Raw genomic sequence first — 144179 nt, forward strand, 5'->3', positions numbered from 1 at the left:
GAATGAAGCCGCCTGTGCACTGCCCTATACGCCATGTGGTTCACCCAGCTCCAGAGGAGAGATGCCGTAGGGGATGCAGATGGGCTCAGACCAGCAGCTCAGCCAGCCCAGCAGCCTGCCCTGGACACTGGCACAAAGGGCTATTTTGTGAGAGAACGCGGTGGTGCTCTACCATGTCAGTCTCAAGTTTTCAGGATAGTACCACACAGTATTCCTAGCTCTCCTTAACAATGAACTATTTCTCCAGGCTTGCCGGAAGCTTCTTCATTTAGAGACGCTACCATCTGTTGCAAGGAGGCCTGGTGGTACAGTGGGTAAGTGCTCGGCTGCTGACCAAAATCTTGGTGGTTTGAACCCATCAGCTGCTTCCCAGGAGAAAGATGGGGCTGTCTGCTCCCAAAAAGATGTTCAGCCTTGGAAATCCTATGGGGCAGTTCTACTCTGTGCTATAGGGTTGCTATGAGTCAAGATCAACTTGAAGGCAACAGGTTTGGTACCATCGGTTGCAAGGAGCCCTGGTGGCATAACGGTTAAGGGGTCGCTATGAGTTGGAATTGACTCAACAGCACCCAGCAACAACAGTGTGCCATGGCATGCTTTGCTTAAATATGGTGGCATTCCTTATATTTTAGACCAATGGAGCTCTGGTGGCACAACGGTTAAGTACTCAGTTAAGCACTCATCCGAAAGGGTGGTGGTTGGAACCCACCCAGTGGCTCTACAGGAGAAAGACTTGGCGATCTGCTCCTGTAAAGATTACAGCCTAGAACACCTATGGGGCAGTTCTACTCTGTCCCATGGGGTCTCCAGGGGTCAGAATGGCACCTAACAAGAACGACCATCTGTTGCAATGTTTCCCTAATGGCAGGAATCATGGGTTCAAGTTTTAGCTCTGCCACAAGCTGATGTATGACCCTGGGCAAGGTGTTTATGTTCTCTGAGCCCTTCATTAAAACATGAGAGTAGTGGTTTTGATTGTAACTGCGTTCTAAAAATTCAACAATTTCTGATACCTGCGTTGTGAAATAGTATATTCCGTAAAATTGTCCCTAAATTACTTTGGTCAAGCTTTAAGAAATACAGATATTTCTAGTCTCCTAGGTTCATCCTTGGTTTGCAGTGGTCACAACAATGGACTCAAGCCTGTCAAAGATTTCAACAACTGCAGAGCACCGGGCAATGTTTCTTTCTGTTGTGCAAGGGGTCGCCCTGGCCCTACCTGTGTTCTTTGTGACTAAATTAACCTCAGTCATAATCCCCCCTTCCCTTCAGTTTGACTGATCAGAGTTCCTTTTTTTTTTAATTCCTAATGAATGCACCTTTATTTGAAACTTCCAAAATGCATTTGATTATTTTTGTTACTCTCTGTTTTAGTTTCTTACTGCTGCTATAACAGATGTACCACAAGTGGGATTTAAGGAACAACAATTTATTTTCTGACAGTTTAGGAGGCTAGAAGTCCAAATTCAGGGTGCCTGCTCTAGGGGAAGGTTTTTCCCTCTGTGTTGGCTCTGGGGGAAGGTCCTTGTCTCTTCTCAGCTTCTACTCCTCAGTTCCGTGGTGATCTTCATGTGGCGTGGCATCTATCTTCCTTGTTTCTGTGCTTCATCTGCTCTTTTTGTGTTGAGGGTGATTGGTTTAAAACACACCCCACACTGCTCGGGCCTGATTAACATAACAAAGAAAACCTTATTTGCTTATGGGCTTCCATCCACATGCACAGGGGTTAGGATTTACAACACAAATTTTTTGGGGGGGTACACAATTCAATCCGTAACACCCTTCTCTGGAGAGACCCCCATGACACAAGGTGTCATGTCATGGCATTTTCTGTTGGTGCTTTGGTGATACCCAGCTGTCTGTAGGCTTCGTGGGGGCAGCAGCACACCGAGGCGTTGATGTCTTTTGGAAGCAGCCCATAATGTCTCCCAAGATGCCTTTCTTGTTATAAGTTCAGAGTCCATCACCTTATAAATCCATTTGAAATGTTTCCTCCCTAAATTACTCTTTGTCACATAAATGCCTGTCTTCTTCTTTTCTGCACATTTGCACAGCCTTGAGAGATCTTTTATGGAGCCTTGGTGGTACAGTGGTTAAGAGCTTGGCTGCTAACCAAAAGGTCGACAGTTCAAATCCATCAGCTGCTCCTTGGAAACCCTATGGGGCAGGTCTACTCTGTCCTATAGGGTCGCTATGAGTTAGAATTGACTCAGTAGCAACAGGTTTGGTTTTCGTTTTTTGGAGAGATCTTTTGGCTGTTTAGCCCCTTGGCTCTTTATCTCCTAGAAGACCAGTCACCCTCAGAGCTGAAGACTGCACTGTCTTTCCACTTCCACATCGTGTTTGAAATGCTGTAAAACAACTACAACAGCAAGCTCTAAGTCCATCCTGATCCCTGTGTGTGGGGAGCAGTTGTTGGGACATGGAAGTGAAGAGCCTACCTGAGGGAAAGGAAACACGGCGTCTTGTTTCACAGCTAGGTTTAGTACCAGGGCATACAGTGCTGTTGTGGTGGTGTGCCGTTGGGTGGATGTTCAACTCATAGCGATCCCACGTGACTGAGTAGAACTGTCCCATAGGGTTTCCTAGGCTGTAATCGTCACAGAAGCAGATTGTCCGGTCTCTCTCCCGGGGAGCCACTTAATGGGTTTGAACTGTCAACCTTTCAGTTGGCAGCCAAGCATTTAACTATTGTGCCACCAGGACTCCTTAGGTTATACAATAGTTGGTGGCAAAGCCAGGATTAGACTCACATCTCTTCTTTACTTTGCCCACTCCATCCTTTTTAAACATTCACTCATGAATGGGGTGGTTCCTATATGCCAGGCACTAGGCTGTAATTGTTAGCTGCTGGACTCACGGCTACCCCAGGCACAGTGGAAAGGAACGCTGCCCAGTACTACACAATCCCCTGATCAGTTGCAGATAGGAACATGTGACCCAAAGAGTTCTCATTAGCTGATTTTTGGAAGTAGGTCACCAGGCCTTTCTTCCTGGTCCATCTTAGTCTGAAAGCTGCACTGAAACCTGTTCAGCATCATAGCAACACACAAGCCTCCACTGGAAGATAGGTGGTAGCTGCATATGAGGTGCCTTGGCCAGGAATCGAACTCCAGTATTTTGCATGGAAGGTGGGAATTCTACCACTGAACCACCAATGTCCCTGGGTAATCTTAGGCAATCTTAATTGCCTCATCTGTAATATAAGGAAAATAACACCCTCCCCAAAGACTTGTTGCAAGGATTATAATGAGGTAAAGCATTTATGGTTGTGCAACAGTTAAGGCTCACTGCTAACCAAAAGATTGGCAGTTTGAATTCACTCAGCAGGTCCTCAGGAGAAAGACCTGATGATCTGCTCCAGTAGAGATTACAGCCTAGGAAACCCTATGGGGCAGTTCTGCTCTGTCACATGGGATGGCTAGGAGTCGGAATCAACTTGAGGGCACCCAACAACGACAGCAGAACTTTACATAGACCAAGAGGCAGTTGTTTGAACAGAACAAGAGAATACTGCATGGTTTAAAACCAGGAAAGGTGTTTGTCAGGGTTGTATGCTTTTACCATACTTATTCAGTCTGTAAGTTGAGCAAAAAAATCCAAGAAGCTGGACTGTATGAAGAAGAACATGGCATCAGGATTAGAGGAAGACTCATTAACAGCCTGCTATATGCAGATGACACAACCTTGCTTACTGAAAGTGAAGAGGACCTGAAGCACTTACTGATGAAGATTGAAGACTACAGCCTTCAGTATGGATTACACCTCGACATAAAGAAAACAAAAATCCTCACAACAGGACCAGTAAGCAACATCATGATAAACGGAGAAAAGATAGAAGTTGGCAAGGATTTCGTTTTACTTGGATCCACAATCAATAGCCATGGAAGCAGCAGTCAAGAAATCAGAGACGTATTGCATTGGGTAAATCTACTACAAAAGACATCTTTAAAGTGTTAGAAAGTAAAGGTGTCACCTTGAAGACTAAGGTGCACCTGACCCAAGCCATGGTATTTTCAATCACCTCATATGCATGTGAAAGCTGGACGAAAAATAAGAAAGATCAAAGAATATATGCCTCAGAATTACGGTGTTGGCGAAGAATGTTGAATATACAATACCATGGACTTCTATGAGAATGAACAAATATGTCTTGGAAAAAGTACAGCCACGATGTTCCTTAGAAGCCAGATGGCCGGAGTTCATTTCACATGCTTTAGACATGTTGTCAGGAGGGATCAGTCCCTGGAGGAAGGCATCATGTTTGGTAAGCGAAAAGGAGAAAGACCCTCAAGAAGATGGATTGACACAGTGGCTGCAACAATGAGCTCAAGCATAGCAATGATTGTGAGGATGGCGCAGGCTCAAGCAGTGTTCGTTGTGCATAGGGTCGCTATGAGTTGGAACCGACTCGACCGTAAACAACAATAACAACAGCATAAGTTGGAGTCGACTTGACAACACCAAACAACAACAGCAGATAATAAAAGCCCAAAAAGTGTTAGTGGTTGCTCCCCTTCTCCTGCAATCTATGAACACTCGAAGCCTGAACAACACTGTCTTCTCATTCTGATAAATACTATATCACCCTTACCTTTACCATCTTGCTCCTTCCTTTTGGTTTTTTATTATTTCTCAGACACTGGAGAGAAGTAAAGAGAAAAGCAGAGAAGAGAAGAAGGGGAAGGGATCAGAATTAAGTAGAGGACCCTTCTGTAAGTGAAACTTTTGCCTGGAAGAACACCTTCAACTGTCTAACATTGGTTCCTTCTCAACTAAAAACGTTAACCTGTGGGTCCTGATAAGAATACTTGTCTAGACTGGACCAAAAGCAAAGAAGTTTCCGGGATAAAATGAATGCTTCAAAGGTCAGCGGAGCAAGGGCAGGGGTTTGGGGACCACGGTTTATGGGGACTTCTAAGTCAATTGGCAACATAATTCTATTATGAAAACATTCTGCATCCCACTTTGAAATGTGGAGTCTGGGGTCTTAAATGCTAACAAGTGGCCATCTAAGATGCATCAATTGGTCTCAACCCACCTGGAGCAAAGGAGAATGAAGAACACCAAGGTCACACGACAACTAAGAGCCCAAGAGACAGAAAGGGCCACATGAACCAGAGACCTACATCATCCTGAGACCAGAAGAACTAGCTGGTGCCCGGCCACAATCGATGACTGCCCTGACAGGGAGCACAGCAGAGAACTCCTGAGGGAACGGGAGATCAGTGGGATGCAGACCCCAAATTCTCATAAAAAGACCATACTTAATGGTCTGACTGAGACTAGAGGAATCCTGGCGGTCATGGTCCCCAAACCTTCTGTTGGCACAGGACAGGAACCATCCCCGAAGACAACTCATCAGACATGAAAGGGACTGGACAGTGGGTAGGTGAGAGATGCTGATGAAGAGTGAGCTAATTATATCAAGTGGTCACTTGAGACTATGTTGGCATCCCCTGTCTGGAGAGGGGATGGGAGGATAGAGAGAGTTGGAAGCTGGCAAAATTATCACGAAAGGAGAGACTGGAAGGGCTGACTCATTAGGGGGAGAGCAAGTGGGAGTACGGAGTAAGGTGTATATAAACTTATATGTGACAGTGTGACTTGATTTGTAAACGTTCACTTGAAGCTCAATAAAAGTTAATTAAAAAAAATCTAGAAACAAATAAAAGAGTTACCCTTGACTCTAAAAAAAAAAAAAAAACCTGTCTATGGGGGCACATTTAAGACTAAGTAAAAAAAAAAAGAAAATTTTTTTTTTTTTTATACTTGAATCGAGCCAGAAGATCAGACTGGTAAGTAGGGGTGTCCCTGGGTTATGCAAATGATGAAGCATTTGGCTGCTGTTATGAGTCGAATTGTGTTCCCGAAAAATATGTGCTGTAAACCCTAACCTCCTATACCTGTGGATGTAATCCCATTTGGGACAAGGACTTCCTTTGCTATGTTAATGAGATAATATCAGTGTAGGGTGTATTTAAGCTTTTGAGATGTAAAAAGAGCAGATGAGACATAGAGAAGGAAGCACAAACAGACAGGAAAATACAGGCCACATGAAGATCTCCAAGGACCCAGAAACAGATGCTGAAAAGAGACAAGGACCTTCCCCCAGAGCCAACAGAGAGAGAAAGCCTTCGCCTAGAGCCAGCACCCTGAATTCGGACTTCTAGCCTTCTGGACTGTGAGAAAGGAGCCCTGGTGGCATAGTGGCGAGCCCTTGGCACTAACTGAAAGGTCAGTAGTTCAAACCCACAAGCCTCTCTGTGGGAGAAAGATGTGGCAGTCTGCTTCCGTAAAGATTATAGCCCTGGAAACCCTATGGGCAGTTCTACTCTGTCCTATAGGGTTGCCATGCATCGGAATCGACTTGACGACAATGGGTATGTACACTGTGAGAAAATAAATGTCTGTTCATTAAAGCCACCCTTGTGGTGTTTCTGTTAGAGCAGCACTAGGTAACTAAGACAGCTATTAACAAAGTTTAGAGGTTCAGTCCACCCAGAGGCACCTCAGAAGAAAGGCCTGGCAATCAACTTCTGAAAAATCAGCCATTGAAAACCCTATGGAGCACAGTTTGACTCTGACACACATGGGGGCGCCATGAGTCAGAATCCACCTGATGGCAAATGGTAGTAGTGGCAGTGGAGTAAGAGAGCTTTCTTACTGTCCGAGAGAGTCCTTTGTTCCCTAAACACGGATCTTGTGATGGTTGAGGTCCGTGCCTAGGTCACACAGGGAGAGCAGACTCAACATAGGTTAAGTCTTGAGGTCCTTTTCATCAAGATGGCATATGTTTTGCCTTCCCTAGGCCGACCTTCTGAACCCCAGTGGCTGCTAACTGAGAGGTTGGTGGTTTGAACCCACCAGCTGCTCCACAGGAGAAAGACTTGGTGACCTACTTCCGTAAAGATTACTCTTACCAAACCACACCAAACCCATTGCCATTGAGTCAGTTCCAACTGCTAGTGACCGTGTAGGACAGAGTAGAACTGTCCCATAGGGTTTCCAAGGAGCAGCTGGAGGACTGGAACTGCCAACCTTTTGGTTAGCAGCCAAGCTCTTAGCCACCAGGGCTCACTGTAAAGATTACAGCCTGGGAAAGCCTATGGAGCAATTTTACTGTTACGTGGGGTCGCTACGAGTGCTAATCAACACAGGACACCTAAGAACAGGAGGAACCAGGCTGACTTTGCCACACCAGCCTCAGTCCTTGAGTCTCACAATTCTACGCTAAGGTGTGATTGGCATCTCACTTCAGAACATGCTGGGCCTCTGCCTAGAGCCCTCTCCACATCTTTTGTCTTTTGGAGATATGCATGTAAATTCTTGCTACTCCTTCTGGGTACTGATAGCATCTAACCCTTGTCTATAGGGCTCAGAAACTCCCTCGGGTCACATTTCTTAGATGTTGGACAGAGCCAGGGAGCGTTTTTGAGTGGACCGCTCCTTGGCGCTGGCTGCTGCTACTGTAATTTTCCCCCTTCCCCTTCTTGGCTTCCTTGGTCCCTGCTCCAGCAGTTCCTCTCCTCAACTCATTTACAGTCTTTTGCTCCATCCAAAGATCCCTTTGAAGGCAGATCTGAAGTTCGATTTTAGCCAATGAAGAATCCAGAGCCACATTAAACATTTCCTTTTGTGTCTTCTAATTGTCACTAATAAACAGCACTAGAAGACAACTTGTCACCTTATAATTCTTAGGTCAGGACATGGCTTCTGCCTGCTTGACATTTACATTTCTTAATTAAGGAAAGAAAACACAAGAGGAAGAAGATCTAACAGACTAATGTTACACCTTTTTAAGAAAACAGGCGAGAAACCATAGAGATGACCTCACAAAAATCCATTCTTCTGCTTAGAATGAGGTTATTGATTACCTTAGGTACTATTTTTCCCTGAAGTGTTGAAATAAGTGCCTTTTGATGCGTGGGTTGAGAAAAACTTGTTCCCCAAAGCCACTTGGCAAGTATAAATCCCAGGAACTGGGTGTTTTAGGCACTGTGTTTGTGAAGCAGGAACCACTGAAGCAGGAGAGAGACAAGAGAGGGAAAGAAAGGGAGGGAGGGGAAAACAGAAGAGTGCTAGCAGTGATAGCAATAGGTGAGAATGACCGAAATACAGGGGAGCAGGTACTTACCAAAGGAGCCCTGGTGGTATAACAGCTAAGCACTCGGCTGCCAACCAAAAGGTTGCTGGTTCAAACCCACTCAGCAACTCCAAGGGAGAAAGACCTGTTGATCTGCTCCCGTAAAGATTACACCCTAGAAAACCCTGTGGGGCAGTACTACTTTGTCACATGGAGTCACTATGAGTCAGAATTGACTCAGCTACACCTAACAACAACAACTGGTACTTACTAGGAATCCCTGGGTGGCACAGTTAAGTGCTTGGCTACTAATCTAAAGGTTGGCAGTTCAAACCCACTCGGAAGCACTTCAGAAGAAAGGCCTGGCAATATACTTTGGAAGAAAACTCCTATGGAGCACAGTTCTACTGTGAAACACATCCATGACTTGGAATCATTCAAATCAACAGCCACTGGTTGGTTGGTCGGTTGGTCGGCCGGTCGGTCGGTCGGTTGGTTGGTCGGTCGGTTGGTTGGTTGGTAGGCAGGCAGGTTGGTTGGTAGGTTAGTAGGTTGGTTGGTTGATCAGTAGGTAGGTTTGTTGGTTGGCACTTACTAGAGGCCTTTGCAGGTCTGCCTTACTCTTCTTCCTTCACTTCTACCACAACTGGTTTCACCCAGAGAATCCACATCACCCAACTGCCCCAGTTAAATCTGGACTCATTGTGTACAAATCTAAACTGATTTTATGCAAATCTAAAACCTAGATTGAATTCAGTGAGGGCACATTTTTGTGTCAAAAGTGACCCTTCGTCTTAAATGCTAACAAGCGGCCATCTAAGATGCATCAATTGGTCTCAACCCACCTGGATCAAAGGAGAATGAAGAACACCAAGGTCACATGATAACTATGAGCCCAAGAGACAGAAAAGGCCACATGAACCAGAGACTTACATCATCCTGAGACCAGAAGAACTAGATGGTGCCTGGCCACAACCGATGACTGCCCTGACCGGGAGCACAATGGAGAACTCCTGAGGGAGCAGGAGAACAGTGGGATGCAGACCCCAAATTCTCATAAAAAGACCAGACTTAATGGTCTGACTGAGACTAGAGGAATCCCGGCGGTCATGGTCCCCAAACCTTCTGTTGGCCGAGGACAGGAACCATTCCCAAAGACTACTCATCAGACATGGAAGGGACTGGACAATGGGTTGGAGAGAGATGCTGATGAAGAGTGAGCTACTTGTATCAGGTGGACACTTGAGACTGTGTTGGCATCTCCTGTCTGGAGGGGAGATGGGAGGGTAGAGGGGGTTAGAAACTGGCAAAGTTGTCACGAAAGGAGAGACTGGAAGGGCTGACTCATTAGCAGGAGAAGAAGTGGGAGTATGGAGTAAGGTGTATATAAGCTTATATGTGACAGACTGACTTGATTTGTAAACTTTCACTTAAAGCACAATAAAAATTATTTAAAAAAAAAAAAGTGACCCTTCTAACTCACTAAGCACAACACATTTTGTGGTAGTCTATGAACTTTTATGATATCTAGAAGTATATAGAAAATATGTTTTAACCCCAAAAGCATCTTTGTTGCCACGCAAAGGCCAACATTTAGAAACTTGGTTTTATGATTTTGAGTTTAATGATTTTTTAAGAGATGCATGGATTAAATATAAATATATTTACACATTTATGAATGATAACAGCACCTCACATAGCAAAAAGCAAAACAGAAAAAATCTATTAAAATAGCAGTCTAAAAAAATACTGCCCCAAATCATCAGAATAGGGGCCCAGTTAAATAGAATTGAGTCATGTGAAGTTGCGGAAATCAACTGATTTCCACCAACATAAATGACAAAATGACAATACGTTTTGCTCCATCTCTCTAAAGTCATTATACTAGAACTTAATTTAATCTATGAAAGGAAAGGAATTTTAGACATAGTTTACTAAAGTTGAGTATCTATCAACAGTGTGATAGGTACGGCACAGAAAAATTGGACATCATCTTTACATTCAGCTAACATTTATTGGGGGCTGTAGTGGTCCAGTGGTAGAATTTTTACCTTCCATGCGGGAGACCTGGGTTCAGTTCCTGGCCAAAGCACCTCATACGCAGCCCCCACCCATCTGTCACTGGAGGCTTGTGTGTTGCTGTGACGCTGAACAGATTTCAGTGGAGCTTCCAGGCTAAGAGGGACTAGGAAGAAAAGCCTGGCAATCTACTTCTGAAAACCAGCCAGTGAAAACCCTGTGGATCACAACGATCTGATTCTGTCTTGAATGGGGCTGCCATGAGTCAGGGGCTGACTTAACAGCAGCTAACATTTGGTGAGTACCTATGACGGGCCAAGGGTGCTGGAGAAACCGAGATGAGTAAGACATAGTACATGCCCCTAAGGAGTTTCCACAACATAGAATATGTTTATATAGGTTATATTGTATATAGTAATATGTTGTTATTATATTTATAATCCTATAAATGGAATTAAGAAGGTACTGTCAAAAGTGAAAAGGAGTTCAAAAATGAAAAAGAGCCCATCAAGTTGAGAATTACAAAAGATTAGGGAAGTTTTTAAGAATAGGTTGGATTTTAGCAGACAGAGGTAGAGGGAAGGATATTACAAGCAAAAGAAACACCATGACCAAAGGCTGGAAGGTAGGAAGTACAAGGTTCAGTCTGATCAGAAATCAGGCCAGCAGTGAGGGGTAAAACAAGAGAGAAATGCTGTCATATTAGAGAGGACTGTGAAGGCCAAGGAGAGGATTTTGTAGTTAATTTGGAAGAAAATGTAATTAAATGGAAGGCTTTTAAGTAGTGGAGTTTTATAAATTAAAGATTATAATAGTACCAATTTTTAAAAAAAAATCTGAAGCAAAATGAACAGCCAACATCTGCTGATAATTTACAGTCTCCTAAGCTATTTACTGGTACAGTGGTTAAGCAGCTCAGCCGCTAACCGAAAGGTCGGCGCTTTGAACACATCCAGCCCATCCGCAGGAGAGATATGGCCGTCTGCTTCCATAAAGATTACAGCCTTGGAAACCCTGTGGGGTAGTTCTGCTCTGTTCTAAAAGGTCACTGTGAGTCAGAATCCACTCGACGGCAACGGGTTTGGTTTTTCCATTTAAGCTATTTACCAAGGAGCCCTGGTAGCATATCGGTTAAGCACTCGGCTGCTAACCAAAAGATTGGCAGTTCAAACCCACCCAGCCGATCCTCAGGTGAAACACCTGGCGGTCTGCTTCCATAAAGATTTCAGCCTAGAAAACCCTATGAGGTGGTTCTACCCTGTCACATGGAGTCCCAACAACAACAACAGGCTATTTACGTACTAGGCTAAGCTCTTTATGTATATGAAATAATATAAACTCAGAACCACTCTTTGAAAAGTGTTTATCATCCATTTTACATAAACAACCGAGGCTCAGAGAGGGTAATTCACTTTGCCCATGGTGACACCACAATTAAGCGCCACAATCAGGACTTTAACCTAAGGGTGTCTGGTTCTAAAACCTCCATTCTTAACCCCGAAATAATAAATACCACAACTAGAGTGGGGGGTGGGGGGCAATAGAAGGGAAATGATTCAAAAAGTAGCATGACATAGATATTATAGAATTTGATGTGAAGGAAAAGGAAAAACAGGAAATAAAAAATGACTCCTAGGAGTTGAGCCAGTGTGGGAAGTTCGCCAGTAGAGCAATCGCAAAGAGGAGTGGTTTAGAGAACAAGTTGATGAGCTGGAGTTGGGCACTCTGAGAAGCAGGCAAGTGGTGAGGGTCATAAGTCTGAAGCCCAGGGTGCAGCATAAAGCTGAAGTGGGATCCTAGGGTCCTTTACAGTAGGGCTTCGAACCGATTCAGTCATGGCCAAGGAAGTGAAACTGGGACAGACCCGAAATTTTTTGTGCATGTGCTTTAGATGAAGGTTTACAGAGCAAATTATTTTCTCATTAAACAATTAATATTGTTTTGTGATATTTGTTGCCAATCCCACAACGTGTCAACATTCTTCCCTCCTTGACCTTGGGTTCCCCATTACCAGTTTCCTGTCGCGTCCTGCCTTCTAGTCCTGGCCCCTGGGTTGCTGTGCTCATTTAGTCTTGCTTTGTTTTAAGGGCCTATCTAATCTTTGGTTGAAGCGTGAACCTCAGGAGTGACTTCAGTACTGAGTTAAAAGGGTGTTCGGGGGCCATACTCTCGGGGTTTCTCCAGTCTCTGTCAGACCAGTAAGTCTGGTCTTTTTTTGTGAGTCAGAATTTTGTTCTACATTTTTCTCCAGCTCTGTCTGGGACCCTCTATTGTGATCCCTGTCAGGACAGCCAGGCACCATCTAGTTGTGCTGGCCTCAGTCTGGTGGAGGCTGTGGTAGTTGTGGTCCATTAGTCCTTTGGACTAATCTTTCCCTTGTGTCTTTGGTTTTCTTCATTCTCCCTTGCTCCAGACAGGGGTGGGGGCGGGGGAGGTGGGACCAGTGGAGTGTCTTAGATGGCCACTCACAAGCTTTTAAGACCTCAAATGCTACTCACCAAAGTAGGACATAGAACATTTTCCTTACAAACTATGTTATGCTGATTGAGTTAGATGTACCCCAAGACCATGGTCCCCACAACCCCAATTTTTAAATTTGAGTGGTCTGGAACAGGAAAAATTATGGGTTGAAGCCCTGAAATGGGAGACTCAGAAGAGGCGCAGTGAGCGAGCCCTTTCAGGAACCTGATGCATGAGATTGGATTATTGGCAAGACTGTGGAGAGGGACATGCATTCAAAGCGGTGCCGTTGGCTGCCATCTTTGAGCTGGGTACCGCAGCTTCCGGCTCTGCTCAAAATCCAACCGACAACAGATGTGGTTGCTATGCAACATATATTGCTGCCCTTGTTCTCTAAGAGGGAGATTAGGTTTCCAGCACAGCTTCAACTCATAATTTTTCCTATTCCGGTTACTGTTCCAGAACACCCAAATTTAAAAAATTTGAGTCTGTTCCAGTTTTGCTTGCTCTAAGCCATGACTGAACTGGGAGGAACCGGTTCGAAGCCCTGGTTTACAGGAGCCCTGGTGGTATAATATTTAAGAACTGGGCTGCTAACCAAATGGTTGGCAGTTCAAACCCACCTAGTGGCTCCATGGGAGAAAGACCGGGGGATCTGCTTCTGTAAAGATTACAGCCTAGGAGATTCTATGGGGTAGTTGCACACTGTCACATGGGGTTGCTATGAGTTGGAATTGACTCGATGGCACACAATAACAATGTATAGAGATGGTAGTAAGTCAACAAAGTCTCTAAGAAACAGAGCAAAAGAGGAGCAAAGAGAAAATGACTAAGGACAAAATTATGGGGAAGAAGAAATTGCCATTAAGGAAGATGCAGCCATAGTGATGGCGGGTTACATGGTTTTTTCAAGTAGACATGCAAACATTTCTTTCCAACAGTTACCTAATTCTGGTTGTGTTATCAGACTGGTCACCTTTTGATAATACTGGAGACTCCTTTTTTACTTTATGGTTATGATATTGTTCTTGTTAGCTGCCATGGAGTGGGCCCCCAATTCATGGCAACCCCGTGCATAACAGAATGAAACAATGCCCAGTCCCACACCATCCCCATAATATGTTGCGGATCGAACATTGTGATCCATAGAATTTTCATTGGCTGATTTTCAGAAGCAGGTTGCCAGGCCTTTCTTCTTAGTCCATCTTAGGCTGGAAGCTTCCCTGAAACCTGTCAGCATCACAGCAACACACAAGCCTCCACTGACAGGTGGGTGGTGGCTGGTGGCTATGCATGAGGTACATTGGCCAGAATTGAACCCAGGTCAACGTCCACGATTTATGTGTTTCCTTGTAGGCTTATTGGAAATTCAGGGACTAACTTCTAGAATAATGAAGCCCAAATTAAAAAAAAATTATCAGAATCTTTGAGTCTACCAGTAGCAAATTTCTTCTTTTAAAGAATTGGGAATTTTTGTTTATAATTATAAAAGTAATATAAGTTGATCGTAGAAAACTTCTCATAGCGACCCTATAGGACAGAGTAGAACTGCCCCAAAGGGCTCCCGGTGAGTGGCTGGTGGATTCAAACTGCCGACCTTTTGGTTAGCAGCCGAGCTCTTAACCACTGCCCCACAAGGACTCCTTGAAAATCTATAAGGAGGAAACAAAATCACCTGTAATCCCTCACAATTTTTTCCCAAACCAGAGATCCTTTTGAAAATTGTTTTCTCATAAGATATCATGAATACTTTTGCATGTAATTAAAATCAGTTTTTCATAACAATTTGATAGTGACATGATAGTTTATCGTAAGGATGTACCAAACTGTATTTAACCAAGCCCCTCTCACTGGACTTCTAGGTTGTTTTCACCTTATAAATAATGCTGCAATCAATATTCTTATTCATACCTTTGTACTTTTTATTTCTGATTATTTTCTGAATCTTTCCCGGAAGCAAAATATTGGTCAAATGCCATGAACAATTTCAGGACAGAGCTCCATTTCTGACTGTGAATATCAATTTGCTAGTAGTACTTATGTTTGAATATACCAAAACGTGACATCCCCTTCCTACTTCCTTACTTCCATTCTTGGAAGTCAAAAGAAAACCTCAGAACAAGGACCAACAGCAGCCTTTCAGAAAAAGCATACAAGTTGTTTGTTTTTACTGATTTTTTTTTTTTTTTTTTTTAATTAACACCTTTGGGAATAACAAGTAGAGGAGTGACCAAAGGAAAAAAAAAAAACATCAAACCCATTGAGTTTCTTCTGACTCCTGGAGCCCTTATTACAGAGTAGAATTGTGCTCCATAGCTATGGTGTTCCCGGCCATGATCTTTATGGAAGCGGATGGCCAGGGCTTTCTTCTGCGGTGCCTCTGGGTAGGTCAGAACCACTGACCTTTAGGTTACAGTCGAATGCAAACTTCTTGCACCACCCAGGGACTTCAGAGGACTGACAGTCACCTTCTATGTCTCCCCCTCCCCCAACAAACCTTTTTGGCCGCTGGATTTTTTTTTTTTTAATGAAAAGGCCTGGTACCTCAGATGGCAAGGCAGTCTTCCCACTGGTCCCCTCCCCATGGACAGAGGCACTCTCTGGCTCCTGGGCTCTGGGTTTGATGAGAAGAAATCTAGCCCAAACGTGAGGAACCTAACCCAGGTAAGGAAGCTATCGATCAAGTCTACTAGGAGTTCTTTCCTTGGTTCTGAGGACTTGCAGGCATCATCTAAGAATCCCTGGTGGTGCAGTGGTTAAGTGCTCAGCTGCTAACCAAAAGGTGTTGTTAGGTGCCATCGAGTCTGTTCAGACTCATAGTGACCCTATATACAGTGGAACGAAACACTACCTGGTCCTGTGCCATTCTCACAATACTACGCTTGAGCCCGCTGTTGCAGCCACTGTGTCAGCCCAACCCCTTGAGGGTCTTCCTCTTTTTTGCTGACCCTCTACCTTACCAAGCATGATGTCTTTCTCCAGGGACTGGTCCCTCCTGATAACCTGTCAAAAGGACATGGGGTGAAGTCTCGCCATCCTTGCTTCCAAGGAACATTCCGGCTGTACTTCTTCCAAGACACATTTGTTCATTCTTCTGGCAGTCCGTGGTACATTCAATATTCTTCGCCAACACCATAATTCAAAAGCATCAATTCTTCTCCTGTCTTTCTTATTCATTGTCCAGCTTTTGCATATATATGAGGCAATTGAAAGTACCATGGCTTAGGCCACGCACACCTTAGTCCTCAAAGTGACATCTTTACTTTTTAACACTCTAGGCAGCTCAAACCCAGCAGCCACTTCACAGGAGAAAGATGTGGCAGTCTGTTTCCATAAAAATTGTTGTTGTTATTAGGTGCCGTCGAGTTGGTTCCAACTCATAGCGACCCTCTACTTACAACAGAACGAAACAATGCCAGGCCCTGCACCACCCTCACAATGGTTGTTATGCTTGAGCCCATTATTACAGCCACTGTGCCGGTCCATCTCACTGAGGGTCTTCCTCTTTTTCGCTGACCCTCTATCATAAAAATTACAGCCTGCAAATCCTATGGGGTAGTTCTACCCTGTCCTATAGGGTTGCTATGAGTCTGAATTGACTCAATGGCAATGGGTTTTGTTTGGTTTTATGCAGCATCTAGGTATTTCCTGAAGGCCTGCAAAGCCTGTCTTTATCTGGAGTCTCCCTAGCAGAGCCACCCCCTCTCCCTTCTGGGCTTGGGATGGGCCACAGGACTGGCACTGGTCTCACTCAGTGGGCTGGGGAGCCCTGGCTCCTGGCCCTGGAAGCTCCAGGCCCTCTTGGCCTGGTTCTCTCTGTCCCATTCGGTCAGGCTGCCACACCTGTGCTTGTCAGTTAGCACCAATGTCTCCCTGATGTGAAACCTGGCTTCTTTACCTATTGTTTGAATTCAGTGTTTTGCAAACTGCGGGGCCCATCCATGGCTTGGGAAGTCAATTTCCAATTAAAAACAAAAAATTAGAGCCCATCACAGTAATGGTAGGTACTATTTCATAAAATTTTTCCCCTCAAATCTTATATTGTGAAACCTGTGAGAGCTGGAACTCGGCAGGACTGCCTTATTTTTCTTGGTCTCTCAGGTTTTCCACCTTTGACAGGGGACAGTCTTATCACTTTTCTATCACTCATTTTTGTGGAAAATATTTGCATTTTCCTTCTCGGACAGGTTTCCGCCTTATACAGGTTCTGGCTTTTGCAGGTTTTACTGTATATGTGGATCCCTGGTGGCACAGTGGTTAAGAGCTTGGCTGCTAACCCAATCGTCAGCAGTTCAAATCCACCAGCTGCTCCTTGGAAACCCTATGGGGCAGCTCCACTCTGCCCTATAGAGTCACTTTGAGTCAGAATTGGCTCGATGGCAGTGGGTTTGGTTTGGTTTTTGTACTATATATGTAAAATGCATTTCTTAGTTTGGGGCCTAATCAAAAACTATGAAAGCTGAGCTTGTAAACTGTGCATTTCAAGCTGGTGTCTGGATTCCCGTGGGGATATGAGGCATGCTGTTTTTATAGCTGTTGTTGGGTGCCATCGAGTCTATTCATAGCAACCCCATGTGATGGAGAAAAACTGCCCCATAGGGTTTTCTAGGCTGTAACGGGAGCAGATCGCCAGATCGTTCTCCCTCAGAGCCACTGGGTGTGTTCGAACCACCAACCTTTCAGTTAGTAATCAGCACTTAACTGTTGTGCCACCAGGGCTCCTATATGAGGCATACTTAAGTAAAAAAAAAAAAAAAAAAAATGTGATGCACACCGCTTTGTTAGTATCCGGGAGGTCAGGTGGCTGGGTGGAGAAAACCTCAGCTTTGGAGTCAGAACTGGGTCACAATTGTTGCTCTCTCTCTAGTCGTGTGACCTTGGACAACTGAATGGATCTCTCTGAGCCTCAGTTAGCATTATCAGTAAAAGAAAGATAAGCATCCTGGCCTCATAGGATTGCTGTGAGGATTAAATAAAATAATCTACGTAAGGAGCCCTGGTGGCACCCAACAACAATAACATGGATGAACTGAGAAGGAGCCCTGGTGGCACAATGGTTAAGCGCTGGGCTGCTAACTGAAAGGTCAGTAGTTCAAACCCACCCAACGTCTCTTCAGGAGAAAGACCTGGTGATCGGCCTCTGTAAAAATCAACCAGCCCAAACCCATTGCTGTCAAGTCAATTCTGCCTCATAGCAACCCTATAAGACAGAGTAGAACTGCCTTATGGGGTTCCTAATTTTTTTTTTAAGGCTATAAATCTTTATGGAAACAGATTACCACATCTTTCTCCTACAGAGTGGCAGGTGGGTTCAAACCGCCGACCTTTCAGTTAAAGCCGGGGGCTTAAACACTGTACCACCAGGGCTCCTTTTGTAGAGATTACGGCCTAAGAAACCCTATGGAACAGTTCTACTCTGTCACATGGGGTCGCTATGAGTCAGAGTTGACAAACAGTTTTAAGTGACTTGATGGCACCTAACGTGCCTGACCCCAAGGAGACACACAGTGCATAAGGCTCATTTTTCAGTCTTTCGTCTGGGTCATAAGCCATCCTCTCTCTGTGCACAACCAGACTCTCTATACCTCATTCCAGAAAACCCAAAAAAAAAAAAACAAAAAACCCAAACCCATTGCCATTGAGTCAACACCAACTCATAGCGACTTCATCCAAGAGTACATGCTATAAGATGTCACCCAAAATGGCCCTCTTGCTCATCCAAGGGGGGACCCTTCTAGTTCAGAGTTTGCCAGTCTGTGTTCTGTGTGATGACGATAAGTGTTTTCTAGAACAGGAATCTCTGGTCCAGGAAATTTCACAGTCACAGTTCATAGCCATATGAAATCTAACAGCCTGACTCAGGGGTTGCAAACTCAAGTCTACAGGGGCCAGGAAGTCAGGTGGAATGCTTAGGGAGTGGTGGGGTCTGTGTCAAACTGGAAAACACCCACTCCTTTCCCTCTACGAGGTTGTCACCCTGTCGAAATGTGCTGATCAGATTCTCTGATTTTTCAATAGAAGCCCAATATCTGGATTTTTTTTTAATGTGAAAATTTCCAGTTTTTCAAAACACTGTTGTTGCTGTGTGCTGTCGATTCTGACTCATAGCGATCCCATGTGACACAGTAGAACTGCCCCTTAGGGTTTCCTAGGCTGTAATCTTTACGGGAGCGGATCGCCATGTCTTTTCTCCCGCAGAGCTATTGGGTGGGTTCAAATCATCAACCTTAGAGTTAGCAACTGAGTACTTAGCCGTTGCGCCACCATGGCTCCTTCTTTAAAACACCATATTCGCCCAGTGAAACATCTGCAGGTCCAGTAGGGCCAGAGAACTGCTGTTGGCTCTGTTGCCCTAACCCTTTGTGATTCAGCTTACTTATCACTGTCACCTCAGGCTCTCAAGAATATACTTTAAATACAGAATATACGACTCTGATAATATTAAATTTTTCACCTAACGAAGAGGAGGGCCATCATTTTCACCAGATGTTAAAACACCAACGCCACAGGATAAGCATTGGGCAAAACTGACAAGTAGTATTGTTCTGTCTCCAACATCAAAGCCACCCCTAAGACCACTCTTTCTTTAAAAAACAAAACAAAACAGCTTTATTGAGATATAATTCACACATGGTACAATTCATCCACTTAAACTGTACAATTCAATTTTTAAAAAAATATATCCACAGAGTTGTGCAACCAATACCACACAAAACCTTAAAAGAAACCTCAACCCATTAGCAATCAGTCCCCTGTCTCCTTTCTCCCCAGCCCCTGTCAACCACTACTCAGCCTCCTGTCTGTATAAATTTTCCTATTCTGGCTATTTTATACAAACGGAATCATATGATACGCGGCCTTTTGTGACTGGTTTCTTTCACTTAGCATAAGGTTTTCAAGGTTCATCCATGTTGTAGCCTGTATCAGAGCTTCATCCCTTTTATTTCTGAATGATATTTGATTGTACAGCTAGGCCACATTTGTTCTAACTATTCATCAGTTGGTGGACATTTGAGTTGTTTCCACTTTTTAGCTGTTAACAAATAATGCCGCTATAAACATTCGCTCCACGGAAGAAAGAGCTGGTGATCTGCTCCTGTAAAGATTAAAGCCAAGGAAACCCCAGGGGGCATTTCCACTGTGTCATATAGGGTCGCTATGAGTTGGAATCGACTCGGCAGCACCCGACAACAAACGTTTATATATAAGTTTGTGTGTGGACATCCGTTTTCATTTCTCCTGGGTATATACTTAAGAGTGAAAGTGCTGGATCATATGGTAGCGCTATGTTTACCCTTTGGGGAACTGCCAGACCGTTGTCCCAAGTGGCACGGCAGCACCATTTTATATTCCCATCAGCAGTGGTGAGGGCCAATTTCTCCACATCCCCGCCAACTCTTGCTGTTGTCCGTCTTTTTGATGATAGCCATCCTCATGGGTGTAATGAGACATTTATTCTTCCAGTTCACCACACGTTTAATATGGTAGCAAATTTGGTCTGTTGATCTGATTCTTGACATCAAGACCTAAACTTGTCATCTTTTCTGAATTTAAATCATCTTGTAAAAACTTTCACTGATGTTTTTCCTCTCTTTATTTGTATACTGTTCTTTGACTAATGCAAACCCTGGTGGCGTAGTGGTTAAGAGCTACAGCTGCTAACCAATAAGGTCGACAGTTCAAATCCACCAGGATTCTTGGAAACTCTTTGGGGCAGTTCTACTCTGTCCTATAGGCTTGCTATGAGTCAGAATGGACTCAAGGCAGTGGGTTTTTTTTTTTTTTTTTTTCGGTTTTTCTTTGACTAATCAGAGAACAAGAATCTCACTAACGAAAGGTATAATGTTTGTTTTTTACTAACTAGTGAAATGTTCAAATTCTAGAGAACTCACAGGGGAGCCCTGGTGGCACAACGGTTAAGTGCTCAGCTGCTAACTGAAAGGTTGGCGGTTCAAATTTACTCAGCGGCTCCCGTGGGAGAAAGGTCTAGCCATCTGCTTCAGTAAAGATTAAAACCAAAACCAAACCCATTGTCACGGAGTCGATTCTGACTCATAGAAACCCTATAGGGACAGAGTAGAACTGCCCCATAGAATTTCCAAGGCTGTAGATTACCAGGTCTTTTCTCCCTCAGAGCTGGTAGGTTTGCACCACTGACCTTTCTACTTAACCAGCTGCATCACCAGGTCTCCTTCCATAAAGATTACAGCCTAGAGAACTCTATGGGGCAGTTTTACTCTGTCTCAAGGGGGTTAATCTGAGTTAAAAATTGACACGATAGCACCCAACAACAACAAAGTACTGGTATAAATTAGCTTCGGCACCATTTCCTCTGCCTCAACCATCAAGGTTGGCCCACAGCTGAAGTCCCTGATTCCCCCACCTGCAAGCCACACTCTGAGAGAAAAACCTAGGCTGAGGCAGGAAGTGTATTTAAGTAACCCCAAACCACCCTTCCCCTTTTCCACAGACAGATACACGACCTCTCTCCCCTCGGCCTCTGCTCTTTCTCCTCGCCTATCTATTTAGTAGTCATAAAACATCGTTTCAAGTTAGATAAGGTATCAGTGTGGTGAGCAGAGAGGCTCACGTGTGGTGGGACTGGGGTTGGAACTTCGTCTCTCAGCTTCTTGTCTGGACTTCATAAACCGGTGTTCTTTCTTTTCCTGAAGTCCTCTCTCTCTTTTCTCAATCCTCAGTTTAGAAAAAAAGTTTTCAGTCTGTGTGATCTTTAGTGTGGTGACCTGGGCAGACATTTTGGTTTACAGTTTCTACTCCTTCTCAGAAACTGGCCCTTTTGAGCCACAGAGATAACAAGGGAAGTCACATGGCTTGACTTTAGGATTCATTGATTGGGGAGGAATTGCTGCCCTACAGCCAATGAAAGGTTTCAGTCACTTGTGGGATTTTGTTGTTTCACGGTAGAGTTAAATTTCAAAAAGCCCGTTGGAAGCAACCTTTGGGAAGACACTCTTGAAGTTTCCTGTAATAAATTTGCCTTTGGCTTGCCACAGTTCACAGTACCGAACAAGGCATAACCTTGCCTCCTTGTTGTTGTGTGCCATCGAGTTGATTCTGATTCATAGCAACCCTGTATGACAGAGTAGAACTGCTCCATAGGGTTCCCAAGGCTGTAATCTTTACGGAAGCAGACTGCCGCATCTTTCTCCCTCAGAGTGGCTGGTAGGTTCAAACCACCAATCCTTCAGTTAGCAGCTGAGCACTTAACCACTTAAAAAAAAAAAAGACCAAAACCAAACGCATTGCCATCAAGTAAATTCCAACTCATAGCAACCCTACAGGACAAAGTAGAAATGCCCCACAGTGTTTCCAAGGAGTAGCTAGAGGACTCTAACTGCCAACCTTTTGGTTAGCAGCCAAGTTCATAACCACTACACCACCAGGGCTCCTTGTGCCACCATCCCCCACCCCCACCCCCCCACCCCCCGCGGTCAAGTCGATTCTGACTCATAGCAACCCTACAGGACAGAGTAGATCTGCCCCACAAAGTTCCCAAGGAGCGCCTGGTGGATTTGAACTGCCGACCTCTTGGTTAGCAGCCATAGCACTTAACCACTACGCCACCAGGGTTTCCTGTGCCACCATACCAAAGCAAAAACCAAACCCAGTGCTCTCGAGTCGATTCCGACTCAAGCGTCCCTATAGGACAGAGCAGAACTGCCCCACAGAGTTTTCAAGGAGCTCCTGGCAGATTCAAACTGCCAACCCCTTGGTTAGCAGCCATAGCATTTAACCACTATGCCACCAGGTTTTCCTGTGCCACCGTAGGAACTGGTAAATACTAAAACCGTATATGCTAATCTACATTTGAGGTTTCCCCTCCCAGTCCTCCAGTCTTTCTCTCCATTTTTAAGTAATTTAAATGAGTTACAATTGGCCTCTGTCCTCAATCTTGCCCCTCCTAACATTTACTGATTACTTAGTATTATTTTATTTTCTTGCCTTCCGATTTAGAAAGATCCAAATGCATATCTCCAAAGATGGAAGAGGAAAATTAAAACAATACTTCACAGTAAGTACTCTTTCAGTTCTTAATTCATTTTTTCCAACAGACTTTATTTTGTGCCTATGATGGGGTCACCATGAGTTGGAGTTGACATGACAGCAACTGGTTTGGATTTTTGGTTTTATATGCCAAGCACTGTGCTGGGTGCTTGAAATACAAAGATAAGATAGAGATGCAGTGCAGTGGGGCAAGCAGACACCTACCTGGATAGTTACAAATGTGAATACAGTAATTAATGAACAGAGTATCATGGGATCCCTAAGGGGATCATGGCAGGCTTCAAGAAGGACATAGCTATATTAATGAAGATCTGTCTGTCATTCAGTTGGCTAAACTGAATATGGGGGGAGAGTGTTTAGGCTTTTTGAATTAGACAGCTTTACAATTAGAAAACTTCATAACTCTAAAGAAAAATAGACGCTAGTTTGTGGCTAATGATTCATGCTGAAGAAAGGAAGAGTCCCTGGTGGTACAAAGGGTTAAGAGCTCGGCTGCTAACCCAAAGGTTGGTGGTTTGAACCCACCCAGCAGCTCCAAGGAGGAAAGACCTGGCTCCCATAAAGATAACAGCCTAGGAAACCCTATGGGGCAGTGCTACTCTGTCACGTGGGATTGCTGTAAGTCAAAATCGACTCGACGGCACCCAACAACGACATCATGAACAGGTGAACGTCAGGATTGCAAGATTAGGGCTAGAAGTTATAGAGTGTATTTAAAAGTTTCTGTTTCTTTTTTTGTCCTTCTCTGCCTCTACCACGGAAAAACAAATGTACGAAGTACTGCAGTGTAGGTGGGGATTTTTAGGTGCTATTCTCTGACAGGGCCTCTGTGGTGCTTGGGAATTAATAAAGGCACCACTGCCAGACTGAATGAACATGGGTGATGTTTGAAGCTAGGATTAAAATTAAAAAAAAAAAAAAGGTCTAACTAGATTTGCAACCACTGCCCGCATATATAATCAAAATATGAAGAAAAATTCAAGGTTAACAAACAGCACTTGAGGTTTTCTAAGTCATAGTATTAAAGAGATGGTCATAGTTGTCAACAGTTGTTTTCTAAAAAAAAGTTTAATCTTTACAACAACTCTGGAATTGCCTCCATCTTGTAACTGAGAGAATTGAGGCACAAAGAAGTTAAAAACGTGTGCAAGATCATACAGCTAGTAAGTAGTGGAGCTGGGACTTGAACCAAGGCCTATTTTACTCCAGTCTCTATTGCTCACCATACCAACTTGCCAAAATAGAAACCTTGTGTGGGCCCATTGCTCTCACACTGTTCAGTGGCCATAAACTTGCCCTATATTTTTATATGGAGTAAACTGGTGTTGACAACTGGTAAAAATGTTTATGGCTGGGTCAGTGCGAGCCCCAGCATTGCTAATGGAAAATATCGATAGAGCCATCCTCAAATAATAGTCAAGTTTTGATACCATGCATGGCATTTAACATATCTTTAAACATGCTCTTGAATATTTTGCATCGAGAGAATAAAACAGAATTGAAGTAACACCTAGATTTAAATAAAGCATATAAATTGAGTGATGAGTAGAGAGAAGTAGAGAAGGGTATACATGTGAGAAAATAACAATATAAAAGTTAATTGTATTTACTTTTTAAACACTGAGTGAGCAGCATGCCAGTTTTATATATTTTTAATATGTAAATCTTTTTCATGGGCATGCATGCTATACAGTCTCTTCACCAAGATTATAATCCCTGAGATCTAGAGTGTTTTAGAAACAGAAGAAGAAGAGACACTAAAATTGCAGGTCAGGGAAGCCTTAATAAATCTGAGCAAATACGTTAGGTTATGGAAGCTTAGAGGGGATATAAGAAGCCAAATTCACATAAGTGATTGACATTAACTTGGATGTATTACTTTTGGAGGAATTGGCTAGTGGATTTAGAAGTGTATAAACATACCATTGAAGAGTGAAAAAAGGGGAAGTCTGTTATAACTGAATAGGGGTGTGGTCTGCTCAGGGTGAGAAGAGAATAGATAATCAGCTCATAAAGGCCTGATCTAAAAGTACCGCCTTCAGAACTGGCCGTGATAGTATATACTTTCTCTACAGACAGATGAGAAGTATGTATATTAACACCAGCCAACTTGGTGAGTTACAGAAACTGTGCCTGGGGATTGGGGCATATGCACTCTCTGCCTCGGTCGAATCTCCAGGTAACAATACACTCACAACTCCTGTAATCCTAGAGCAGTTACATGGATGGACTAAGTGGTGTGATGGGAGGGGAAGATAGCCTCACAAGGATTCGTTTGATTATAACAGTAATCCACACCAAGTCAAATAAAATAGCCAAAGAGTTTTTTTTTTTTTAAAAAAAGAAGTGGTCTCTAATGAGTGCTCATTCTAGCAGGCCCTCGCAAACGTTTCCTCGTAGAGTCCGCCTTATCAAAACTCAGCGGCTGTGCTTTAATTACATGGAATAATTATTTGATTTCCAGGAAGTTCAGACGGCGCTTTGTATTTAAATACAAAGTTCTAGACATGCTGTGAAACTCGACCAAACCGAGAAAAAGGATGAAACTGAATGCCTGCTGGGTGATTCAAGACTTCAGGGGCTGGGCAAGCCGACGTTTCGGCACATGAGCCCCGAAAAGGGGTGTTTTAAAACCTACTCGCTGTATGTCACTTTCTGCAAGGCGAAATCCTGCCTTTATGGAGATCTGAAGTGCAGTGCAACCCTATGCTGTTGAGGGGGTTCCGTGCTTGGCTGCCTTCACCCCCCTGCACTCGCGGAGACCCCAATTTCCAGGGGGCATGATCTCATCCCGTCGCCCCCACTTTTGAAGGTCTATTAAAAGTCTGGGCCCTTTTATCTCCAGGCTTTGGAGGTGAGTGTGGGGCAGGAAGGGGGGGGGAGGACTGTGGGTGTCTCTTTTGCCTGAGGAGTTGGAGACACTTGTGGAAAAGCCAGGCCCTTTTCGCTCGGGCGGCCGCTCCGGAGTGGGGCTGGCTTGGGTTAGACCATGCACACATCCACCATAGAGCTCTGCTTTCGCGTAGCAGCTGCTGCCTATGCCTCTGCCTCTCCCGCCTCAGCCTCTTTGCCCGGCATACACACACATTCAGATTTGCGCGCTGTTTCAATCCTTGATGACGTGTCCCCGGAGACAGCCAATAGCAGACGGGCTCTGGTCAGGACAATGGGAGGGATCGGGCCAATGAGCGAGCTCGGTGAGTTGGCGGTAGCCAATAGGAGCGGCGCTGGCTGGAGAGTAATGTTACAGAGCGGAGAGAGTGAGGAGGCTGCGTCTGGCTCCCGCTCTCACAGCCATTGCAGTACATTGAGCTCCATAGAGACAGCGCCGGGCCAGGCAGAGCCGGACGGCACTGGGCGACTCTGTGCCTCGCGGACGGTGAGTGTGGGGCCGCGCGGCGACGGGGAGCGCGCCTCGGGCAGCCGCAGGCCCGAGCGGAGCGGGCTCGGCGCGGCCGGGCGCCGGCGGGCCGGGATCCACACAAAGGCAGATGAGGGGGGACGCGGGGGGACCTGCGTGCGGACCGAGCCCGTCCTCGGGCGCCGGGAGTCCGCCGCGCGCCGGGAGCCCGGCCCGGGGCTGCCCGAGGCGCGGGGAAGCCCGGAGCACGAGTTTCCACCCCCGGCGGCGTCCGCGCTGACTGGCGCAAAAAAAAAAAAAAAAAAAAAAATTTTTTTTTAAAAATAAATTTTTTTTTCTAACGTGTTTTCCCCCGGGGCCGAGCGTTCGGCGGCGGCGTGGCGCGCGCGGGCCGGGAGCGGGGAGCGGGGAGCGGCGGCGGAGCGGCGTCCGCGGGGCTGCGGGAGCCATCGCGCCGCCGAACGCCGCAGAGTCCGGGCGCCGCCGAGGCCGCGGGCGGGCGGACGGGCGGGCCGGGGCCGCGCCGGCGGGTGCGGGCGGCGGGCTCGGGCCCGTGTCCCCGGGCGGCGGGCGGCCGGGCGGGGGGCGGCGGGCGCGGCGGCGGCGGCGGCGCTCGCGGGAACATGGCTGACTGGGCTGGCGCTGCCGGCTGGAGAGAAAACAAGGCGGCGGGCGGCGGGGCGGGCGGCGGGGGGAGCGGGCGGCAGTTCCGAGGCAACTTTTTTTTTCCTGCCTTTTCCCCGCCGCGTTCGCCGGGCGGGGGCGGGGGCGGGGAGCGGCGGGGCCGGGGGCGCCTGGGCGGCCGGGCGGGCGGGCGGGGGAGGAGGAGGAGGAGGCCGCCCCGCCCCCGCCGCCGCGCACACGCACACACACACACACACACTCACACACACACAAAGGGAAGGAGCCATGTTCTCGCTCGCGCTCGCCCTCGCGGCGGCGGCGGCGGCGGCGCAGGCGGGGAAGACGCGGCGGCCATTCCGTGCGCCGCGCCGCCCCCATTTCGCGCAGGGGACGCTCCGCGCCGCCCGGCCGCCCCCGTCTCGCTCCTTCGCGGCCCGACGCTCCCAAAATGGGGGGCGGGCGCACGTGGCGGGCGTGCTGGGCGCCGGGCCCCCTCCCCGCTCGGGCGGCCCCCGCCACCGGAGTTTCGGGGTGCGCGGGGGGAGGGCAAAGTGGCGGGAAGGTGCAGATATTTAACGTCGAGCCCCGCCTCACGCTTCACCCCAACTTTTATAGATTAAAAAAAAATACCCTTACGTGGGGGGTGGGGGGTGCGCTTAAAAATTAAAAAACAAACAAAAAAAAAACCCCGAGCAAGTCGCAGGAGTGGCTTTTGTCCCTCATCCTTGTTTACTCGAGAAACTTCAGACCGGACGTGTATAGTCAGAACCGAAATAACAGCTCGTGGCCAAACCGATAGGAAACCGAGCCGCCTCACGGTGGCAGCCGCGCAAATGCCACCGCCACCCCCGGCCGGGCCCAGCTCCACAGCCTCCCCTCCTCCGAGCGAAGTTGGAGGCCAAGGAGAATGGCTTTAAAGTAGTCGCTGGGAAAACTTCCGGGGCGCTCGTTCAGGCCCACGGTTTGGGAAGATCTCCCCTTGGGTCTTGGCCTCTCTGTTCTGTGGTACAAACCCCGGAATCGGCAGCATTCGTCTCCTGATCTTTGGTTTTGATTAAAATGGTTTTGTAGAGGTAAAAATGGTTTAAATGGCCCCTTAAATGCTCACTCCCAGGCGGGTCTGTAAAGAATACTGAGTGCGGAGGCCGTGGTGTCTACACTTTGGAGATTACACTGAAGGACCGTTTGTTTGTTTGTTTGTTTGCTTGGCCTAGCCTCTTTAGGAATTGGCTATCATCGCTGCTGTCTTGTCCAGTCTTAGGAGAGGTTAATGTCACTGCTGTGTTAAATAACCAGTAATTTGGTGCTCATTCACTCCCCCAAGAAGTTAAAGTGCTCTAATGTTACTCCGTTGTTAACATCTTACGGTTTTTATTTTTTTAGGAAAATAACTAAACATGGGCAAAGGAGATCCTAAGAAGCCGAGAGGCAAAATGTCATCGTATGCATTTTTTGTGCAAACTTGCCGGGAGGAGCACAAGAAGAAGCACCCAGATGCTTCAGTCAACTTCTCAGAGTTTTCCAAGAAGTGCTCAGAGAGGTGGAAGGTAAGAGGGCTTAAAGCATACTAGCAAGATAACAAAACAGGTAATAAAATCCAAAAAAGGCCTCAATGATCATTTCTCTAACGTGAGTGGTGATGTTAGAACAGGCTACTAAAAGGCAAAGAGCGCTTGGTTTTATTCATTTTAATACTCGGGGATAATTTATTAAAATTTCGACATTAACTTAGTTTTCCAAATAATTCTTTTGTAGACCATGTCTGCTAAAGAGAAAGGGAAATTTGAAGACATGGCAAAGGCGGACAAGGCCCGTTATGAAAGAGAAATGAAAACTTATATCCCTCCTAAAGGGGAAACAAAAAAGAAGTTCAAGGATCCCAACGCACCCAAGAGGCCTCCGTGAGTATCTTTCCTGTTTTTGTCTTTAAGAAGTGTTTTACAGTAGAATCAGAAATTTAGCAAGCCACCTTGTGGTTTAGAGTGTAGAACCTAAATTTCTTAGCTAATAATGGCTTACGTTGGTACCTGTAGGTGTTGTAAATAAAACTCCCACCTGATGCCAGAGTATTTGAATTACTTACTCCTTCACCAGAAATTTTGACCTTTTTATTTCTTAAGACATTTTATGAGGTAATTTGCAAAATGAGGATTTTTTTATTTTTGGATGTTTAATGTTAATTAGTAGTATACCTAGGAGAGTCACATGTTAAATCATTTTTAAGTTAAGCTTTGGTTATGAAGGCTGTTTAAGAAACAAACCCGTTGCTGTCGAGTCAGTTCTGACTCATAGCAACGCTATAGGACAGAGTCGGACTGCCCCATAGGGTTTCCAAGGAGCGCCTGGTAAATTCGAACTGCCAACCTTTTGGTTAGGAGCTGTAGCGCTTAACCACTACGCCACCAGCGTTTCTGAAGGCTATTTAGCATGTTAAAATATTTCCTTCTCCAACACACAGTAGAGATTAGAGGCAGATTTTATATGGTAGTACAATACACACTTGGGTAGTATTCTTTGTTAGGATCTGCTGACTTAAAATTCTCAAATTTCTCTCTTTAGTTCGGCCTTTTTCTTGTTTTGTTCTGAGTATCGCCCAAAAATCAAAGGCGAACATCCTGGCCTATCCATTGGTGATGTTGCGAAGAAGCTTGGAGAGATGTGGAATAACACTGCTGCCGATGACAAGCAGCCTTATGAGAAGAAGGCCGCCAAGCTGAAGGAGAAATACGAAAAGGTAAGAAGTGCAGGTTCGCTTGGTAGATTGATGGAAAGGTATGCCAGATAGTTAAACACTAGACACATTACCTTAATTTGGCCTGTTCATAAGAGTTTGAGGTGGGTTGTAGTTTTGTTTTCATAGTTTTTAGTCATATATTGTTTTTCAAAGACCACAGTCAAATTCAATTAATGTTTTCAATTTAATGTGTTCTGTGACATATAAATACATGAAAATATTGGTAGCTGCTTTGACTCAAAAACGTCTGAATTATTTCAGTGGTCGGGCACGGCGATTAAAAAGTTTCAAGTCCCTTGATCTATACAATATGTTAATGAAAAAAAAAACCTATAACCCCATCCTTTGAATTGACATATAAAGTACTTCAAGTGAAAATTTCACTTGTCACTTACAGGTTTCTAGTCATTTATTCTGAAAACCGTGATCCATTCTGGACGTTCTTAACCTAATATCGTGGTCAACTGGCACATTTTTGTTTTTTTAAGAGTATGTTACCTACTATGGATGAGAGGCTGGCAGTATTTATAACCTGTAGACTACTTTTTTGCATTCAGAAGGTGGCAGTGTCTACCCTTTAATCAAAGGCTCTGCATTCTGGTTTTAATAAACTGCAGTTAGAATGTGGTATGTAATTGTACTTCAGTGAGGCAGAACGTTGCAGATACGAGACAGGGCCATTCCCTGAGTTATGGATTGCTAATTAATTATCTTATAATTCTATGCATTTCTGGAAGTCCTGGTTATTTGTGGCGTTACAGATGTGTGATCTTGGTGTAACTGGGATCTGGATTTTCGTAAAGATTTGGCATATTCTTACTTCAACTTTTTTTCTTTTTTTAATTCCTTCTCTTCCATACCATTCTCTTCCCTTTATTTTTGAAGGATATTGCTGCATACCGGGCTAAAGGAAAGCCTGACGCAGCCAAAAAGGGAGTTGTGAAGGCTGAGAAAAGCAAGAAAAAGAAGGAAGAGGAGGAGGATGAAGAAGATGAGGAAGATGAAGAGGAGGAGGAGGATGAAGAAGATGAAGACGAAGAAGAAGATGATGATGATGAATAAGTTGGTTCTAGCGCAGTTTTTTTTTTTCTTGTCTATAAAGCATTTAACCCCCCTGTACACAACTCACTCCTTTTAAAGAAAAAAAAATTGAAATGTAAGGCTGTGTAAGATTTGTTTTTAAACTGTACAGTGTCTTTTTTTGTATAGTTAACACACTACCGAATGTGTCTTTAGATAGCCCTGTCCTGGTGGTATTTTCAATAGCCACTAACCTTGCCTGGTACAGTGTGGGGGTTGTAAATTGGCATGGAAATTTAAAGCAGGATCTGTTGGTGCACAGCACAAATTAGTTATATATGGGGATGGTAGTTTTTTCATCTTCAGTTGTCTCTGATGCAGCTTATACGAAATAATTGTTGTTCTGTTAACTGAATACCACTCTGTAATTGCAAAAAAAAAAAAAAAGTTGCAGCTGTTTTGTTGACATTCTGAATGCTTCTAAGTAAATACAATTTTTTTTATTAGTATTGTTGTCCTTTTCATAGGTCTGACATTGTTGTTCATGAGGGGAAGCTAGTCTCTTTTGCTTTTGCCCATTTTGGGTCACATGACTTATTTACACTGTTCATCTTTTCGTATAGTTAGCAGATAGAAAAGCTTTCTCCCACACACCCTGCATACTCATGAGGGGGAGTAATAAAAGTTGAATTGAGACAGTTTTCACCCATAAGTGAAACTCAAATCCTGGTCAGTTGATACAGATTCACATATCCCAGCTACCACATTTTCCAAGTAAAGAGTAACCAGTATCTGTTCATAGGATGGGACTGTTAGAACCACACATTCTGAAAGTCTGTCCTCGAAGGACTATCGGAAGCCATATGTTCTGGTCTTTACATGAGGACTCTACTACATTTTGTGACGCCCATTACCATGTAATGGCAGTTATATTGGCAGTTTCCACATTAAAGAAGGCCTAAGAACGTATCCCCAAAAGCGTGAGCTTAAAATACGAGACAGCTGTGTTAAGTTTTTTGTTGACCTGACCCTGCAAAGGCTCAGAAAATGCTGGCTATAAATGCCTTCCCATTTATCCAAATATGACTGTTCGGAAAAACTTGAGATTCTCCATTATAATTAGACCGCCTTTTAAAACATGCCATATTTAAAATAAGGTATGTGTTGGCTATCTTGTAGTCTGTCCCTTTATAAGTCAAGCTTTGAGGAAAGAAGAAAAAGTTTACATCTCAGTGCCGATCAGTTTATTCAGGTTTGATTTCTAAACCCAGACGTACTCACCAGGGTCATACGTTTACCTGTTCTAGCAGCTTAGGGAACAATTTGGCAATTTTGTGGGTTTTGAGATGATCATTCTCTTAAAGTGCCAGTGTTTTCGAATAGCGTTCTTGTAATTTTACACGCTTTTGTGATAGAGTGCTGTTTCGTTACATGATTTTGATGACCTGGATTCTTTCCCATTTGCGTTTGTTTGTGTATAATTTCAGGAGGAATATTGACATCTGAGTCCTGGATGATACTAATAAACTAATAACTGCAGAGGTTTTAAATATTACTTAAATGGTATTCACTTAAGAATTTTAAGGCTTTGTTATTTTGTAGTTTTTAATAGCTTTTAGTAGCACCTTTGAAATAGGAAGGCTGGCAGACTTTTCCTTTCAGAGGCACTTTATGTTTATAAATAGGTTAATGGGCCGATGAAGGTACCACATATTCCAGGTACTCTTAGGGCGTGCTGTAGATACACACTTAGAAAGAAAATTAGTTTTATTTTCAGAATGTTGAGGGTTAAAGTGATTTTCCAGAGAGAGGCACATGTAAGTGAAAAGCAGGGTAGGTGGTTATAAATTTAAAAGCTCTTCTAGAACATTCGAAGCCAAATGAGAGGACCTCGGTAGAAAGTACGGAAATAGTGTCCTAAAATTCATCCGATGTTCAGCCAAAGGGGACAAATGCCTACTGTTTTCCTCTGATTTTTCATGGGCATTTCTACTATAGCCATGGCCCTACCGCTGTCACATCTGTTGCTGATGTTTGTTGAAAAGTGAATTCTGCCTCAAGGAAACTTCTCTAACCCGATCATTGGGTTTGCAGTGCCTACTAGGCTACTAGTTTCTTGTGAAGATGTTGAGAATGGGGATAAGGTGGTTTTTTTTTTTTAATTTGGGTCATTTAACTGACTTGAGATTTTGACAGCAAAAGGTTGATAAGAACCTTCTTTAATCTGAAAACTCCCATAGTTACATTAAGTGTTCCAACGGTGTCCCCAGAAACTCAGATCTCTGAAACTCAAGCATATGGATAATTTAGTGTAAAACGGAAACATTTTAAACTATAGAAACTCTTAATGTTGAAAAATGGTTAGAGCGTTATGGGGTATAAAGAATTTCTTAAAATATCCAGAAAGGATTAGATTATCAGAATTTTTGTACAAAACTATGCATCTTAAACACTGGTTTGGCCTACTGAGTAAAACTTCAAACTAAAATAATCCCATTTCCTAGGCTGCTTGTGTAGAGGTCAGGAGCTACTGCTCTAGTTCTGATGACCTTCCCTTAAGGTATTGATAATATTTGCCATGTTTATGATTAGAATGAAATCTGAAAAAGAACATCTTTTCTGTGTTCTCAGAGTTAAGAATTTAAAGATAACGATGAAAAGTGCTCATGGTAGTCACTAGACAGGTGTTGCCCTCATTGCCCAAACTAAAAAAAAAAAAAACCCCACTGCCCTGGAATCAATTCTGACTCATAGCAACCCTGTAGGACAGAGTAGCACTGCCCCATAGGATTTCCAACGCTGTAATCTTCACAGGAACAGACTGCCACATCTTTACTCCGCGGAGCGGCTGGTCGGGTTCAACCTGTTTTGGTTGGCAGCCAAGTGCTTTAACCACTGCACCACCAGGGCTCCGTCCTCACTGCCTAGGGCATCGTAAACTCTGCTCAGACATGGTAGCATCCAGCTACGTTGAAAACTGCACGAGAGAGACAACATTGGTATTTCTGAATGAGAAGTGTGGCCAGGTACCTTGACAGCACACAGCATATGACGAAAGTTTTCAGCGTAGCATGCCTCTGAGAGGGTCTAAACTAGTCAGGCTCTTTTTGTGTATGATGGTATGGTAGTGCAGATTTGCACCAATGAAATTCAGCTTAAATCATAGAACTAACCACAGTCGAGTTGCTTAAATACGATGTGTTGCCTTTTATTGATAAGCGATTGTGATAGTTTTTTAAGTTTGTTTTTCATATTTGTGCTTTGTGTCATTTTCAGAGTATCCTTAAAATACCTTTTAAAACTAGATAAAAGCCAGACAGTGGTTTCGATATCTCCCCAAAGATGACAACAATAAAATCCAAGTTCGTTCATTTTCTTATCCCCTTCTGAGAGCAAAGACATAAACAGCAGTGCAAACATTTGCCACAACTTGGGAAATTCCCTGGATCTGAGCCAAGTTGCTCCCTGGAGTAAAGAGGCAAAATGTGGCTGTGTTTTTAGGAACGCTGCTATTTAGCAAGCCACCAAACCCATTGCCATCCAGTTGATTCCAACTCATAGTGACCCTGTAACACAGAGTAGAACTCCCCCGTAGGGTTCCCAGGGCTGTAATCTTTACAGAAGCAGTCTCCCACATCTTTTTCCCGAGAATCAGCTGGTGGGCTCCAACCGCCGACCACTCAGCAGCCAAGTGCTTAACGACTGCCACCAGAGCTCCCCAGCGATCCATCAGGGCACAGAAATACGTAGCACACAACACAGAACAACACAAGTATAACTCAGTGTGTCACACTCCAGAGCATAGAGCCCATCAGTGGGTGTCAGTCTCTTAAAGTAGGCCATACCCGTTGCCCTAGAGTCAATTCCAACTCCTAGCGACCCTACAGGACAGAGTATAACTGCCCTGTAGGGTTTCCGAGGAGCAGCTGGTAGATTTGAACTGCCAACCTTTTTGGTTGGCCCCCAAGCACTTAACTGCTGCACCACTAGGGCTCCTGTACCAGCCGGGAGGAAGTGTAATCACTTACGCCTTTAGGCACACCTGTTGGTGTGGACCTTCCAGGTACATAGTAGTTCAGTTTACTGGGCACCCACTGGAAAACGGGGGTAAAATAAGTCTGGAATAACAGGAGGAATTATGATTGAGCTGCAAGGGAAGGCATGAGGGATGGTGGGCATGTGCTGGCTATGTACGGACTCTGAAAAACAATTGAAAGTCAGTGAAAGAGAGTTAAAGAGCCTTGTAATATTTAAGGAGGTTTTAGTAGTGCAGTGATGAAGCACTTGGCTGCGTAACTAAAAGGCTGGCTGGTGGTTTGAACCCAGCAGCTGCTCTGCGTGATTAGATGTGGCAGTGTGCTTCTGAAAAGATGACAACCTTGTAAACCCTATGGGGCAGTTCTACCCTATCCTATAAGATGTCTATGAGTCGGAATCGACTCGATGGTGACAGGTTTGGTTTGGGGTTTTGGTTTTCCTACAGTGAATCGAGATTTTTCTGGGTTTTTTTTTTTTTGGTTCCATGAAGCAACTATCCATTTTTAAAAGATGAGAAATTAAAATACTGAAATATTGCCATTTGTTCAGAGCCACCTGAATACACACACTGCATGCACACACACACACACAAGACCCCTGAGGTTGGTTATTGATTATTTAAACTGCTGAACTATTTTTCTAAAAAGCGAATGCAATAACTAAATATTTATGCAATCAATAATGTGAAAATGAAGAGCTTCCTTCCCTTTTTGGCATTCCTTGTCCTAGATGGAAGTATCTGGTCGTTTTATCTGGGGAAGGCTTTTTCTAGCAGAGATTGAGCGTCGATTTTCTATGAGCTGCGGCCAACAATTTTGAAAAAGGAAATAAGGCTACAAGGTATAACAAGGATTATGTGAGCCAGATTCTGGGCACTAGGAAACAGGTCATTTGGAAGCGTGGAATGGAAACAGAATAAAGTTCATCTCTGCTTCTCTTCCTTGCTGGAGACGGTAATTCAGGGTAAAGATCACAGCCCAGGTGCAGTTATCAATGCCATAGTATTTATAGGCTTTAAGGTGAAATTAAACTTAGTTCCTTAGAGTTACATAGAATCTCTAACTACAGACTTTAACCTATATTTGCTTGTTGGGCTTGAATTAGAGAGTTATAAAACATCCTGATCATAACCAGGTGTGAAAACTTAAAAAAAAAAAAAAAATCCTAACACCAAATAGTAGGGGCCCTGGCAGTGCAATGGTTAAGGGCTCAGCTGCAGACTGTAAGGTCAGCAGTTCCAACCCACCCGCCTCTCTGCAGGGGAAAGACCTGGTGATCTGCTCCCGTAAAGATCAGAAAAAAAAAAGCCAACCCCACTGACATCGAGTGGATTTCGACTCCTAGAGACCCTACAGGACAGAGTAGGACCACCCTGTAGGGTTTCCAAGGCTGCGATCTTTACAGAAGCAGACTACCACTGCTACATCTTTATCCCACTGAGCGGCTGTGGGTTCAAACCACAGACCTTTCCGTTAGCAGCCGAGCGCTTAACCACTGTGCCACCAGAGCTCCTTCCCATTCCCATAAGATTACAGCCTAGAAAACCCTATGGGGCAGTTCGGTTCTGTCCTCTAGGGTCGCTATTAGTCAAAATTGACTGGATGGCTCACAAAAACACCAAGTAAGTATCTACTGGGTATGGGTTTTCTTTTATAAAGAGAAACTGGAGGCTCAGTTACCCCCCCTTCGGGTGCCAGTGTAATGCCCAGGGAGGTATGAAAAGTAAGAACCTGGAGGCTAGTCAGCAGGGATATGACAGCCTCCCCGCTGCTCTCCTCAGAGTTTCCGGGAAGTTGGTCTTGCTCTGTCATCTGGCTGGGGCACAGGGAATACACTCAAGCTCAGAAGCCAGAGGCAACCAGGACGGCCTCTTCACAAGAGTGACAAGACTTGTCATGGCTTCAAGGGCATCCACTGAACTCAGCGTAGCACTAGTGTGGGGTCTAGCATGTTCTGGGTGACGGGGTCTGGGACTATTTGCACCCCCACAGCGTGTTTCCCTGAGTGGTGGACAAAGGCCCATGGAGATCCTGAGGCTTGCTCAGTGACAACCCCTCCCCCAGAAAAAAAGCCAAATCCTCTGCTGTCAAGTCAATGCCAAGTCATAGCGACCCTATGTGACAAAGGAGAACTAACCCATGGAGTTTTCTAGGCTGTAATCTTTATGGGAGCAGATCGCCAGGAGCCGCTAGTGGGGTACAAACTGCCGACCTTTGGGTTAGCAACCGAGCACTTAACCACTGAGCCACCAGGTCTCCTCCCAAAGTAAAAAAAAGCAATATCAAAAGTATCTAATCTGGGTGTAGAGAAATGCCCAGGGCAGTGCCAGGCTCGCAGTAGGTGCAAAAGAAGAGTGAGTCCCTTTGCCTTCCCTTTAAGGACGGTTGAGGAAGGGCCCCCACCAGAGGCTTCCTCCCTGCCCCGTACGTTCACGCCTGGATTCTCTTGCCATGGCTACGATTGTTAACTCGCAGGCCCAGCCAGTGCACTCTGCCATTGCTGCGAGTCCTTGCTGGCCTTTTCCTTTCATTTAGTTGGACTTAGTCAGAAAACTTCCAAACAAAACAAAACAAAAATACCCCCAGCCATATCGAAAGTTATAAGCTACCCAATTCTAAAGAGCTAGGCTGCCCCAGAAGAATGGGCGCTGCTTATGTGCCCTTAGAAAACCAGCTCTGATCTTCCAAAAGCAGAAAGGGTTGCAAGGTTTACGGAACACACTACAATCGCTGTTTAAAACCCTTTGCCCTTAGTATAAACGGAATTTGCATTCACTGGAGAAGAAAACAAATAAGCAATTAAACAAAAATCCACAAATCTACTCCACTGCCGTCGAGTCCATTCCGACTCATAGAGACCCTATAGGACAGAGTAGAACTGCCCCATAGAATTTCCAAGGAGCGCCTGGTGGATTCGAACATTCTACCAGCCAGAAAGATATTAATATGTTATAGTTACATACATATATATGTATATATAACATATTATATAACATGTTATAACATATATATATTTTATATATCAGTATGAAATGTGTTCATATAATATATACAAATATATTTTATATATAATATGTGGTAGTATTTATACACAGAAATATATTTGTATATAATATATGAACATATTTTATATGTTTATAAATATATATTATATATAGGTAAATTTTTGTTTTATTAAAATGGCAATATATTTATAAACATTCTATCCACAAACTGCTCTTCCACTTGACAGCCTGTCCTGAAGAAAGGTTTATGTCATCATGTATTCTTATACCATACCATGTCGTCTTTTAAAATAACCATGAATGATTTAGTCCGTAGCTTACAATTTTTTGCAAACATGAATAAGGCTAGGGTGCTATGTTATATCCATACCTTTGTGCCCATGGTTATATTATTAGGATATGAATCCCTCAAAGTCGGATTGCCGAATTAAAAGATGAGCCAAATTTGGTGAGTTTTATTTACCAAGCTACCCTCAAAGTTTTTATCCAAATATAATAGCTTTTTGGAAGGCTATTCAGACAGTTTAGACAGAGGAGGGTCATGGTTTCTTAGCTTTTATAAAGGCTCAAACCTACAGGAGTGGGGGAAACCGTGAAAGAGGTAAACCTTCAAAAGGAAGCAGATAAAAAGCCCGAAAAACCTGGAGAGCCATTGGGTCGAAATGTCCATTCCCCTTTGTACTTCTGTTATTTTACTGCTTTGCCGGCAGGTTGAAGATTCACAGACGGAGCTGTAATGTTCAAGTAATTGCAAAACTGCAGAAAGAGAAGGTGTAGATCAACTGGAACCGGAGGGAGAACTTCGACACGTTTGCAAAAGCAGCAGAACTTTCTTGCTTTTCATTTTCTTGTGTCACTGTCCTTTATAGAAATCTGCATCATTTTCACAATTTGCTAAGGTTTACTAATTAGTAGGAGCCCTGGTGGCACAGTGGTTAAAAAAAAGCTAAGAGTGGTTTGGCTGCTAACCAAAAGGTCGGCAGTTCGAATCCACCAGCCGTTGCTTGGAAACCCTACGGGGCAGTTCTACTCTGTCCTATAGGGTCGCTATAAGTCGTAATCCACTCGATGGCAGCGGGTTTGGTTTGGTTTTGGATTTACTAATTCGTAAGTTAAAAAAAAAAATTTTTTTTTTTCTTTTAAGTAATGCTTTATTATTGTGGTTGTTGTTAGCTGCTAAGAAGTGGATTCCATTCCGACTCAGGGCAGCCCCACGTGTGCAGGGTAGAACCGCTCCATATGGTTTTCAAGGCAGTGAGCTTTTGGAAGCAGATTGCCAGGCCTGTCTTCAGAGGTGCCTCTGGATGGGTTCAAACCGACAGCTTTTTGACTAGTAGTTGAGCACCTAACTGTTTATGTCACCTGGGGATTCCAAATACATACTTTCTATATTACTTAATATATACTTTTAAAAAGGCTAATTTCATTTTCTTGTATGATTTTAAGGCCAAAACACAGGTCAACAGTTCTTCTGGGGAGTAGGTGTTTTGTTTAATGGTTGGCCAAGAGGTCAATACGAAATGGGATTAATTACAGAAAATTATTCTTCCAGTCAACTCTATAGGAACCTATTTCATACATTGATGAGATTGGATTTCATATCAACAGAGCCAACCAGAAAACAGTGTAAATTTCACGCATTCCTTTGAAGTACCTCAATTTTAGAGGTCAATATTGCAAAATTTCATGTCATGAATTTATACATATATTGAGCCTCTATAGATTATAAGGAGCCATTAGAAATAATATTGATTTTATTTTTTAAAGTTAGAGATGTCGTTATACAATAATTATACTGTAAATACAAACCTTGAAGTTAAAAAAAAAAATCTCAAGGATTTTTAGATTAGAAAATAAGAATTAACTAACCTGGAAAAAAAAAGAGCGATGCAATTTTTTTTTCTTTCTTTATTAATATTATTATTTTGCCCTTATATCTTCACTTCTAGGCCTAATGTAATTTGTCTCATCTTCAGGATCAAGCAGTCTTAGTTACCTACCTACCTACCCATTGCCGTCCCGTCGATTCCAACTCATAGTGACCGTTTAGGACAGAGTAGAACTGCCCCATAGGGTTTCCAAGGAGCAGCTGGTGGATTCGAACTGCTGACTTTTTGGTTAGCATCCATAGCTCTTAACCACTGTGCCACCAGGGCTCCCGAGGTCTTAGTGGGCTATTAATAGATAATGCTTAAAACCTAACTAAAAAAGTTATAAAAACATTTCCATTTTAAGTTTTATTACCAATATCCCTTTTTTTTTTTTTAATGGGAAAATTATTAAGAAACTGCTGGTACAAACAGAATTTAACCTCAAAGTCTATCTTCACTAAGCCCTCATGCCTCCACAATCAAAGTATCTGTGGTATATACGAAAAAAAGAATAAGTGAACTGCAAACCTTCTCTCGCCAGAGCTTAACCGTGTAACTTTCCTCCTTCGTACTGAAATCTGTAGACCACGAGTAAAGCACTTGAGGATATGTGGACTGTACCAGGAGCATCTGATATTATATGGGAGTTTGGTCATTTCCTCCAGTCACACTTCAGCAAGGACAACACTTGGGCCAGGGATGGCAGCCAGAATGGTCAGCCACCAGGGTAACCAGCCCTGGGCGATAGCAGAAGCTCCTACATAACTGAGCGTTGAAGATCTGTTCTAGTGAATGTTTTTATGGTTGTTAACATTTCCTTGATCGGCTGGACCTTCTGAGCACCCAAGCAAAGCAAATCCTCTGGAACAGAACCAACCCCACTGGACCTGCAGTAGGTTGAAAGGAAATCTAGAAACGTTTTTTTTTTCTAGAAATAGGCAACCTGCTGCTACTGGGTGAGCTACGCTGTGATTTTACTGTGGTGGACTACAAGGAATAGCTTCTACTAATTTTCAGAAATCCAGAGGAATTCCTAAACAAAGGACCATGCACTCGGGGGTCATCTACGTCATCTGGCACAACATAGTTCGTAAAGACAAAGTTCTGCATTCTGCTTTGGTGAGTAACGTCTGGGGTATAAAAGCTTGGGAGCAGTCATCTAAGATACATCTACTGGCCTCTTACCGTCCGAGCAAAGGAGAGTCACGAAAACCAAAGGCTCAAGCGAACAATGAGTCCAAAGGACCAGCGGACCACATGAACCACAGTCTACACAACCCCAAGACCAGAACTAGATGGTGCCTGGTTACCACTACAAACTGCTCTGATGGGGATCACAACAGAGTATCCTGAACAGAACAGGAGAAAAATTGTAGAACAAAAAATCAAATTCACAAAAAAAGACCAGATTTACTGGTCTGACAGAACCTGGAGGAACTCCTGAGACTCTGGGCCTAAGACACCCTTCTGACCTGGAACTAAAGCCATTCCCGGAGACCACCTTTCAACCAAACCATAGGCAGGCCCGTAAAATAAACAATAACACCCGAGAGGGACATGCTCCTTAGAACAATCGATGATACCAGATCAAAAGGGCAACATTTGCCCAAAGCAAAGATGAGAAGGCAGGATTGTGGGGAATGAAAACAGTGTTATGGAACACTTTTGTACCAACTATCGAATGGGAAACTAATTTGCTGTGTAAACTTTCACCTAATGCGTACACACACACACACACACACACACACACACAGAGGAATTCATAAAATTGTTATTCTTCCTCCCAAACAAGTTTCTGTTGAGTCAATTCCGACTCATAGTGGTCTTGTAGAACAGAGTGGACCTGTCCCATAGGATTTCCAAGGCTGTAATCTTTACTGGAGCAGATCTCCATGTCTTTCTCCCTTGTAGCCGCTGGTGGGTTCACACCACTGATCTTTCAATTAGCAGCTGAGTACCTAACCACTGTTCCACCAGGGCTCCATTCTTCCTCCCAAGGGCTCTGGAATGCTGGTCTCCCTAAAGTTTCTTGTCTCTTTAATTTGACAGGGGAAGGCAGTTAGGTGAGTGATGGAAATTGCCAGATGACAATCATTTTCTTATCATTTACTCCAGATTCTTTCTCAGGACCAATTTTAGGTAAAAATATAAAACAAAACCTACCTGGCATCGCTTCAGACCATTAAAGGGAGAATAAACTAATGAAACATCTTCATGGTAAAGCTAGTCAAAACTATAGTTGCAATCTCAGTTTACACAGAGAACATTTGTTCTAGTTATGAAGAAGCCCTTTGATATTTTTTTTAAAAAAGAGGATTTTAAAATAAATTTTATTCACCAAAATTTGGCTGCTACCAGTACCTGATATTGTACCATTCAATGTACGGTTTTGCCATATAAACATTATCCTCTCACTAACTTAACATTTGTTACCACGATTTCAACTTAACAACAAAGGTAAAAACAGGGCAAAAGCTCAAATGCTTTTTCCTTAAGAGAGAGACAGTCCAAGGGATGAAAAAATCCCTTCAGGTAATGAGTTCGATTCCTGACGTGTAATTTTGTGATGAGGCTGATCCCAGTCTCAGCTTTCATCTCCGGTAAGCTCCGCTCACCCCACCAGTCCCTGTCCCTCTGTCACCGTCCATGACTCAGCCCAACCCCAAACTCCTTGGTGGCCACAGCCAGTGAAACGATGCCTGTGGTCACTGAGGAAAGTGGTATGAGAAATTGATCACAACCCTGAACCCAGGATCTCTTGGACCCACAAACATCTCAATGGTCACTCTAATAGGACCAATGGCTGGGGCAGGCTTTTAAAATTGTATTTGATTATTTAAAAAAAAAAAATTTTTTTTTTAAATTTTGGTGAACATATACATAGCCAAAGATATACCATTTCAACAGTTTCTACATGTACAATCCAGTGACATTGTACATTCTTCAGGGTTTTTTTTTTTTTTTGATGAAATTTATTTTTATTGTAACAAATATATATGTAACAAACCGTTTGGCATTTCAAGTCTTTGCAGGTACAGTTCAGGGACATTAATTACGTTCATCGTCATTATTCATTCCCCAATTTCTCCCTCACTCATAAGCATCGTCCCCCTTTTCCCCTCCCTGGCAATCACTAAAACTTCCGTCTCTATACACTTACCTACTGTAGCTACTTCACATAAGCGAGATCATACAATATTTGTCCTTTTGTGACAGACTTATTTCACTCAGCATGATGTTTTCAAGGTTCACCCGTGTGGTAGCATGTATCAGGACTTCATTTCTCTTTACAGCTGAGTCATAGTCTATTGTATGTATACCCACATTTTATTTATCCATTTCTCTGTTGGTGGACGCTTGGGTTGTATCCACCTTTTGGCTATTGCCAATAGTGCTGCGGTGAACATCGGTGTACAAGTATCTGTTTGAGTTGCTGCTTTCAAGTTTCTTGGATAGACATGTAGGAATGGAATGGCTGGGTCATAAGGTGGTTCTATACTTAACGTTTTGAGGAACCACTGAACTGTTTTCCACAACAGCTGCACCATTTTACATTCCCACCAGCAATGGATGACAGACTTTTCTTTTCTTTCTGAAGTTTTCCCCTCTAGCCTCCAAAATTCTGTAGGTAGTGAAGGTGGATTCTCAGTTCCCCAACCCTTGGCACACTGTCTTCAAGTTAAAGTCCTTGGGCACAAGATTCTTATTTTCCACTTTCTATTAAAAAAGTGGGGAGATGCAGAACAGAATTTCAAATTCTCATGAAATTCAGACTTTCTGGAGCCATGGAGGCTGGACGAACTCCTGAAACTATTGCTCTGAGGGAACCTTTAAATCGTAAAACAAAAATATCCCCTGAAGTCTTCTTTAAGCCAAATAATAGTTTAGCTTAACTAGTAATAAAATGTCTGCCTTAAGCATTATGCTTTTTTAGGAACTATCTATATGGGATCAAATTGACAACAGCAACTCGAAAGATTAGATATGAACCGTAACCCATCGTTGTGGGTTGATTCCTGACACCTAGCAACCCTATGGGACAGGGTAGAACTGCCCCATACGGTTTCCTAGGCCGAAACCTCTACGGGAGCAGATCTCCAGGTCTCTCTCCGACAGAGCCACTGAGCAGGTTTGAACCGCCAACCGTTCGGTTAGCAGCCAAGCACTTAGCTGTTGCTCCATGAGAGCTCCTGTCATAAAAACCAAAAAACCAAACCCATTGCCATTGAGTCAATTCCAACTCTAGCGACCATACAGGACAGAGTAGAATAGCCCCATAGGGTTTCCAAGGCTGTACATCTTTATAGAGGCAGACTGCTACATCTTTCTCCTGCTAAGCGACTGGTGTGTTCAAACTGCTGACCTTTTGGTTAATGGTTGAGCACTTAACCACTGCGCCACCAGTGGTCATACCCATGCCCAGTGCCACTGAGTCGATTCTGGCTCATAGTACTCTATAGGACAGAGCAGAATTGCCCCCATAGGGTTTCCAAAGCTGTAAGACTTCATGGAAGCAGACTGCCACATCTTTCTCCTGCGGAGGGGCTGGTAGATTCCAACCACCAGGCAACCTTTCAATTAGCAGCTGAGTGCTTTAACCACTGTGCTTCCAGGGCTCCCCAGTGATCCTAGGAGGTCATAACTAAATGCTTCATGACTAAATTTATTTTATCCTCTGTGGCAAACTACACATTTTAACATGAACAGGTTGCAAGTCATTTCTAGAAACAGGTTGACATATCCTACTACCTTGTTGCCTGGAGGGATCTGATATAATGCTAGGAAAAAATGTGGACATTTCATTACACTTACAGGAGAATAAATTGTGAACTCTGAGACCTTGGGAAGGACGGATACTAATATGTCCAGACAATATCATAATTTTCACCGGGTGTGGATAACGGTATCGAAATGACTGTCACTTCTGACATGATTTTTTTCTTTTCAGCTGGTTTTCTTCTTAAGAATAAAATATTTAGGTTTAGAGAACATTTGCTTTGAGAGTTAAATCCTTCAGCTTCATGAGTACATAAAAGTAATTTCATAATGCTACTAAATCTTTGTTTATAGACTGAATTTCTACTAAATACCACAGACTACATTGGATCTGTCACTAAATCAAAACCTGCTAAATTGAATTGAATTTGGTTTCTCAAATTTCTTATTTTAACCAAGTATTACATGAAAATCTTCCTCTATATTATGTTTAAGGTCATATTATTGTAGCTTTCTAGTTACCCTATAATTTAATCTTTAAATGACATTTATGAGATTACATTAAATAATGACAAGTAACATCCATCATAAAAAGAAATGGTAAAGCCTACCAATATTTAGCCAGATCCTACACTATGGATTGGAAAATACATGAACCCAGGATGAATTAATTTCCTTAATCCCAAATAAATCTAGTTTCTCTTCATAGGTTGGTAACAACACCTTCTTCAAACATAAAGTTGAGAAATCCAACTACTTGATTGATTCCACAAAAGGAGCTGTTTAATAAGTAGCAACAGTGGTGGTGGCAGAATTCTTCCGGAAGGCCTGGGTTAGATTCCTAACCAACGTACCTCACGTGTAGCCACTGCCCCTCTGTCAGTGGAGACTTGCACATTGCTGTGAAGCTGAATGAGTTTCAATGGAGCCTCCAGACTAAGCAGACTGGGAAACTGACCATGGCGATGGTGCAGCACGGGACAGCGGTTCATTTCATTGTACATGGGGTCGCCATGAGTTGGAGGGCTGTCTGGACAGCAGCTAACCACAACTACGAATACTAAACTTACTCATTTATGTACAAATGAGCCGTCGGTTCTTGCCACTGGCGGCTCAGTGGTAACAACAGACCACGGAATTTTTATGAGCTTGTATTTTAACGGCGACCAAACCAACACCAAACCTGTTGCCGTCGAGCCAATTCCAAGTCATAGCGACCCTAAAGGACAGGGTAGAACTGCCCCATAGGGTTTTCAAGGAGCACTTAGTGAATTCGAACTGCCGACCTTTTGGTTAGCAGCCATACCACTTAACCACTAAACAATAAACAAGTAAACAAATACCGTAAAACCTGCAAAATCTGGAACCTGTGTAAGGTGGAAGGCCGTCAGAGAAGGAAGTCTCAAATAAGTCCACTAATAAAAAAAAAATAGAGAGCTTTAAAAAAAAGTGGTTGCCTGCACCCTGTCAAAGGCAGAAAGCTTGTGAGATTCGGAAAAACAAGGCAGCCCCCGTCAAGTTTCGGCTCTCGCATATTTCACTGTTTGTATGAAAGGTAATTGCAGATGCTGCTAACAGCCACGAAGATGATAAAACAGGGTAATGCGATAGAGGGTGACTGGTTTGGGGTGGGCTACTTACAAAGTCTGGAAAGGCCGCTCTGAGGAGATGGATAATAGCAGGAAGTGAGTTCATTTTCAAATTTTATTAGTAGTTCCGCCTGCTTATTCTACTTCAGTTGGCTTGAACTGGGAATGGTGGCTGACTAATGTTCAGTGACCCACGGCCAGCCCAAGCACACGGCTCCTCAGGACCAGGCAGGTCAACATTTCAAACTTCCTTGGGCCTTTTCTGGTCCAGGAAGACCCTGTCTGTTTTCCCATTTGTTCCAGTCAACAACCTCTCACCGTTCTGCTTCTGTTTTTGACTCACACCCTCCAAGGAGCAGGCAGGCCTCTGTATCCAGCTCTCAGGATGTGGAGAGCTGCAAATAGCACTGACAGCTGCAGCTGGAGGTAACTGCCCGGGAAGCTTGCCAGCGTTTGCCTGGCTGCTGCCACCATGGGAGCCGGGGCCAGGCCGAGGGCCTCCTCAAGCCCTTGTGAGCAGCCTCACAGAACCCTCCGTGAGTCAGGCCAACTCACTAGTGCAAATCACCGCTTTTACTTTCTTGTTTGTGAGTACATGAGGGTGGAGGGCAGATGAGGAAGGAAAGCGCACGTGCCCTTAAATGTTTTCAATTTAACCTCAAGACTGCCTCAGAGCTAGGCTAGCAACAACAGTTGCCTCTTGTGCACAGACAGGGAAACTGAGGGTGACGGGACTATCTGAGGAGAACAGACAAACAAAAACCACTTCTGAGATGAAAACCCACCTCTCTGTGTTCTTGGTGCCACAGCCTTTGCCTCAGAATTTTGTTCAGTCGTTTTACTTTATCTCCTTAAAATATTTTTCTCCGGAGTTTTCTGCTAGTTACAAGATTCGCATTCTCTTTTGACCACATTTCTAACTGCAAAAAAAAAAAAAGAGAGAGAGAATTATTTATAAAACACCATGGGAAACTTGTCTTTAAAGAAGGAAGCCTAAAAGGAAATGAAAACCCGCCTGCTTGCTCTACCGCATAGTTAGAACAGAGGTGGGGGCCAGGCTCATGCACACCCCAGTCATGTTCTCCCCAAAGGGAGGTGGGGAGGGACAGGCGGGAAGGAGAGCTGGCCTCCCAAGGCCTCCCTCTGCTTGAAGTGTCTGAGGTTCGGTCCCAGGAGGTCCATTTGCAGGGTGTGTGGTAGCACCCGGGGACAGGGAGGCCCAGCAGCACTGACTCTGAGCACATGGACTTGCTTCTTGTGGTGCCTCTGCCTGGTACTGGGGGTACCTGGGACCCCTTAGGCCCTGAGCAGCCTGGCAGGGCTCTTGGTTCATCTCAGATGGGAATCAGCCTGGTGAGGTACAGGAAGGAGCCGTCCCTCCTTCCGTGTCTGGCGGTTGGGTTTCTGACGGCCTGCTCTGAGGAGAAAAACTGCTCTCCTGAGGTAAGTGGGCGGAAAGACAGCATGGGCCTGCTGAGATGGTCCAGCTCCTGCTCTGACCCTTAGCTCAGTCCTGGGGGAGTATCTGGGGGCCGTTTTAGCTCCTGTGTCAGCTCTTCTGTGAAAAGGAGAAAGGAGACAGGATTCAGAAATGAGTGTACAGTACCATAATTGTACACAGGAAACTGGTGCAAATGACTGTGACATTACACTGTATTTTCCTCTTCCTTTTGTTTTAGCTTGTTTTTTGTTATATAACAAAAACCTTAAATGTTTATAATTTAAATGTTAAGACTTCAGTGGGTATTTAACACGATACTTAAGGTGCTTGGTTAAGCGCTAGGCTGCTAACCCGAAGGTTGGTGGGTCGAACCCACTCATAGGCTCCACAGGAGAAAAGACCTGGTGATCTACTTCCATACAGATTACAGCTTAGAAAACCCTATGGGGCAGTTGTGCTCTGTCACACGGGGTCGCTATGAGTCGGAATCAACTGGAAGGCACAACAACTTAAGGGGCCTCCTTCAAAAAATACTTTTTAAACAAACTTATACAGGCTGACAGATCGAACCTGAAGATTTTATGAAATAACAACACTTGCAGTGAACAGGAAATAGAATCATATTCTCGCTCCTTTTAAATTATGTTTTAAAGAATCTTCAGCAAATATACAGATTTTCTCCAGGTGGGTGTTTTGTTCAGGTTTGCTTGCTGTTGCCTAAGAGTGTTTTTAGTCTGCCAGAAACTCCCCTGAGAGAGAATGAGATCTTAATGCAGGGTACTAACTCCTCTGCCTATTACATCCATAAAGACAGGCCTACTCTCTCCCGGGGGTGTCAGAAATCGCTTTCATGTTCTGTTTGGAGAGGTCCCGGCATCCGGAAACAAACAAAAGTGAAATAAACCAATGCCCCAAAGAGATAAGACAGCAAAGTCCAAAGAACTAAAGCAGCACTGAATTTTAAGTCACTGGTTGTTAACAGTAATTCAAGCTCAGACTTTGGATTCAGACCGCCTTTGGGCTGACGCTGACTCTACCACCAGAGAGTCAGTGTCCTTGGTAGGCACCTCGCCTCTCTGTGGCCCGATGTCCTTATCTGTAGTATATAAAAGGGGGCTTAATAATCACGGTGACTTCATAAGGTTTCACTGGTATGTGTGAGAATTTAATTTAAAAAACTCATGTGAAATGCCTGGCACAGTGCAGAGAACTTGGTAAGAACTCAATAAACAGTTGGCTATTATTATTTTTAAATAATATTTTATTGTGTTTTTGGTGAAAGTTTACACAGCAATTTCGGTTCTCACAGGGTTGCTATGAGTCGGAATCGACTCAGCGGCAATGGGTTTGGTTTGTTTTCATTTTTTTGACAGTTTCTACACAAATTGTTCAGTGGCATGAGTTACATTTTTCACAACATGTCAACATTCTCCTTAATTGCGTTCTGGTCATTCTGTTTCCAGTACTCTAGCTTCTCTGCCCTCTTATCTTCTTTTCTTTGCTTTAGGGTAATTGTTGATCTTTTGGTCTCATATAGATGGTTTTTTGGTTATTATTTTTTATAATAATGAGAAATCATATAATTACATTATTGGCTTATAATAACTACTATTATTTTATTATTGCAAAGTCTCATCCTTTTTTTTTTCTTCTCAAACTTGGGCTTCCACCTTAATGCAAAAGTGCAAAAGATAGTACAGTAGCTTAATTCCTAATTATTTGAAATTTATGACTCAAACCCACTGCCCTCAAGTTGATTCCAACTCATAGAGACCGTTAGAGTAAAACTGCCCTGTCGGGCTTCCAAGGCTGTAATCTTTATGTGAGCAGGCTAACCACTTCTTTCCCCCGCAGAGTGGGCTGGTGGGTTCAAACTGCTGACCTTTTGGTTAGCAGCTGAGCGCTTAACTACTGCGCCACCAGAACTCCAACTTTATGACCCAACCGAAACCCATGGCCTTTGTGTCGATTTCGTATAAGGACAGAGTAGAATTGTCCCATAGGGTTTCCATGGCTGTAAATCTCTACGGAAGCAGACTGCCACATCTCTCTCCCACGGAGCACGCTGGTGGTTTTGAACTGCTGACCTTTCCGTTAGCAGGCGATCGCTTTAACCCCTGCCCCACCAGGTCTCCTTAACTTTATGACAGTGGTTCCCAAACTTGTCTGAATATTGTAATCATCTGGGGAGCTTAAAAATTACTCATGCCTCTGTCCCGTTGCTGGTGACTCTGATTTAATTGATCTAGGGAGTGGCCTGAGTTTTGGAGGTCTTAACCGAGTTTGCAAAGCAACGCTTTTTGGTATTGTCCCAACCAAAAACACAAACAGATGTTCACAGTTTAGATAAGACTGAAGTAGGATGTATTCTGAGCTAACAATATGACTTGTTTTGCTGTGTTAGCCATTCAAATCAGCCAAATAACCGGTGTGATGATTTTTGCACTAAGTGTATACATATTGACTGATTTGACCAATTAATTCAGTATAAAGTTTGATTCCTTAAAATCATATGATCATAGCCTAAATTAAATTGAATTTGCTGGTCACAGGCCCTGACTGCAAGTGTATTTTGAACCCTTTAGATGATAAATTACCACAGGAGTACACATTATTTAATTCTGTTCTATCAACTGGATATTAAGTAAAAATGTTAATAGCTGGGGTTGATTTGATTAATTCACTTAGTAAATATTTGATTCCTCAAACTCATATAGCCAGAGCCTAAAGTAAATTGAATTTGTTGGGGACCAGCTTGGATTGTATGTGTCATTTAGAATACAAATTACTACAGGTGTACACATTATTGAATTCCACCCTGTGCATTTGCTAGCAAACTGGATGTGTTCAGTCAAAACGCTGGTCATCACAATGAAGTTGGTGCTGCCTCATCCCCTTGGGGTTCTTGGGAACTTTTGAAGACAGGGAGGTTGCTGTCAGATTTGTACAACCATGCCTGTGTATTCCATGGGAGGAAGATGTGACAGTCTGCTTCTGTGAAGATTATAGACTTGGAGTACCCATGGGGGCAGTTCTACCCTGTGTCCTATAGGGTCGCTACGAGTTGAAATGACTCAACAGCAGTGGGTTTGGGTTCTTGGTCTGCATATGTGTATTAAGGCCCCCCGGTGGTGCAGTAGTAAGCATTTGGCTGCTAAGTGAAAGGTCAGCAGTTCAAACCCACCAGTTGCTCCACGGGAGAAAGATGTGGCAGTCACTAACGTTCTTTAAAAAATTAATGAGCGCGTTGGTCCACTCAGCTCTTCGGGTCATACCCGCTCCATCAGATGAGTCACGAATAAGGTAGCACTCTCAGGCTCTAGCAACTTCCCTTTCGCCATTTCCAGTAGAGGCACGATGTACAGATGGGGAAGGGTCCCTGGCCCTCGTTCCCCAGAAATTCTGCATCTGGCCGTGAACCAGGGGCTTCATGAGCCACTTTAACTAGCTGGACAGAGAGAACCTTTCTGGAATGTATTCATAGTTGGACAAAACAATCAAGAATTTGTCTCTACGCATTGCTATCGAGTCAACTCCTACTCATAGCTAACCTATAGGACAGAGTGGAACTTCCCCGTAGGGTTTCCAAGGCTGTGATCTTTATGGGAGCGGACGGCCACACCTTTGTCCCGCTGAGCCTCTGGTGGATTCCAATACTGACCTTTTAGTTAGCAGCTAAGTGCCTCACCACTGCGCCACCAGGGCTCCTTCGATTTTTCTCTAGCCCTCTAAAACATGATGCAGTTTTTGAGTTGAAAATCAGCCAACTGAATGAGTGTGGGCTACTTCCCCCACTGCAAAGCAAGTTTTTAGGGTATGTACTGATAAGGGAAAAAGAAATGACATCATTAGAAAATGAAAGGCATAGTAAAGGTATTTTTAAAAACTTCCTTCTGATAGTTTTATGAAAAAAAAGTTTGTAGATTGAGTAAAAAAATTCACCCCATGGCTCCAAGAGGGTAGGAAGGGAACCAGTATTTAGGACCCGGGTGTTATGTGCCAGGCTCTTTCTGTGCATAATCTCCTTTAATCTTTACAACAACTCCTCCAGATAGAATTTGTCCCAATTCATAGATAAAGTAACTGCTGCTCAGAGAGACTAAGTAACTTGCCCAGGGCTGCACAGCATGAAGGTACAGAAGTGGGATTTCAACCCAAATCGGTCTGCTCCTGATACATCCTGTTCTAGCCACTGCATCTTAGTGTGACTAGCTGTTCTGGTCTGCTCAGGGCTGAGGGATTTCCCGGAATGTCATCTTTTCATTTTAAAACCGGTACAGTCAGGAGTGAACCGGGATGAGCTTGTCACCTTCCTTGCTAACGAGAGATTACTGCTTCCTTAGCTAGATAGCAGATGCCAGGCCCTAGTCCTAGCCCTGGTAGCACAATGGTTAAGTGCTCAGCGGCTCACCAAAAAGCCACCAGTTGATCCACGGGAGAGAGACCTGGCTGTCTGCTCCCATAAAGATTACAACCAAGAAAACCCTAATTGGCAGTTCCACTCCATCACATGCGGTCAGTATGAAGCAGGACCAACCCAAAGGCAGATTACAACAAGGGGTCTGCCCCTAGGTAGGAAGGACTCTTGGGAGGCCTGGGTTCCTCACTCATTTCAGGAAATAGTATCTCCAATTACACTGTAGTCCCCACGGTAGAGAGCATATTAAAGGTACTTCTAGTCCAGTGAGGAGCCCCGGTGGTGCAGTGGTTAAGTATTCTTCTGCTCACCGAAAAGTCTGCGGTTCAAACCCACCAGCTGCTCCATGGGAGAAAGATGTGGCGGTCTGCTTGCGTAAAGATTACAACCCTGGAAACCCTATGAGGCAGTTCTAGTCTGTTAACTGGGGTTGCTATAAGCTGGAATCGACTGGAGAGCAATGAGTTTGGACAGGTTTTCTAGTTCAATTACCATAGTTTTAGATTGTGTAGGTCAAGGGTAGGCAAACTTCTTTGGTAAGGGGCCACCAACCGCTCCTTGGAAACCCTATGTGGCAGTTCTACGCTGTCCCATAGGGTCGCTGTGAGTCAGAATCAATTCCATGGCAAGGGGTTTGGTTTGGTTTTTGGCCAGAAGGCAGTTGGGAGCTATCTTTTGGACTAACCTATTTACCAGTCAGCTGTTCCTACCATTTTCTACTATTTGGGGGCTACAGAATTTGACTTTTCTAATCCTACCCAGAATCACATAGCGTGTGGGCGTGCGAAGCCAGCACTCTGAGGTCTCCCATCACAAATTTCTGTCCCCTTCCGTGTATGTTGGAAGTTATTAGTCACATTCATTTATCCACTGTTCTTTTCAACCATTTCTCTGATTTCCAAACACCATTGGAAAATTAATTCCTACTGCAGTCTACATAAGCTTAATTAAGATATATTCATTTGTGTCAATATAGCATTTTTTTTTATTGTGTGCTGGGAAAATACTGTGAGGAGATTTTTCTATGCTGAAAAGTAAATACCACTTTAACACTAGAGCAGCCTCCGCATGGGAGTCCCAGAGTCCTTCCAAACCTTCACCCATGTTTGCCTCCATCTAGTCGCTGGGTACCCTGACCGCCCTGTCTTCAAGATGTAGAATCACAGATGCTGTGCTCGGTCACAGATACGCCCTCAAGAGGAGATACATACAAAGTAATATGTTCGAATGCAGAACGAACGGTGGACATGGCCTGGGGATAAGAAATTAGGTGGAAATAATAAGTGGAAAAGGAGGCCTGGTGGTGCAGTGGTGAAGTGCTCGGCTGCTAACCCAAAGGTCAGGAGTTTAACCCAGCAGTGTCTCTGTGAGAGAAAGACCGGGTGATCTGCTCCCATAAAGATTACAGCCTAGAAACCCCTATGGGGCTGCTCTCTTCTGTCGTATGGGGTCGCCATGAGTTGGAACCGATTCGATGGCAACAGGTCTAATAAATGGAAAGGCCTGAGGCTGGAAATAAAATAAGTACCAACCAACCAGTTGCCGTAAAGTCGATGTCATGGCGATGCCGTGTGTTTCAGAGTAGAACTGTGCTCCATAAAGTGTTTTTTAAAAAATATTTTGTCTATTCGTTTAAAAATGACAGCTATAAACACTTGACATGTTAAATAACATATTTTCCAAAGCAAAAAAAAAAAAAAAGTGAGAAGAGTGACTTGTTTTACATTTTTGCAAATTTCTTCAAAGTCTGACTTAACAGAAGACAAGCCAATTCTCACATCTGCTTCTGCATTTAATCTGTAGCATTATGTTTATTTTATTTTGTTGTTGTTGAGAATAAACACAGCAGAATATGCACCAGGCCAACAATTTCTACATATACAATTCAGTGACATTGATTCCATCCTCCAAGTTGTACAGCCGTTCTCAACTTCCTTTTCCAAAGCTTTATTTATAGGGGTTTCAATGGCTATGATCTTTTGAAAGTAGTTCTCCGGGCCCTTCTTCCTAGTCTGTCTTAGTCTAGCAGCTCCGCTGAAGCTGTTCAGCATCATAGCAGCACACAGGCTTCCACTGACAGATGGGGGGTGGCTATGCATGAGGTACACTGGCTGGGAATCGAACCCAGGTCTCCCACATGAAAGGCAAGAATTCTACACTGAATCACTAATGCCCCTAGAGACAGGAGATTTGCTGAGTTAGACCGTGACAGTGGAAATGGACAGAGAGGGACAGGGTCCAACAAATTCCAAAGGAGTCAGGAATATGACAGTCCCATCCCATTGCCATCGAGTCAGTTCTGACTCATAGTGACCCCATGTGACAGAGTAGAATGGCCCAATAGGGTTTCCAAAGCTGTAACCTTTTGCTAACCAAAAGGTTGGCGGTTCCAACCCACCAGTTGCTCTTCGGGAGAAAGATGTGGCAGTCTGTTCCCATAAAGATTACAGCCTAGGAAGCTGTATGGGGCAGTTCTACTGTGTCCTATAGGGTTGTGACTCAATGGCAACCAGTTATTTTTTTTTTTTAATGACATTTCTATTCTAAATGGATTTTAGAATGATCCGGACAGAAATAACCATACCCAAACTGTCTCAGTGATATGAAAAATTATTCTAGAACTTGTTTCCAGAATATGTGATTCAAATATCACAATCGCTTACGGAGTTTTTTTTTTTCTGATATCAGTAGAGATGGAAATGTCTCCCATTCTCCATAATCTCCAAGATTTTCCCTCCCTCTGCAAACGAAAATAATAATAATAATAATTTGGTGACAGAGCCCCGCCCCCAACATAAACATAACATAAACAGATTCTTGCATTTCCAGAGAGGCCCCTACCAAAAGTTCCGACAAACTCAGAGTTCTTTTTTATGAATTATCATTTTCCTACATTCTAACAACAGCTATGCCTGCTGGACAAGATTATTTGCAATGAACTTGGTCAACCTCCATTAGTTTGAGAAATCTATTGAAGGTGTTAATACTGGAAATGGAAAAAATTAATGAAAATAAGTTACTGATAATGTATACAAAGACTTCAACAGTGCATAGTATATGTTCAATAAATATTATAAATGTTAAAAAAAAAAATTGCCATGAAGTCAATTCCAACTCTTAGCAAACACATGTGACAGAGTAGAGCTTCCCCATAGGGCTTCTAAGACGGTAATCTTTATGAAAGCAGATCACCAGGTCTTTCTCCCGCAGAGCGGCTGGTAGGTTTGAACTGCTGACCTTTCAGTTAGCAGACAAGTGTTTAACCATTGCTCCAACAGTGCTCTTTTTATAAATGTTAGTTAATTTTCTTAGTTTGGAGTGTTCATGTTTTATGACAAATGACAGCATGTATATATTTATAAATATGTACCCATATTTATATATGTAACGTATATATAAAAAAGGAGAAGTATCTAACTTTTCTAATTGCCAAAAATAATCTTTAGTTGTGAATTAGTACATTTGCTGTCTGCTGCATATTTGTTCTTTTGTTAAGAGAGCTGGAAAAGATAGCAGCCACAGAGGTGTGAAATGGCTCATTTATTTTAGTGAATTATTACGCTCAAAGCTTCAAGATAATTATTCTAATCCTTGCACTGAAGCGACTTTAGCCATTGATGAAATACCTAATCAATGAACTAAAACTGCAAAACAGACTGCAGCAAAAACCCCGTTACTGTTACTGTTGAGTCAATTCCGACTCAGAGCCACCCTGTAGGGCAGAGTAGCATTGCTTCAGAGAGTTTCCAAAGCTGTAAATCTTTACAGAAGCAGACTGCCACATCTTTCTCCCATGGAGTTACTGGTGGGTTTGAATCACCGACCTTTTGGTTAGCAGCCAAGTGCTTAACCACTGCACCACCAGGGCTCCTTACAGACTGCACAGTGCCCCCTTTATCACAGAAAAATAGAATTATGACTGCAGACACTATCTGAAAGGTCCCTAGATGGTGCAAATGGTTTTCATTATCCTGCTAATCTGAAGATTGGCAGTTCTAACCCACCCATGAGCACCACGAAAGAAAGGCCTGGCGATCTGTTTCCGTAAAGATTATAGCCAAGAAAACCCTATGGGGCAGTTCTACTCTGTAACACATAGGGTTGCCAAGAGTCAGAATTGACTCAACGCCAACAGTTTTTTGTTTGGTTTTTCAGACATTATCTAGCACAACGCTATCATTTTATAAGTGAGCAAAGTGGGCTCCAAGGAAATAAGGTGACTTGGCCAGCGTGCACATCGATTATCAAAAGAGGTCACTCCAAAACTGGACTTCTGCCTCCGTATTCATGTTCTGTCCATTCTCATCACAGGTAGTCCCCAACTTACGATGTATTCGAGTTAAAACGAACTGCGCTTATGACCGTCTTTTTTTTTTTTGTACATCTTATCATTAGTAATCTCTACTACATACAATTGTGCCATGCCTATCTTGCTGATGTTATCATATCTGTAAGTTTATATGTAATGCTTCCAACCCCAGAAGACAAATAAAGATTGGATTTATAAACATACTGATAATAAAAGGCAATAATAATGAAAACTTAAAAAAAAAATGAGGTTTTTGACTTATATCAGAACTGACTTACGTTGAAGGCATCAGAACAGAACCAGTGGTAAGTCGGGGGCTACCTGTATCTGTAAGGTCTTTTTCCCTCTAAAAATGAGTATATCTGATTACACCTAGTCTGAGTAAAGCCATTGTAGTTGGGCTTGCTTCCGTGGTCTCCTGTGGTTGCAGGCAGATAAACCTGTCAATTCTGGAGAATAGGCATTCTGATTCTAAAACCACGGAGCTGAAGGGGCCCTAACAACAGGTTCCCCTTAGCCTCATCCCTTTCCAGCTCTGCTGCTACGCATACTCAAAAGTAGGTGGGCCCGCTAATACCACCTCACTGCAGAATAAAAAAGTCCATTGTTTTACTTCGGTTTTGCAAGAGCATTTTCATTTAAGTATTTTGTTGTTGTTTTTAATTTTTTAGATTTTTAGGTGAAAGTTTACAGAGTAAATTAGTTTCCCATTCTATAGTTTGTACATAAAGTGTTCCAGACATTGGTTTGATTCCCCACAATGTGTCAGCACTCTCCCCATTTCAGTTCTGGGTTCCCCATTTTCTTTCGTCCAGATTTGCTATCCCTTCCTGCCTCCTCGTCTTTGCTTTTGGGCAAATGTTGCCCTTTTGATCTCATATCATTGATTGTTCTAAGGAGCACATTCCTTTTGGGCGTTATTGTTTATTTTATGGGCCTGTCTCTGGTTTGGCTGAATGGTGGTCTCTGGGAAAGGGTTCAGTTCCAGCTCAGAAGGGTGTCTATCTTAGGACCATAGTCTCAGGGGCCCTTCCAGTCTCTGTCAGATCAATAAGTCTGGTCTTTTTTGTGAATTTTATTTTTTTGTTCTACATTTTTTTTCCCACTCTGTCCAAGACCTTCTGTTGGTACTGGTAGCTGGGCACTATCTAGTTCTTCTGGTCTCAGGGTAGTGTATGCTGAGGAGCACGTGATCCCTTAATTAGTCTTTGGACCCATTGCTCCCTTGAGTCACTGGTTTTTTTCACTCTCCTTTGCTCCAGAAAGAAAGAGTCCAGTAGATGTGTCTTAGATGGCCATTCACAAGCCTTTAAGACCCCAGGCACTACTCATCAAAGTTGGATGCAGAACTTTGTCTTTACGAGCTATGTGTGTCAAAGGGTATTTTTAAATGAGATCTTTAAACTAGGTCCCAAGAATTCTCTTTCTTATATCTATGCATAGTATTCTTAGTGAGAATTGGTCATTGATGAGTTCAAGAAAGTGGTTATTTCTTTTTTCTATTTTGAGAGTCAACTTTTTTATTGGTTCATTTCTTGCATTTGAAATATTCTTCAATGATATCCTTGACCTGAGATTCTTTGCCATAGTCCTTAACAAACACACAACTGCAACCAACCACTTTACAAGGTTTCCCCTCTCTTAATTTTGCAGAGGCCTGCCCACTCCCCAGGATCACTGGTGGAACAGTGGTTAAGCACTTGGCTGCTACCCGAAAGGTCAGTGGTTTAAACCCATCCAGCAAATCTGCAGGAAAAAGGCCTGAGATCTACTCTGCAAAGATTAAGTCAAAACAACAATAACAACAACAACAAAAACCAAACCTGTTACTGGCAAGCAGCTGGTGGATACAAACTGCCAACCTTTTGGTTAGCTGCCTGAGCTCTTAACCGTTGTACCACCAGGGCTCCCCATAAAGGTAGCAGCCTTGGAAAAACCTATGGGGCAGTTCTACTCTGGCACAGAGGTGGTCACTATGAGTCAGACTAGACTCGACGGCAACAGATTTTTTGTTTTGTTTTGTTTTGTTTTACCCACTCCCCTATTTTCTTGTTGTCATTAACCTTAATCTAGTTGAATTGGAGTTTAGCACAAAGGGCCTCCACCAACTTGATATATCCAGACTCATCACAGTTGGACCCAAGCACACACAGATGGGCTTGGCACTTGTCTCAGGCTTTGGCAGCTGTGAGGATTCTGCGGCTAGGACATTGTGGACAAGGGCGGTCTGCAGCACCTCTCGTTAACCAGTAGTAATGTCCATTAGCCCTCCAGCAGCAACCTCCTCCTTGGCCTTGGCCTGGACAGTAGGCTATGGATGGAGCCAAATCTGGAAGGCTCCTGAGCCTCTGCCTCCACGCTGCTCTGCAGCATCAGGGAAAGAGGAAGTCACTTGCTTCTGTTTCCGATGTTCATGATGGTTAGTCCACTTGTGCAACATAGCTTAAAACCACTTTTTAAACAAAAAAATCGGTTGCCATCGAGTTGATTCCAATCCATAGAGACCCTATAGGTGAAGTAGAACTGCCCCATAGTGCCCAAGGCTGTAATCTTTATGGAAGCAGACAGCCACATCTTTCTCCCAGCTGGTGGGTTTGAATCACCAAACTTTTGTTAGCAGCCACCAGCCCCTCAGTGGGAGAAAGATGTGGCCGTCTGCTTCCATAAAGATTACAGCCTTGGAAACCCAATAGGGCAGTTCTGCACTGTCCTGGAGAGTCACTACAAGTCGGAATGAAACAACCAAGGCCCTTGTCTTCTTGGAGTTAGATCCCCAGTCTGACTTCTAGCTAAATTTGCCATTCAGTGGGGTGAGATGCTACCAGAGTACATGCTGTTGGAAAGATGTTCTTTCAACAGCCACGTGTTGTGAAACTATTTTGTGCACGTGGACCGCTGAGTAGCAAATGTGCTGGCATTCCAACATGAGCTACGTATATTTTAAGCAAGGAGCAACGACTGGAAATGGGCAAAAACCAAACCAGGGAAACCCCTAGAAGCCTATCATTACATCAGTGACCAAAGTGTTTGTTACTGATTGAATTGTGTCCCCAGTAATACGTGTTGTAAACCCTCAACCCCTATACCTGTGGGTATAATTCCATTTGGGAACAGGACTTCCTTGGGGCAGCTCTGCTCTGTCCTATAGGGTCATCATGAGTTGGAATCGATGGCGATGGATAGGCACAGAGAAGGAAGCACAAATGGAGGGGAAGATACACACCACATGGAGATCATCAAGGAACCAAGGAACAGAAGCTGAAAAGAGACAAGGACCTTCCCCCAGAGCCAACAGAGAAAGCCTTTCCCTAGAGCCAGCACCCTGAATTCAGACTTCTAGCCTCCTAAACTGTGAGAAAATAAATTTCTGTTCATCAAAGCCACCCACTTGTGGTATTTCTGTTATAGCAGCACCAGGTAACTAAGACAGTGTCCTTTCAGAAAGCTGAGTTCTGCTCGTTTTCAGAGAGGCGAAGTTGCACCTGAAGACGTATTGCTGAGATTTGAACACCGATGTCTCCGTGCAGGCATCGGCAGTAAAACATCTTTATGTTGACCACATTTTCTTTCCCAGACACATCAGACAAGAACAGGACTGGCCTCTTAAGTCGAGAAATCACACCTGCTTCCTTCCTTAGAACATTCCATGGTCTTGTTCCACCTTTGGTTCTGAATTTTAGAAAAACAGGTATTTTTGTCCCTGAGCCGAAGAGACCGTGTGCCGTGTGTCTTCAACACACCAGCTACCTTTCACAAGAGGGAAGTGTTTTCATCTGATTTACCTGCGGCATTTTCAAAATTTGCCCTGGATTTTGCAACATTTCGTTTTTTCCGTCCTCAAGGCACCATTATGAGTTGGCTGGGAGGAAGAACATTAGCTTCACTTAAGCCCAGGGAGAGGTCAAGCGACATGTCCAGAAGGACAGGGTGACTCAGAATACCTGCCTGGGCTGGAGGTTTCTTAATCAGCTGGAAGACTGGCTATTGAAACAGCAGGAGATATTTATTCACTTCTGGAGGTCGCTTAGGCTGTGATTCTAAATGGATGACATCTAGGTGTAAAGGAGGAAAATCATTTTGTTTTTACTCCCTACCCGCAAGGCACCAAAGTAAAAATAAAGATCTATTCAAAAAGAAGTTTGTAGGAAAATGGAACTTCCAACCTCTCAGTTAGCAGCTGTACATTGCCAGTTGCCATCCAGTCTTCTGCAACTCACGGCAACCCTACAGATTAGAGTAGAACTGCGCAATGGCGTTTTCAAGGCTGTCATCTGGATAGAGGCAGAAGGCCACATCTTTCGCCCATGGAGTTGCTGGTGGGTTCAAACCGCTGACCTTTCAGTTAGCAGCCGAGCACTTAACCACTGTGCCACCAGGGTTCCTTAGCCCGCACATTAGTGGCTTATTATTAAGCTGCTATTGTTGGGTGCCATCGAGTTGATTTTGACTCCTGGCGACCCGTGTGACAGAGTAGAACTGCCCCATAGGGCTTTCTAGGCTATAATCTTTACGGGTAGGAACCCTGGTGGTGCCGTGGTTAAAGCATTTGGCTCCTAACTGAAAGGTTTGCGGTTTGATCCCAGCAGCAGCTCCACAGGAGAAAGATGTGGCAGTCTGCTTCCAACAAGAAGCTAGCGACGTCTACCTGGAAGACATCTCCAGCTCCTAAAGGTGGTTTCATGGAGCAGGTCTGCATTCCCTTGACCAGCCATCCTCCACCCGACCCCCACCTCAACCGTGCCACTGTGGGAAAAATGCCCCTGGAGAGGCAAGACCAAGATCTGAACCCACTCAACATTTGTAGCCTTTTTTTTTTAAATGATTGAGTGAAAATTGAATTTCCAAATATCAGGGTAGCAGTTTTATCCAGTCTTTACCTAGATGCTCATATTGTAAACAAAATGTTAGATAAAGAATTAGGGGAGTACAACAGGCTAGTTAATGGGCTTCTCCCTCACTGTAGCCATTTCCAATACCACCTTTAGGCCACGCTGTAGGTGGTGCAAACAGATAGCGGCTAACTGAAAAGCTGAAGATTCAAGTCCACCAGAGGCACCTCAGGAGAAAGGCCTGGCGATCTGCTTCTGAAAAATCAGCCACTGGAACCCTGCGGAGCACAGTTCTCCTCTGACCCACAGGGAGTCGCCATGAGGAGGAGGTGACTTGACGGCAGTCGGTTTTGTATGTTATTAATCAACTCATCACAACTCTCGGTTCCTAAATCAGAAGCTTTTTATATATTTTTTCTATTCATCTGTGGTTGAAGCTTGTGTTTTGTATAAATCAATAAAATAAACTTTATGGTTTTAAAACTTAGATGTTGGTTGGAGTCTCCTCGGGCTTTTCTTCTCCTGTTTGGGCACAAAGATGCTCTTTGTGTCTACTTTATCCTTTACACGTTAAACAGTCCACTCCGAGAACTGGCCCTGCCTGGTCTTTCTCTTCCTCTGCAGCCAGCTTTATGACTCCTCTCTGGACCCATTCTTCACTATTCTGATTATGTTCTCTGGAGCAGTTCCGAAATCCACTCTCCCAAGCAGCCCCCACCCTCCACAACAAAAGGAAATAACACACAACCCTCAGACGAACCTTTGTCAGTCAGCACACGTCATTTATTTCATATGTATTGTTGTTGTTGTTGTGTGCTGTCAAGTCAATTTCAGCTCATAGCGACCCCATGTCTCCTAGCGACCCCATGTGATGGAATAGAACAATCCCATAGGGTTTTTCTAGGGGAGCCCTGGCGGTGCAGTGGTTAAAGCGCTCGGCTGCTAACCAAAAGGTCGGTCATTCAACCCACCATCCGCTCCTAGGGAGAAAGATGTTGTAGTCTGCTTCCACAAATATTTACAGCCTTGGAAACCCCATGGGGCAGTTCTACTCTGTCCTATAAGGTCTAGCTGTGAGTCGGAAGTGACTCAGCGGCAATGGGTTTGGTTTGAGGTTTGAATCTTTACGGGAGCAGGTCACCCCGTCTTTTCTCCCATGGAGCCACTGGGTGGGTTCGACCACCGAACTTTTGGTTTTCAGCTGAGTGCTTAATCATTGCACCACCAGGGCTCCTTCATATTTATTAGTACATGTAATCATCTGTAAGTTTCTCCGGCTACTTTATAGAGCAAATTAGATTCTAAAATGGTCAAAAGTTCAGTAATCATAAATTGATCAGAAAACTCTTAGCCACCTGATATGATAATGAAAGAAAACCAACTTTCCAGAAGAAACCAGTCAATTTTTGACTATGTCAGTCACTGCAGAAGAAAAGTCCTAGAGCTCTTGGCAAATGTGGCTTCGATGAACGTGGTGATCCAGCATCACTAGCTGAGATACATGGTTTTCAGAAACTTGTTGTTAGCTGCTGTCATGTCGGCCTTTGACTCATGATGACCCGGTGCACGACGTGATCTGATTGTTATGGTACATAGGGTTGTCACTGGCTGATTTTCAGAACTAGATCACCAGGCCTTTCTTCCTCCTCTGCCTTAGTCTAGAAGCCCTGCTGAAACCTGTCCAGTTGAAAATTGACAGATAGCTGGTGGCTGTGCACAAGGTGTGTTGGCCAGGAGTCAAACCCCGGTCTCCGGCATGGAAGGTAAGAATCCTACCATTGAGTCACCATGACCTAATGATGATAGTCACAAGAGCTGGTCCTATTGGACATCAAAAAGAGAACTAAAGAAGGAAAATTTCCTTTACAAGTTGAAGGTAAAAGAAGCTAGGTTGCTAATAGATTCTACAGATCTTGTTGTTGTTCTTAGTTGCCTTCTAGTTGATTCTGATTCATGGTGACCCATGTATGTCACAGTAAAACTGCAATACGTAGGGTTTTTAAGATGTGACTTTGGGAAGCAGATTGCCAAGCCTGTCTTCTGCGGTGCCTCTGGGTAGGTTCAGAGCACCAACTTTTTGGCTAGTAGTTGAGCACTTAATCGTTTCCACCCTCCACGGTCTCTTGTAGGTTTCAGTTATGAAAAATTATACACACTGGTTTCAGTTATTGAAAAGCGTGTGCTAAGGCTTTTTTATCTCTTAATTAAAGTTTTTGTTCAAAAAAAGTGTTCAAATACAGCCCTTACAACAGCTCAATGTCTAAAATAATAGACAAAGCAAGAGAGTGAACAAATTTATGTATGTATGTAACTACGGGAGAAATCTGATCCACCGATTACTAAAGCGAGAAAGTACGGAAACGCCTACCTGGTCTTTAAAAATCTCACTGGAAAGCTTGTTGTTATTGTTACTTGCGGTCGAGGTGGCTCCAAGTCATAGCAACCTTATGTACAGCAGGATGGATCATTGCCGAGTCCTGTGCCGTCTTCATGATCCTTGGTATGTCTGAGTCCATGAGTCGGAACTGATTCCACGGCAGTGGGTTTTTTTTTTTTAGGTAGGGTCACTATGAGATGGAATTGACTTGATGGCAACAGTTTTTTTTTGGGCGGGGGGGGGGGTTGGTTGTTGTTAGTTTCTGTCCAGTCGATTCCTACTCATGGCAACCCCGTGTGTGCAGAGTAGAACTGCTCCATAGAGTTTTCAAGGCCATAATCATTATAGGAGCAGATTGCCAGGCCTATCTTTTGAGGCACCTCTGGGTGTATTCGAAATGTCAACCTTTCGATAATAGTTGAGTGTTTAATTGTTTGCACCATCCGGGGAACCATTAGGCTCTGTACCAAACCCAAAAACCAAACCCGTTGCTGACTCATAGCAACCCTATAGGGGAGAGTAGAACTGCCCCACAGGGTTTCCAAGGAGCAGCTGGTGAATTCCAACTGCGGACCTTTTGGTTAGCACCCTGAGCTCCTAACCCTTAAAAAAAAAAAAAAAATTTTTTTAGGCTGTCTAAATGACTCTAATTAAAACTTGGATTCTGGTAGGACTACGAACTAACGTCAAGATGTGCGCATTCTTGTCACATCAGGTAGCCAGATCTTTATGATTTGAAAACTTACCCTGGTCTGATGGAAAGCTCCTTCTATTATCAGCTCCTTTTAATGGTTGCATATGTGTAGACGTTGGTTAGTGTTATCAGTTGCGTTGTTTCCCCCCACAACTGTATTACAGAGTAGATTCCGATTCCGACTCATGGCGACCCCATGTGTTATAGAGTAGAACTGCCTCATAGGGTTTTCCAGGCTGTAATCCTTATAGGAGCAGATCGCCAGGTCTTTATCCCGTGGAGCCGTTGGGTGGGCTTGAACCACTGACTCTCAAATTCAGTTCTCAAATTCAACTTGTGCTAAACACAGCAACTTGCCTACCAGTTAGCAGAACTATCCATGCTCCAAGTCACTGTAATTCTACCTGTATATGCTCCTGTTTCCTGACTGAAGACTAATACAAGATTGGCGAATCCAATTGCTCACCTTGTATTTCACAGCCCAAAGTCGGATCTGGGTTGTTCGGATTTTTTGCCCAAAGAATTTTCAGTAATCCAGTTCATATTCTCCACAGAAGTCATATAGACTTGTGAAATGATAAAACGATGCAACTGAGAGTGCAAGGTGATAAACAGAGGTCAAATATCCTTGGGAATGATGCATGCAGAGGGTAGAAATAATGTATTTGGGGCGTTGTTGAAAAAAAAAAGGCCTTTGTGTTGCTAACTTATGGGAGAAATGAAAATCATACTTCTTTACCTACCCATTCAGACATAATTCACTTTGTGAAAAATTTGGCGTATTAAAATACCTTCTTTTTATTACTAAATTGAACTTGTATTGTTCTAGTACAAGTACCAGACTAAAAAAAATGCAAATAATTCAATAAGGATGCAGCAGAACTTACAAAAAATTATGTATTTTATATAAAAGATAAGATTATCTTTTACTGATAAATTATTAACAGCACTACTCAAAGTAAGTTATGGAATATGAATGCGAAGTAGTCAGAGTTATTTTATATTTGGCATAATAGCTCAGAAGCTCAGAAGGAAAAAAACAGTATTTTATAACAGAACAAAACAAATGGGATAGCAGAGTCACTCGGCTTCCATCCAGCCTTGTCCCTAATATTCTACAAGAAGAGAATATACAAAGTGGCTTTTAAAAATAAGTTAGCCTATTGTAGAAGTAATATAAGGAGCCCTGGTGGTGCAATGGTTAATGCGCTCATCTCAGATGCTAACTGAAAGATTGGTGGTTCAAACCCACTAGCGGCTCGGTGAAAGAAAGCCCTGTAGATCTGCTCCCGGAAGGATTACAGCCTAGGAAGCCCTGTGGGGCAGTTCTGCTCTGTCCTATGCGGTCAGTATGAGTAGGCATCGACTCGACAGCAATGACTTTGGTTTGGTTTTTGGTTTGGGCGGCGCTGTGGGGGCCACACGTGGGTGGAGTCAAGGCGTGTCTTTGGGAAGAAGACAGTATTTGAGATGGTGTAAGCGATCGGTTTTAGGAAAGGCAGAGAATGGAACCTGTCGTGTAGGCCCGAATGCCAGCAGGCCCTGGGCTTTGTGTTTAATTTACTGAGCTCACTGGGGACAGTCACCACGTCATCCCCCTTGGTATGCCTAATGCTTGTTGTTGTTGGGTGCCGTGGAGTCGATTTCGACTCATAGAGACCCCATGTGACAGAGTAGAGCTGTCCCATAGGGATCCCAAGGCTGTCATCTTCACAGGAGCGGATACCAGGTCTTTCCCATGGAGCAGCTGGTGGGTAGAACCGATGACCTTTCAGTTAGCAGCAGAGTGCTTAACTCTTGCGCTACCAGGGCTCCTTGCCTACCGCCTAGCTCAGTGCATTTCTAGTAAGTGCTTATGAAATTGATGAGTAGACAACAGAGATCCGGTGAGGGCTTCCCATAGCGGCACAACCAGCGCCCAGGGAAGCAGGGGCCACCCCTCCTGTTCTCCCAATGAGCGTGGCCAGTCCAGGGTAGGGATGTTTGGTGTGTGGTCTGACAACCTTCTGCCTCAGAATTAAATGTTAAAATGTCAACCTTCAGGCCCCACGGGGGATTTCCTGAATCAAAACCCTTGTCGAGGAACCCAGAAACTGGTATTTCCAAGAATCCAGGTAAGTCTCTTGTACACCAAAGATTGGGCTCTATTGCCGTGTGATTTTGTAGACACGTAAAAAAGATCTGATAACATTCTCAAATGCCAACCTTAGTAACTGAAATCTCCAGAGTAAGGGAAACCAATATTTTGGGTGGTTACTTTGGACCAGGCGCTATTCAAATGAAGGTGGTTAGGCACTTGGCTGCTAACCTGAAGGTTGGTGGTTTGAACTCAACAGCCACTTGGTGGGAGAAAAGACCTGGCAATTTGCTTCCTTAAAGATTACAGCCTTGGAAACCCTTTGAGGCCGTCTACTGTGTCCTATAGGTTTGCTATGAGTTGGAATCAACTTGATGGCAATGGGTTTTTCGGGTACTATACAAATGGTTTCACACATAATGATTTAATATCCAACAATCCAAGGAGAAAGTTTTATTATATCTGGTTTTGAGGAAACAAACTCATGGAGCGTAAGGAACTTGCCAAAGTGTTAGTGGGATTCCAACCTAGGATTATTTAATCCCAGAAACCACATTCTCTCTTATGCCTCACCGCATCTCACCGAAAGGGACCAGGCCATCCTGAAGAGCCTGTCTCCAGGAAATGTTTGGAGCTCGTCTCTGATCTGTTGAATCTGCCAAAATGAATTTGTGGAAATCAAACTTTGGAGTTTTAGTTATATCTTCATTAAGCCAGAATGTCTAAGTCACCTATGACTTTGTGTGTGTGTGTGTGTGCTTTGTGCCGACGAGTCAATTCTGACTCATGGCAATTCTATAAGACCGAGTAGAACTACCCCAGAGGGTTTCCAAGGCTGTAAATCTTTAAGGAAGCAGACTGCCACATCTTTCTCCACTGGAGTGGCTGGTAGGTTCAAACCACCGACCTTTTGGTTACTAGCCAAGTGCTTAACCACTGCTCCACCATGACTCCTTCCATAAAGATTAAACAGCCTGGAAAATCGTATAGGGCAGTTCTCCTCTGTTATGTGCCGTCTCTGTGAGTTGAAATTGACAGCACTTAACGACAACAACAACAAAGAGGCCGCGCTGGCTTAGTGCTTTGGAACAGGACAGGGAAACACCCAGGCACTAGGCAGACTGAGAGTCAAGGTAGGGGTGGGGCCAGGAGGGCAACAGGGCAGGTGCAGACTATAGCTGACCCCATCTAACACTACCCTGCTCCAGCCAACAGTCTCCAGGCATTGCAAACCCAGTGTGGCCAGGGCTTCTCATATTTCAAAGGGAAGCCAAAAGTCAGTTTTTTAAGTGCGGTATCTGTTAACGAATTAGATTCAAGTTTAAGATACACCCTGCAGGCCAAACAAGCAGGTCTGACAGAGAAGCCTATGCCAACGGAGTGCCTGTCTGCAACCGCTGGCCTGGAGAATTCAAATCTCAGGGGGTGAAGCTGCATAAATTAGCTGGGATATTGTTTATTAAAAATGGTTCGGATCAGAGAAGTGCATCTTTGTACTGGGCTTATATAGAGGTATATCCCTATTAATGTTGTTGTTAGATGCCATTGAGTGGATTCTGATCACAGTGACCCCATGTGACAGAGTAGAACTGCCCCATAGGGTTTTCTGAGCTGTAATCTTTACGAAAGCAGATGGCCAGGTCTTCGTCCCTCAGCGCTGCTCGGTGGATTCCAACTACCAACCTGCAGTCGAGCGATTAACCTTTGTGCCACCAGGGCTCCTTATTCCTAGCAATAAAAAAACCTGTTGCCGTCGAGTTGATTCTGACTCACAGCGACCCTGTAGGACAGGGTAGAACTGCCCCATAGGGTTTCCAAGACCGTGAATCTTTGCGGAGGCAGACGGATCAGCTGGTGGGTTCCAACCTCTGACCTTTAGGCTAGCAGTCCAGCACTTAACTACTGTGCCCCTAGGGCTCCTTATACCTATCAGTACTGCTGGTTTAATTTAATAAATCATGTACCATTTTTGGATTTTACGCAAGTGTACCAGGAGTGGTACCGAAGGCCAAATTTTTGTCAACTGAGTTGTGTTTTTCCATGAACTTTGGATTGCAGGATGCTTCATTCTGGTGATGATGTTCAAATTGGCACTGGTCAGTTTTTAAATTTATGATTCCCCAGTCTTCTAACTTACCAAAAACAAAACAAAAAAAACCCCGTTGCCGTGGAGTCGATTCCGAAAGTCAGTCAACACTCGGATGGCATCTGCTTTTTAATACTGCATTTGGATATCTCCCCGGCGGAGCTTCTCCACACGGAAGAGTTGAAGCTGCTGGTTCAAAAAATTACTTTTTTTTTTTCTCTCTTGGCCCAGTGGTTAAGCGTTCGTTGCTAACCAGAAGGTCGGCAGTTCAAATCCACCAGACTCCTTGGAAACTCTATGGGGCAGATCTACTCTGTCCTACAGGGTCACTATCGACTTGACAGCAATGGGTTTGGTTTTGGGGGGTTTTCTTTCTCTCTTACACACACACACAGGATAATGTGTGACTTATTACTTATGCATTCTAAATCGTAAGTTTTAATGATCTTATGTTATTTTTTGCAGAATAACTATGAATTAGCCATTAAGTTTTTGTTGTTTTTAAAATTTCCAAAGTCTTTCAGTACCAGCATCGCTTAGAGGGTAGTCTCATAGCTATTTTATAGCAAGGTTAATATGCCTTTATTTTTGCTACATGTATGCTTTTATTTTATTTCATCAAGGTAGGCCATGTTAACCGACGAAAGCAAAAATCATCATTAAACCCGGTCCACACAACGCTACCCGCTTAACGCTGTTAAACGCAGGACGGACGCACAAACACCAGTTCGAACGGATTAAAAAAGGCACTTACAGGGAAGACCCGCAAAGAGTCCCAGTTTGGAGACACAACAAAAAGCCTTCAGGAAGAAAAGTCAGCAGGTTCTAATCTCATTTATTTTCCCCGCTATGTTTTATTGTAGTTTTCCGTCGTAAAACAAAAGATCATCAAAGGCACCGGTGGAGTTTTGAGACCAGCCTCTTCTCTCCCGGAAGTTCGAGCCGCAGTCCCCGGGGCCGCGCGCCCGCGCCCCAGCCTTCCCGGCCGGCCGCGCCCCGACTTTCTCCCGGGGCGCGGGCGGGCCGGGGACGCGCGGCCAGGCGAGCGCGGCGTGTGTTCACAGCTGTCCCAGGGAAGCTGCAGGGTGCTCACCAAACCCGAAACCGCCGTCCCTGAAGCAGGCCGCTCCGGCTTCGCCTGCCTGCTCCTGGGCGTTGGGGAAGCGGAATCAGGGGCGTCTCCCACCCAGGTTTCCCAAGCGTCAGCCCAGCCTCTGCCCGCCGGCAAGGCCGCGCACAGCCAGGCAGCCAGGGCCTCCAGCCGCCGGGGAGGGCTGCGCGCCCCTCCTCGCACCGCTGCCTCCTCCCCTCCCCTCCCCCCACGTCTTACCCTCCCTTCCTCCCCACCCCCACCTCTTCCCTCCCTCCACTGCCCCACCCCTCCCTCCTGCGCAACCCCACCTCCCCACTCCCACCTCAGCCCTCCCCTCACTGCCCCCTTCCTTCTCCCTCACCTCCTCACCCCTACCCCTTCTCCTTTACCTCCCCACCCCACTGATTACCGCCTCCCCACCCCCACCTCTTCCCTCCCTCACCTCCCCACCCCACCTCTGCTCTCCTGGCTCCCATCTCTTCCCTCCCCCACTTCTCCCCTCCCCCGCCTACCTGTCCCCTCCCCCACCTTTCCACCTCACCTACCCACCCTTCCCTCCCACCCACCTCCTCCTTACCCTTTCTTGCCCTCCCCCACCTTTCCCTCCCCATCTACCTCTTTCTTCCCCCACCTCCTCTCTTCCCTCCCCATCTCTCCCCACCCCATCTCTTCTCTCCCCCACCCCCACCCCATCTCTTCCCTTCCCTCCCCCACCCCCACCTCATCCCTTCCTCCTCTCCCCATCTCTTTCCTCCCCCACCTCCCCTCTTCCTTTCCTTTTCTCCTCCCCATCTCTTCCCCCCTCCCCCACCTCATCCCTTCCTCCCCTCCCCCATCTCTTCCCTCCCCCACCCCCACCGCACCTCTTCCCTTCCTTTCTTCCCTCCCTTCCCTCCCCATCTCTTCCCTCCCCCTCCCCACCTCATCCCTTCCTCCCCTCCCCCATCTTTTCCCACCCCCACCGCACCTCTTCCCTTCCTTTCTTCCTTCCCCCTCCCCCACCTCATCCCTTCCTCCCCTCCCCCACCTCTTTCCTCCCCCACTCCCCCTCTCCCCCTCCTTTTCTCCCTCCTCATCTCTTTCCTCCCCTCCCCCACCTCATCCCTTCCTCCCCTCCCCCATCTCTTCCCTCCCCCACCCTCACCCCACCTCTTCCTTTCCTTTCCTCCCTCCTCCATCTCTTTCCTCCCCCACCCCCACCCACCTCTTCCCTTTCCTTCCTCCCATCCCCCACCTCTTTCCTCCCAACCCTGCCTCCACCCTCTTCTCCAGCCTCCGCCCCAGAGCCGCTGGAGGCTCCCTGTATTCAGCATGACACAGATTTGGGCCGAATGTCGTTCCAAGGTTCTTGGTTAAGAATCCCAAGAAGTTTGCTGGCAGATGCACAGGCCAACAGCCCTCCTGGCCCTGCAGAGCCACCCACCCAGCTCCCCTTCCCTGCCTGCGTCCGGCATGCAAAAGGGCCTTTGGCTCCCAGGCTTGCTTTCTTCCCAGTGTAACCAAGATTCTGCTTTTGAAACTTTACACAGACTAAAGGGCAGCAGCCTGTTTTATTTTAGAGAGGAAAATGAGAGTGAAAAGGTACTGGGAGGGAACAAGGTGAGGGGAGGCAGAGGAACGGGAAAGAAAGTTCGCGCTTTGGGGCTGGCAGATGGGAGAGTCCTTTAGAGCAGAATGTCCCAGGCTTGGAAACCGGGGCTGGAGGAGGTAGGTGTAAAGATAAAGTGGACGGGCAACAGTTAAAGTCCCACATAAGGAATGTGTGTGGTATGTCTGCTGCCAAAAATTAGGGCCACACAGCCTTGTTTCCCGGTTTTTTTTTGTTTTCTTAAGTTATGTTGTTTTTGCTTATGTCTTCAAACTCAGTTGATCCAGGGTCACAACTAGGGGGTGTTTTGAGGGCACGTGATTAACGGCCTTGGAAAGACGGCTTAATGCCCTGCTTTCCCAGGGAGAGGTCTGGCCTCAGTAGGCACACGGTAAACAATAGGTAACGTGTTAACCCTGTGCTCAGAGCATAACCAGTTTTGTTGGTCTTAACCCTTACCACACTCATGTATGTTTTATTCCCATCTTCCACATGAGGAGACAGGTGTAAATAGGCTGAGTGTCTTGGCTGTGAGCACACAGCTCACGGTGGCAGACGTAGGACTCAAACTCCATTTGACTCCGTGTTATGATAGGACTTAATATTTGGGAGACAAAAGACAAAATGAGCACAGAATGAACTGACTCCTTGTTTGGAGGGTAACCAGTAACCCCGTTGCCAACAAGTAGGTTCTGACTCATGGCATCCACACGTGGGTCAGAGTAGAACTATGCTCCATAGGGTTTGTTTTTAATGACTGGTTTTTGGAAATAGTTTGCCAGGCCTTTCTTCCAAGGCACCTCTGGGTGAACTCCGACCTCCAGTCTTTCAAACAAACACTTAACCTTCTGCACCACCCAGGGACTCCTATTTGAAGGAAAGACATGTAGATTACCCTTGGGATGTACTCTGAGTTCTCCCAGACCTGTATTTTACAGTGGAATTAATCAGCGTATTTTTGTCCCTGCGGGTGTTACTGAGGCATTTCATTAGCAGGAATTTCTGAATTCCTAGATGCTCTCCAGACTGGGCACCTAAGCAATATGGTCTCTGGTTAAGTCTCCCCGTGGCTCGTTAGGGAAATTCTCTCGGCCCTAGGCTGACAGCCCTTTGCAGAATTACTTGACTATCCACTAGGATGGGGCAGCAGTTCACTGGTAGAATTCTCACCTTCCATGCAGGAGACCCTGGCCAGTGTACCTCAAGTGCAGGCCACTACCCATCCATCAGTGAACAGATTTCAATGGAACTTCCAGACTAAGACAAACTAGGAAGAAAGACCTGGAGATCTACTTTTGAAAACCAGCAATGAGAACCCTACGCGTCACAGTGTTTCATCCTGCCGTGCATGGGGTCTCCATGAGTTGGGGACTGATTCAACAGCTGCTAACAACAACATCCAATAGATTAAAAAAACAAAAACAAAAAAAACTTCCATTCCTTTACAAAAGAAATATACAATAGTGAGGAGGGGTGACCAAAAAAGCAAATTAAACTTGAAGGTGGAATAAGATCCATGCAAAGCACCCAGGAAGGAGCCCTGGTGGTGCAGTGGTTAAGTGCTCAGCTGCTAACCCAAAGGTCGGTGGTTCAAACCCATCAGCTGCTCTGTGGGAGAAAGACCTGGCAATCTGCTCCCATAACGTTTACAGCCTTGGAAACCCTGTGGAGCAGTACTACTACTTTGCCCTGTAGGGTCACTATGAATTGGAATCAACTTGAAGGCAACGTGTTTGTTTTTTTTTTTTTTTTTGGTGTTTTTAATGCACCCAGAAATCTCTGTTGGACTGTGAATCACCCTGTTACGGACTGAATTTGTTCCCCCAAAAGTTATGTTGAAGTCCTAGCCCCTGTACCTGTAAATATGATTCTGTTTGGAAATAAGGGTTCTCTTACGTTAATGACATCATACCAGAATAGGGTGCGTCCTAAACCTAATCTCTTCTGAGTGGTATCTTAGAAGAGGAAAAACAGACACACAGGGGGAAGACAGTTGATATATGAAGATACATCTACAAGTAGCCAAGAAACACCCAGAGCTACAGAAGTGGAAAGAGACAAGGATCTTTCACTAGGAGCCCAAAGAGAGAGAGAGAGAGCGTGTGCGCGCCTAGCCCTGCTGACACCGTGAATTCAGACTCTTAGCCCCCAAAACTGTGAGTCCGTAAATTCCTGTCCTTTATGGAAAAACGGGGAATCTTGGCTCTATAGTGTTTAACAAAGTGAAACTTCTACTTCTGTTTACTGTGGAGACTCAAGAAAACGGTGCCCAGGCAGTGATGGCGACAGAACATTTGTGGTCCAGGGTGTATATGTATGTGTTCCTTTCCTGCTTCACCCCAGCAAGTATAAAACACACTTGGTTCTGTTAGGTTCTACTGATACTTTCTTTTCAAAAGGTTTCAAGATACCACTAAAGATTTTTTTTTTTTTTACTTCAGTTGCATTTCTACTGCTTTAACATCTACACGCACATAAGTCACCAGAGCACACCCAAACTCTCACAGAAAAATGAGATAAAGATTTGACAAGCCCAGCCTTCTGAGGAAGCCAGTGGAAGCCTGGTTCTCAAATGTAATGTTCTACATATGTTCCCTTAGAGTGCAGAGGGAATTGGTATTTAAGATGCTGTGTCGTGCAATAATACCTCAGGGTGCTATCTGATGGTTCATTTATTCCTAAACCTTGTACAGCTGCCATATTGATAAATAAACCCCTCTCTCTAGGAAATTATTCTTGTGGTTATCCCTTCTCCAATTTTTTAGGTTAAGAGCTTAAGCCACAGGAGCCCCTGGTTTGCTCAAATGGTCAAGCGCTGGACTACTAACCAAAAAGTTGGCTGTTCAAAACCCACCCAGAGGCGCCTTGGAAGAAAGGCCTGGTGTCTTCTGAAAGGTCCAAAAAAAAAAAAAAAAACAAACCTGTTGCCATCGAGTTGATTCCGACTCAGAGCGACCCTGCAGGACAGAGTAAAACTACCCCGTAGAGTTTCCAAGGAGCACCTGGTGGATTCGAACTGCCAACCTTTTGGCTAGCAGCTGTGGCTCTTAACCACTACGCCACTATGGTTTCCTCTGAAAGGTCCCAGCCTTGAAAACCCTGTGGAGCAGCTCTACTCTGCACACATGGGATCAACTCAATGGCAACCAACAAGAACAAAAACCTAAGCCATCAAAGGGTTTTTGCTACAATCTGACCCCCAAGCCTTGTTTTGGGTGGGAGGGGTTGGGGGTAGGAAGGAGTTGTGGACCTGTGACTCCTTACGCAGATCATCAGTGAAGGAGGAAAAGAGTTCCACTTGCCAGCTGGGGGACAAGCTATGAATCCTCCTGTTATGGATTGAATTGTGTCACCCCAAAATCTGTGTTATAAATCCTAACCAATATACCTGTGGTGGTAACCCCATTTGGGAATGAGTTTATTAGTGCGGGGTGTGTCTTAGACCAATCTTTTTTGAGATATAAGAGAGCAAAGATGGAGGAAGGCAGATGCCAAGCCTCACGAAAATCACCAAGGAGCCAAGGCTGAGAAGAGATAGGACCTTTCCTCAGAGCTGACAGAAAGAAAACCTTCTAGAGCCAGTGCCCTGAATTTGGATTTCCAGCCTCCTAAAAAACTGAGAAAGGAAACCCTGGTGGTATAGTGGTTAAGTACTACGGCTGCTAACCAAAGGGTTGGCAGTTTGAATCTGCCAGGCGCTCCTTGGAAACTCTATGGGGCAGTTCTACTCTGTCCTATAGGGTCGCTATGAGTCGGAATCGACTTGGTGGCACTGGTTTTTTTTTTTTTTTTTTAAGCCGAGAAAATTAATTTCTGCTTGTCATAGTCACCCACTTGTGGTATTTCTGTTACAGCAGCACTGGATGACTTAGATGCCTTCCAATGGAAGAACTTTCTGGGGGCTCAGGAAAAGGACTTCATTGGTACCAGGCAGCTGCTCCATAGCAGAATCGGTCCATTTTCTTCAGGGTGACCAAATATCCCTAATTTTCTTGTCATGACAGCTTAGATGGTAGAAGCTGAAGCTGGACCTGCCTCTAAGGAATCCTCCCTCTAATTGGGGCCCAGTGTCAGCTTGCCTTGATTTAAGGTATCGAGGCAGGAAGGAGGGCAATCTGTAGGGCACCCTGAAGAGGAGAGGAGAATCAAGTGAGGAGGAAATGGATCCAGTGGAGTAAATAAAGCAAAGCCTGGTGTGGTGCCTGAAGAAGACCCACGCTCCCCTGGCTTCCTGGGCAATGCTCTTTTCTCTGGAAAACTCACTTCCTTCTGTCAGAGAATGCAGCTGGCTCAGAGTGGACTTCCCACTTGGACCTTGGAGCTCTTTGCTACTTCTAGGCAGCCCGGGGTATCCCAGGCCTGTCTGCTACTGCAAAATCCTGTGCCCCAAACCCTCCCTCTGAATGTACCTCTGAGGAAACCATTCCTAGTATCCATCATGAGGGAATCAGAAGGGAAGTCTGGGCCAGTATGCTCTGTGAGAAACAAGGGGCAGTGTAGGTATGTGCCCTGTGACAGAGGCCATCCCCACACAACGCCTTCATCATCCTGGCGTGGGGACCCTCCAGCCTCTGCTGTGGCACAGCAGTGAGGGAGGTAGTACTTTGGGCTTCCTCAAAAAGCCAAAAACCAAACTCGTTGCCATCAAGTCAATTCCGACTCATTGCAACCCTATAGGGCAGAGTAGAACTGCCCCATAGGGTTTCCAAGGCTGTAATCTTTGCATAGGCAGAACAGCAGGTCTTTCTCCCGTGGAGTGGCTGGTGGGTTCCAATTGCCGACCTTTTGGTTAGCAGCTGAGGGTTTAACCACTCACTGCACCAGTGGGGTTTCCAGCACCTCCTAAATCATGCCACAGAAAGAGCCACTTACTTCCCCACACACAGGCTGCCAACGGCTCTGTCACTGGAAGATGAACTATAGGGAATAAAATCAAGATGAAGCTTGGTGTAAATCTTTTCGGCTCACAGAGATTGTAGAAAGTTGGAAATGAAACGGATATTAAGATCATCTAGTTCTACCTCCTCATTTTGGAGCTGTAAAAACGGAGGCCCAGGGAGGTGCCTTGATGTATCTACCAGCACACAGTGGCCACACGGCAGAAATACCCCCGGCTTCCCCTGCCTGTTGCCACGACACCGTTGGGCACTCATGTAGAGCATCTTTTGACTTTTGAGAACAGTTAGGGAAGAATCAAGCCTTGGTGGCACCGTGGTTAAGCACTGGGGCTGCTAACCAAAAGATTCAGTGGTTTGAACCCTGCAGCTGCTCTGCAGGAGAAAGATGTGACAGTCTGCTTCCCTAAAGATCACAGCCTTGGAAACCCTGTGGGGCAGTTCTACTCTGCCCTATAGGGTCGCTAAGAGTCAGAATCGACTCAATGGCAACAGGTTTAAGGAAGAATCAGTCCTCTGGCATCTTCACTGCCCTTCTACCTTTTATTATTTCCAGCTGCTAAAAATTGGCACTTTTAAAAGTGGGTTGGCCTACCAGTCCCTGAGGGTCACTGTTCTAGGGAGCGCTGGTTTAGAGGAGTGGAGAACAGGCAGGTTCGGGAGCCATAAGAGCCAGCCTCCTACCTGGCACCCAGGGATTTCTGTCATTCAAGTCCCTGGGAGTGTGCTCTCAGCAAATACTAACCCACAGAGTCAATTGCTAACTCTAGTCATCTGTACATTTGCCCTCTGGGGTTGGAAAGCTTGAGAAAATGCTGTCTCCTGATCTAGTTGGTCTTGGATGGTGTCTTAGGCCAGCATCTCTGGAGGAGCAAAACCAGTGAAGCATATACATACATATGTATATAGAAAGAGATTTATTTCAAGGAAGCGGCTCATGGAGTTGCGGAGGCTGGCAAGTCATACATAAATCCATGGGTCAGGCATCAGGGTGGAGGCTTCTCCTGATTCAAGTGGTTTCAGGGGCTGACGAACCCAAGATCTGCAGGTCAGATGGCGGGCTGTTGGCTCATGGGGCTGTGGGAGCTGGTGAATTCCAAAATCTGCAAGTCAGACAGCAGACTGCTGGCTCACGTCCCAAGAACCAGAGGTCAGAGGATGACGAGTCGGATGCTGGACTGAGAGAAGGCGAGCTTTGCCAGAGCATCCATATATATTGGATGCAGACCACACCCCCAAGGAACTCCCTGTATTAGAGCCATTGATGGTGATATTTTGCGTATTTCTGTTGCTACTTCATTTCGTGGATTAGCAGCGCCCTCTTTATTACTGGAGGGAGAGTCATCAGCTCCTTTAAGACTAGTCAGACTGGAGAACCAATTCAGAAAACATCCTTACGATTTTGTTTCTCTAGAACCACTTCCGGTATCAAATGTCTTAGGCTGGGTTCTCTAGAGGAGCAAAACTCGTGGAGTATATATATGTCTGTGTGTGTATACATAGAGAGAGAGAGATTTATTTCGAGGAAATGGCTCACGCAGTTGTGGAGGCAAGTTCCGAATCTGTGGGTCAGGTGTCAGGCTAGAGGCTTCTCCTGACTCATGTGGTTGCAGGGGCTGATGAACATAGATCAGCAGGTCAGACAGCAGGCCGCTGGCTCACGTCTCAAGAACCGGAGGTCAGAGGATGATGAGTCGGATGCAGGATCAAGAGAGGGCAAGTTTTGCCAGAGCATCCATATACATTTTGGATGCAGACCACACCCCCAAGGGAACTCCCCTTACCTCAGATCGCAGAATGGAGGATAGTTACATAATACTGAGAATCGTGGCCCAGCCAAGTTGACACATAGCATTAACCACCACAGATGGTAAGATGTTTTTGTCTGGTGGAAGCCTTTAGAGAGTCAATAATGTGTATCTGGGATCCCTGCATGGCGCAAGAAGAGCCCTGGTGGTGGGGCAGTCGTGGTGTTGACACAGTGCTCTGCTGATAACCAGAAGGTTGGTGGTTTGAACCCACCAGCTGCTCCATGGGAGAAAGATCTGGCAGTCTGTTTCTGTAAAGATTTATAGCCTAGGAAACCCTGTAGGACAGCTCTACTCGGTCCTATAAGGTTGCTATGAGTCAGAAGTGACTCGACGGCTACAGGTAGGTGGTATAAAAGTTAAGTCTGCAAATATCAGCCAAAACATTTCTACAGGTGAAAGACGTGGATATCTGCTTTTGTAAAGATTACAGCGAAGAAAACTGTAGGGACCAGTTCTACTCTGTCACATGGAGTAGTTACCAGTTGAAATCAACTAGCCAGAACACAACAACAATATGTATTTAGACTCTCTAGGTGGCTCAAATTGGTTACGTGCATGACTGCTAGCTGGAGGTTCTACTGTGACACACATGGGGTCGTCATGAGCCAAAGTCAACTCCAATGCGACTGGTTTTGTAAGGATAAAGTGGGGTCTCATGAAGCCCCCGCCCCGGGCAGGAATGCGAATTGCCTCAAGGCAGCCTGGGAAGCTGCCAGGAACCCAGGCAGCAATCCAGCTGTCTTCTCGGCTTCACTCTCTCTTTGCAATCAACTTTCTTCTTCTCTATGGGCAACTGGGTGGAGGCTGATATGTCAACAACTATCACCTTTACGTCTCTGCTTTTGAAGAGATTAACCAAGGCTGACTGGCCATCCTCTTCCCAGTGCCAGACTCCCAGAAGAATCTGATTGGCCCGCCCGGGTGAGATGCACACCCTGAGGCAATCAAGTGTGGCTGGGGGTAGGGCGCCCTGAGCTTGATGGCGCTCAGGCTGGGATGACTGAAGGTCAGCTCTCAGAGAAAGAAGAATGTGCGGAGGGTGGGCAGACATTTAAACAGCGACTATTACAGGCAGTAGCGTCGCTAGGGGCTGGGGAGGTAGTGCGGAGAGCACCCACTGACACTGTCAGAAAGGGTGACAGCAAAATGACCCCAGGTGTGTAAGTGGGCGGATCGGTGCCGCTGGAGGAGGGGCTGCCGAGGCAGTGGCATCACTAGGGTTGGTGACACCCCTCACCCAGTGCTGTACGTAGTCACCCCACCCCTCACCCGTCAGTCAGGGTGAGGGTGGCCAGCTACAGCGCCCGCCATTGGGCAGAGACTAGGGTCTTGCCTTGGCCAATGGAGCGGGGAGGAGCCGCAGGGATCTGCGGGGGGCCTGGGCAGGACAGGACTACTCTGCCCATCAGGGGGTGGGTTCCCCAGCCGGCTCCGCCCATCCCAGGTTGGGGTGTGACACCTGGAGTACTGTGCTGGATTACACCAACCCTAGTGACACCACGAATTATAGGCTTCAATCAAATTAACTACTAACACTGAAATGGTAGCATGGTCAAAGTGGGAGTCTAGAAGAACAATTCGAACGCTGTGTAGTTGTTAGCTACCATAGCATAGCCTCTGACTCATGGCGACCCCATGAACAATGCAACAAAATGCTGCCTGGTCCTTCGCCATCCCGATGATTGGTTGCAGATTGGGCCACTGTGATCCAGATGGTTTTCACTGGCTGATTTCCAGAAGCAGATCTCCAGGCCTTTCTTCCTAGTCCGAGTCTGGACGCTCCCTCTGAAACCTGTTCAGCATCATAGGAACTCGCAAGCCTCCAATGACAGATGGGTGGTGACTGCGTGTGAGGTACGTTGGCCAGGAATCAAACGGGGTCTCCCTCATGGAAAGTGAGAATTCTACCATTGAGCCACCACAGCCCATTTGCCTAATTTCCTGGGTGATAGAGTGTCTGTGAAGGGGCTGTATCCTTTTAGATAGCAGTTTCCTTACAATTCAACCACCACCCTCCAGACTCTGTTAAGAAAGTCTGCTCAGTCAACCTGAGGAATGTCTTTTCTGGGACTGTCATATATATTATCATATTGTTGGGGTGCTTCAGCTAGATACTGAAATGAAATACAAATGTAATTTTAAAGTTGTATTGTTGAGATATATGTATAAGCATATACGCACACGTATCTATATTTTAAACTCCCAACTTACTTCCAAAAAGGATTCCAGGGAAGTTCTAATAAAAACACCAAAAAAATATGACTCGAACTCATTAACAGTAAAAAGAAATAAAAGCCGAGTAGCAAACAGGCTGCAGTTGAGCAGAGCAGCAACAATGGACGGACAGGCTGAAAGTCCTGGCCTGAACTGATTGCCAGACTTAGCCCTGAACTTTCCAATATTCGAGCAGAGAAGAAAATACTATGAATCGTGTTGTTAAGCGCTGGCCAGTCGACTTTCAACTCATATCGATCACATGTAACAGAGTAGAACTGCCCCACAGGGTTTTCTAGGCTGGAATGTTGGTAGGAGCTCATGATCAGGTCTTTTTGCAGCAGAGCCGCTGGGTGGGTTTGAACCACTAACTTTTCGGTTAGCAGCTGAGCGCTTAGCCATTGCACCCTCAGGGCTCCTTAGGAATCACATAGCTATTACAATTTGAACTATGTGGGACAGTGGTTCTCAAAGTGTAATCCACGGACTTCTGAGGTCCTCAAAACCTGACTTTCAGGGGTCCACAGCTCAAACCTATTTTCATAATAATACTAAAGACCTTGTTTGCCTTTTTCCCTCTTACTCTCTCATGAGGGGACCGTGGAGTTTACCAGAGGCTGCATGTCACGTAGTATTACGGCAGGCTGAACGCAGTAGCAAATATGAGAATCCAGCAATTGCCGCAAAGTCAGACACGGAAGAAATCTGTAAAGATGTAAAACAATGAAACTCTTCTCACTAATTTTTTGGGGGAAAATATAGTTATTGTCATAAAATGTGAATCCGGTTGACATGTTATAAGTTTATTGTTATCTTAAGTGAATAAAAATTTTTTTCTTTTTAATTTCTAATATGGTAAATATTATTGGGTATAACTCTCAGAAGGAGCCCTGGCGGCGAAGTGGTTAAGCGTTCAGTTGCTGTTCTAGATTGAATTGTGTCCCCCAAAAATGTGGTGTCAACTTGGCTAGGCCATGATTCCCGGTATTGTGTGGTTGTCCGTCATTGTGTCATCTGATGTGATTTTCCAGTGTGTTGTAAATCCTACTTCTATGATGTCAATGAGGCAGGATTAGAGGCAGTTATGTTAATGAGGCAGGACTCAATCTACAAGATTAGGTTGTGTCTTGAGTCAGTCTCTCTTGAGCTGTAAAAGAGAGTAGTGAACAGAGAGACAGGGGGACCTCATACCACTAAAAAAGTAGTGTCAGGAGCAGAGCACATCCTTTGGACCAGGGGTCCCTGCCCTGAGAAGTCCTACACCAAGGGAAGGCTGATGATGAGGACATTCCTCCAGAGCCCACAGAGAGAGAAAGCCATCCTCTGGAGATGGCGCCCTGAATTTGGACTTCTAGCCTACTAGACTGTGAGACAATAAACTCCTGTTTGTTAAAGCCATCCTCTTGTTGTGTTTCTGTTACAGCAGCACTAGATAACCAAGACAGCTGCTAACCAAAAGATTGGCAGTTCGAATCCACCAGCTACTCCTTGGAAACCCTATGAGGAAGTTCTACTCTGTCCTATAGGGTCACTATCAGTTGCAATCGACTTGATAGCAATGAGTGTTTTGGAGCCCTCATGAAAAAAAACTCTGGAGTTTTTCTCGATAGCTTTTGTAAGTTTGAGAGTCAAAATGTTTGAGAACTACTGACCTAGAATATCACCATTATTTAAATATCAGAGACAGTGATTTTGGCCTAAAAGTTCTTTTCCAGAAGACATTGGTCATATCTACATCTGCTCCCCCATAAAAAATTTTTTTGTGAATATAGGAAGTAATGTTTTTTGTACATATACATTCATTTCTTCATCACTTTATTGTTTAAGAAATACTTATTGATTACCTACCGTCCTCCAGGTATTATGCTTGACTCTGGAGGCACAGTAAAGAGTAAGACGAACATGATCGCCGTCCTCTTGGAGATTATAACCTAATTGTAAAGAAGGAACAATAATGACTTGAAAATAATGGAAACTATTTACCGTCACATAAAATACCAGTTTTAAAGAAATTATTTATCTTAATGAGCCTGAAGACTGGAGCTAAAGGCATTTCCTGGCAGGAGGACTTTATGTCCTAAATTTACTGGTGATTTAAGTTACAGTAACCCTGACTCATAGCTAGGACAGACTGGAGCCTTGGTGGTGCAGTAGTTAAAGAGCTCGACTGCTAACCAAAAGCTCAGCAATTTGAATCTATCAGCTGCTCCTTGGAAACCCTGTGAGACTGTTCTACTCTGTCCTATAGGGTCGCTATGAGTCGGAATAGACTCGATGGCAATGGGTTATGGGTAAGACAGAGTAGAACTGCCCTATTGGGTTTCCAAAGCTGTAATCTTTATGGAAGCAGAATGCCACATCCTTCTCCCACTGAGCAGCTGGTGGGTTCGAACCACCAACCTTTCGGTTAGCAGTTGAGTGCTTAACCACTGTGCCATCAGGGTTTCTTACAACAGCCCTAGTCATTACTTTACTTATAGGTAAGACATGTTTTGAGAAAATTCAGCATAGATAAACAAATCTATATTGGAAGATAAGAGACTTGTAAAAGGATTTTTTATTTTGGAAATATTGGACTTATTCAGGTGTAATTTGATTATTTTATTGATTGGATTATCATTGTATACTAAAATATGATTCAAATGGTCACAAGTGACTCACAGCTTTTCAGGTATATGGAAATCACATTTAGGAAGACAAAACTGTAGTGAACAGTTTCAGGAAAACAGAAGGAAGCAAGGTTCTAGGTGCAGCCAGCATTTGATCTTAGACGAGCCTTAGGCCTGGGGGAAAATTCCTGAGCTGCTTGAAGAGAAGTGCCAAAGAAAATATGAATTGAGAGGTGTAAGTAGAGCTTCATTTTTCTGATAGCACAGTTGGGCTGGAAGATCAAGGTAGTGTATGTAAATTTCAGTAAGACATTAGACAATGACCTTTTATGGTCTCCTTGTGGATTGATAGAGAGATGTACGGTAGATTATGGTACATGGAGTTGGTTTGCAGCTGGTTGAACAATCACATCCAAAAAGACTTGGTAATGGTTCCATTTCGTCCTTAATGGAGGTCTCTATCTTTAGCCTCACTTGATACAATTAGTTATAAGCGATATGTTAAAGAAATCTGAAGATGACACAAAGATGAGAATAGCTATGCATTAAGATGGTGTAACCAAGTGTCTTAGGCTGAACTCTCTAGAGAAGCAAAACCAGTAAAGAATATAAGTCTCTATATAGAGAGGTTTATATCAAGGAAGTGGCTCATGCTGTTGTAGAGGCTGGAATGTTCAAAGTTCGTGGGTCAGGATAGAGGCTTCTCCTGATTCACATAGCTGCAGGGGCTGGTAAATGCAAGATCGGCAGGTCAGACAGCAGGGCTCTGGCTCACAGGCTGCAAAGACTGACGAATTCCAAGATTGGCAGGCAAGATGGCAGGTAAGCTGCTAGCTCAAGTCCCAAGAACCAGGGGTCAGATGAACAGGAGCCAGCTGCAGGATCCAGAGTGAGCAAAAGCCCAAGAACCTTGCCAGAATGTCCACCTATCCTGGGTGCAGGCTGCATCCCCAAGGAAACTCCATTTCAACTGATTGGCTACTCACAACAGATCCCATTATGAAGGTGATCTCATTATATCAAATCTCATCATGGAGGTGATCACATCGTCATACTACTGCTACACTACATCATAACTGCCAAACCACTGAGAATTGTGGCCCAGCCAAGTGGACACACTATCTTAATGATCACACCACGGTCCAAAAATATTTTCAAAGATTGCAGCAGCATATCAAGTTGAATAAGATGGAATTTAATAGGGAAGAATCCCACAATTGAGCCCAAACAAGTTCACAATATTTGAAACCTAGCATGTTTAAGTGGAACCAGGATGAGGGATAATCAAAAATGTATCTGTAAAGACCTTGCAATGAGTAGGCTACTACTTATTTCCTAGGATGATGTTTTCTGATGCTTAGTGATGTCAGGGGGTATTAGACCAGGGGACAAGAAGATGAGGGTGGAGAAAAAACCCAGATGGGGAAGTGTGGTTTAAAAGTCCAATATGTAAAAAGTTGAATTGGAAATGTTGTGTGATAGATATATTTACAACAACGACAAAAAGAGCAGCTGCTGAGGCTACTTATGCACAACCAAACACCTCATGGGATTTGGTTTCTTAGTTTGGAGGTTTAGGATCATGGTTTTATGAGGCATCCCAGTTAATTGGCCTAATACTGTACTTAGTGTTTATGTTCTACCTTCTAGTTCGTTGCCTAGTCCTGGGGTCTTAAGAGCTTGCAAACGGTCATCCAAAGTACAACAGTTGGTCTCTACTCACCTGGAGCAACAGAGGAAGAAGAGTCAGGAACAGGAGGAGGAGATGGAACATATGCCTAATTGCCTCCATGAACAACTACCTCCTTTGCCAAGAGACCAGAACTGGGTGGTGCATAGCTCCCATTACTGAATGTTTTGACCAAAGACTCTATAGAAGGATCTCAATCAAAAGCAGAACAGAATTTCAAATTCTCTTGGAACCCAGATTTTTTGGAGCCATGGAGGCTGGATGAATCCCTGAAACAACTGCCCTAAGATAACCTTTAAAATTTAAACCAAAAATATCCACTGAAGCCTTCTTAAAACCAAACAATAGTTTAGCTTAAGTAGTCAAGAATGTCTGTCTTGAGCATTGTGCTCTTTTAATAACGATCTACATAGGGTCAAACTGACAAGAGCAACTTGAAAGGTTAGATAGGAAACTTAGGGGGCAATGAGTTTGTATTAATGAGGGAGAAACAATTCAGAAAAGGAGGGTGAGAATGGATGCACAATTTGAAGAACGTAATCAGTGTCACTGTGTTGTACACATAGAAATTGTTGATGTATGTTCTGATGTGTATATTCTCAACAACAAATAAAATTAAACTTTTAATGAGAGTACAGTATGCAAAAGAAATCAGCAGCCTAAATAAATGGCTCTCTAAAAAATGAGTGGTCTCCAACTGTATAAATAGAAGCATCATGTCGAGAATAAAGGAGGGGACGATCCTCCTCTACTCTGTGCAAGTTAGGCCTAATCTGGAATATTGCAGGCAATCCTAGGGCTCGTGGCTATCTCTTAACCTCATATTCTACCTCTCTTCCTGTTACAGATTGAATTGTGACCCACCCCCCTCAAATATGTGTTGTCAATCTTAACTCCTATACCTGTGGTTAAGGAACCCCGGTGGCACAATGGTTAAGCACTCAGCTGCTAACTGAAAGGTTGGCAGTTCAAACCCACCAGCAGCTCTGTGGGAGAAAGATGTGGCAGTCTGCTTCCATGAAGATTTACAGCCTTGGAAACCCTCTGGGGCCGTTCTACTCTGTCCTATAGGGTCACTATGAGTCGGAATCGACTCGACGGCCAAGGGTTTGGTTTGTTTTTGTTTTCGACATTATATTATAAATGTACTTGCTTAACTGTTTATTTCCTGTCTTCCTCAATAGAATGTAAGTCTCAGGAGGGCTGGGGCTTTGCTTGGTTCCCTCTTTCATCCCTAATTACTGACCCACTTTAAGTATCCACTTTTACTCATCTTTGACTGACTGAATGAACACAGGGAGGCCATACTGCTAGCCTACAAAAGGGAAGGTTTGCATTCAAACATCTGAGGTGTTACTTTGTGGAAGAGGCTTAGACTTTTTCCACGTGGCCAGGCTAGAAGGACCGAGTAGTTAGATGCTCAAGGGAAGAAGCTTTGGGACTCTCAGGTTTCTGGTAAAGAAATATTTCCAAGAGTTGGAAAGAATGGGTGACTTGGAGCATCCTTATTGCTAGAAGTTATTTCCACAGCTGTGAGAAAACCACTTGTCAGGGATATCGTTTGGAATTTGAATCAGGAGTCTCCGTGTGGTACAAACAGTTAATATACTTGGCTGTTAACTGAAAGGCTGGCAGTTCAAGTCCACCCAGAGGCACCTCAGTAGAAAGGCCTGACGAGCTACTTCTGAAAAATCAGCCAGTGACAATTCTGTGGGGCACAGTTCCGCTTTGACACACGTGGGGTCGCCACAAGTCAGAGTCAACTTAACAGCAGCTCGTTACTTTCTGGTTAACATTGAAGACGGTTTTCTATTTTAAAATTTTATGAGGTTGTCACAGTTCAGGCCACCTGTTTCTTGTCAAAATTTTTTAATTCAGTCTACCACAAGAGTTCTCCTTTATGGACGCATTTTCGATGTTTTCAGTATAACAATAGTGTCTTTGTTATCTAGTGCTGCTACAACAGAAATACCACAAGTGGATGGTTTTAACCAGCAGAAATTTATTTTCTCACAGTTTTTGTTACTGTTAGGTGCTATCAAGTCAGTTCCAACTCATAGCGACCCTATGTACAATAGAATGAAACACTGCCCAGTCCTGAGCCATCCTCACAATCGTTACTATGTTTGAGCCCATATGAGCTCACAACTTAAGAGGCTAGAAGTCCGAATTCAGAGCGCGACTCTAGGGGAAGGCTTTTTCTCTCCGTCGGCTCTGGAGGAAGGTCCTTGTCCCTTTGAGCTTCTGCTCCTGGGCGATCTTCATGTGGTTTAGCATCTCTCTTTTCTCATCTCTGCTTCTTTTGCTTGTTTAATCTCTTTTATATCTCAAAAGACACACCCCTACACTAATCCTGTCTCATTCACATAACAAAGACAACCCATTCCCAAATGGCATTATAACTACAGGCATAGAGGTTAAGATTTACAACACGTATTTTGGGGGGACACAATTCAATGCATAACAAATAGGATTCAATTTATACAAATTATGCCCATTTCCTGAACCACGGCTTGGAATATGTGTGATTTAGCAGAGAAAAATTTTGATTTCATGGGAAATAAGTGTTATTCTCTGGAAGCACCCTCAGAAAGACTGAAATGTATCTAATTTTCCTCATTTAATATCCCATGTGCTTACCACCCTTGTAGATAATCATAAACGTTGCCTTCTGGGTATCTTTCTAGATAAGGCATGGCATTTGTCCCAAGGAGAATGACTTTGGCACTCAGTAGGTGAGAACGGAAATGGATCATCCCATTGTCTCTCAGGGCAATTTCAGTAGTCAGTCAAGAATTGCCCTGGTATGGACAGACAAAAGAGTAAACAAGACTCTAGTATGCTCTTTCAGCGAGGCAAAATTTTCTCTTTGGAAAATTGAACAAAGTGTTTCATATTAACGCAGAGCTCAGAGGACGCTGAACACAGAGGTCTGTATTTATATAAATTAAAACTAACAAACACAGCATACCAGTGCTTACAGAGGACTCTGTGTTTCTCACTCAGGGGGAGAAGGGACAAAATATCATTGTAGAGGGACTGCTAATGTGTCCAGCTCTGACTGACTCCCACCACCCTGAAGTAGGCCAAGAGCAGAGATAAAGCTTGAAAGTGTGTCATGGGAATTTCTGACTATTTCCTTTGGCTGCATGATGAGATTTTTGCTGCCTAAAAACACAGAAGATTGGGACCACACGGCCAGTGTTCTGTTAACCTAGTAAGTGAGAAAAGAAGGTCTTTCCTGGAATCCTGGATTTTAAAAGCTTATTTCGGAAACAAACCTGAAATCCCAAACTTAATTTCAGCACATTAAAAACAAAACAAAAACAAAAACCTGAGTTAAATAAAGGTTGACACGGGAGTGAACCTTCTTTCTTTCCATCAGCTTCTTGTTCTGTGCCGTTGAGTCGACTCTCATAGCGACCTTGTAGGACATAGTAGAGCAGCCCCATAGGGTTTCCTAGGCTGTAATCTTCATGGGAGCAGATAGTCTAGAATATGGATTCTAGAGTGTAGTTTGAGGAGAAGGGAAGGGAAATACGTGGATGTGACTTTCTAGGCAAATGGACCTAGCAAAGCCAAAGCAGGCCCAGATCAGGAAGTGAGATGCTTCTATTCCTGTGTCCCAGGATACAGGACAACCCATGTTCTTCCCTGGGCATTGGCATCAGACAGTGACTTTTCTATGGAGGGTCCTGGTTCCTCTTGTGCCCTACACAGTAGTAGGTCAGTGAGACCACAAACAAAACCTAACAAGCCAAGGTCAAGGCTGCATTGTAAGTACTCATTTACCCCACTAGGCTGCAGGGAGCCCTGGTGGCACAACAGTTAAGTGTTCTGCTGCTAACTGAGAGGTTGGCAGTTCAAACCCACCCAGTGGCTCTGTGGGAAAAAGACCTGGCGATCTGCTCCCGTAAAGACGACAGCCTAGGAAACCCTATGGGACAGTTCTACTGTCACGTGGGGTTCCTGTAAGTTGGAATCAACTGGACAGCACGTAACAACAATCAGGCTGCAAGCCTCTTACGGACAGGGATTGTCTTGTTCATTGTGTCTCCCCAGCACCTGGCACAGTGCTGGCCCCAAAGGTGGTATTCAGTAAAAACAATTTTTGAAGGATACTATTAAATGAAGTGAAATGGTCCAAAGGGAAAAAAGCTTCCGTTAACCCTCTTCCAACCAGTGGCAAGGAGTCCCTGGGCAGTGGAACCAGTTACCATGCTCCACTCAGAGATGCCTCCCAGGAAAGGCCTGGTGATCTACTTCCAAAAAATCAGCCACTGAAAACCCCGTGGAGCCCAGCTCTGCTCTAAGACACATGGGGTCGCCATGAGCTGAAGCTGACTCCAGCAACTGGTAGCCGCCCGCGAAGACGGCCTGCTTCGGTTGGAGAGGGGGTTTTCTTTCTCAGTTCTGTCTTGGGCACCAGAAGTGCATCTTGTCACCTGATGACACCTTTCTTTGGTGGTCTGGGTAGTGAGGGTAGATACTGGGTTATTCTTGCTCACCACTGACTGTCCAGTAGTGTGTCTGGCACCTTGTAGATGATCAATAAATGTTAATATTTGTGCAATAAAAAAATCAAGCGATGGCAATGGGCTTGCCTTCCTCCTAGCAGACTGCTGTTATTACTCAATAAATGAGCCTCTTTCAAAACAGGACATATTAGGAAAGTGAATTTCCCTAAAGAGCAGAGATGTGACGGCAGCAGGCTTTTTCCTATTGCTTTCTGGGGGAGGTGAGAGGGAGAAATAAGGAAAAGATAAGGCAAAATATCACCGGGGATGGACCCTAAAGACCCACGATTTTGGGGTTTCAAGGTGATCACAGATGGCAAGAGCCCCAGAAACAAACGCCAGCTGGTTTGCAGGCCAGGAAGGCATTTCCTCCCCACGTGACGAGGGCATGCCTCCCTGCTCTCTGCCGGATCCCGCGCAGCCACCAAGTGTTTCAAAGGTGAGGAGGGAAGGCAATGTGCGCAGGAGCGCGCAGGGCGGTCGGAGGGTATTGCGGTCCCCGCCCACCGTGAGCCCTCTCGCGCCCCAGCACCCTTCCTCTCGGGCCTCCATTTGGTGAACGCACAATAGGTTCCCGGGCCAGGAGAGAGACACCTGCCGGTAGGACGCGGCACTGCGGGTCACCGCGAACCCGGCCCCTACGCTGGCTTGGCGGAGGAAGGCCCTGCAGGCCGGAGTGGAGGGCGCCGCGCAAGCACTGGGCGTTCTGCTGTGCAGACCACTTCTTGGTTTAATTTACAAGGGCACGACATGACCCCTTGGGCGTTCAGCCAAAAAACGTACATATGTTCACGTACAGGGGAATTCAGCTGTACCCTGTTTTTGCCCCTCTTGAATCTTCAGCTAACCTGGCTGTACCCCTCTTCCAGCCAGGCCCCCCACCTACTGTTCCCTGAACTGTTGGGCCAAAGGGACTCAAAAGCCACCCGGCAAAAGAAAACAGGAGTGGTTAGTGGCCCTTGATAGAAGGTGAAGGCTTACTGAATTTTTTTTAAGTCTGCTTGTTGCTGTGTGCCCCTGAGTTTTGACTCAGAGTGACCCCGTGCGACAGAATAGAACTACCTATAGAGTTCCCCAGGCTGTAGTTTTTACAGGAGTAGATCAGCAGGTCTTTCTCCTGTGGAGCAGCTGGGTGGGCTCGAACTGCCAAACTTTCCTTTAGCATATGAGCGATTAACCATTGTGCCACCAAATTCCTATCTGGCAGACATTTACCCATCATTTGCTCCATGCAGAGCTACTATACTAATGCCTCTGTGTGTGTGCGTGTGTTTACCTAGGTGAAAACTGACCAGTCATATCAGAAGTCACACTGAAGTAAGCAAAGTGCAGTGAGAACACAATAAGGATAATTTAATACCAGCCTGCAAACAGTTAACGTGCTCGACTGTGAACCGAAAGGCTGGAGGTTCCAGTCTACCCAGAGGTACCTTGGAAGAAAGACCTGGAGACCTGTTTCCAAAAAATCAGCCCCTGAAAACCCCACGGGGGCACCATGAGTCAGAGTAGACTTGTCAGCAGCTTGCTTTTTTAATGAGCCTGGAACTGTAGGAGCTCAGTCTGGTTGTCATGATAATTACAGGTAGTCCCGGACTTACGACAGGCTTCCATTCCAACCGCTCTGTCATAAATCTGTTCTGACGTAAGCTGAATACCTCATTTTTTAAATTTCATTATTATTGCCTTTTATTATCAGTATATTTATAAACCCGATCTTTATTCATCTTTGGGGATTAGAAATATTGCATATAAACTTACAGATATATTTCAACATTGTATGTAGTCCCTGGAGCCCTGGTGGCACAATGGTTAAGAGTTCAGCTGCAAGCCCAAAGGGTGGCAGTTCGAATCTACCAGTTGCTCCTTGGAAAACCTGTGAGGGCAGTTCTACTCTGTCCTACAGGGTTGCTATGAGTAGGAATTGACTCCACAGCAATGCGTTTTGGTTTGGTACGTAGTACATATTACTGACGATAAGATGCCCAGAAGCAAGCAAACAAAAACACAGGGTCATAAGTGCAGCTGGTCATAACATGAGCATGTCGTAAGTTGGGGACTCTCTGTACTGACTTTCATTGCCAACCAAGTGGTAGGAGCAAGAGCTCCATGAAGGCTGGGGAAATGAAAGGTCTTCTAGGAGCTGCTGGTCTAGAACTAGTGCCTTCAGAATTGGAGATTTCAGAAGGCAAGGGCATGGGCAGGGCATGCTATTGGGGAAAACAGTGGCAGCCCAGGGGTGCTGTGGGCTAAGCTGGGTAGGTGGAATAGTGCCAACGTGGCACCCAGTGTCTCTATAGTAAAGGAATTGCGTGATGAGTCTGAGCACTTTGCATCGAGGATGGTTAGAGCCCTGGTTCTCAAAGCAGCATCAGCCTTTCTAGGGCGGGACCCAGCCATGTCTTTAACAAGCCCTCCAGGTGATTCCCTGCACGCTAACCTTTAAGAACCCCGGAAGAGGGAAAGGATAATAGAGGAGGAGTAGCATTCCAGGTGTGAGGCAGGGAAACCTGGGATTCAGGCCCATAAATAAAGGAGACTAGGAGCCCTGGTGGCGCAACGGCTAAGAGCTCGGCTGCTAACCAAAAGGTCGACAGTTCGAATTCACAAGCTGCTCCTTGGAAATCCTGTGGGGCAGTTCTGCTCCATCCTGTAGGTCGCTATGAGTTGGAATCAATTCCACGGCAACAGGTTTGGTTTGTTTATTTGTTTTTTATGGGTGGTACTAAGGAGCCCTGGTGGCTTAATGGTTAAGAATTCAGCTGCTAGCTGAAAGGTGGTGCTTCAAACCCACCCAGCAGCTCCGTTGGAGAAAGACCCAGTGATCTGCTTCTGCAAAGATTACAGCCAAGAAAATACTACGGGGCAGGCAGTTCTACTCTGTTACGTGGAATTGTGAAAGTCGGAATCAACTGGACGGCACACAACAACAACATGGTTGTTGTCTTAGTTGTCTAGAGTGGCTATAACAGGAATACCACAAGTGGATGACTTTAACAAACAGAAATTTATTTTCTCGGTGTAGGAGGCTAGAAGTCCGAATTCAGGGCACCGGCTCTAGGGGAAGGCCTTCTCTCTCTGTTGGCTCTGGAGAAAGGTCCTTGTCTCTTTTGAGCCTCTGTTCCTTGGTGATCTTCATGTGGACTGGCATCTGTCTTCCCCCATCTCTGCTTGCTGCCTGCTTGTTTAATCTCTTTTATATCCAAAAGAGATTGATTTAAGACATGCTGTCTCATTAACATAACAAAGACATCCCATTCCCAAATGGGACTATAACCACAGGCATAGAGGTCAGAGTTTACAACATATATTTTAGGGAGCACAGTTCAATCCATGACAGTGGTACTGCTGAGAGGAATGGCATGTGGGAAAGGGATCTAGTTTGTGAGGGGCCAGTGCTAAATGTCATTTTGATGAGTTTAGTGTGATGGCAGGCGTCCACAGAGAAATTAATTTCTTCGAGGTAGCCAGAAGAGCTGAAACCCAGGTGAGAGAGTAGGGATAGGGATCACCCACGTAGAGGGGAAAGTTGAGCTTGAAGGAGTGGATCTGTTGACTGAGGAAGTAAGTATAGTGAGAGAAGAGCAGAAGACAGAGAGGGGAGGACGAACAGTTCAAAAACATACAGGGAAGAGCCGGTCAGAGAGGGAGGAAGAAAATGCAGACATTGTGATGCCACCGAGGCAGAGAGAGGAAGGAGATTCAAGAAAGAACCGAAGGGCAGGTGAGAAAAGACCTCAGAAATCTGCTGGCCTTGAGACCATGAGAGGATTGAGAAACCAATATGGTCGTGAAACCTGCATTTAAAATAATAACAGAAAATGTCATCAGAGTGTATCTCACATAGTAAAGATATAGTTTCATGAAACTTCTATTTAAGATATATACAGTCATGCATCAGTTAACATCCACGATATGTTCTCTGAAATAGGACGTTATGTGATTTGGGCGTTGTGCGAACATGCCCAAATTGCGAGCAATAGCACTGACTGATTTTCCAGCCAGGTGTTGTTTAATAACGTTTTGTATCACTTCTGAGTCAATACTCGTCCTTTGCCTCTTGCTGCTGCTATTGCTAGGACTGGTTTTGCTGCGTTCGGGAGCCAAGATGCACTTCACGGTAATGTTTTCAAAAGAAGATTAAACGGAGGGATAGCGTTACAACACTCAAGGGACGAGCTGTACAGGAGACTGGATGCTGCTGCCTGCGGGTTGAAGCATACGCTGTTACACAGTAAACTTTGTAGGGAAAGTTCACCTTAAAGTAACCCTAGGAAGTACAGTACAGTAACTACATACATAAGCCATATGTATTATAGGTTATATATGTACTGTACCATTATATGGAAACCCTGGGGGCTTAGTGGTTAAGTGCTACAGCTGCTAAACAAGAGGTCAGCAGTTCGAATCCACCAGGCACTCCTTGGAAACATTATGCGGCAGTTCTACTCTATCCTATAGGGTCGCTATGAGTCAGAAGCGACTTGATGGCAATGGGTTTTATGGGTACCATTATATGCCTGGCGGCGCAATCACTTTGCATACAAGAAACATGAGCTAACGCCTGTGTGTGGGAAGGTGTTGCCTTCGCTATGTCTGGTTACGTCTTCTATGTCCCATTCTAAGATGGGGATTTTTGAACTCTTTATTCTAACGTTACAGAACCAGGGACATATGTGCAGTCGGATGTTGCCTGAACAGACGTTACGCGGCAGATGACTCTATATTTTTTGGATACAACATTATTTCTGTGGTGTTCTTGCCAAAATGTATAACCTCGGGACAAACATAAAAAAACATTAGGTAAACCCAATTGTTGTTGTTAGAGGCCGTCTAGTCAATTTTGACTCATAGCAACCCCAAGCGACAGATTAGAACTGTCCCATATGGTTTTCTAGGCTGTAATCTTTACAGGATCAAGGAACTCTGGTGGCGCAGTGGTTAAGTGCTTGGCTGCTAACCGAATGGTCAGTGGTTCGAAGCTCCTGCTTTCTGAGGGAGAAAGATGTGGTAGTCTGCTTCCGTTAAGATTACAGCTTTGGAACCCCTATGGGGCTGTTCTGCTCTGTCCTAAAGGGTGGATATGAGTCAGAATCGACTCAGTGGCAATGCGTTTTGAATCTTTAGGGGAGCAGGTTGCCAGATCTTTCTCCCACAGAGCCTCTGGGTGGGTTCAAACCACCAGCTTTTTGGTTAGCAGTCTAGCTCGTAACTGTTGCCCCACCACGGCTCCTGGGCAAACTCAGTGGAGAGACATTTGACAAAATACCTGCTCATACTCTTAGAAAGTGTCAAAGTCATGAAAGACAAGGAAAGACTGAGGAACCCTCAGCGACTGCAGGAGCCTAAGAAGAAATACAACTAAATGGAATGTGGAATCTCGGACAGAATCCTGGAACAGAAATTAAAAACACAAACCAGTTGCCGTCGAGTTGATTCCAACTCATGGCAACTCCCTGTATCAGAGTAGAGCTACGCTGTATAGGGTTTTCAAGGCCATGACCTTTCGGCAGTAGATTGCCAGCTCTTTCTTCTGAGGTACCTCTGGGTAGGTCCAAACTGCCAACCTTTTGGTTAGTAGTCAAACACTTCACCATTTGCACCACCGAGGGACTCCTTCCTGGGACAGAAAAGGGACATTAGTGGAAAACAGGTGTCTTTTGGTTAACAGAATTGTGCCCATATTAATTTCCTGGTTATGACATCGTATTAAGGTTACATAAGATGTTAACTTTGGTGGTTTTTTTAAAAATGTTAACATTGGAGGTGGCTGGATGAGAGATATATAAAAATTCTCTGTACTATTTTTGCAACTTTTGTGTAAATCAAAAATTTAGTTCGAAATTAGAGGTTTAAAAAATTTAGATTTTTTTTTTGTGTACATATAAGTAGCTGGCGGTGGTTTATATTGTGAAATATATTTCTTAGGCCGGGTTGTGGTGAAAAAGTTTGAAAGTCACTTCTCTCAGATGTAGAGAAAATCTGGGGTCACCAGTCTGGACCAAGCAGAGAGGCAAAACTCAAAGGATCTGAGGTTCCTGGGAGGTTTTGTGGATGTGATGGGGGCGGGGGAATGGGAAGTGCAAGAAACAGCAGACGACCAGGGGTTTTGGTCAGAGAAGGAGCCAGAGTGAACACAATACCTCGAGGCCTCAGTTCTGCTGTTTGACAGAGGTTGTGGATTCCAGAAGGGAGAAGAACTCTGAGCCCAGGAAGTCCAAAAGGTGGAAGCTGAAGTTGTCATAGTTCAATCATGTCATAACCCAAAACAGCTACTTTAGGGGAAGTTCTACGCCAGGAAAGGACCCCTGGTGGTACAATGGTTAAAGCACTCAACTGCTAACCTAAAGGTCAGCAGTTTGAACCCACCAGCCCCTCTGCAGGTGAAAAGACCTGGGGTCCTGTTCCCGTAAAGATTACCACCTAGGAAACCCTAAGAGGGCAATTGTACTCTGTCACATGGGGTCGCTATGAGACAGAATCGACTTGATGGCAACGGGGGGGAGGGGTTGTTTTTGGTTGAAGTTCTCAACCAGGGATAATTTTGTCCCCCAGGAGATGGCTAACAATGTCTAGAGACATTTTTGGCTGGGGGTTGCTACCAGATTCTTGTGGGTAGAGGCCAGGGATGCTGCTAAACACCCTACAGAGCATAGGACAGCCCCCACAACAGAGAATTTGTTGTTGTTGGGTGCCATCAAGCTGACTCCGACTCATAGCGACCCCATGTGACAGAGTAGAACTGCCCCATTGGGTTTTCTTTGGTGTAATCTTTACGGGAACAGATCACCAGGTCTTTCTCCCATGGAGGTGCTGGGTGGGTTCAAAGTGCCAACTTTTCAGTTAGCAGCCAAGCACTTAACTGTTGTGCCACGAGGGCTTCTACCTGCCCAAAATGACAATTGTGCCAAGGTTAAGAAACCCTAAGTTCGAGGAGATACGTATCTGAGGTCTGTTTATGGTCAGGAAAGTCGCCTGGGTACTTTTCTTAAAAGCGAGGGTGTTACACTTCATTTCTTGGCTTGATTTCAAATGGATAATTATAACCTGCCTCCCTAAAATTTACACTTTAATTTTCAGCGGGCATCTTGCTGCCTTTCATGCTTAAACAAGCTGAGTGTGGCCATTTTCTTGACAACAGGGCCATTTTGGATGCCTGAGTCAGTTACACGTTAGCAGTGGGTGAAACAAGAGGCCTGCGAAGTGAGCTGAAATCTTTGGGGGATCAAGAAGCAGTACAAGAAGAAGCCCAGGACAGTATCATCACCATTAATTATTTGTAATATTACAGCACTTAGCCACTCTCTGGGTTCCCATGGGATCCCCATTAGTCCTAAGGTCAACATCAGATTCCTGACCTTCAGGCTAACCTGAGACCACCTGGAACTAATATGTGAGCCTTTAAAAGCAGGGAGCTGGTACCCTGGGCATCCCCACTGCCAGAGTGCTTGGGAGTGGCTCTGTACTGGCAAAGTCGCGCTTCAAAGCCAATCTGAAATCTTCTATTTGTACTTGCTGTTCCCATATTTAGCACAGAGCAGCACATACTTGTCTTTTGCTTGAAGGCAAGAGCAAATGCTGAAGGTATTAAATACAGTCTTACTGCAAGCAAACAAGAGTGCCCAGAAAATGCAGAGACCAAGGCTCACTCTCTCTCCCCCTCCACCTTCATAATTTAGAGTGGCCGATTTTAAAATCAGCAGCCGGACTGCAAACTCGCTGACACACAGAATGATTACCTTTTTCATAAGCCACACAAATCTGTAGGCGAAACCCCCTTTGGCTTTAAAAAAACCTTTTTTTTTTTTTTTTTTGGTTAAACAAGCCTGGGCAACTATAAAAAAACTATTACACAGGCATAAAAGAGCAGGTTTTTTTGTTTTTTTGGTTTCTTCATTTTCCTTGGAATTTCTGTCTTCAGAAAGATAGTATCAATTTCTTCTTTAATAAGGTGGAGTTTTGGCCAAGAGTGTCTTTTGAGGTTTAGAATAGTGCTCTCTGTTGCTTCTCTGCTTCTTGTTCTCATTAGGTGCCATTGAGTTAACGCCAACTCATGGAGACCCCATGTGACAGAATAGAACTGCCCCATAGGGTTTTCTAGGCTGTAATCTTTACAGGAAGCAGCCCTGATGGCACAGTGGATAAGTGCTTGGCTGCTAACTGAAAGGTGCCCAGTTCGAACCCACCAGTTACTCCGTGGGAGAATGAAGTGGCAGTCTGCTCCCGTGAGGATTACAACCTTGGAAGCCCTGTGGGGCAGTTCTGCTCTGTCCTGTACTGTCACCGTGAGTTGGAATTGACTTGACGGCAGTGGGTTTTAGTTAATCTTTACAAGAGCTGATCACCAAGCCTTTTCTCTCGAGGAACCGCTGGGTTTGAACTGCCAACCTTTTGGTCAGCAGCCATGCCAGTGTCGTCACTAGGGTTGGTGTTATCCAGTGTGATGACTCAGAGTGTCACCCTCTCCCCCCACCCCCGTGCTAATTACCCTAATTTTGTAGCTGACACACCAGAAAATTGGGCAAAATCGCAACTGTAAGAGCAGCGGCCTCAACAAACACAACATGTGCTTACAGCGTGTATTCGTAGCACGTGCAGATGAAACCACGTGTTTCGGTGCATCGTTGTAATTGGGCAACAATGACAACTCTTACAGAAACCCATTAGAAGGTTCAGAAAGTAAGTCAGCATCGATTTTTAGCCTTGTAGGTTTATTGATACCTGTAAACTGGGCTTACGAAAAAAATTTTTTGTTGTTATAACTAACTACAAGAATATTTTTATTAAAAAATAATACATTTCTGTTGAAACACTGCACAAAAATTTTATAATCACTTCAGTGTCACCCCTTCTGAGAGTGTCACCGGTGTGGTCCACACCCCCAGGCTCCCCTAGCGATGCCACAAAGCCCAGCACTTAACCGTCGTGCCCTCAGGACTCCACGGGCGCAACTTGGTTTAAGTAGGTTTGGAGTGGAGGCGCTCCAGACAGGATTCTGCCTTAAAAAAATCCATATTATGTCATAGAACAAGAGCCGCCTTTCATATATGGACAAGGTGCTGCTGGGTTTAATTTGATTTTTTTACTAGCTGACTCATCCTCACTCTCTCACCTAGGCCCTTCTAAACCTGTGTTCTGGGAGTGCTAGCTGAGGTGAGAGGTAGAATTTTTAGCCAAGGGGCAGAGTCTGTCTTTGCAAACAAACTGGCTGATGTGGCGGGACAGAACCTGTGACCCTGACCCCTGATGGGAATAAGCTCAACAATCATGAGAGCTAATATTTATTGGCTTATTTAGTTCTGGGCTTTATGTCTTTATGAGGTTGGTGCTATTTATTGCCTCTACTTTACAGCTGAAGGAGCCCTGGTGGAGCAACGGTTAAGCACTCGGCTGCTAACCGAAAGGTCAGCGGTTTGGACCCACCCAGCGGCTCTGTGGGAGAAAGACTGGCGATCTGCCTCTGTAAAGATTACAGCCAAGAGAACCCTGTGAGGCAGTTTACTCTGTCACATGGGGTCGGAATTGACGTGATGGCACACAGCAACAACACTGTGACAGCTGAGGAAACTGAGGCTCAGAGAGTTTAGACATTTTACCCCAAGTCACAGGGCAAAAAGACTCTTGCTGAAATTTGAAGTCTTCTGTCTCTAGAGTCCTTGCCCTTGGCCTTTTCCCGATAAACATGATCTGAAAAACCATTAATAATATTAAAACCAGTTGCTGTTGAGTTGACTCCAACTCACGGCGACCCCATGTGCGTCAGAGTAGAGCTGTGCTCCGTAGGGTTTTCAATGGCTGAGATTTGTCACAAGTAGGTCACCAGGCCTTTCTTCCGAGGAACCTCCAGGCGGGTTTGAATCACCAGCCTTTAGGTTAGTAGTCAAGTACGTTCATTGTTTGCACCCCTCAGGGACTTCTTTAATAATGTTGTTGTTATTGTGTGCCATCGAGTCGATTCCAACTCATAGCAACCCCATGTGACAGAGTAGAACTGCCCCATAGGTTTTTCTAGGCAGTAATCCTCATAGGGTCACTATGAGTCGGAATCGACTGGGCCACAATGAGCTTTTTTTTTTTTTCTGAATCTTTATGAGAGCAGATCTCCAGGTTTTCCTCCCCAGGAGCTGCTGGCTGGGTTCAAACTGCCAACCTTTCAGTTAGCAGGGAGGACTTAACTGTTGCATCACTTAATGTGTGATGATGATATAGTTTATTTTTTAACGTTTCATCTATTTTCACATTCATCCCCTCTTTTGATCAAGAGGCACGATGGTAACTAGAATCCTGGAATGCGTCTTTTCTTAAAGAGCTAGACGTGAGCACACATACCCTTTTCCAAAGCAACCCGAACAGGAGCCTACTTGAGCGAATCCTGTATCCTAAGAGATCACTACCGTTTATTTTCATTCTCTCCAGGATGAATTTAGGTGGTGGTTTTTTTTTTTTTTCTTTTTTTTCCATAATACTTTTCTTTTTATGCGTTTTTCCTGAACACGATGCAATCAATATACCCTTTTGCAGTTTAATTGCGCCTCCGGCATGGCCTTGCACGAAGCATGGCTGGGTTTTTGGAAGCTAAGTGCGTGGCAGGAACAGCACGTTTACCCTGGAGCTGACACTTGGAAGTGAGCTCCTTCCCTTGAACGCTGCCTGAGATGTATTACGTCCCTATCTGGGATTCCAACCTCAGGTACACGATGGAGCGAGAAGCCATTTTCCGTTAATTTAGATGAAGGCAGAAAAGGTGAATGTGGCCATCTATCATTGTCGTGAGGTGTTCCTGCGAATGTCCTGACCCCTGCCTTCCTACTCACTATCCCACAGTGGGGGGAGAAGAGTGGTCCGCAGTTACCACTTTTAACAATGTCTTTTGGCATCAAGTTGACAGTGGAAAAAGTTGCTAACATACGGGACAATTCTGTGCTTATTGGACACGGAGCAACCACCGTCTGTCAGTTTGTTGTACCGTGGGGGCTTTTGTGTTGCTATGATGATGGAAGCTGTGCCACTGGTACTTCAAATACTACCATGGTGGATAGGTTTCAGCGGGGCTTTCAGACTAAGACTAGGAAGAAAGGCCTGATGATCTACTTCAGAAAATTAGCCAGTGAAAACCCTATGGATCACAGCAGAATGTTGTTTGACTCACTTGCTTTGGGCTCATCATCAGCAGGGATCAGCCGCTGGAGGAGGACATCATGTTTGGCAAAGCACAAGGCCAACAAGGGAAAATTTGGGGAGACAGATAAGCACAGTAGCTGCAACAATGGACTCAGTGCCAGCGATTGTGAGAATGGTACACAACCAGTTCTGTTGTACAAGTTAGAGTCTACTCCAAAGCAGCTAATGACAGCTAGAGTATCCATTTCTAAAACGCTCTCGGCTCTCGGCTCTCGGTGCTAGGTGTTCTATTAACGCTTCATATACTTTTTAAACTTTCAAATTGAAGTCTGATATACAGGAAAAGGCACGTATCACTTTTGAACTTTCACAAACTGAGCACACCTGTGTAACCAGGGCCTCAGAAGCTGCCCTCATACCCTCTTCCAGTCCCCACTGACCCCCAGGGTGACCACTCTCTTGATTTCTGACTTAAATACGTTATAGACAATCTCTGTAACAACTCTGGATGGGGATATTAGTGTCCTCCTTTTAACCTGTTGCCGTTGAGTTGATGACGACTCAGAGTGACCTCATGTGACACATCTTAGCATCTGGTGATGTGACAGAGTAGAGCTGCCCCATAGGGTTTAATCTAGGCTGTAATCGTGACAGAAGCAGACCGCCACAGACGAGTGGCTGATGGATTCGAACCGCTGACGTGTTGGTGAACAGTCAAGTCCTTTAACCACCGCACCACCAGGGCTCCTTATTTCTCAAATAGTCTTGAGTAAAACCATGGAACCGTGGTTTTTGTTTTAGTTTTGGTGAAAGTGTACACAGCCAAAGATTCATAGCGACCCTATCTATAACCTTCCACCCGCCATCAGAAGCCTGAAGGCATCTCCCAACCACACGCATCAGGGGCCGTCAGTGACATCATCTTCAGGATGAAGACACCCTTTCCATCCCTCACCACCCTGCCCCCAAGGAATGACTCTCATGCCTCGGCGCTCCCCATTCACTTTATTTTTATACTTCTATGTGTCACGGCTGCAGTCTGCCCTGAATTAGAGTTATTTGTGTACCTGTGCCTCTCAGCCTACCCACCACTGGATGATTCGAGCTTCTGGGGTGTGGCCACTTCTTTTCCCTTCTATTCCTGCCCACGCGCAGCTCAATATTTTATAGATAGGTGCTCAACGTGTTACACAACTGTGATTTCTATTAGCTAGATGAACAACTACCATTGTTGTTGTGTGCTGTTGAGTCGATTCCGACTCCAAGCAACCCCACGTGATGGAGTGGAACTACCTCATAGGATTTTCTTGGCTATAATCTTTATGGGAGCAGATTGCCAGGTCTTTCTCTTGTTGAGCTGCTGGTAAGTTTGAACAAGCAACCTTTGGGTTAGCAGTCGAGCCCTTAAGCGTTGTACCACCAGGGCTCCTAAGATCTGCATTAAACCCAAACCAAATCCATTGCCATCAAGTCAATCCTGACTCATAGCGACCCCACAGGACAGAGGAGAGCTGCCCCACAGGGTTTCCAAGGCTGTAATCTTTACAGAAGCTGACTGCCACATCTTTTTGCCACGGAGCGGCTGGTAGGTTGGAACCTCAACCTTTGGGTTAGCAGCCCAGCGCTTTAACCACTGCATCACCAGGGCTCCTTTAAGATCCACATTAAACCAAAAAGCCCCTTGCCATCGAGTGGACTCTACTCGACATAGTTTCCAAAGGAGTCCCTGGTAAATCTGAACGCTGACCTCTTGGTTAGCGGCCGTAGCACTTAATCCCTGTACCAGATCCACATTAGGCCCTGTCACATCAGGGAAGGCCCCACGGCTGTCTCTCCACGAGGAATACAAACAGAATTGGCATCCTGTGCTCTGGCAGGCTGCCCGCATCTGGTCCTGGCTGCTCTGATGCTCTGGGCAGATTGGCCTCTCAGGCAGCTCCTGCCAGTCCCCTGGGTGCTGGGAAAGCAAAGGTGTTGCCGCTCCCTCCTGGCTGGAACTCTGTGCGCTGCTTTGATCGCAGCTCACAGGGATCACCCCGGAGCAGCTCAGTGTATTTCCACTCCTGCTGCCAGCAATAGTTAAGCTCTAAGGTGCTAACTCAAAGGCTGGTGGTTCAAACCTACCCAGCGGCACTGCAGGAGAAAGACCTGGCGATCTGCTTCCATAGAGATTACAGCCTAGGAAATCCCATGGAACAGTTCTACTCTGTCGCCTGGGGTCGCCATGTGTAGCAACCTAAGTTTGATTTTTAGTTTTCTGGAATCTTTGTGGAAGCAGATCACCAGATCTTTTCTCCCACAGAGCTGCTGGCTGAGTTAGAACCTCCAACCTTTGGGTTAGTGGCCAAGTCTTAACCATTGCTCCACCAGGACTCCTTATCCCCCCCTCAAAACCCCCAAAACTTGTGGCAGATTTGCATATATTTGCATATACATGCATTCCTACACCCTACCCTGCAAAGCCCTGCTGGCACACTGGTGAAGGGTTTGCTGCTAACCAAAAGGTCTGTAGTTCAAATTCTCCAGCCGCTTCTCGGAAACCCTGTGAGGCAGCTTATGTCCTACCAGGTCGCTCTGAGTCAGAATCGACTAGGTGCCAATGGGTTTGGTTTTGGTTTTATCCTGCAAGGGACACCCAGCTCTTCTCACCTTAAAAAGACTAATCTTTGGCTCTTTCTTTTACAGGTTGTGCAGAAACAAAATTTCACTGTTAATGTTCTAGAAATCTTCAGAAACAAGCACAAAAGAATTTGTATGTAGTCATTTCTAGTAAACTTTTTTACAAATAGAAAAGAGTACATTTTGAAGACTTCCCAGGGAAGGAGGAGGAGCGATCGTCAAGGGTAAAATCCATCCTGAATCTGAACAGGAGACTGGATCGACTCTTACTTACGTCTGTGCTGAGCAATCTATCGTAAAAGCGGTATATCGTATATCGTAACGTGGTTCAGAGATCCACAGAAAGTGGGACTCTCTTCTTTTTCCCCCAAATCACCCTCCATCTTCCAAGAGGAAAATGGACTCTCCCCGTGGGAAGCACCAAACCATGTTTCTGATCTTCGCACCACAGCTCCCAGGGCCGCTGGAAGGACAGGCTGGGCGCGGAGTGCCCGGGGCTGAGCCCGGTTCTGCCGCGTGTTGTGTAACCCGCCTGGCAATCACGTTGCACTGACAAGTTGCACAGGCTTTGTAACGCAATAATAAGCTTGATCTTTTTATTCACATCCAAGTCGCAGGCACAGCCGGTCCAAGTCACATGTCCAGAGCACGTGGTGCGCAGACACAGAAACCGCCTGGCAATCATTAACTGAGGCTCACTCCCTGGAAGAAAAGGCAGGTCTTTAAAACGCGAACTCTGTTTTTATAAAACGGCCGGTCCTGCTACAGAAGGTAGACAGGGTGGGTGGGGTCTTGTCTTCTTGCTACGTGCTTTCCCAGGAAAGGCAAAGAGCCAACAAATACTCCTAGCCCTTCTGCTCCCAGGACTTTGCAAACTCGCTCAGCGCAGCTGCCTTTTGCAAACCTTGAGGAGGGGAGGCTGGCTGCACCCCAGACCCCCAAAGGGAGGGGCAGGCCGACTTGGCGCCTCTGAATGGACTTGGAAATAGAGGACAGGATTCTGAATTTAGTAGAGAGCCAAGTTTTCCCTTCCGTATCAAATGAATGCTTTTGGCTCCATGGAGTTCGGGTAGGGGTGAGGGGTGAGAAGAGGCGCGGTGAGCTCCTGGGGACGCGTCTAGACTTTTCAGGAAAACGGAAAGCAACCTCGAGAACGCGGCTCCTTTAAGCCTTCCCTGGTAAGAAGAGGACTGGCCAGGGCCCTGCTACCTGAATGCTTCCTGGTTCAGGCCTTTCAACTGAGAGCCGAGTTCTTTCACTTTCTCTAACTTGTACAACGTGCCTTGGCGCTTTGAAAAAAACGGTCATCAGCAAGCTGTGTTTGATTTCAGTGGTAGGAGCGACAATAGGGGGAGCTTATAAAGGGTTTAGGATTTTTGCTGGCGGGAAGGGATAAAGTACAGATAAAAGGCCTTAGCAGAAACTGACAGCGTCTGTTTTTTTTTTTTTTTTTAACCTATGTGTTATATTAAATTTACTTCCCCGCCCTGGTACGTGCTACGACATGGGGGAACCGTGACAACATTATGCTGAGTAAAATAAGTCACAAAAGGACAAATATCATCTGACCCCCCCTTATATGAAGAAGGCAAACTTAGAGAGACAAAAGGAGGCCTGGTGGTTCAGTGGTCAAATGCTGGACTGCTAACCAAAATGTCATCCGTTTGAGCTCACCAGCCGCACTGCGGGAGAAAGAGCTGGTGATCTGCTTCTGTAAAGATTACAGCCTTGGAAACCCCATGGGGCAGTTCTACCCTATCTTACCGGGTTGCTGTGAGTGCTGATGAGGCTTGGTCTGGGTTTATAGAGAGCTAAGTTTTTTAGTGGTGATCGGGCGGGAGGGTGGAGGAAGGGGCCTGATGGCTCGGGGGTACTGAGTTTCTGTCGAGGGTGGTGGACAGATTTGGAGACCGACGGTGATGAGGGTTTCAGAAGCGTGGTGAATGTAATGTCACAGCCTTGTACATGTAAAAGGTGTTTCATTGGTAACTGTTTTGTTACGTATTTTTTATCACAATTTTTTTTAAAAAGTACTAAGCAAGCCAAACTGAGTTTTACAAGAAAATCTACTGGGCTTTTTTTTTTTTTTTATAGTCTGGAGCTTTGTTTTCTTAGTTCACTTAATTCTTTTCAGAAAGAACAAACATACAAAGAATTTCCAGTTTCATGGTATCATTGAAATTACAAGTCGTTCGGGAACTTCAGGTCGAAGATTCTCGACCGCCTCACCTTCTCCTCACCCTACCCTCTTCAGAAAGATAAAATAAAAGTATGTGATCGAAAGGGATGTGTTGTGGGTTGAATTGGGTCCTTCCCAAAAGACATATTCAAGTCCTGACTCCTGGTACCTGTGAATGTGACCTTATTTGAAAATAAGGTCTTAGCAGGTGTGATGCAGTTAAGATGATGTTATACTGGATAGCTGCTGCTGTTGGATGCCATCTAGTCTATTCTGATGCAGTGATCCCATGTGACAGAGTAGAACTGTCCCATGGGGCCTTCTTGGCTATAATCTTTATGGAAGCAGATCACCAGGTCTCCAGCAGAGCCCCTGAGTGGGTTCGAACTGCCAGCCTTTCGGTTAGCAGCCGAGCGCTTAACCATTTACACCACCAGGGTCCTTTGCCAGGCACTGCCAGACGCTGCACGTAGTGATATGACATGTGGATGAAGCCTTCACGGCTCCAAGCCAGGTGAGGTGTCACAGTGGGCTACAGGAATGTTCCAGAAATATTGCCTACTTCAGGACAGTCAGCAGTCACTTAACTATATGAAAGTGACTACATAAATATATCTTGATCTGCTCAAACTAAAGGTATCTATAACTCCAAGTCTTCTTAGACAGATCCCAAAAATGCCCATAGCCATTCCAAAGCCACCCAAAAAGAGGAGACGTGATCAAAGAGTCCACCAGGGTGGAAAGAGATAGCCATCTTTTTTTTTCATTTTTGTTGTTGTTGAGAATCTACACGGCAGAACATACACCAATTCAATACTTTCTACATGTTCAATTCAGTGACATTACATTTTTCAGGTTGTGCGACCATTCTCACCTTCCTTTTCTGAATTGTTCCTCCCCCATTAACATAAACTCAGTGCCCTCTAAGTTTCCTATTTAATTTTTCGAGTTGCTGTTGTCAGTTTGATCCCATATAGATAGTTCTTTAAAAGAGTACAATCCTCAAGGCCGAGATTGCTTACTAATTAAGCTAAGCTATTGTTTGGTTTTAAGATTTCAGGGAATATTTTTGATTTAAGGATTAAGATTTAAAGATTACCTCAGGGCAATAGTTTCAGGGGTTCATCCAGACTCCCCAGCTCCAGAAAATCTGGATTCCATGAGACCTTGAAATTCTGATCTTCATTTTCCCCCTTTTGATCAGGATTCTTCTATAGACTCTTTGATCAAAATGCTCAGCAATGGCAGCTGGGTACTATCCAGTTCTGGTCTCGTGGCAAAGGAGGCAGTTGCTCACGAAGGCAATTATCTACGTGTTCCTTTTCTTCTTCTTATTCCTGACGGTCCTTCAAGAGACAGCCATTTTTAACAACTGAGACTATAGTGTCATGCGTTTGCAAAGTTTACGAAAACAAATGACCGTGTGAATGCATCACAAGGCCCGCCCCCCCAGGCCTCCACTGCAGCCTGTGAAGTGAGAGGCTTGAAGCTTAATTTCCATTAACTTCATGGTAATAAATCTGCTACTGTTGACTGTGGTGCTGTGGATCACTTTTATATGCCTTTCTCACCATGATCTTAGAACTCCCACCAAATGATGGGGTGGGACTATGCAAATAAGGTGCTCGTGGCCACCAAGGGGACTGGATATCTTGCTAACAATGCAGATAAGGTGTGTGGAACCCTTGTGGGGTGGACCCATGCAAATAACGTGTGAGGAATCCTAATGAGGGAATTGGTCAGTTTTGTTATCTCACAAGGCTTAAAATGAGCCATCCCAGAGGCAAAAAGGGGGGACATCACTACCACCAAGAAAGAAGAGCCAGGAGTAGAGCGTGTCCTTTGGACCCAGGGTCCCTGTGCTGAGAACCTTCTAGACCCAGGAGACAGAGAGAGTTGTAACACCGGAGATGGTACGAGACAACTAGAAATGGCAGCAGCAGAACCAGGAGACCAGCACCAAACAGCGCGATGGGCTTCCCAGGTCCACAGAGCAAGGTGGCTACGGTGTTTGTGCCGACCCACAGTGCAAGAGAGCTGAGCGCCTTTGGGCAGGAGGCTTCCTGGCAGAGTAGAGTGCCTCTGGGCACTTACTGGAGAAGTTAAAGAGCCTTGTAACACTTCCTGAGTAGGGTCAAAGCCTGGCTGAGCGCTGAAAGCCAAGAGAGAGAGGCCTGCCTACGGGCATGGCGAGAAGCTGCCCTGACCAAAGAACTGTATCCTGAGTTGTTTCTGATGCTGAACTGTAACCTGTACTTCCGTAGTAAGTCCCATAACTGTGAGTATGATCTGTGAGTTCTTTGTGGCCATTGTAATGAATTATGGAGCCCTGCAGAGAAACAGTGAGTGCCATGGGAGGGATGGCTGGTGTCAGAGTTGGTGAAAAGGTTGGAGAGAGAAGGTATGTCTGACCTCTATCTTAGAGGGATAAGCCTTGGGCTGTTCATGCTGATGACTCTCCCCCTTGTGAAGTTAGACGAAGAGGTCAACCGCTGCCGCCACGCCATTTTTACATGACTCCAGGTTTATAACCAATGTATCTCAAATTGTCATTTTCTGGGTCCGGGGGAATTGAAAGATACTTGTTTGAAGTGAGCTTGCTTATCTGGAAATCTTGAATGGAACAATTTGTCAAGGTAAATTCCAGTTAATAAAAAGCCTCTGTCGTGATGGCAGGACTCAATCCCGTGAACATCACCTTCTCCCAGCCAGACTCCCCGGGACAACCAGTCTGTCTCTTTACATGCGCAACTAGTGGAGAAAGGAAAGAAGAGAAATGGAAACTGACATTTATTCTGTGTTTTGTGCAAAGCACTCTACCAAGTGCTTAATTACACTTCTTACCAAAAAAACAAAAACAAAAAACCAAAACCATCGAGTTGATTCTGACTCACAGTGACCCTATAGGACAGAGTAGAACTGTCCCATAGGGTTTCCAAGGAGCAGATGGTGGATTCGAACTGCTGACCTTTTGGTTAGCAGCCAGACTCAACCACTGCGCCACCAGGGCTCCAAATCCTTACACCCTTTGAAAAACCAGTTGTCATCGAGTCGGTTCTGACTCATGGCGACCCCGTGTGTCTCTGAGTAGAACTGTGCTTTCAGGGCCTGATTTTTCAGAAGCAGATTGCCAGGACTTTCTTCCGAGGTCTTCTGAGTGGACCTGAACCTACAACCTTTTGGTGAGCAGCTCACCACTTTAGGTGCTTGCATCACACCGTTTGCTTCTCTGCAGACCCCTCTGATGTGGCAGTTACTGCCCTGTTCTGCAAAGGAGAAGCTGGGGCGTAGATTCTTTCTTTGTTTTGGGGGGGAAAAGTTTAGACTTTAATCCTCACAAGAAAATCAGGAGAAATATCAGTAATTCAGCACAGTCTTTCTGTGGCGAATTTTTTTTTTTTTAACGCAACAAAACATACACCAATTCAACAGTTTCTACACGTACAACTCAGCGGCACTGATTACATTCTTCAAGTCGGGCGACGATTCTCACGCTACTTTTCCAAATTGTTCCACCACCATTAACATCAACATCGTTAACAAAACTCTCCCTTTCCACCTCCCTCCCACCCCTGGTGACTACCAGTAATTTTTGTTTTCTACGTATTTGCTTAGGAGCCCTGGTGGTGCAGTGATTAAAGCGCTTGGCTGCTAACCAAAAGGTCAGCGATTTTAACCCACCAGCTGCTCTGAAGGAGAAGGACCTGGTGATCTGCTCCCATAAAGGGCCAGTTCCACACTGTCACGTGGAGTCCCCGTGAGCAGAAGATTGCCTGGATAGCACACGACAACTGTCATGTATATTTGCTTATTTCATGTAAGCAAGATCACACATTGTTTGTCCTTTGGTGACCAAGTAACTTTGCTCAGTGTGATGTTTTCAAGGCTCATTAATGTCGAGGGAGATGGTTTCTAGCCTGAAGTCACATGACGAGAACATTTCAGAGCTGGGATCCTGAACCAGTCTGCCTGGCTCCGCAGGCCCTTTCCTTCGAGGCAGCACGCGGACCCTAAACTCTTCATGAAATGAATGTAAACAGATGTCTTAGTTCCTAGAGCGGAGCCGGGTTTAATTGTGGCAGTCTCCAGTTAGAGCTCCCCTTTCTTCTCCTCCGTTCTCACAGTGTGATCTCACCGCCTGCTGAAATACTTAGGGAGCAGAACGACAGGATCCTCTGACCTCCTTAGCGCGCCACTCGTTCTCTGTTCTCTTCCTCCGTTCTCTCTCCTGCCCTTTCCTGGGGTACCTCACTTGTCATCTGCCTCTGAAATATGCGCCAGGCCCGTGGCCATGCAGCACACAGACTTACCTTGTGGAATCACTTGCTTTGCTCATCAGGGCTGCATTGTGGATGTGGGAAGGCTTGCCAGCGTGCTGTTGTTTATGGGGAGAAGGAGGCTGTCGGCTCAGCCGACCTGTAATGCACTCATTAGCTGGATGGAAGGAGCCCAAGGCAAACAGCAGCGTCGCCCCTCCCAGAATTGGATACAGGTTCCTGCCTGTAATATCAGCAAGTCTTCAGCCCAGCCAGGATGTAGACGAGGGCTACAGGACATTAGTGGCTCCGTTAGCTCAGGGTTTCTCAACCTTGACACTGTTGACATTTTGTTGCTGTTGCTATCAGCCCCGATTCATGATGACCCCATGCACCGTGGAATGAAACACTACCCAGTCCTGTGCCATCCCCGTGACCACTTTTGGATCAGACCGTTGTGATCCATAGGGTTTTCATTGGCTGGTTTTCTTAATAGATCACCGAGCCTTTCTTCCTAGTCTGTCTTAGTCTGGAAGGTCCACTGAAGCCTACTCACAACATCATAGCAACACGCAAACCTTCCCTGACGACGGGTGCTGTCTGCACCTGCGGTGCGTCGGCTTGGAACTGAACCCCAGTCTCCTTTGTGGAAGGCGAGAATTCTACCACTGAGCCCCCACTGCCCCCACTGATGTCTTAGGCCAGATAATTTTTTCCTTATATTTAGCAGCATCCCTACCTTCCACCCAGTGGTACCACGTCCAAGTTGTGACAATCAAAAATGTTGTTAGACGTTGCCAAGTGTCCCTGGGGGCAAAATCGCCATAGGTTGAGAACTACTGCTTTTCTTCTTTCAATGGACCCCGGTACCGTCGGCTTCCAGTTCTGTCAGTCCTTCAGGTAAGCCATTGTCTTAGTTATCTAGTGCTGCTATAACCGAAATACCACAAGTGGGGGCTTTAACAAACGGAAATTAATTTTTTCACAGTTTGGGAGGCTAGAAGTCTGAATTCAGGGTACCGACGCTAGGGGAAGCCTTTCTCTCTGTGTTGGCTCTGGAGGAAAGTCCTTGTCTCTTCTGAGCTTCTGCTCCTGGGCAATCTTCATGTGGCTTGGCATCTCTCTTCCCCCATCTCTGCTTCCTTAACCTACTCCGTTTATATTTTGTAAGAGACCAACTCAAGACACTCCCTACGCTAATATTGTTTATTAACATAACAAAGACAACCCTTCTCAGATGGGATTATAACCGAAAGCCTAAAACTCATTGCCATCAAGTCATAGCAATTCTGACTCATAGCAATCCTACAGAACAGAGTAGAATTGTCTCATAGGACTTCCAAGGAGAAGCTGGTGGATTTACACTGCCAACCTCTTAGCAGCTAAGCTCTTAACCACTGCACCACAAACATAGAGGTTGGGATTTACAATACATATTTTGGGGCCACACTGCAGTCAGACACCTGAGTTTGAATCCCAGCTTTGCCCTGTGTCACCTTGGACAAATTACTTCTCTGTGCCTCAGTTTCCTTATTTGTAATATGAGAATGATAATGTCTATACTTTAGAATTGTTTTAAGAAATTAAATGAGATAATGCACGTGCTTGGCACATAACCTTCCTGTTCATGGTGACCCCATGTGTGTTGGGATATCACTGTGCTCCACAGGGTTTTCAATGACTGGTTTTTTGGAGGTAGATTGCCAGGCCTGTCTTCTGAGGCACCTCTGGGTGGACCCAAACCACCAACTTTTTGGTTAGCAGCTGAGTGTGTTAACTGTTTTCACCACCCAAGGACTCAGTTTGGCACATAGTAAGTGCTCAGCCAGTGTAAACTGTTATTTTGTTTTCGGACAAAACTTTGTTACTTCCTATATGTAGATAAGTAGATTTCGGCCAAAATTCTTCAGATAATTGCATCAGCCTCCTGTTTTGTTGATTCTGGAAGCGGTGTGCCAAACATCAACCTTAGAATCTCCTTTTTGCTCTTGATGCAAAGTAGAGAGCCTTCTCCTTGAGAATGTCCATGGTTATCAACAAAGCTATACTCTCTTGAGAAAGTTCTGTCCGCCACCGATGACTAGCCTAGGGACGCTTGGCCACAGGCACCTTGGTCCAAGGTGTGTTTGCTCTGCTTATACTAAGTGCCAAGGTGTTTTACAAACACTTTTAACTCCATCATGCCCATGAAAGGGCTTACTCATGTATTCAATTACAAGCAAGATATTTTTAAAAAAAAATAAAAAGAATAAGGAGAATTGCCCTTGTGTATGTTGTTGTTGTTGGGTGCAGCTGAGTTGATTCTGACTCCTAGTGACCCTACAAGACAGAGTAGAACTGCCCCATTAGGTTTTCTAGGCTATAAGCTTTACGGAAGCCAATTGCCGGGTCTTCCTTCCACAGAGCCGCTCGGTGGGTTTGAACCACCAACTTTTTGGTTAGCGGCCAAGTGCTTAACCACTGTGCCACCAGGGCTGCTTCCCCAGTATATAGACAGAGCCATTCAACATTAGAAAAGGTTCTAAAGGACAAAGGGTCATTGTGTAATATATAAACTCTGTCTGGCCTCTGTAGGCAAGAACAGCAAGAGACGGGAAAAGTAATTGACACAAGGAAAGGAATTGAAGTATCACGGTTTGGAGTTTCAGCCTCAACACAGTCTATCAGCCTCGTTCAAGACAATGCAGGGAGTTTGTCTGAAGACTCAGAGACCAGGAGTGATGAAATGTTTGCCCCAAGCCACAGATATTTCCTCGGTACAAGGCCCCTTTGAATCTGCCTGACTTCAAAGTACAGTGGGGTGATGGATATGAAGCTGCTAAGGAGAACCTGACAGTACTGGCAGATATTATCTGTCTTAACAAAATTTACATGTAGAAAAGACTGATTTGTTGGGGGCGGGGGGAATATGCCTGCGAGAACGTTCACCAGTAAAGACAAGGAGCATCTGCTTCACTTGAAAACATTCCTATTTGGTGGAAAAAAAATATGAGGCTGGCAAGATGCAACCCTTCCTAGGCAACGGGAATGACAAACAGTGGGTTTAGGATCAGCTCTTCAGGACTTAACCTGCCCCTAAGGGGAGAAGCTTCTGAACATGAATAGTCTTGCTACCGCCTGACAGCTAAGTAGCTATTTCCCTACAAATGTGGCATGTAAGCTCAGACTATAAACACAGGGCTCGTTTTTAAAAATTCTAAGTGCATAGGCAGATGGTATAGTTCCGAGTCAGACTGTATCATTCTGTAATTTTGCGGGGGACGATAAAAGGAGTCCCGGAGTGGTGCAAAGTGGTTAACATGCTCAGCTGCTAACCAAAAGGTTGGAGGTTTGACCCAGAGCGTGTCAGAAGAAAGGCCTGGAGATCTACTTCTGAAAAATCAGGCAAATGAAGATCCTGTGGAGCACGCTTCTACTCTGACACACATGGGGTCACCATGAGTGGGAATCCACTCAGCGGCAACTGGATTTTGGTTTTCTCCAGAGGCTTTGGCTCTGTGGAACAGGTGCAGCTTAGAAGGTAGGAGAGCTGGTTCAATCCCTGTGGCTGCTCACTTCTTTCCTGCTTCTGTTTTCTAGTCCATCGAAGTCCCAGGCCTTGAAATTCTGCCCAAGTTTATTGGCTGATATAGAAAAATGAACAAGGGGTAAGGGGGACATCAGCCAGGCAGCTGGCTAGGTGCCAGCTCAAAGTTGGCCATACGATTGAGCAATTGACATTTTTATAAATCTGATTGCTAACTGAATAAACCTTAGAAGTTAGTGGTGACTGGTCAGCTTAGGATATAATATAACTTGTTTTAATAGGTTTATATGATTATGAAAAATTGTATTTTAAAATAATTTTAGACCTCCAGAAAAGAAACAAAAATAGTACAGAGAATTTCTCTATCCCCTTCGCCCAGCTTCCCCTAATGTTTACATCTTATACAACCAGTGTACAATGGTCAAAAACAAGAAATTAGTATTGATATGATATCATCGGCTAAACTACAGGTTTATTTTGGATTATACCATTTTTTTCTACTTACGTCCTGTTTTTGTTCTGGAATGTAATCAGGGATCCCACATTGCATCTAGTTATTTCTCCTATTTTTTTCCGGTTGCTGTGGAGTTGATTCCAGCTCACGGTGACCCCATGTTGTCAAGACTAGAACGGTGTTCCATTGGGTTTTCAATGGCAGATTTTTTGGAATTAGATCACCAGGCCTGTCTTCTGAGGTGCCTCTGGCTATCAGCCTTTTGGTTGGCAACCAAGTGCGTTTACCGTTTGCACGCTCAGGGGCTCCTCTGTCCCTGTAGTCTTCCCTTTCCCAGAAGGTTATGTAAATGGACTCATACCATAGTCTTTTGAGTCTGGCTGCTTTTACTCGGAAACCCCGGTGGTGTCGTGGTTAAGAGCTACAGCTGCTAACCAAAAGGTCAGCAGTTTGAATCCACCAGGTGCCTCTTGGAAACTCTGTGGGGCAGTTCTACTCTGTCCTATAGGGTCGCTATGAGTTGGAATCAACTTGACGGCTATGGGTTTCTTTTACTTAGCAAAATGCATAAATCAATAGTTCATTTTTATTGCTGAAAAATATTCCGTTGTTTTAGGCACCAGCAGATGCCCAGTGATGTCAGCCTGTCTTGAGTCCAGTATTTCAGAGGAAAAAAATGATACACTCACTGCTGGTTTGGTGGGACTTTGGATTCTGGTCTTATTCCTCAGTCTGCCTGCTACTGTTGACTTTTCCAGCACCTTCGAATAGCTTCTGTATACATTCTGTCCAGGTTGTATAATTGCAGTCAGGTGGAGGGTCCAGTGGCATGTGTTTGTACCATCTTGTCCAGAATGGGAAACTCTGCCCGTTGTCTTTTTGCTTTTAGAAGCCTGAAGTCAATGTGTTTCTTGATCCTTGTAATTGACTCATTTTATCTTTATGGAAGCCTGTAGGATCTGTATTTGGTCCCCAGTATTTAGAAATTTCACGATGATGTTCCTGGGGGTGTGAGCCTAATTTCACTCATTGTGTCGGGTACTTGGTGGACCATTCTGTGCTGGAAACTCACATTCTTATGTTCTGGCAAATCTCACATCATCTTGTTGATGGCCCCTCTTTGCTCTCTTTCTGGAACTCCCTCTATTATTTGAATGTCAGATCTCCTGGGCATGTTTTCAATTTTTTTTTTTTCCTATCTCTTTTTGTTTTTGCTCTAGTTTCTGGGATACTTCCCATCAGCTTTATTTTCCAGCCTCTCTCTTTGTCATCTGTGTTGTCAGGTGTTGAATTCTCAAGAGCTCTTTTGGTTGTTGCTGTTCTCTCCATGTTCCTTTTTTTTAGCATCCTGTTCTTTTTGCACGGATATGATATTTTTTGTCATCTCTCTGAGGACGTTAAATATTTGGGGTGGCTTGTTGAGGGGGTAGTTTTCTTCTCCCTGCATAGACTCCAAGTTGCATTTTTCTATGTGTTTGTTTCATATCTATCTTTGTGATAAAGAAATGAGAACTGAAAAGCTAACCGGAAGCTGGAAGTTCAGGGCTGAGGTTTGTTGTTGTCTTTGACCTTTACTATAGGGTGGGCTGGCTGGGTAGATCATTTGTTGAGCAGTCCCTAATTTAAGTAGCTTTGGGTCTTTTTTCTTGGGCTGGTCAGAGTCTCCAAGGCAGGTTGTTAGTCTCCCACCTGGAAGCTTAAGATTTGGCCGCCCATGGTATGGGGAGATAAGCTGGGGGAGAAGGGCTGAGGTTCTCAGCATTCAGCATCCCTTCTGAATACAGTCATTTAATCCTTTTGTTTTTTGACATGGTGCTTTCAACTTACTAGTCCAAAGACTTCTATTTTACACTCTTAACAGAATGAGCCCTGTAGGCTTATGCTGGGGCGAGGGAAGAGCAATGTCCCAGTGGCACATGGGGCGGAGGCATCCAGAGATCTGTGTTGTCTCTGAGAATGCCACCCAGTCCTCATTTCAGCCAGTCTCTTTGCAGCTCCATTCCCAGAGGTACCTGGTGCTGTTGGTTTCTGAGCTTTTCCATGGTGCTGTGGTGCAAAGTGGCTTCGTCCTTAGCTTTACTGCCCACCAGTTCAAGGACTATTATGTCACCCGCTGCTGATCCATCTGCTTTCTAGCTTCTATAGTTCTGTGGCCGATGTCTCCACGCCTGTCTTGCCTCCTATTGGTTTTTGTTTGTTTTGTTTTTAATACATTTTTAAAAATTGTGGGAAATATATAGGTAACATAGGTTTTAACTGGATTCCCATAAGAGTGCCTAATGAGAGGCTGATTTTAATATTTCCATTTCCCAGTTGAAAAGCACAATTTCTATGATGTTAACGTATGTTGATTCCGACTCATAGTGATACTATAGGACAGAGTAGAACTGCCCTATAGAGTTTCCAAGGAGTAGCTGGTGGATTCCAACTGCTGACTTTTTGGTTAGCAACCAGGCTCCTGACCACTGTACCACCATGGCTGCAAGAAGAAACCCCCCCCCCAAAAAAAAACCCGAACCCGTTGCCATCGAGTCAATTCCAGCTCGTAGTGACCCTATAGGACAGAGTAGAACTGCCTCACAGAATTTCCAAGGAGTGCCTGGTGGATTCGAACTACCAACCTTTTGGTTAGCAGCCATAGCTCTTAACCCCTACGCCCCCAGGGTTTCCCCCAGAAGAAAGGCTTCCTGCATTTCCTTAATTTCAAAACTACACATTCTAGATTTCTACTCAGGGGATTATCTGCAGGAAATAGCACCTATGGCAATTAGTTTTAAATTGCTGAATGATTTCTCATGGCTGGTGATGGAAACTGCGATGGCCAATAGAAATTGTCTGCAGGTTTGTTTTGGTTAATAAATCTTTAGAAAATAGAGTGGGGTTCTATGAGAGAAGGCCCAGAAGCCTAGGACAGGGTGAGAGTAGAAATTACTGAAATGAACAGGAGGGAAAGTCAGGGCGGGAGAGGGCAATTTATATTTTGGGAGTCTAAACACGTGAGGGTTACTTCTGAAAGTGGTTTGGGATATAACCATTTGCTGTCAAGTTGGAATCTACTCATGGAGACCGTACGTGTGTCAGAACAGAACTCTGCTCCACAGGGTTTTCAGTGGCTGATTTTTCGGAAGTAGATTGCCAGTTATTTCTTCTGATGCCCTTGGTTGTTTTTGGTTGTCATCGAATTGATTGTGACCCATGTGTGCAGAGTAGAACTGCTTCATCGGGTTTCCAAGGCTGTGACCTTTTGGAAGCAGATAGCCAGGCCTATCTTTTGAGGCCCCTCTGGGTGAGTGTGAACCACCATTCTTCCTGCTTGTAGTTGAGTGCTTGACCATTTTCACCATGTCTTTAAAAATTTCCTTTCCTATGGTTTTTTTTTTTTAATGGTTTTAGTGAGGCTTTGGGAGGGAGCAAATCAGAGGCTTGTATTTACCCTTGTATCCTCCAAAGGAAATGTAACCTGACCTTACTAATGTTAGTAAATTTCTATTAGTCCTTAAACTAGCCCAAATCGGATTTGGCCCACCCTGCATGGGCAGAAGGGCCAACTGTGATTGGTAATTGACCTTAGCAGAGGACGCAGCAACAGGAGGAACAAATCAGAAGGAAAATCATCACCCAGACCTTATTTTGAAGCAAGAGGTCTGAGAAGAACCACATCACCTCCTGTTTCCTGGCTGCCTTCTAGAGTTTTCCCTCCCCAGAACACCTGTGTGGCCGCCATCTTGCTGCCCAAATCACATATAGGCCCTGCCTACCCGTAGCTTGGAAACCCTGGTGGTGTAATGGTTGATACGCCACGGCTGCTAACCAGAAGGTTGGCAGTTCGAAAATACCGGGTGCCCCTTAGAAACTCTATGGGGCAGTTCTACTGGGTTCAACCTACAGGGTTGCTGTGAATCAGAATCATAGCTTGGTGAGCTGGATCTGAGGAACTTCCTCCCGGCTCCTTGCTCTGTGCATGGCAATAAAGTTATTTTTCTCAAAGACCGGTGTCCAGATAATTGGCAAGTCTGAGCGCTCCAGACAAGAACCCACCTTTCTGCATTCAGTAACAGAAACAGGCACAACTAAGGTATGGCAGGTAGGGCGCATGCCCTGGGTGCTGCTTGAGGAGGAGCGCTAATGAACAGTTTCTGTTGGCCCTCGCAGTTTCCATCGCTGGCTGGGAGAAATCATTCAGCAATTTAAAACTAATTGCCATAGGTGCTATTTTCCATAGAGAGGGCCCTGAGTGGAAACGTAGAATGTGTACTTTTGAAGCTAAAGAAATTGAGAAGCTTTTCTTCTGAGAAACCCTGGTGGAGTACTGGTTAAGAGCTACGGCTGCTAACCATAAAGGTTAGCAGTTCGAAAGTGCTCCTTGGAAACTCTCTGGGGCAGCTCTACTCTGCCCTATAGAGTCGCTATGAGTCGGAATCGACTCAACAGCAATGTACTTTTTTTTTGTTTTGTTTTCCGCTTGGAGCCATGTGGCACAGTGGTTAAGAGTTTGGCTGCTAACCAAAAGGTCAGCAGTTTGAACCCACCAGCTGCTCCTTGGAAACCCTATAGTGCAGTTTTACTCTCTCTTATAGGATCACTATGAGTCAGAATCGACTTGACAATTCCGACTCATAGCAACCCCATGTGACAGAGTAGAACTGCCTCATAGGGTTTCCAAGGCTGTAACCTTTACAGAAGTAGACTGCCTCATCTTTCTTCTGTGGAACAGCTGGTGGGTTTGAACTGCCAACCTTTCAGTTAGCAGCCTAGCACTTAACTAGTGTGCCACCAGGGCTCCTGGGACCCACAAAAAGTTACAAAAATAGTACAGATAGCACAGAGTTCCCATGTACCCTTCACCCAGCTTCCCACAATGGTAATATGTTATATAACAACAGTACATTGTCAAAACCAGGATCTTGACATTGGTATATACCTACTCCTCACTTAGGAACTATCCCATTACCCGAGAAAGACCTGGCAGTTGGCTCCCATAAAGATTATAGCCAAGAAGACTCTATGGGGCATTTCTGCTCAGTCACATGCGATCACTATGAGTTGAAAATCTACTGGGCACCTAACAACAACAAGCAGATACTACAATTGTTTTCAGTGTAACTTTAGGCAACAGATGCAAATTGTCAAGTTGCCTGTTGATAGGTGGTAAGTAACAAACTGTTCTCCAACCCTACTTTTAGGCAGCTCCTGAAGTTTGCTTATTCTTTTGGATATGGACCTGGAAAGAAGTCCCTGGGTGTTGCAAACAGTTAATACTAATGGAAGGTTGGAGGTTTGAGACTACCCAGAGGTGCCTAGGAAGAAAGGCCTGGTTGGTGATCTACTTCCCAAAAGTCAGCCATTAAAAACCCTGTGGAACCCCAGAAGACATGGCCCCCGGTCTCGGTTAGCCCAGAACTAAAACCATTCCTGAAGCCAACGCTTTAGACAAAGATTAGACTGGACTATAAGACATAAAATGATGCTCGTGAAGAGTGTGCTTCTTAGTTCAAGTAGATACATGAGACTAAATGGGCAGCTCCTGTCCAGAGGTGAGATGAGAAGGCAGAAAGGGACAGGAGCTGGTTGAATGGACACCAGAAATCCGGGGTGGAAAGAAAGAGTGTGCTGTCACATTATAGAGAGAGCAACTAGGGTCATGTAACAATGCGTGTATAAATTTTTGTATGAGAGACTAGCTTGAATTGTAAACTTTCACTTAAAGCACAATGAAAAAAAAAAAACCCTATGGGGCGCAGTTGTACTCTGGCACACATGGGGTCACCATGAGTTCAAATCTACTCCGCGGCAACTGGTTTTCTATGGGCCTAGAGGTGCCAGTTGGGGACAAAGATAGTGTGTGATCAGAGCTCAGAAGAATACTTCCTGTAGTCATAAGTTCCGACTGCTTCCTTTAAGGCCGCCCCTGGAGTGTCACCCCCAGCTTTTGCGGACCGTGACATAAGCAAACCATTTAAAAATTTTAGCAGTGCTTACCTGGTGAGAGTCAAGCTTTAAACAGAGGCAGTGTGACCCAGTGGGAGGAGCGTATGGTTTGGAGACAGAAGGACTCTGGGCAGGATTTTTTCTCTCCCCTGACTGGATCTGTGAATAGACACAATTCTAACCTTCTTTTGCCTCAGTTTCTTCGCCTGTAAAAAGAGAAAATGAACACACTGACCCCGAAAGAAAACAACTTCTGATACCCGATTCTCAAGTGAATCTTTAAGCCTCTCCAAACACAAATACAGGGACTGTGTTTTTGTTTTCAAAAAAAAAAAAAAAAAAAGGCCAACACGCCTACCATTTCTATTTAATCAACCAGTATTTCTGATTGTCACTGAATAAAAAAACCAAACTTCTAACATCAGATTCTTGAGTGTATCATTGTTGTTGGGTGCTGTCGAGTTGATTCCGATTCATAGCAACCCTATAGGACAGGGTAGAACTGCCCCATAGAGTTTCCTAGGCTGTTTTTTTCTTAATCTTTGTGGAAGCAGATTGCCATGTCCTTCTCCTGCAGAGCGACTGGTGGATTTGAACTGCCCACCTTTCGGTTAACAGCCGAGTGCTTAACCACTGTGCCACCAGGGCTCCTTCTCTCTCTGATGCTGGCTTTTAAAACCTTCAGCGTCCACAAATACAACACTCAGACTTCTTATATCCACAGAGAGAAGGGTCCAGGTATGGAAGAGGTCTGGACTTAAGTTGTTTTCTTGGTGCAGAAGGGGGCAGAGATTTCTCTACAATTATCTCTGTGGGTTTTCTAACCTACCTGCAATGCTCTAAGCTCTCCATCATCCCCCAGTGTTTTAATATGGCATCTAACCTACAACAGGAAACCTCTCATCTCTCATACACATAGTGCCTTTGATTACCCAGGCACCCGCCGTCCTGTTGGTTCTGCTAAGAAATGGATTTCTGGCTCAGTTTAATGGGCAACTGTGGTGATGTAGTGGTTAAGTGCTACGGCTGCTACCTAAGAGGTCGGCAGTTTGAATCCACCAGACACTCCTTGGAAACTACAGGGCAGTTCTGCTCTGTCCTACAGGGTTGCTATGAGTTGGAATCGACTTGATGGCAGTGGGTTTGGTTCTGGTGTTTTAAAAGTAATGGCCTGCACCGCGTTCTCTATGAGACTTATATCTGTGAGACTGAGGATACACGTGATCAAAGGGTAGCCATTATTAACTTTTCTAATGAAGAATGCCGAGGCTGCTCACGGTCTTCCTAGTTTATTCCGCACGTGCTCGTAAACCTCATGTCCTCATCCCAGTACATGTAAGGTATTGTGGGAGTAGAGATCGGTCTTTTAAACTTCACCTGCCATCATCTGGAAGCCCTGGTGGTGTAGTGGTTAAGAGCTACAGCTGCTAACCAAAAAGGTCGGCAGTTTAAATCCACCAGGCACTCCTTGGAAACTCTATGGGATACTTCTACCCTGTCTTATAGGGTCATAATGAGTTGGAATTGGCTCCACAGGAATGGGTTTGGTTTTTTTGTTTGTTTGTCATCATTAAATCCTTTCCGGAATGAGGCAGAGTATAAAAATTATTTTAGGGGGGCCTTGGTGGTGCAAAGATTGAGCACTCAGCTGCTAACTGAAAGGTCAGCAGTTCCAACCCACCCAGCAGTTCCTTGGGAGAAAGACCTGCTCCCATTAAGATTACAGCCTAGAAGGATCTATGGGGTAGTTCTACCCTGTCACATGGGGTCGTCATGAGTCAGAATTGACTTGACAGCACCCAACAATGACACTTCCCATGGTCGGTGCTGGAGATACAGAAATGGAAGAGACAGCACGTGACCTCAAGATCTCACAGTTGGAACAGCAGACACATACCCACAGCTGTGGCATGTGCAGGTGTGTGGTGGTGATAGGGACGTGTTCATCGTGCTGAGAGCTCAGAAGAGGGACAAGAGGGCGTGATGGTGGATCTTTGCATGCCACACCAAGGGGTCGGGACTTCATTCTGTAGGTGGTGGGGAACTGTGCCAGGAGGGCTTCCTTTCCAAGCCATCGCTATTGGAGCTGGAGCTGTGCGTGGAGACCAAGGGGACAGGTGGGACTGGAGACAGACCAGGTAAGCAATGGTGAGAGTAAAGACAATGGGTCATTCCTGGACCCGGAAGGGGAAGGCGCAGTAGGACTTGGTGAGTGGCTGGGTTAGGGAGAAACTTGAGAATGGGACAGAGGATGAATTTTTTAATTTTTTTTTAAATTTTGGTGGCAGTACACACAGCCACAGATACATTTCAACAATTTCTACATGTACAATTCAGTAACACTGGGTCCATTCTTCAAATGGTTCTACCACTCTCACCTTCCTTTTGCAATTATTCCATCACCGTCATCTTAAACTCACTGTCCCCTAAGCTTCCCATCCAGGCTTCCCAGTTGCTGTTGTCAATTTGATCCCATGTAGATAATTCCTTAAAAGAGCATAATGTTCAAAGCAGATGTACTTTACTCATTAAAAAACCAAAAAACCAAACCCAGCGCCGTCGAGTCGATTCTGACTCATAGTAACCCTATAGGACAGAGTAGGACTGCCCCATAGAGTTTCCAAGGAGCGCCTAGCAGATCTGAACTGCCGACCCTTTGGTTAGCAGCCATAGCCCTTAACTACTATGCCACCAGGGTTTCCTTACTAATTAAAACAAGCTTTTTTTTTTTTGATTCGGAGAAGACTTCAGGGGATAGTTTTAAGAGAAGCGTCCAGACTAAGAGGAAAACCCTGGCATCTGCTTCCAGAAAATCAGCCAGTGAAATGCTACGGATCACAGTGGTCCAGTCCGCAACTGGATGATGTAGGACCAGGCAATGTTTCATTCCATTGCGCATGGGGTCCCCATGAGTCGGGGACTGACTGGACAGCAGCTAACAACAATACCAACACTTTTGGCACCAGACCTTAATTGTTTTATCTTCTCTTTTCTAACACAATTCTATCCTACAACCAGCAGCAACTCTGAATGAGGGCAGAAGTCTTTGCCTGTTTTTCCCCCAGTAGGAAGGAATACAAAGAGCTCTGGTGGCACACCAGTTAAGTGCTCGGCTGCTAACTGAAAGCTTGGCAGTTTGAACCCACTAGCTGCTCCGTGGGAGAAAGACCTGGTGATCTGTTCCAGTAAAGATTACAGCCTTGGAAACCCTATGGGGCAGTTCTGTTCTGCTACCTGGGGTTGCTAAGAGTAGGACTCCACAGCACTTTACAACAGGATGCAACTCAGGGTATTGTATGTGCTGGTAACTCACTGGGTCTAATAGAGAATAGAGGAGAGCAAAGACCAGTATTTGAGCAAAGGCCATACCGAGCCACTGCCAGGGAAGAGCTCAAAATAGCTTCTGGCTTAGCCACACTGCCAGCCACAAACCCCACAGGTCATGAAATATTTAATACTGTTTGTGCGAGGGGACAATAAAGAGGGAAAAGCAAATGTGTTGTAAAGGTGGCCTGACCAAATATTGCTCAACCAACCGGCTTAAAGAGCCAGGACAAGTCCGGCGAATGCGTTTTACGGCAAAGAAATGGAGGACAAAAACATTCCATTTGTATGTTCCTCAGATTTGGGTAAACCTGGAGGGAAGCTGTTTTCTCAGCTTGACAACAAATCAAGCAAATGCTTGGAAGAGTATTTTTCTTCTAATTAAGATGAAAGGACAGTATACGAAATGTAATTACAGAGAATCTAGATAAACTAAAAATCTACTGGAGCACATTTTAAAAAGTGAAGGAGCTTACGTTGGAAGAAGGAGCCTCCAGTGGAGTCAGACAAATGATTCGAATGTCTTTTCATATTATTGAGCACTGAGGTTTCAGGCTGCAGGGCATATATGCTTACCATTGGGGTGTGTGTGTGTGTCATCTTACACCAAAGATGGAAATTTCAAAGACGCCCCAGTTAAGCAGGTATACGGATTATACTACAAATGTACACTGTGGATTACTGTCGTGTAATTTTCTTTCTGGTATAATGTCCCCTTCCTGAAAGCAAACAACTTCTAATATCAGATTCTTGAGCGTATTGTTGTTGGGTGTGGTCAAATCAATTCCGACTCATAGCAAACCCATGTGACAGCGTAGAACTGCCCCGTGGGGTTTCCTGGGCTGTAATTTTTACTGGAGCAGACCATCGGGTCTTTCTCCTGAGAAGCTGCTGGGTCATTTTGATCCATCAACCTTTCAGTTAGCAGCTGAGTGCTTAACTATTTGGGCCTCCAGGGCTCCTTAGTGCATTAGTAACCTCTCCGAACACAGATATCCACTGTGTTTTACAGGTAACAGGCCGCCCTGCATTCTGTATGTGACTTATCTAGCCTCTGAGGCTGGGGGTATGCGCAAACCGCGGGCTGGAAGAAGCATTCCTGAAGCACCTATCCCTGAGCACTGAGCGGTCAGGCCCAGCCTTCAAATCAGCACCGAAGTCAGGGACAGGAAGGTTTCAGGTAGAGTTCCAACCGGGTGTCCTGTGAGCCTGCAGCCATGTGGAGCCGCTTGGACAAAGGATCATCTAAACTGCTTTGTGGCAAAGCTTAAAACCCCACGGCTGGGGCATTAGAAGCTATTTGCTTAGTCTTTCAGAACAAGAGGTTTCAAGAAAGTTTAACAACAGCCGAAAAATGACTGATAATTCGTGACTGGTGGGCTATACTTGACTGTTGTTAGGTGCTGTCGAGTCAACTCCGACTCATGGCGACTCCACAGGTGCAGAGTAGAGCTGTGTGCCCCACGGAGTTTTTAAGACCGTGACCTTTCGGAAGCAGATTTCCAGGCCTTACTTCTGAGGCACCTCTGCGTGGGTTCAAACTGCCAACCTCTCGGTTAGTAGCCCAGCACGTAGCCATTTGCACTACCCATTTGCACTACCCATGGCCTCCTCATGCTTGACTGTTGTTGTTGGGTTGTGGAGTCAATTCCAACTGGTAACTACTCCACGTGACAGAGTACAGCTGCCCCATGGGGTTGCCTCGGCTGTAGTCTTCACGGAGCAAATCAACAGGGTGGGTTTGAACCTCCAACCTTTTGGTTAGCAGCCGAGCGCTTAACCATTGTGCCACCAAGGCCGCTTATAGTTCACTAGTCCAGCGTATTTATAACCTTTCAAAGCCAAAGGCAAAGGCTTGGGAGCCTCAGCAATCATCTGAGCGCAGCAATCCTATTTATCGCACCTTCTGTTACCGCAAACTCTGAACTGAAGTCAACTTTTCCTTCCTGTCTTCCCTCAGACGTAGAAGGGCCACTGCCTGAGCCTTTCCAAATGATAGTAACCAGTGCTTGTTTCATGTGGCCATTCCCTGCGGGGCTGTAACTGCAGAAGTGTGACCTGGCGGTTATGTCACACAGCCTGGAAACTGCCAGTCAACAGCGTGTTTCCTGCCGGACGACCTTTGCAGCTGACGGCCCCCAGGGCCCATCTGCAGCCCCATCTGTGTGTGCCCCAGACCCTGATGTTCCCAGAGCGTGATGTCATTGCCCGCTGACAGCACTGAGTCCAAACTCAGGACCCTGAGCCTTTCCTCAGCTGCCGTGTCATTTTCCTGTTAGTGGCGTGGCTTGATCAGATGATAAGGAAAGATTTTTATTCATTCAGAAGAAAGCCAAAGACACAAGGGAAAGATTATTCCAAAGGACTAATGGACCACAAGTAACAGACTCCACCAGACTGAGTCCAGCACAACTAGATGGTGCCAGCTACCACCACCAACTGCTCTGCTGGGGATCACAATAGACAGTCCCAGACAGAGCTGGAGAAAAACGTAGAACAAAATTCTAACTCACAAAAAAAGACCAGACTTACTGGCCTGACAGAGACTGAAAAAACTCTGAGAGTATGGCCCCCAGACACCCTTTTAACTCAGTACTGAAATCACTCCTGAGGTTCACCCCTCAGCCAAAGATTAGACAGGCCCATAAAACAAACAATAATATACATGGCTCAACCCTGTGTACGAGACCAAATGGGCACACCAGCCCAGCGGTAAGGACGAGAAGGCAGGAGGGGACAGGAAAGCTGGATGAATGTTAATGGAGAACCCGAGGTTGAGAAGGAGAGAGTGTTGACACATCACGAGACTGGCAACCAACGTCACAAAACAATTTGTATATTCATTGTTTAATGAGAAGCTAATTTGCTCTGTAAACCTTCACCTAAAGCACAATTAAAAAAAAAAAAGGATTTTTATCCATTCATTATTTTTAACTGTAGTGAAAGTATACGGTCACTACCAATCTCTGCATGTGCGCTTCAGTAGCATTGACGACGTTCAAGTCGTAGCATCCATTCTCCCTATCCTTTCCCAAGTCATTCCACCACCGTTAACAAGCTTAAGGAACCCTGGTGGTGCATATGCTTAAGCGCTCAGTTGCTGCCTAAAAGGTTGGCGGTTTGAACCCACCCATTCGTTCTGCAGGAGAAAGAATTGATGATCTGTTTCCTTAAGGATTACAGCCTAGAAAACCCTCGGGGGCAATTCTACTCTGCCATTATGGCTGAGTAGAAAAATATGGACCGTGTCATGAATTTGCATGTCAGCCTTCACAGGGCCTTGCTAATCTTCTCCGTGTCGTTCCAATTTTAGTATATGGGCCGCTGAAGAGAGCATTATTTATGTTTTCATAAAAAGAACTGTTAGGGTTTTTTTGTTGTTGCTGGCTACCCTCGAGCTGATTCCTCTCATAGCGACCCCATGTGACAGAGCAGAACTGCCCCACAGGGTTTTCTAGGCTGTAATCTTTATGGGAGCAGATTACCAGGTCTTTTCTTCCACAGAGCCGCTGGGTGGGTTTGAACCGCCAACCTTTTGGTTAGCAGCTGAGTGCTTAACCGTTTGCATCACGAGAGCTCCTTGTTAGTTTTTTTTAGTAGGAGACATTTCTTACCTTCGTATTAGGTCAGAGCACATTTCCTGTAAAATGATAAGCAATATCTATACATGGATGTTTAACCTCTGGGAATAGAGGCCTCATGTCATGGCTTTCATGGCTGAGGGCCTCAGACTGAACATGACCTTGGTGGTTGAGGACGTGGATGCTGGAGATGCTCACATCTGGTGTGGTTCGCATCTCAAACCTCAGTTTCCTAGCTGTAAAATGAAGTTTTTGTGAGGAGTGAAAAAAAAAAAACCAAACCCACTGCCGTTGAGTCGATTCCGATTCATAGCGACCCTATAGGACAGAGTATAACTGCCCCGTAGAGTTTCCAAGGAGTGCCTGGCAGATTCGAGCTGCTGACCTCTTGGTTAACAGCCATAGCACTTAATCACTACACCACCAGGGTTTCCTGGGAGGAGTAGATGAGATAAAGTACATAAATATTGATAGCTAATACTTGTGTCCACCACTGTCTGTCAGTTTGTCCTACTGTGGTGACCTGCATATTGCTGTGATGCTGGAAGGTATGCCAGCAGTACTTCAAATACCAGTAGGGCCACCCATGGTGGACAGGTTTCAGTGTAGCTTCCAGACTGAGACAGGCCAGAAAGAAAGGCCTGGTGCTCTCTTAAAAGTAGCCAGTGAAAATCTTATGGATCACAACAGAGTACTGTCTGACATAGTGCTAGAAGATGAGCCCTCTAGGTTAGAAGGCACTCACAACACACAGTGGCTGCAACAATGGACTCGGGCATACCAACTGTCTTAGGCTGGGTTCTCTAAAAAAAAAAAAAAAAAAAAAATCAGCAAAGTACACAAATATATATATATCAAGAGAGCTGTATCATGGAAATGGCTCACCATGATTGTAGAGGCTGGAATGTCCCAAGTCCGTGGGTCAGGATAGAGTCTTCTCCTGAGTCATGTAGCCACACGGGCTGCCAAACCCAAGATCGGCAGGTCAGAGAGCAGTTCTCTTGTTCACAGGCTGTGAAGATCGATGAATCCCAAGATCAGCAGACAAGACTGCAGTTAAGCTGCTAGCTCAAGTCCCAAGAACAGGAGGTCAGACAAACAGGAGCCAGCTGCAGGACCCAGAGTGAGCAAAAGGCCACAAGCCTTGCCAGAATGTCCACTTACATCTGATGCAAGCTACACGCCCGAGGAAACTCCCTTTCAACTGATTGGCTACTCAGAGCAGATTCCGTCATGGAGGTGATCACATTATATCAGGTCTTATCATGGATGTGATCACAACATCATATGACTGCTAAACCGCTGAGAATCACGGCCCAGCCAAGTTGACACACAGCCTTAACCATCACACCAACTATCGTGAAGATCATGCAGGACTGGGCGATGTTTCATTCTGCTGGACATTGGGTCGCCAAGAGTTGGAGCATGAGTTGGATAGCAACTAACAACAACAACACTTGTGTAGCTCTCACTGTATTTCAGGCACTGTTCTTTTGTTAACTCATTTAGTGCTCAGAGCCATCCTATTGAGGGAAGTACTATTATTATCATCCGCATTTTACAGATAGGAAACGGAGGCCCTGAAAGTTTAGTAACTTACCCAAGGTCACGCAACTACTAAATGGCAGGCCTGGGATTTGAACCCGTGCTCTTACGATGAAGCTGATGCTTTTACTCATGACGCTAAACTTACTTTTGTAAGCCAGTTGGTCGGTGCCACGTACCTGTTAGGACTCAGTGTCAAAAGGGGGAACGGAACTTATATCCCAGGCCAGAGCGTGTTTCCCCTCTCTGCACACTAGGCTGGAAAGGCAGCCCTTTCCACTGTCCACTTATCATATGGTCAGTTCTTCCTCTGTGGCCACAGGAGGTTGGGGCAGCCAGAATTCTGGTAGAGTGTCAAGCAAGTTGTTTGCACGGGGACAGGTCAGATGCCATTGGGCTGCTGTTAAGTTGGGCCAAGCCAGTGGTTGGACTCTTTAGATCATGGGAGAGTCATGTGGGGGGACGTCAGGGCAGGGCTGTGGCAGGGGAGGGGACGCTAGACCTGTGTGTGTGTGTGTCCAGGTGACTGGGGAGCCTTGGGTGACTTTAGGTCCTGGTAAAGGGGTTTGGGTCTTGGCCAGTGTCTCAGGTCCACCTGGACACTGGGAAGGATAATCAGGGCTAAAGGTTAGGAGTCCACGGGAACCCTCCCCTCCCCCACTCCTCTGTTTCAGGGAATATGGGTGATGTTTGAATAGTAGAGAGATGCCCACAGGATGAGATGCTGTGTACATGTTTAGGGTTGGTGGCGACCTTGGGCATTTCTTCTAGAAGGCCAGAGTTGCTGATACTCCTCTGCTGAAGCTTGCTTGAGATTGTCACTCTATAGGTTACCTGTTGCTGTCAGTTCTGACTTGTAGCAACCCCATGTGACAGAGTAGAACTGCCCCCATAGAGTTTTCTAGGCTGTTATCTTTATGGAAGCAAATCACCAGGTCTTTTTCCTGAGGAGTTGCTGCTGAGTTCGAACCATCAACCTTTCAGTTAACAGCCAAGTGCTTAACGTCTGCACCACCAGGGCTCCTCCACAGGTAGTTCCGTTCTATGACTGACCAATCAGTGATCTAGGGGCTGGACAATCAGCAATGGGAAACACAACCCCTGCCCTCAAGAAGGAGCCCTGGTGGTGCAGTGGGTAAGCATTCAGCTGCTAATCAAAAGGTCATTAGCTGGAATCCACCAGGCACTCTTTGGAAGCCCTGGGGAGCAGATCTACTCTGCCCTGTAGGGTTGCTGTGATTTGGAATCGACGTGATGGCAACTTTTTTTTGTTTTTAATTTAATGGGCCCTCATGGAGCTCACACTTACTGGAAGAAACAAACATATAAGCAGATATTACAAATCAATAGTGAATATACCACAGACTGCCAGAAGAATGAACAAATTGGCCTTAGAAGAAATACAACCAGAATGCCCCTTAGAAGGGCGGGTGGCAAGACTTCGCTAGACAAGGACCTCATGGTTGGTAAAGCAGAGGGTCAGTGAAAACGAGGGGTACCCTCCATGAGGCGAATTGACACAGTAGCCACAGCAGTGCGTTCAGACACATCAAAGATCATGAATATGGCGCAAGGACAGGCTGTGTTTCCTTCTGTAATACACAAGGTTGTCATGCTCAGAGTCGACTTGACAACAAAAAATCTCGTTGCCCTCGAGTCGATTCCCACTCATCGCAACCCTATAGGACAGAGTAGAACTGCCCCACAGGGTTTCCAAGAAGCTGCTGGTGGTTTCGAACCGCCAACCTTTTGGTTAGCAGCCAAATGCTTAACCACTGTGCCACCAGGGCCCGTCCTTATCAATAACCAAAAAAAAAAAAAAAAACCAAACCCAGTGCCATCAAGTCGATTCTGACTCATAGCGACCCTATAGGACAGAGTAGAACTGCCCCATAGAGTTTCCAAGGAGAGCCCGGTGGATTCAAGCTGCCGACTTCTTAGTTAGCAGCCGTAGCACTTAACCACTACGCCACCAGGGTTCCCTCCTTATCAATAGATATTATTATCCCCTTTCCTACATGACAAAGTCTCTGAGGACAGGGAGCACAACTTGGATATCTTCAAATCCCCCCATAACAGTTGGCAGAGTGCCTGGCCCTTAGGAGGAATTTAATGAGTGCATGACATGAAAGAGACCAGAAGCTTGGATCATTATTTGAATATCCAAGGTGATCAGAAGAAACGAAATGCCGAAGTCCCTGCAAAAGAAACGAGCAAGGCAGAAAATAAAACCCAAAGCAGAATGCAAAGAGGAAGGACAAGTTGGGGCAGGAAACGGAAATAGACTGGGAAAGAGCGAGCAGAATCAGGTCAGGTTCTGCTGGGGAAGAAGGGGCGAAGACACACGACGAGTGAGTGCTAATTAAGGTGGTTAAAGACAGCGCAGAGCAGCAAATGCCAGCCCGCTGCCCGGCTGCTCTGCTGACCCAGCCTGGGTTTCTCAACAGGGAAAGCAGTCTTTCCTCCACAAAACTGCTTTATGAGCCTGCAAATTTTTACTAATCTTCTAGTACTGTGGCCTCACAGGTGAGGAACTGGATGGCAGAGAGTGGCAACTTCTCACCATTTATTAACCTTCTAAGGGTCTCACGGCTTCAGCCCTTGTTTCAGGCAGGAGTCTCTCCTGGCCTCGCCTTTCGTCTCTGCAGAGCTGTGGGTGCTTGCCAGGAGCAGGAAATGGTTGCATTCCTGGGCTTTTCTGCAATTAATCTTCTGAAGAGAAAAACACAACACAACACAACAACAAAAAGGAAGGCTGGATATTCAGGGATAGTCTAAAAATTTTTAAATACCAAAACCAAACCCATTGCTGGTTTAGTCGATTCCAGCTCACGGCGAGTTAATGCTTACTCCGCATAAATTCTTCAGCAGGATCTTTGCAACCAGAAACAAAAAGAAAGAAAAGACGTAATGATAGCCCATTTCTTTACTCTCAAGGATATACGGTAAATGGGCTTCCAAGGATATACGGTAAATGGAACAAACTGCTGAGTCACTGTAGGTAGCATTCCTATCAGGCTTTCATTAATGAAGTGATACATGATACAATTAACCATATCTGTTTATCTGGCCACAATTTTATGTCAAACTCTTCGTTCACTGCGGTAGGTTAACTGGCTCACTTGGAGCTTGTTTATACACAGTGGTCTGCTAGTAAATGTTTAACAGCTGATTCTCTGGGTGGGGGAAAAAAAAAGTCCTGGTTTGTATCTTGTCCCAGATTTCCAAGGTCACTGAAGGCAGATTTGGGAGTCGGCCTGGGGGAAGCAGCTCCAGGACTCCTCCAACTTACAATAAAACTAAAATAAAAACCAGTTATATCAAGTGGACGTCAACTCATGGCGATCTGGTGCGTGCAAAGCAGAACTGTGCTCTGGAGGGTTTTCAGGGACTGATTTTTTTCAGCAGTAGATCGCCAGGCCTTTCTTCCGAGGCTCCTCTGGGTGGGTTCAAACTGCCAAACTTTCAGTTAGTAGTTGAGTGCATAACCATACGGGAACTCCTCCACGTTACAAAGTTGTTGTTGTTGGGCGCCATAAAGTCAGTTTTGACTGATAGTGACCCTTGTAACAGAGTAGAACTGCCCCCATAGGGTTTTCTAGGTCGTACTCTTTACAGGAGCAGATTGCCAGGCCTTTCTTCTGAGGAGCGTCTGGCTGGGTTCGAATGGCCAACCTATTGGTTAGTAGCCAAGTGCTTAAATGTTGCACCACCGGGGGTCCTTTATTTACAGTGTAGACAAGTGTTTTACTTGACTCTAAACCAGTTGCTATTGAGTTGGTTCTGACTCATGGCGACCCCGTATGTGTCAGAGTAGAACAGTGTTCTATAGGGTTTTAATGGCTGTGACCTTTTGGAAACAGATTGCCAAGCATTTTTTCCGAGGCACCTCTGGGTGGGTTCGAACCACCAACCTTTCAGTTAGCAGCCAAGCATGTTAACTGTTTGCACCACCCAGGGCCTCCCTCTTTGAGACTGTTTGAGTCTAAATTTCCTACACACGTGCACACACACACACACACAAATAAATATATAATCTTTAGAAATAAGATTTTCTTGTTTATAAAATGGAAGAATTGCTTAAACCTGCCCTGTGGATTATCGCGTATATTAAATGAGATCATGGAAGTCAAAAGTGCTTTGTAAGTGACAAAAAAAAAAAAGCCCCATACAAATGGGTGACAACTATTAAGTTATTCTCCTCTAGCTGCCTTCTAGAGCGGATTGGGAGTCCGGTACAGATCTGTGGGGTCTGCACTGCAACTTCCCCTGGAGATTAGTGTTTATCTGTCTATTTTAAGGAGACTCAGGAGATACCAGAATGCTGCAAAGACAGGCAAAGGCAGGATGGCTTGGCCAGGGAGAGACGGGAGGCTGGGAGCGAACAGCTGGGGAGAGTGCTATCAATCGCGTTCTGACAGCAGGGCCGCCAGTGCCGAGAGGGAGTCGCTAAATGTCTGGGAGAATCGTGACCAGTGAAAGTAGCAGGAGTTTAAAAAAAAAAAAAAAATCACATCTCGCCAAGCAAACTGGGTCAGATTGACGATAGAGTTAGTCACTGAGCAGAGGAGGGAAAACAGCTTCAGAGAGAAAGCGAAAGATTTGGAGATCATGGTGACTCAGCTGGAAGTGGCCGAGACCACGTGGCCTCCGGGTCAGCGAGCGCCCTCCCTGTGGTTCCTACACTGCATCTTGGGGTACTTTCTGTTTGAACGCAGCCTTTCCTCCTCACCCGCTGACTCCTAGCGACCCTATAGGACAGAGTAGAACTGCCCCACAGGGTTTGCGGAGGCTGTAAATCTTCACAGAAAATTGCCACCTCTTTCTCCCACGGAGCGGCTGGTGAATTTGAACCGCTGACCTTTTGGTTAGCAGCCAAGTGGTTTTACCGCTGCGCCACCGAGGCTCCTTAAGGCGATGACAAACAACCTTTACATTGGGCTCAAGAGCAGAGCTGACATTTTAGAAAGAAAATCTTAGACAGCAGCCAAGTTAAACCGAAGCAGAGAAAGCGGGAAGGCCATCATCCCAGAGTCCTTCCTTGGAATTCGAGTGCGAGATGACAAGAGCCTGAACCCAGCCAAGCCACTGAGCAGCTGTGTCTGCAAAAAAAAAAAACAAAGTCCTTTTAATTTACCAGTAAACCAGTTGCCTTGGGTCAATTCCGAGGCATGGCGACCCCATGTGGGTCAGAGTAGATGTGCGCTCCATAGGGTTTTCAATGGGTGATTTTTCAGAAGTAGATTGCCAGACCTTTCTTCTAAGGCACTTCTAGGTAGGTTAGACCTGTCAGCCTTTCAGTTACTACTTGAGCACGTGAACCATTTGGTACACCCAGGGACTCCCCTTTCAATTGAGAAATTTTAAATTCAGAGCAAATGTCCCTTGGCAGCAACATCCTACAAGATGATTGATTGAACAACGTTGGAGTCAAATTTCCAATTCTTAACAACTGAAATAAAGTGAAAATGGAAAAAAAGATTTAACAGGAAGAAGTAATCTAAAAGAGAGATCTGAGGTGTGAAATTTTGATTTTCTGCTATTTAAAAAATTTTGGTGCTTTCTGCAAGATACTTCTGCCAAGAAATGTGACATGTTGAAAAAGAAAGGAGAACGCTACCCTAGATGCTGTGACTATAAAAAGGCTGTGGAAAATGGTAGGACTCAATTAGGGTTCTCCCAAAGACTAAGGGTATAAAACTGGGACCTTAAGCTACCACATCTGGGTGAGGGGAAAAAAAAAGTCTTCAGCAAAAGTGACATCTAAATTTATTTGAATATAATTTATATTTTCCCACAATGTCTTTTCTCTGGGCATTTCAGAGTTCTTACGCTGTTAAAAAGGAGCCCTGGTGGTGCAGTGGTTAAGCGCTCAGCTGCAAACGGAAAGCTTGGCCCTTTGAACCCACAGCAGCTCCTCGGGAGAAAGATATGATGGTCTGCTTCTTAGAGATTACAGCCTTGGAAACCCTACGGGGCAGTTAGCTTTACTGTGTCACACGGGGTCACTATGAGTCGGAATCACTTCGATAGCAACAGGGTAACAGGGATGTTGTTAATGGAGTCCCTGGGTGATGCAAGTGCTGAACACACTTGTCTGCTAACTGAAAGCCTGGAGGTTTGAGTCCACTGAGAGGTGCCTTGGAAGAAAGGCCAGGAGACCTACTTCTGGAAAAGTCAGCCATTGAAAACCCTACGGAGCGCAGTTCTCCTCTGACAGACATGGGGTCACTGTGAGTCAGAATCAACTCGATGGCAACGGGTTTACTGGTAAATTCTGGAAGGTATTTTTTTTTAACCAAAGGTACCAAGTGAAGTGAATGATGAAATTTTAGCAAGGGAAATTAGCGTGACCCTTTATAATCTTCTACTGACTTGATTGTAAGTTTGCTTTATAACCCCAGGGCTTGAAGCAGAATATTTACTAGAATTGTTGAATGAATAAATGAGCAAATGAAGAGTTGGACAAGGATTAATTTAAGCCTAATAATCCTATTTGGCCAAATTAACAGTTGGTCACTCTATGATGTTCCTACAATCATTAAAAAAAAAAAAAAATCTGGCCTGCAAAATGGTACAATCTGGGGACCCACAGCCGAGGTCAATAGTGTCATCTTTGTGTTAGTATTGTTAAGACCGTGAGGTTTCTGCTGCCTCTTGAGGTCAGAAGACCAAGCAATTTGTATCAACTCCAAACTCATTGCCGTCGAGTTGATTCCAACTCACAGGACAGAGTAGAACTGTCCCCTAGGGTTTCCAAGGAGCGACTGGTGGATCCGAACTGCTGACCTTTTGGTTAGCAGATGAGCTCTTAACCACTGTGCCACGAGGGCTCTGTATCAACTTCAAGATGTCCCTATTATCACTGCCTACTGTTTCTGCATTGGGAGGCAAGAAGTAAATAACAAGAGATGAAGAAGAGTCTTACAGATGAGATACAGGAGGTATTTAGAAGTGGAGGGAGGGTTGTATTGGGGGAAGTTTACCAGGCTACAGATGTGACATGTTGTTGTTGGGGACCGTGGAGTCCATTGCAACTCATAGCAACCCATGTGACAGAGTAAACTGCCCCACAGGGTTTTCTGGGCTGTATCTTTATGGGAACAGGTCCCCAGGTCTTTTCTTCTGCGGAGCTGCTAGATGGGTTCAAACTGTTGACCTTTTGGTTAGCCGCTGAGCACTTAACCATCATGCCACCAGGGCTTCTAGATGGAGTAAATCCAAGGGCCTGATGTGGACTCTCTCCTACACTGGTAAATACAGTAATGTCTAGTAGCAGGACAGTATGGGCCAGGACTGTCCTGGTTACCAAGTGACAAAAGATGGACTCGGACTAGTAATGGAGGCAGGGGCTTGGGGGCAAGGATTTGAATGCCATCAGAGTTCAATTGCCCCATCCGTATCTCTGCTTCTCTCTGTGTATAGGTTTCATTCTCTCCTCTCACGGAGCTTTCTTCACACAGCAGTGGACGTGACAGCCACCCTCACTGGGGTCATATTTGAACAACTCTGTAGCCAGAAATAGGAGAGTTCTGTTAAGTCGGAAAACCCTGGGCTAGGAGTCTGCTGGATTGCAGGTTCACCCTGGGCTAGGAGTCTGTTGGGTCACAGGTTCGGCTCGAAACCAATCACTGTAGCCAGCAGCTGCTGTGTTGCCACAATACGGATTAGAAAGGCAAAGATGTTCACCCTCCAGCCACATGGCTCTAGAGTTCAACACTATTTGCTTCAAAACCTATTCACTAGCCGTATGACCTGGGACAAATTACTTAGACTCTGGAAGCTTCACTTTCTTCATCCATAAATTATTGTTAGATGCCATCGAGTTGATTCCAACTCATAGTGGCCCTATGTACAGCAGAAGGGAACACTGCGTGGTCCTGAGCCGTCTTCACAATCGTTGCTGTGCTTGAGCCCATCATTGCAGCAACTGTGTCAATCCATCTCATTGAGAGTTTTCCCCTTTTTTGCTAACCCTCAACTTTACCAAGTGTGATGTCCTTCTCCAGGGACTGGTTCCTCCTGATAACATGTCCAGAGTATGTGAGATGAAGTCTTGCCATTCTCACTTCTAAGGAGGATTCTGGCTGTACTTCTTCCAAGACAGATTTGTTTGTTCTTCTGGCAGTCCATGGTATATTCAATATTCTTCACCAACACCGTAATTCAGAGGTCAGAGGCATCAGTTCTTCTTCAGCCTTCCTTACTCACTGTCCAGCTTTCACATGCATATGAGAGGATTGAAAATACCATGGCTTGGGTCAGGTCCGCCTTAGTCCTCAAAGTGATATCTTTGCTTTTTAACACTTCAAAGAGGTCTTTTGCAGCAGATTTGCCCAATGCAATACGTTGTTTGATTTCTTGACTGCTGCTTCCATGGGTGTTGATTGTGGATCTAGGTAAAATGAAATCCCTGACAACTTCAATCCTTTCTCCGTTTATCTTGATGTTTCTCACTGGTCCAGTTGTGAGGATTTTTGTTTTCCTTATGTCGAGATGTAATCCATACTGAAGGCTGTGGTCTTTGATCTTCATTAGTAAGTGCTTCAAGTCCTCTTCACTTTCAGCAAGCAAGGTTGTGTTATCTGCATATTGCAGGTTGTTAATGAGTCTTCCTCCAGTCCTGGTGCCCCATTCTTCTTCATATAATTCAGCTTCTCAGATTATTTGCTCAGCAGACGGATTGACTAGGTACGGTGAAAGGATACAACCCTGACGCACACCTTTCCTGATTTTAAACCACACTGTTCGAATGACTGCCTCTTAATCTGTGTACAGGTTCCTCATGAGCACGATTAAGTGTTCTGGAATTCCCATTGTTTGCAATGTTATCCATAATTTGTTATGATCCACACAGTCCAATGCCTTTGCATGGTCAATAAAACACAGGTAAACATCTTTCTGGTGTTCTGTGCTTTCAGCCAGGATCCAGCTGATGTTAGCAATGATAGCCCTCGTCCCGAGTCCTCTTTTGAAGGCAGTTACCTGTCGATGTACTGCTATAGCTGCTTTTGGATGATCTTCAGCAACCTTTTACTTGCATGTGATATTAATGATATTGTTCAATAATTCCCGCACTCTGTCAGATCACCTTTCTTTGGAATGGGCATGTATATGGATCTCTTTGAGTTGGTCGGCCAGGCAGCTGTCTTCCAAATTTTCTGGCATCAGTGAGTGAGTGCCTCCAGCACCGCATCCATTTGTTGAAACATCTCAGTTGGTATTCCGTCAATTCCTGGAGCCCTGAATTAGGTACACTAAATGTTCATGTTGTTGTTGTTAGCTGCTGTCAAGTAGGTGCCTGACTCCTGGTGACCCCATTTACAGCAGAACAAAGTGCTGCTGGTCCCCTGCCATCCCCATGATGGGTCGTGGACTGGGCCTTCGTGATCTATCCATAGGATTTTTACTGGCTGATTTGTGGAAGTAGATCACGAGGCCTTTCTTCCGAGTCTGTCTTAGTCTGGAAGCTCCACTGAAGCCTGTTCTGTATCATAGCAACACACAAGCCTCCGCTGACAGTTGAGTGGTGGCCTCACATGTGGTGCATTGGCCGGGAATCAAACCCAGATCTCCCGCATGGAAGGCGAGAATTCTACCAATGAGCCACCACTGCCCCGTTAATAATAATACCACACATTATTGTTGTGAAGATTAAAATAATGTAAATGAGACAATGCATGTAAAGTACCAAATTCAGTATCCGGCACATAGTAAGTGTTCAAAAAACACTATTGTTTATTTTGACAATGACTAATGCTTTATTATTTCTGCTCAACACGGAGACCAAACCCTAATCCTCAGCCTTACAGTTGTACTGGGACGGCGCAGGCTCCTGCTCTCGCCAACACTCACGTTCCTAGAGCCGGACTGCAGTTATGGTGAAGGCTGTTGTCGTCTCACAGAACAGAACTGCCCCATAGGCTTTCTAGGCTATAATCTTTATGGGAACAGATTGCCAGGTCTTTCTTACGCAGAGCTGCTGGGTGGGTTCGAGCCACTTAACCGTTACACCACCAGAGCTGCTTTATGTTGAGTAATGTACCATAAATTGCTATAAAATCATGCACATTAGAAAGTGCGAGAAGGTCCATAAAGGTCAAAATCAGAATCATGCAATTTAGAACTCAAAACAACTTGGTATTTCACATAATAAAACCACCCACCCTTGCCGGGCTAGTTAAAGGCAGAAATGTAACTTAGTGCCCGAGGTCACGTTATCATGAGAAGATACCAAACCCAGCTGCCATCAAGTCGACTCCGACTCCTGGTGCCCCCATAGGTGTCAGAGCAGAACTGTTCCATAGGGTTTTCTTTTTTTTCTAAATTTTATTTCTTTTGTTGTTGTTGAGAATATACACAGCAGAATACACCAGCCTAACAGTTTCTACATGTACATGTGCAAGTCAGTGTATATTCTTTGCGTTGTACAACCATTCTCCCCCTCCTTGTCTGAGTTGCTCCTCCCCCGTTAACAGGGACTCATCCACCATAGGATTTTCAACGGCTGATATTTCAGAAGTGGATTACCAGGCCTTTCTTCTGAGGTACCTCTGGGTGGACTTGAACTGCCAGGCTTTCATTTAGCAGCTGGACACATTAATTGGTGGTACACCCGCTCCCCCCACCCCAGGACTGCCATGAGAAGATAGCACACTGGATTTGTAGGCAGAGAAGCTAGTCTAGACTATTGCTGATGTTCTTTAAGGCCTCTGTTTTTCCCATCTGTAAAATGGGGATAATGGCATTTCCCTTCTATTCCCACACCAAGGCGTGGGTGGTGAGACTTAATGAAGTGCTGTTGGTAAAATGCTTCGAGCTCAGCTAATGAAAGGCTCTGTGCAGGCACTCAGCTATTATACTGACCCTCTGTGATCGTGCGTGTTGGGGGTAAGAAGCTGCCCTGGCACCACTTCAGAGAATTGCTAAGAAACACAGATACACTAAATGGTCTTCTTAAAAACTGAGATTAAATCTGCACAGGAAGGTTGGCACAGCTACTGCCTTGTCCTAGCAAGACCTCATGCGCAGTCGGGGCTGACATCACTCTTCCTTTGCGTACCAGCTGCTAAGTACCTGCCACACCTCAGTTTATGCCAGCCCTTCCCTCCGTCCCTCCAATCACGCAGCACCTCCTTCCTTTGCCACAGCGAGAATTTCAGTCAGACCGTGTGAATTTGGGGCGGATTACCACTGCGTTGGAGCCCTGGTGGTGCAGGGGTTAAGGTGCTGGACTGTTAACCGAAAAGTCAACGGTTTGAACCCACCAGCCACTCCATGGGAGAAAGAGGTGGCAGTCTGCTTCCATAAAGATTACAGCCTTGGAAACCCTATGGGGCAGCCCTACTCTGTCCTATAGGGCCGCTATAAGTCAGAATCAACTTGACGGCACACAACAACAACAACCCCTGTGTTAACAATTTGTAAGCAAGGCCATTTTGTATGCTGTCGAGCAGCAATTTGAAAAGCAGTGTATTAATAATGTAATAAAATGACAGTAAGCTCATAACATCGTAAACCCAATGGCGTGCCAGGACCAACTGATAACGGCTTGTAAGAGCTGACTGTTATATTTTTCAGGAATTTTTGCCAGGCAGCTGTTAAACGCAGTCATTTAAAAAAAAATTAAATGATATAAGCTTGCAGTTTTAGTAAAAGCAAAGCTAATACATTCTCAAAACATCAGTTTGTAACGGCTTTACAATTACACCTTCTCTTGAGGTCACTGAATCTATTGTTCATGTCTGTTGTGTCCGCAGAATATATTATATAATGGGGTGTTATTGTGTATCTCTTCCCAAGTGTATGTTCAGTGAGGTCCCTTGGTAGCTTGAAATTGGGCACAATAAGAGTATTTACACCACCCAAATTGGACTGCTCCAAGTCAGGGCCTCTCCCTGCTCAAGAGCTAGTTGTTTAACATTTACCAGCACCCCATTCCATAGACCCATAAGGACAAAGAGGGGACAGGAACAGGGACAACAGCAGAAAAAAAATGTCCACAATATTTTGGAAATTAAAAGGCAATTGAACAAGTGGCAATTAATTTAGCAGAGAAGATAAAGCTGAAAACCAAGCCCATAATGAGGGAAGCAAGTAAGAAGAAAACCAGCTACACCAGCAGTGAAAAACAAAACAAAAACCAGTGTTACCGAGTGGAATCCAATTCCTGGCAATTTCATGTGTGCCAGAGTAGAAATGTGTTCCATAGGGTTTTTGATGGCAGATGTTTCAGAAGTAGATGGCCAGGCCTTTCTTCCAAGTCACCTCTGGGTGGATTTGAACTGCCAACCTTCCAGGTAGCAGCTGAGCACATTAAGCATTTGCGCCACCCAGGGACTCCAGCTACACCATAAAACCTTAGAAAAAGACAGGAATTGATTCCCCCGTGCAGAAGAACATGGGTGCCAACGTGCTGAAAACAAACGTGTTGAAAAATTTTGAAAGAAGCAATGAGACCTGCTCCCCCCCATCTCTTCCCACACCTTGTGTAGCCAGCTCAATGTCCCTCTCTAGCCCTGGGAGGAAAGGTTGAACCAGAGAGGATCTGGACTTGAGGACACCAGTACAGTCCAGAGCAGACATGTGAAACACTATTGAAACATGAGATTAAATGACAGTCTGCATTTTGGATTCTAAGACCTCGCAGGCCCCTTCCCCATCTTGACTCCCCAGAATGCTGGCAGTGAGGTTTATATCCCATAGGCAGAAGATAAGAGGATTCATCCCTAAAGAAACTGACCAGTCCTAGAGAAAAGACATGGATGTTGACCTAGAGAGATCTCTAACGAACACCCAGGTCAGTGCAGAAACCCCCCTCCACAGAATTCCCTAGTCAATAAGCTTCACCTGTGTACATGTCAGTTGAGTGCCAGCAATAAATAAATAATCTAAGTAAAGCTTCTAGATGAAAGAAAATTGTTTCCAAAGTAGAGTTTTATACCTAGGCAAGCTATCAAGTGTGAGGGTAGAACAGAGACATTTACAAGGTCTCCAAACATTTACCTACCATGGACCCTTTCTCAGGAAGCTGCTCAAGGGTCTGCTCCAACAAAACACAGAATGAACCAAAAAATAAGACACAAACTTCAGGAAACAGGGGACCCAACATGGGAGAGAAGGAAAGAGAATTCCCAGGATTATACTGAAGGGAAGCCTTGGAATGGTAACTGCAGCAGGCCTGGGGAGGAACGTGCCCTGAGTTTGGAGCAAGAAGAGAGCTCCAGGATGATGTCCCCACGTGGAGGAAATGCAGCAGAGAAATTGGTCAATGTGCATATCGCATTGAGGAAAGCTTGAGAATGAATTATGCATAAATTTCAAAAAAAAAAACTACCCAATTAAAAAGACAAGGCAATTATTAGCTCTACGAGGGCACTAGGTTGGGTAGGGGGAAAAAGACGTTCAAGAGCAAAAATGTCATCATATTATGCTGTGGACAATATCTACCCTGACAAAATACTGCAAATACTGATCTTTGATTTAATCAGAGGTTATGAAGTCCCATAACTAATAATGGAGCCCTGGTGGCGCAGTGGTTAAGACCTTGGCTGCTAACCAAAAGGTTGGCAGTTCAAATCCACCAGCTGCTCCTTGGAAACCTTAAGGGGGCAGTTCTACTCTGCCTGTAGAGTTGCTATGAGTGGAAATCAACTAGATGGCAACAAGTTTGGGTTTTTTTTGGTTTGTAACTAATAATATTCTAAAACGAACTTTTTTTTTCACATTTTAGCATCGTGAAAATTAGAATGTATCTTATAATCAATGGAGTGAGACAGTATTATGTCATTATGACTCATAAAATAAGGACTTATGGGGTCGCTATGAGAGGGTGGCTCAATGGCATCTCAAAAAAAAAACCCCTCTGGAGCACAGTTCCACTCCATGGGGTCACCACGTGTGGGAGTAGACTCCTCTGCAGCTGGTTTGTTTTTTTTGGTTTATAGGTATTTAGTCATTGCTATTAAGTCAATTCAGACTCATAGTGACAGTAGAGGACAGAGTAGAACTGCCCCATAGGGTTTTTTTTTTAATCTTTAGGGAAGCAGACGGCCATATCTCTCTCCGGGGAGCAGCTGGTGAGCTACGCAGCTGAGCGCTTAACCACTGCACCACCAGGGCTCCTTTATAGGCATTAGAAGTAAAAATAATATGTGTAGAAATAAAAATAAAATGAAGCATTTCCGTATTTGAGCCTCACTGGAGCAGACTGTGAGAATCAAAAAGGATCTTTGTGGGCTTCTCTTTGAAGACAAGGCTCCTAACCCGGCCAGGCCTGCCGTTCCCAGGCCGATTTTTAAGAAGCGAAGCCTCCTGGGCAACTTGCCGAAGCCTTCACATGTCACCTCTCGCCTCCCATCTTAGAAAACCCGGCTGCCTGGTTTTCCACTCTCCAGAGATCACAGCTAGCCTGTCTGCAGAGAAAGTGGAAACCACAGCGCGCACTACACATTTTTCAAACGCTCTTGTTGCTCAGGGAACCTCAGGAAGGAGAAGGGGAGCTGGAGCTCGGCGGTTTGGCAGGTGTGGCGGCTTCTTGGCGGCGACATCTGTTCGTGGTTGCTGGAAACCGGGCCCCTCCTGTTTCAGGGAGGGAGAGAGCCCAGGATTTCTGATGCAATGAGGCAGGCATCCGCCAGCCTGCTGCAGCTGTACCGGGGAAACGCACTCCGTCATCTCGCAACAAGAGGCTTCTAAGGCGCGACGAGGGCTCCTAGGTCAGACCGACCAATGAGTCCCCGCTGCTGCCCTCCAAGGGAGGCGGCACAGAGGCCACCTGCCATGCACCAGGACCGGCTCTGCCCTTCAGCCACCGCCTGGTTCTCCACGCAGGAGGAGCAGTTTGCAGTTCTACGGGTGATTTGAGTGAGGTCAGGATTCTAGCGATGATTTGGGATAAGCACTTAGGGAGTGCGAGGCGACCATGACCACCAGCTCTTAGCATCCCCAGGGCCGATGTCCATCTGCTGTGACATAGACTGAAATTTTTCTGTTGTTGTTATTGTGTGCTCTCCAGTCGATTTTGAGTCAGAGCGACCCCATGTGACACAGTAGAACTGCCCCCGTAGGGTTTCCTAGACTGTAATCTTCACTGGAGCAGATCGCCAGGTCTTTCTCCCGCGGAGCCAATGGGTCGGTTCGAACCGCCATAGGTTAATAACCGAGAGCAAACCATCTGCTTCACCTAGGGACCCTTACCACTCACATGCTACATGCTCGATTGCATAGCTGCTGAATGAATGAATGAGAGTGAATGAACTCAATAAATGGTTCCCTTTTTCTTTCACTAGGTCTTTCTCCTGTAGAGTCACTGGGTAGATTCAAACCACCAACTTTTCGGTTAGCAGCTGAGTGCATAACCCATGAGCCAGCAGGGCTCCTTGAGATATTTCTATACTGCTCGGTAAACAGCTGCAGCCACAGCCCCTCCCCTGGGGCCTCCCCCAACCTTCCCCCCACCCCCCACCATCCGGCCCAGCAGGGGCCTCCAGGAGCCGGCTCCAACGGCACCGCCAGCGACTGCTCGGATTGGTCAGGCCCGCTTGTAATAAATATTTTAAACATCACTCCCTGCAACCGTGATCCGCAGGAACACTGACTTCTTGCAGAAGCCCCTCCACCTTCCCCTCCCCGCTCCTTTCCTTCCTGGCCCCTTACTTGCCAATTTAGCCTACCAAAGACAATTTCACTTAGTAAAATGTCTTCTCCTATGTGCCAGCAGAGAAGTCCTTTTCTTATTCCAGGGGGACCCTAGAGCTCCAGACTGCAAGGAAATTTTGCCCTGTGCCTCTTCCCTCTGCTTCCCTAACTTGTTTATCCTTGTGAAATTAGGTTAGAATGGCCACGGAGAGCATCCTGAAAGGGGAAATAAAGTTACAGGCAGCCCCAGGGAGGAGCCTGCCAGCGTGGCCGCCAGGCCCTGGGGGGTGTGCATATCCTGGCCTGCTGTTCCCATCCGGGGATCTAAATTCTTAAGCTCTGGCTGCTAAAGCCTTGCTTTGCGCCTCCCTTCCAACTTCTTTCACTGTCTCTCCAGGCTTCCAGTCCCCCTGTAGGAGAGGGATCCCCAAAGTGTGGGGCCCAGATCACAGACCCCCTGGCCCTAGGAATATTTTGTTCCTCTTAGACAGCCTGTGGAGCCCCTGGGTGGTGCAAACAGTTAACAGCTGGGCTACTAATGGAGAAGTTGGAGGTTCAAATCCACCCAGAGGTACCTTGGAAGAAAGGCCTGGTGATCTACTTCCAAAAAACCAGCGATTGAAAACCCTGTGGAGCAGACGGAGTTCTACTATGATACGTAAGGCGTCCCCATCTATGGCAACTGGTTTTGGTATGCAGTCATAGGTCGGGGACGTCTCTTTTTCAAAAGTAGAAAGTTTAATTGGTCTCTTTTTTTTTTTTGCCCCTTGGTGGTGGCAGACCCAGGTGTGGCCAGTGGGAGTCAGAGAAGAGGCCCCCCAGCTCTCCCACCCAGTGACTGCCCTCACTGCACAGCCCCATGCTTATCCCCCGAGCATCCCAGAACAGCCTGTGGGGCTCACTGGTCTACGGGGTGATCTGGGGGAACAGTTGGGACTGTTTCATCTCTTCCTAGAAAAAGTTTTCAGACTTTAAAAAGGATAAGAACTTGGGACAATTTAGCAAGTAGTCTGTCTTGGTTTTGGTTTTGTCTTGCTTGCTTGTTTGTTTTTCATGTGAAATCAAAGCCAAGCAGTGCTGCCTAGTGGAAAGGCTGCCCAGAAACAGTAAATTCAGCCAAAATATCAGCCACTGAAAACCCTGTGGAGCACAGCTCTACCCTAATACACACAGGGGCACCATGAGTCGGAGTCAACACCACAGCAGCTGATTATCCATCCATCCGTCTATCTGCCTACCTACCTACCCATCCATCATCTATCTTATCCATCCATCCATCCATCCATCCATCCATCCATCCATCCACCCACCCACCCACCTACCCACCCACCCATCATCTATCATCTATCCATCAATCCATCATCTGTCTATTCGATCTATCTATCCATCATCTATGTATCTATCCTCTATATCTTTCTATTATTTATCTTTAAATCTATGTATTTAAGGAGTCCGTGGGTGGCAGAAACGGTTAAGTGCTCCACTACTAATTGAAAGGCTGAAGGTTCAAACCCATTCAGAGGTACCTCGGAAGACAGGCCTGGCAGTCTACTTCCAGAAAGTCAGCCATCGAAAGCCCTGTGGAGCACAGTTTTACTCTGACATACATGAGGGCGTCGAGGGTCAGAGTTGACTCTACAGCAGCTGATTATACATCTGTCTGTCTGTCTGTCTGTCTGTATGTATGTATGTATGTATGTATGTATCATTTATCTACACATAAAATCCTCCTTTCCACCCCTAACCCCCAGGCCCCCTTCCCAGAGGCAACCACAGTTACCAGTAGCTTCTTGAATAAAACCTAGACATCTCTTC

The 144179-nt window shown here is 45.2% G+C and overlaps 1 protein-coding gene, 1 long non-coding RNA gene and 1 other non-coding gene across 14 annotated transcripts; 2 read left to right on the plus strand and 1 right to left on the minus strand.

The window, feature by feature from the left end:
- The first annotated feature begins 25838 nt into the window (after window positions 1-25838).
- Window positions 25839-30836, plus strand: HMGB1 (high mobility group box 1). 2 transcript variants are annotated; one of them, XM_064275284.1, is made up of 5 exons: window positions 25839-25970; window positions 27960-28123; window positions 28332-28477; window positions 29136-29310; window positions 30196-30836. In XM_064275284.1, the coding sequence occupies exons 2-5, from the start codon at window positions 27974-27976 to the stop codon at window positions 30370-30372; spliced, it is 648 nt and encodes a 215-aa protein (XP_064131354.1). In that variant the 5' UTR covers window positions 25839-25970; window positions 27960-27973; the 3' UTR covers window positions 30373-30836. The 2 variants fall into 2 exon arrangements, with proteins under 2 accessions (XP_064131354.1, XP_003414007.1); XM_003413959.4 differs by lacking the exon at window positions 25839-25970 and adding an exon at window positions 27404-27649.
- Window positions 30837-45371: 14535 nt separating this feature from the next.
- LOC111751678 (uncharacterized) lies at window positions 45372-115809 on the plus strand. Of its 11 annotated transcripts, none has more exons than XR_010319094.1 (9): window positions 45509-46991; window positions 57369-57433; window positions 62202-62307; window positions 65659-65729; window positions 68402-68600; window positions 71641-79019; window positions 83639-88634; window positions 101999-106389; window positions 110942-115809. It is a non-coding gene; the product is annotated as an uncharacterized LOC111751678 (long non-coding RNA). The 11 variants fall into 11 exon arrangements; XR_010319099.1 differs by lacking the exon at window positions 110942-115809 and having other exon boundaries at window positions 101999-102650; window positions 104071-110926; XR_010319102.1 differs by lacking the exon at window positions 110942-115809 and having other exon boundaries at window positions 45510-46991; window positions 101999-102703; window positions 105316-110927.
- Window positions 115810-124831: 9022 nt separating this feature from the next.
- Window positions 124832-124934, minus strand: LOC111751692 (U6 spliceosomal RNA). The gene has a single exon (XR_002786790.1). It is a non-coding gene; the product is annotated as a U6 spliceosomal RNA (small nuclear RNA).
- Window positions 124935-144179: the final 19245 nt, after the last annotated feature.

Source organism: Loxodonta africana, chromosome 23, assembly GCF_030014295.1.
Source record: "Loxodonta africana isolate mLoxAfr1 chromosome 23, mLoxAfr1.hap2, whole genome shotgun sequence".
Taxonomy (NCBI): domain Eukaryota; kingdom Metazoa; phylum Chordata; class Mammalia; order Proboscidea; family Elephantidae; genus Loxodonta; species Loxodonta africana.

Excerpts from the sequence above, each read along its gene's own strand:
- HMGB1 (XM_064275284.1), top strand. The coding sequence starts at position 27,974 with ATGGGCAAAGGAGATCCTAAGAAGCCGAGAGGCAAAATGTCATCGTAT. Across the intron at positions 28,478-29,135 it reads AACGCACCCAAGAGGCCTCC|TTCGGCCTTTTTCTTGTTTT; the intron begins GTGAGTATCTTT and ends TTCTCTCTTTAG. Across the intron at positions 29,311-30,195 it reads TGAAGGAGAAATACGAAAAG|GATATTGCTGCATACCGGGC; the intron begins GTAAGAAGTGCA and ends TTATTTTTGAAG.